The 109682-nt window shown below is 35.0% G+C and overlaps 3 protein-coding genes across 8 annotated transcripts; 2 read left to right on the forward strand and 1 right to left on the reverse strand.

Annotated features, from left to right (window-relative positions):
• Nucleotides 1–9120: 9120 nt before the first annotated feature.
• Nucleotides 9121–25819, reverse strand: LOC138701299 (multiple inositol polyphosphate phosphatase 1-like). Of its 4 annotated transcripts, none has more exons than XM_069828045.1 (10): nucleotides 25690–25819; nucleotides 24122–24295; nucleotides 23798–23932; nucleotides 23344–23519; nucleotides 23139–23264; nucleotides 21381–21531; nucleotides 21201–21301; nucleotides 16354–16463; nucleotides 15641–15853; nucleotides 9121–13989 (listed from the first exon to the last, which is right to left on the reverse strand). In XM_069828045.1, exons 1-10 carry the CDS (start codon nucleotides 25778–25780, stop codon nucleotides 13818–13820), a joined length of 1449 nt encoding a protein of 482 aa, XP_069684146.1. In that variant the 5' UTR covers nucleotides 25781–25819; the 3' UTR covers nucleotides 9121–13817. The 4 variants fall into 4 exon arrangements, with proteins under 4 accessions (XP_069684146.1, XP_069684166.1, XP_069684157.1 ...); XM_069828065.1 differs by lacking the exon at nucleotides 25690–25819 and adding an exon at nucleotides 25067–25199; XM_069828056.1 differs by lacking the exon at nucleotides 25690–25819 and adding an exon at nucleotides 24868–25059.
• On the forward strand, nucleotides 25104–62008 carry fu (STKc_STK36 domain-containing protein fused). 3 transcript variants are annotated; one of them, XM_069828029.1, is made up of 12 exons: nucleotides 25104–25245; nucleotides 28500–28613; nucleotides 32941–33086; nucleotides 36759–36938; nucleotides 37055–37199; nucleotides 37278–37374; nucleotides 37991–38090; nucleotides 38824–39751; nucleotides 43749–44142; nucleotides 46726–46910; nucleotides 47688–47758; nucleotides 60794–62008. In XM_069828029.1, the coding sequence occupies exons 1-11, from the start codon at nucleotides 25135–25137 to the stop codon at nucleotides 47718–47720; spliced, it is 2433 nt and encodes an 810-aa protein (XP_069684130.1). In that variant the 5' UTR covers nucleotides 25104–25134; the 3' UTR covers nucleotides 47721–47758; nucleotides 60794–62008. The 3 variants fall into 3 exon arrangements, with proteins under 3 accessions (XP_069684130.1, XP_069684122.1, XP_069684137.1); XM_069828021.1 differs by lacking the exon at nucleotides 47688–47758; XM_069828036.1 differs by lacking the exons at nucleotides 25104–25245; nucleotides 47688–47758 and adding an exon at nucleotides 25314–25337.
• An 18975-nt stretch (nucleotides 62009–80983) lies between these two features.
• Nucleotides 80984–99438, forward strand: LOC138701318 (seminal metalloprotease 1-like). Its single transcript, XM_069828085.1, has 6 exons — nucleotides 80984–81072; nucleotides 86476–86612; nucleotides 90708–90875; nucleotides 92950–93249; nucleotides 96700–96824; nucleotides 98999–99438. The coding sequence occupies exons 2-6, from the start codon at nucleotides 86477–86479 to the stop codon at nucleotides 99131–99133; spliced, it is 864 nt and encodes a 287-aa protein (XP_069684186.1). The 5' UTR covers nucleotides 80984–81072; nucleotide 86476; the 3' UTR covers nucleotides 99134–99438.
• The last annotated feature ends 10244 nt before the right edge of the window (nucleotides 99439–109682 follow it).

The following is a 109682-nucleotide window of genomic DNA, read 5'->3' on the forward strand; positions in this document are numbered from 1 at the left end:
CATCATATCCCACCTCCCTCAAATCCATTTTAATATTATCTTCCCATCTACGTCTCGGGCTCAATAAAGGTCTTTTTCCCTCCGGCCTCCCAACTAACACTATGTATGCATTTCTGGTTTCACCCATACGTGCTATATGCCCTGCCCATCTCAAACGTCTGGATTTAATGTTCCTAATTATGTCAGGTGAAGAATACAATGCGTGCAGTTCTGTGTTGTGTAACTTTCTCCATTCTCCTGTAACTTCATCCCTCTTAGCCCCAAATATTTTCCTAAGAATTTTATTCTCAAACACCCTTAATCTCTGTTCCTCTCTCAAAGTGAGAGTCCAAGTTTCACAACCATACAAAACAACCGGTAATATAACTGTTTTATAAATTCTAACTTTCAGATTTTTCGACAGCAGACTGGATGATAAAAGTTTCTCAACCGAATAATAACAGGCATTTCCCATATTTATTCTGTGTTTAATTTCTTCCCGGGTATCATTTATATTTGTTACTGTTGCTCCCAGATATTTGAACTTCTCCACCTCTTCAAAAGATAAATTTCCAATTTTTATATTTCCATTTCGTACAATATTCTGGTCACGAGACTTAATCATATACTTTTGTCTTTTCGGGATTTACTTCCAAACCTATCTCTTTACTTGCTTCCAGTAAAATTCCCGTGTTTTCCCTAATCGTTTGTGGATTTTCTCCTAACATATTCACGTCATCCGCATACTTTGTTCAGCATTTGTTTCATTTATTTGAATATTTTAAACTTTTCTTGTCCTTTACTTTCTTCTTTCATACTTTCTTCTCTTTTCTGTCTCTGTATTTTATTCCTTTCTAACTTTCTCTCTTTCTCTCTCTTAATTTCTATTCTACGTCATTTTTTTAAATTTTGATTAATTATTTAATTTCTCCTCTGTTTAAGTAGTCATTCATGTGATTCTCTCATCATTCCATCTTTTCTTGTTTCATTCATTTCTTTCTCTTCTTCTCCTTCTTTTTCTTCTCTTTCTTCCAGTCTTTGGTTGTTACACTCTTCCCCTGTCACGTTCCTTGAGTCATTTTCGTGTTGACTTCTTTTCTTGCTGACTTGCTTTGCTCTCTTGTTGGCTTGCTTTGCTTTACTGGAGAAATGTAAATTCGCCCGAAACTGGCAAACACATCGCGTTTCGAAGGTGAGGCACTTTAATCCAACATATAAACTCGTCCGTCAAGCGGATTTAGAGTTGTTTGTTGTTTAGTCAACTGTCCGAACACAAGTCTGAACCTCACAAGTGATACCAACAAGGTATCACTCATGAGGCAACTAAGCCAGAATATAATGGGGTAGAGTGGCCAGTTTCTTTCCCTCTCCATTGCATAAATCGTCGATTAGCTACATACTACCGGGTGTTTCAAAATGAATATCGGGGTTTTAAGGCTTTGTAGTATTTATTATATTTAACATACAATTATATAATTATTGACTTACTAAAGGCTTTACCAACAACCAAAAACGTTCTTAAGGACTTTGCTAATAGACGATAATTATACACAGTATGTAGAGGATGTAAATGATATTTTGTTATTGAAGTGTTGTATCAGTGAAGAATTATGTTGTGTCAGTGAAGTGTGTTGTGTCAGTGAAGTGTGTTATGTCAGTGAAGTGTGTTGTGTCAGTGAAACATGTTCCTGTCAGGGAAGCTTTATAGTTTATGGTGGCAGTGCAAAGTATTTGAACAGTGAAATGTTTTTGAAGTGTTAGTGAAATCAGGATAGAATCAGTGAAATGTGCCATAGTTCCAGTGCAGTGAGTGAGTTGACAGCGAAATGAGTGTAATGTGGAAAGGTACTTGTGCAGATATGAACATATCATACTCGTGGGTTTTAGTTCGAACTTAGATTTAAGATGCAAATTAGATTTATTTTAAATGTTATTTTAAGTGATCGTCCTTCATTTAATTTAGGATGCTCATTATTATTATTATTATTATTATTATTATTATTATTATTATTATTATCAGTATTATTGTTATTATTATTATTATTATTATTATTATTGGTATTATTATTAAGTGTATTTTAATTAACAAGTTTATTATTGTCATTATTGAGTGTAATTAGTTACCACTGCCACCGGGTATATACCCATTGCAGTGTGAATAAATACATACACATACACATAAGTAATACATGAAATGAAAGAGGAACGCAAATAGTTTTGTATCCGCATGCCCTGTTTCCTCTGTCTGCTGTTAGAAAGCGCGTTGAACGAGTGAGAGAGTCTTTCACGCGTAGCCCCAAGAAATCTTTTCGGAAGGCTAGTCGTCAATTAGCAATTCCAGCGACGTGTGTGTGGAGAATTTTAAGGAAACGCATATGGAAGTACGCGATTGGTTAAACGACATTGTACCCGACCGCTGGATTGGCCGAAAGAGGCCGAATGACAGAGCTTGTTTCGCATGGCCTCCAAGTTCACCAGATGTTACGCCATGCGATTTTTACCTTTTGGGGATTCATAAAGGATCGTGTGTATGTACTTCCGCTACCAGTTGACCTACCAGACTTAAGACAGAGGATTGAAGCAGTTGTTGCAACAATTACTCCAGACACACTGATCAAGGTTTGGGAAGAACTCGCTTATCGACTCGATGTGTGCCGTGTGACGAATGGTGCTCACATTGAGCACTTGTAGCAAAACTGTTTGAGTTGCTCTTTCATTTGGTGTATTATTTATAATTGTATGTTAAATGTAATAAATACTACAGAGCCTTAAAACCATGATATTCATTTTGAAACACCCGGTATTACACTAATCAGACTTCAGATGCATACAAACAATTCTTCTTCCTCTGACATATCGATGTACTGCCAGATAATAGATGCACATATCAGTCAGAATCTCAATCAGAGGTAGGATTTAGAGTAATAATAATAATAATAATAATAATAATAATAATAATAATCCGTGGCGCTACAGCCCTAGACCGACCAGCCAGCTGCTGGCCTCACGCCCACATGCCGAAGCAGAAGTGGACGATCATCCAACCAGAATGGAGGTATCGTGTGGTTAGCACGATGATCCCCCCAGCCGTTATAGCTGGCATTCGCAACCGGATTTCGCTACCTATCGTAGCTCCCCAAGTGCATCACGATGCTGGATGGGCACCGGTCCCATACACTGGCCGAAATTTCATGAGAAAATTTCTTCCCCCATGAGGACTCGCACCAGCGCGCATTCCGTAACGCGAGTCCTAGGCACGATGCCTTAGGGTACGTACACGTTGGAGCGACGATAAACGATAAAAGAAGCAGCGATCCTACATCAGAAAGAATTGAAGCATGCATTGTCATTGAGGTGTGCATATTGGAGTAACAATAAAAGCGAGGATACACGATAAAAGCGACGAAAAAGAAAAGTTCCATTTTCTTCGCTCTTGTCGTTGATATGATCTCTGATTGAGATAATATTAATCTGTATAATGACCGGTGGTTATCAATATATCCGAATATTAATCGATTTATTATTATTTCGGCTTATTAAATTAATTATTGTAGATATTGGCAAATTTTATTCGTGATACATTATGTGATCACAAGAACCAATCACAGCACAACGAATTTATACTACCTTTGGGATAAGAAACGCTTTTACTTTTGTACGTATTTAAGTTATATTACACTTGAACCTAGCAGCTGAGATTTCCTATATATCTTCTTTCATTAAGTGGATACGTAGAATATCTTCTACTGATAAATCAAAATGTTCGCTTTTCGCGTCCTCGTCGCTCCGATATGAACACTTGATTCTTTGATAATACCAAAGCGTCGCTAGGTCATTTCTTTTATCGTTTATCGTTGCTCCAACGTGTACCTACCCTTAGACCACGACGCCACGATGGGATTTAGGATATAGCATGAAAAATAAGAATAAAACTTATATAGGAAAATGGTTAGGGTATTGCTTAGGGTTTTTATACTTTGAGCCTGAGGATGTGGGCGAAGGTTTCTGCATGATTGTCATCAATACGAACAGAAGATGAACGGCTAATAAAATTTTCAGACTATTTAGTTGATAGCTATAGCTGTATCAGAAGATGCTACATTCCCTCCTTACATGTGGGATAACTCGACCCGCGTTTGTCATACAACTAATGCATGTGAATCTCTTCATTCAAATTGTAACATAAATTTTAATGCTACTCGTCCTAAATCTGCGATTTTATCAACTTTTAAAAGAATTCCAGATAGAAACTTACATCAAACTACTACGAGTAAATAGGCCTATAACCAAACACAGGAAGATTAATCAAGCTACAAGGAAGAAGCAACTGCATAATATATATGCAAAGCCCTTGAAGATTATAAAGCATGGAAATTTAGCCATGCTACATTTTATTAAAAGTACTTCTTTTCATTTTAATTTACAAAACTAAGGCTTGTAAAATTACAAGAACAAACATTTATAACCATACCAGTAAGCATATTATACAACCTGCCAGTTCTAAGCCTAGATAGAATGGGAAGGAAAATGTTCTCTTTAGCATCCGGACGAGTTTGCATTTCAATGATACGACACTAATTGCGAATGCGGACGAGTTTACATGTCATTATAATTTAATGCTTTCCTTCGGACGAGTTTACATTCCCTGGCTTTGCTATCTTGTTGGTTTTGTTGTGGTCATTTACTGGACACCAGTTATGTTATGTTTTACTTCTAACACTAACATCATTATATTGTACTACAACTTATGTTGGATGGCTTGTATAACGGTTTGCCACTGCTTTCGACTCTTGGCAATAACCTTATCATATTCATAAGAATTTCTGAAACCACTATTATAACTAATATTATGAAAATCATGTTAATTCATTTACAATCATCCAATCAGAATGTTAGGAATAATACTGTCAATACCCTGACATGGCATAAAAAACTATTAATTGGAAGATAGTTTGGCTTTCTCAAACAAAATAGATCTAAAGATAAACAAACCCAATTATGAAATAAAAACAAAAATATGTCCTCTGAAACCCAGAGCGTTATTTTGTGTCTACTCGTACTTGCTAATATAGATGATGCCTCCACTTTTCGTCTCTTAGGGCCATATTCTTCATAGATATTCTTAGAGCGGGCTTCCTGTGGATGATCAGCGAACTAACGTTTTTCGTATTCATAAACCAGTGTTAGCGATATGATATGATATGATATGATATGATATGATATGATATGATATGATATGATATGATATGATATGATATGATATATATGGTATGGTATGATATATGATATGATATATATGGTATGGTATGATATATGATATGATATATGATATGATATGATATATGATATGATATGATATGATATGATATGATATGATATGATATGATATGATATGATATGATATGATATGATATATATGATATGATATGATATATATGATACATGATATATGATATATGATACATGATATGATATGATATGATATATGATATATGACATGATATATGACATGATATATGATATATATGGTATGGTATGATATGATGTATCAATCAATAGCCGGGACTAGTTGAGCACGCTCGTAGCGTGGGCTAGCGAAATGTCTATGCATAGTACCCTTAAATTTCTTGCTGCTCTCCTGAAACAGTTTCCTAGGACGTTCCTCTGCTGAGACCAGGTGTCAATTCCGTACAAAATACTGGTGTTTCACAAGTTATAATTGCATTTAACACTTTTCCGGGGAACTTACAGTACAATTCAACCACTCACCTTTCTTTTTTTAGTTGGTTATTTAACTACGCTGCATCAACTGCAGCGTCGATGAAATTTGGTGATATCGAGATAGTATTCGGCGAGATGAGACCGAGGATCCGCCATAGATTACTTGACATTCACCTTATGGTTGGGGAAAACCTCGGTAAATACACAACCAAGTAATCAGCCCAAGCGAAAATCGAACCCACGCCAGAGCGCAGCTCCTCACTGTTCTTAGCTAAACATTCCTAAGAGTTCCATTATTTTCAGTCCATATTTTTTTAAACACTGCATAGCCCTTTCAATAGGGCCAATATGTAATCACTACAGTCCACTAAATCTAGTTTCTTCAATATGTAGTCAAGAACTTTTTTTTCTTTCATAAAAATTACTTTATTTTCGCCAGACATGCAATAGTTCCCTCTGCGTAATCTGCACCCCTCATCCTGAAAATAAAAATATGTCAAAAGTAGGGTTACCAGAGCCTAGGGGTCAGTATTTACGCGGACATATCCGCTTTTTGATAATAAAAACAGCCGTTCGCACACATTTTTTAAAATTCTCTAATTTGTCCGCATTTTCCAATATTGAAGTATTATTTATTCATATTTGTTTCGTTTGGTCTCATGTTGCTGGTGGTATTACCGTACCCTATGTGTGATTGTTAAACGTGTAAATGCTGTTCATTCAGATAGGCTATATCCTTAATTTTGTTAACTGTAAATAGTAGTGAACTTATCAAGTAGCCAAAGTTACTCAATTTCATCGATTCTGTGAAAGGACTTATTTTGGTGAAATTTAATTTAAGACATTTTACAGCGCGTCTGGCCGCGAAACCAGGTGGCCCGGGTTCGATTCCCGGTCGGGGCAAGTTACCTGGTTGAGGTTTTTTCCGGGGTTTTCCCTCAACCCAAGATGAGCAAATGCTGGGTAACTTTCGGTGCTGGACCCCGGACTCATTTCACCGGCATTATCACCTTCATCTCATTCAGACGCTAAATAATCTAAGCTGTTGGTAAAGCGTCGTAAAATAACCTACTAAAAAAACGACATTTTACATTCAAACGTGTGTTTGACTATTTGTATAGTAACAAGAAATTGTTAAAGAAAATTAGGTTTAGTGATAAATATGCAAAGCCGCAAAAGTAATATAAATGACGAAGTTGGTACAACGCGTCCGTTGGTGAGAGGAGTGTGTCAGCATTTTCGGATTTCAGAATATGGTAACCTTTCGAAAAGTGGCGAAATGATTCAGCTACCCATACCATTGTAACGTAACTTCAAGGTCGAGGCTAATAATAAACCCTAGATATTGGGCAGTAATTATTCCAATTTTCGTTAAACAACTAAAACAATGATCTCAAGGCCGTAAAAATCCATTTTATAATGTTATTCAGAAAATAAAGAAGAACTGTGGAATGTGGTTCAAACCCGTTCCATGGATAAATATATAATATTTATCCATGCCCGTTCCGCGTGACGTGCAGACAGCTGAACCATCGGAGCTAGCAATCTGAGCTAGGCCTACTGAGACGAGATCGAATCGAATTCATGAACTAGAATATTATTATTATTATTATTATTATTCCACTACCGGAACAAAATTTCTTGTTTCGGGTATGATTATTATATTCTCGTGAAAAAACTAATAAGTCAGATCCATTTTGATAGCGTAATTTCTTTATTGAAAGTCATTGCTGAAATAGTACAGTAGGCCTATATGTACAGAACATTACAATTCAATAATATAAACGAAGAAAAATTAATAAATTTTGATCAGAATTATCCGCTATTGTATGATAAAACACGAAAGAACTATTGTAATAATTATCCCCTTGATAATGCATGAAAGTGAAATAAGTAGGCTAAAATTAACGGAAACATCAGGTAAAAATTAAAATTTAAAGCAGCGCTAAAGAACGAAATTTTGCTTCACCTCTCAGAATATAGTCAAATAAGGTAAATATTCTCCATGTATCCAGTATTTCCTTTTCTTGTTTTGGATATTTATTTCTTCTCTTTCCGCCTCTTCACATAACGTTGCTAAAACCATTATGCGATCCATTTTTTTTTAATTCTTCTTGCATTTTGATACAGTATCGGACTTTATGGGTCCATTTTAATCTGTACACGCTTCTGTTCGGTTCGATTCCACTATATGTCAGCGCCCGCAAATGTTTAGTTTCGATTCACTTCAGTTCGATTCCGCTAAGTGGGAGCAGGCCTTAAATTTCCTTATGAACGAAATCGTGTGAATTGCGCTATGAAATAACTTCCAAGAGTCGGCCCATTCCTTTTTTCTGCTACGGTACTGTACACTGTAACGTAAACTCATTCCTAATTATTACTACATTAATTTTTACGTCTAAAAAGCAGGTGCGAGCCAACATGAAAATCTATTTTAAGCACTCGAACTAGTTGATTAGTATAATTATCTCTCATTTCGCCATCTTCTATAGATTGGACTCCAGTTAATCATCAGTGCGTACGACTTCAAGAGTCAATCATTTCCATTGATACTCACTTGTGTTAATAGAAATTTACCAATATTCAAACTAGACTGATTGGATTTTTTAATTGAAACTGAAGTGTTGAATATGATTCTGCATGTGAATGGTAAATATTAATTGAATTAGAGATTAGAACATAAGCCAGCCACAAACTGGACTCAGCATTCCACAAGATATTTGACTATAGATAGAAATTAATTTATAAATTTAACTTGTTTTGTTCATCTTCCTATTTTATAATCAATACGAAGCACAAAAAGTAATCTGAATTTAATCACGAGTCTAGTGTATAGTCACGAAGCTCAATATGTAGGGAATATCCATCCATAGATAGTTGCTAACCACTGGGATCGCTGCTATCACCTCATCACAGACAATGCGAAATAGTACTGGCACAGTCTATTGTTCCTAGCACTCTCAACAACTCAAGCTTCGTGACTGTATATACTAGACTGTGCTAATACAATAAATGTATAGACAGTCCTAGCATAATAATAATCCGAAGGCCGATAGCCCATGAAGGGCAAGGTCGACTGCTGACCTCACATTCACGTATCTCAGCAGAGATAAACGAGCATCCAATCAGAAAAGAGGTACCGTGTGGTTAGCATCATGATCCTCCTAGCCATTATACGTATAGTTGGTTTTTGTAACCGGATTTCGCTATATCTATTGTAGCTCCCCAAATTCATCGCGATGCTGGGTGGGCATCAGTTCCATACACTAGCCGAAATTTCATGAGAAAATTTCTTTACACTTCTAGATATATTAAGGAATAAAAGTAAAATTACTTAGCACAGGTTCAAGAATCACAATGATTCTAATGTGGCAGAAAGGTTCATGAAACAAAGATGCAAATAACTTATACATCCGAAGATTTGTAAGAAAATATTCTTTATTTAGATTACAGTGGCAAAAAAATCAAGTAAAATAGCAATACAATTTTATATTACAAAATATATATTCACTTAATATTAAAGATATTTCTGTAGGCTACAGAAAGTAATTTCACATATCACTTGATATTAAAGTCTAGATTGAAAATTCTAATGGAAGACAAAATGAAAACTGTTTACAACTCTTCTAGAACTGGTAAATAAAAATCATACCTAAACGATTATCACAAAACATTTTCGAACTACATGGAATTCTTGTTTTAATTGTATGCTACAAAATTAATCACGAGAAGTAGGCTGCCTTTGTCATGCTCACTAAATTTGTTCGTATATATCACAACATAACAAAGATATCTAAGTAATAGAAATTAGAATCTTTTAATTGTACACTTGTTCCTAAATTGTACTGAATGAAAAGTTATTTTTTATGATTCATAAATTTTAAGTTATATCAGCAACAATCTAGTAAAGGTCAAGATATCATTTTTGTAATCTAAAAATATTATTAAAATGAAGGCTCAGCTTATCCTTAATCATTTTCCTACAATTAAATTTGTGGAAATCCAAAACATACAGTGTCAAAGAAAAGCTGCGGTAGTATGCGAGATTATAAAGTTAATAAATAGTTGCACAAATATGTAACTTTCCAAGGTTATTATAAGCATACTGTTAGATGGAAAATTAGATGAAATGTCTTACAGAAAGAATCACCTCTATTTTGTAAACTTAAAAATACGTGACTTTACATTGGAATAACATGCTGTAGGTATGTTCTAAAGGGACCTTATAAAAATTTTATTTAGTATCTTGTTTTAGTGTTACTAATTTGAGAACCTACAAGCCAATTCAATTCTGTTACTAACAAGAATTTTGTACAAATGAACATCGTTCTATAACATATATTTCACGTCCAAATATTATATGTTTGCAAATGCATAAATATCTATGTACATTCTTATACTCTGATGTAAAAAAAATGTATTTTACGTATATACATATGCGACATGTAATGGAAGAAATATTTGTGTTATTACAAAATAGTGTAAGATGACCATTTTCTTATCAAAAGTTTATTTTGAAAATTAGTAACTGAAAGTCATTTTTTAACTACAACTGAATATAATTTTTATCTTAATGGCTTAACAAGAGGCTTAGAATACATGACACACAGTAAGGGAAGACTTTATCAAGTGATATGTTACTGAAGTTCATACAATCACAATGTAATATTCTACGGAAAATCTTAATCATATGTTTCTCAGTTCTAAATGTGAAACATTTTTAGCTGTGATAGGACTAGTAGTTTCTCACATTAAGGAAGATACTGAGAGATGTCCAGATGAAAGATTCAAAAACAAGAAATAAAATAAAAGTTAAATAAAACTAGAAATAAAAGTTAAATAAAACCAGACTTCCTACAATCTTCAGTTTGTCGCCCAGAATCTGATGATTTTTTATGTCGAAGGTTCACATCCATATTGTGTTGAACATCTATAATAGACTTTGACTCGGCTAGCCATAACACGCACACAACCTTGTTCTGCAGTGTCGAAACTGTTTATTGAGTTCAGTCAGAGTCACCAGCTGACACATGCGCTTGAGTGGAATGTGATGAAACAGAGGAATTGAGTTTGTAATAGCGCAAACAGGAATTATTTGTAACAAAAATTTCAGAGATATAACGTCTTTTTGGATATCTTTCATCTGATCACTCTGTTATTAAAGTTAATCATGGTAAAAGATATTAAAGAATATCACGTCAGACAATAATAGAACTTGATTTATCAATTCTCTACACTAAATATAACACACTTTCGTAAGTTACAGCATAATAATTTTGAGCTAGATCAAAATTACACTAAGAGCATGTTACTGAAATCCCTTTAATATAAATTAAAATTTTCATTTCTTTATCACACAGTATCTTACATAACCAGTAACATCATCACAAATTATCTCACATTCTTAATTAATTTATGATTCTAAAATTATTTTGTGTACAACTAACAAATGCAGGAGTAAGGGGGAGGAAGAATTTGAAATTACTTACACAAATAGACTTTCTAATAGGAATCTGATCAATTAATAGTAAAAATAATTAATTTGCTAACTTAAGAATTAATAAATTATAGTTCTTTGTTTTGATCACTATGAAGTCACTCATGACGAATGACCTCATCACTACCTTTCAGATTAAATACATTCTTCATTGTATGAAATCTTGATAATAAGAGTGTTTTGCTACACAGTGAATACATAACTCTAAGTAAATATGGCACATAAAAATTAACACATTTCACACACATAAACAAGAAAAATAACTAATTGAAGTCACAAATGGAAATGTTGCCTAGTAAGAAAATAAACACAACTGAAAGTTAATGCTGTGAAAGGAAATAAATATGAGAAACACAAAGTCATGCAGTACTTCAAAGTTAGAAATTAGAAAAAATAAATGTTTACAGGAGAAATGGGTGGTCTTGTTCTTCAAGCAAGGAAGAAAGTCTATAACATAAGCCTGATAAGCAGAAGAGCAATGTGACGAGCTCAAATTTTACTATAAGGCTGAATGTCCTTGAGCAAGTACAGCAAGCTTAGACTAGTCGAACTGATTAAACAACTGCTGCACATTGTGCTCTACAAGCCAAGAAGGACCATCTCTGCTGCAAGAAAGCAGCAGAAACTAAAAAGTTAAACTCAAAGTAAAGTATTAGTATTTGGTTTCTGCATTATTTCACAAGCAATGTTAAATGATCTACATAAAAATATTATGTGAAATCTCACTAAAGAGTTAAATATATGTATATACATATAGGCTATAATTTAAAATTACAGTTTGTGTAATTTCGTGGAGTACAGAAAAGTCTGAACAGAAAAGGTCTTGGATAGGTTACAATCTACTTTTTTGGCATTAACAATCCTAACAAACATTGATTGTTAATTTCATGATATGAATACAGTATACTAATGTGCTCAGTATATTATGAACTTCACTGTCAATGTAAACAATTAGGGTAGGTCTAAATATATAAATCATTGCACAATAATTTCAAAATAAAACTGAAGTAGCCATTAAAAAAATTCACCATAACAAGAAAAGTGATTATCACATAATTAGTAGTGTTTCGAAAACCACAAAAATGAACCCTATTTTTAACAAAATAAGTATGGAGTAGCATTTTATAAGAGATTATTGTTGTGTGCTACCCTCCATTGAAATATTCATATGAAACTATGAAGCAATTTCCAGTTTAATTACGAATGCATTAATATAATAATACAAGAATATATGTACATTCTAATTCAAGTTCCATGAAAAATTGTTCATTAGAGCATCATTTTTCAATAATAAAAGAAACTTGACTGAAAATATCTGCAGTCATATTAACAAAAAATGAAAACTTTCAGAATGTATATAAACCAATATACCAGTACCTGTGTGAGGGTACAAAAAAATGAGCGTTACAGTCAATAAAATATTCAAGAAACATTAATTAACAAGAAAATAAGACAAACAATTGGAATGACTTTGCATTATAGATTTACACAATCAGAAGACACACATTAAATTAAAGTGAGTTAAAAACTTGATAGACTGCCTCTTTGGTCAAATGGTCAGTTTGCCTGACTATGAATCAGGAGGTCTCGGGTTCAATTCCCAGCTATACCAAAGAAATGTTTTCAAGCGTATGGGAGTCTGGAATGAAGTCCACCCAACCTTGATCGAAAAAATTGGGGAATCACAAAATGTGCCGAACTCTTGTTGAAGGAAAGCAAGTATTAACATCTGTGGTGCTCAGTTTGACCCTCGCTCATGTGGCTGTAGCACCATGGACTTTAGTTTAGTTTAAAAATGTGACAGTGATGACAGAATGTAAGCTTTGAGGACATGTAAAGATACCACTCGAAGCTAATTATATCACATTAATATGAAGTGATTTCACAAAACAAACTGAAAATAAAAGGAGTCTTTAGAATGAATGTTATACATAAGTACTGAATTTATAAATTATTGTTAAATAAACGTAACTTGTTTGTTAAGCATTATCAAAATAAACAGATTAGTTGTAATTGGAGTGTTCGAGACTAAAATAAAAAGTGCTACATTACCTTAAAATTAATTTAAAAGCACTCTTTCTGATTGAGTTAAATAATTAACCTCTCTATGCTGTGTTTTGATTTTAGGATTCAGGAGATCCTGAGTAAATCTAAAAGTAACAAAACTAATTGCATGGAGATGTGCAACAATAGACAATCGAAAAAAAAAAAAAGAGAGATATTTGCACATATCTGTTGCTGGCTGAATTATTTAACTTAGAAAAAATCAATAATGCGATATCCACACTCTGCTGCCATTTATAAGGAAAATTCATTTATTGAATAAAATTTATATTAACTCGACTGCTGGTCTGTTATTAAAGTCAGTTAGTCTTTTTTTATTATTATTTGTGCTATTTTTTGTAACAGTATGAAAATAGTCAAATTTACTTCAATGGTGAATATCTGGAAAACATGTTTTTGTCGATTGGTCTCTTATTGCATAACTCCGTCCAATTATATTCTTGCTACACCAAAACGAAGTGTCAGTATTGTTTTAAAAGTAAGTGAAGAGCTCGATACACAATATAACTAAAATGAACCATACATTTGAAAATCTGCTATGTTAAAATACCCTATGTCAGGCACCCTCTACTGGGTTGCTACATATATGGTCGAAGTTACAATCTGTCACACTTTCTTTGTACTGCTCCCTTAGTACATTTAATGGACACAGATCAGACTCTGGACATCCAGGCAAAGTCACAGGTTTCTCTTGATGCAGAGTCAAAACTTTCAGCTGCTCATTACATCTAAAACATATATTAAAATTAAGAAACTATTTTGTTAACATTTTAATATTACTAGAAAATCTCAAATCAAAAGAGGAATTTAAAAAAATGTTTTGTACTTCACTTATATTATTTTAAGGCTTCAGTACTGTAAAACAAAAATACAAAAGTAAGGGCATTCTTCTTAATAACAGCAAGTTTATAGAGATATATCATCTTAGACAAAAAAAATAAAAATAAAATAAAATAAAAATAAATAAATAAATAAATAAAATGACCAACTGCCATGAGCAAAGTCCCCTTTGAAAGACTTCAGTTGATTTCGTGAGAGCTTAGGTTTACACGTTAATGATTTCTTGTGCAAGATTCCACTAAGTTTTTTTCTTTGTTTTGTTTGTTGCTTTTTCTATCTGTTTATAGATCAGGTGTCTATAATACCGGGTGTTTCAGGCATTTCTCAGAAGATACCATTTTTGTTGCTTTGTGAGTAAACAATAAAAGTTAGAAAAAAAAAGTTTCAGTAAGCTTAATAGTTGTTTCTTTTTAAAAGTAGTTTCCAATAATACCTTCAATAACCTATGTTCTCATTTGAAATTTCGAAGTTGACCACAGGTACACCTACTTCCGGTTTGTAATGGGAAATGGTACTACCACCAATCGATTCTTTACATAGGTTTTGGTCATTAAAATTTTTTTTATGAACAACCAGTATCATATAGTTTCCGAGAAAAAAGGTTAATACGGGTGGTCTGAAACACATGTATTTAACCTATCATTCCGATGTCTGAATATGGGTACCCCCTGGTGACAGGGGTTTCAGTACCTGCAAGGTATGTAGTTACACTTATTTTTTGACGGGTAGAGAAACAAGTGGTAAGCTCATTGTCTCAAACACCACATAGTATGTGACTAAGGTATTACTAAGACATGAAGGAGAGAAATTTGGTCTTTATAGTGCCAGAAAACTCCAACATGGAACACACGGCCACAGTCTAGTAAATACAGTCGCGAAGCTTGAGTTGTGATGGTACTAGGAACAATAGACTGTGCCGGTACTATTTCGCATTGCATGTAATGAGGCGATATTAGCAATCCTAGTGGTTAGCAACTATCTATGGATGCATATTTACTACGTATTGAGCTTCGTGACTAATATACTAGACTGTAACACAGCTTCAAGTCCCTCCAGGAGGACTGAATTTTTGCGTCCTGAAAAATCCATCGACCCCAGCTGGGTTTGAATCCGCAACCGTTGGGTCTAGAGGAGAATATTTTATCCCTAACCACTGAGGGGAACAAAATAATAATCTATAACAAAGATATATTCAAAGAGTAAATTAAGCGCAAAATAAACATCCTTTTCCTAGTTATGTGAGTCAAGCACTGCATAAAGGTGGACTTAGACAGGAGATTGATCTTTCCCTCCCCCTCCCCCTCCCCCAAGACTGTAGAAGAAACAGATACTATTCGTTAACATTTAGAAGTCTGAATAAATGTGGAGAGGAATTTATTTTATTGTTTTCATTTGATGACGAGGAAAACTCTAGGAATTCTTGATTAGAATATGAATAGAGATGAGAGTTTCAAGTTTTCAGTTAATTTGCACCTGAACTTTCCAGTTAAAAAAACTCTCACGTTTTGCAATATGCTATCAAATAAAATGTATACACACCTGAACAGTACAAATGCTAAATTCGTACCAAAGCTGTCAACCTGGCTAACCCTCCATTTTCTTTTATCATTCAATGTATTAAAATTATTGTGAAGTAATACTTCTTCATCTTTATATAGGCCAAGATGAGCCATAATCTTTAGTAAAGTACCAGAATGAGTGAAATATACTACTGCACGGGCTTTGTGTTCTCTATCTGGCATCTCTTCTACTCTGAAATAAAACATATTTTACTCAGTCAATGGTATATATACCGTACAGTGTAATTCTGCATATATAATATTATTACTATAATAAATTTACACATACAGCATGTTTTGATATATACATAATCAGTCACGGAATGTATGTTGTTGTCTTCAATTGGTGGCTGCTAGCCTGATCTTAATATTTTCTTATATAGATTTGACAAATGTAGTCTTTTTGAACCTGAAGCAACTCGTTACGTGTACTTGAACATTACAACCTAATGAATCTTCCTCATCACATTACAAACACTTGACAAGTACATCTGATAAATCAATCCATAAATGGAATAACATAATAAAAAGAGGTGCAAGGATGCAAGCTCTTTGAGAATGTGGCAAAAAGGACGAAGTATTATAAATGTCACTGAAAAGAACACATGAAATTGGTAAACAATTTCTTATCATACTGTGTTTAATAAAATTAATGATATTGCTACTAATAAACTAAACAGTTTTTAAACTTACTGAAAATGTTGCAGCATATCTTTAATAGGAGGGCATGCTTGTCTGTATGTAATGTTGTATCCATAACCATCAATCCAATAATATTCTAAGTCTTCAGCATATTCAAAAACCTGTGAAGTAAAACAATAATAAAACATAATATGTCTCATTTTCTTATTATGTCTCGTAAATAACAATATGGCAAGTTTGGTATAAGTTGTTGCTATGCGCTGGAATATGAGTGAATTAAGAATTAGAATTGAAGTTATGTGGTTTGGGATATGGCTTTCAGTTCAGGAAATTGGGTTACAGATCTCAGATTTTAATTTATTTTATTAGTAGGCCTTAATACGAAGACAGTTAATAACAAAACATAATCTATATTTTTTATTATATAAATTGTTTTTTTTTTGTTCCAAGAAATTTATTGTTTTTCTTTTCATAACTGGAATGCTAATTTTATCATAAATTAATTCGGTCAAGTGATATAACCTAAGAACATAAGGGAATTCTTATGAATGTTACATTTGAAGAGTCCAGTGCAAGAATGATGGATGTCATTTGGAATACATTTTGCAGGAGAAGCAATTGAAAGTTTGAAATGCTTAGCGCTCAAAGCTTAACTGTGAGTTTCCGATCATTACTGGACAATGACTATCAGTGTTAATGCCATATAACTCTCTATGTACATTCTATATGTCTTAAGCTATGCATTGACAGTCTTGGTTCATTTTCGACAAGAAAGTGACATCCATCATTCTTGCAGTGGACTCTTCATTTACAAAACTTCTTGCAGCGAGCAGAACTGTGTATTTTTACATATAAGAAAAATGAGCATAATTATAGGCTATTTCTCATCCGGATATAAAAATGAAAACCATGGCACATTAGCCCATGAAGAGCCAAGGCTCACCAGCTGGCTGCTGGCCTGACATCCACATGTCTCAGCAGAGGTAAAAGATCATCCAACCAGAACAGAGATATTGTATGATTAGCATAATGATTCCTCCAGCCATTACAGCTGGTTTCTATAACCGGATTTCGCTACCTAATGTAGCTCCCCATTCAACATGATGCTGGGTGGGCACTGGTTCTATACACTGGTCGAAATTTCATGAGAAAATTCCTTCCCTACGAGAACTCGAACCAGCATATATTCTGTATTGCGAGTCAGGCATGATGCCTTAGATCGTGGAGTTCATTTCACTAACTAGCTGCTAACTACAAGCACATGATCAGATCTTGAAGTTGTGATCTGTTGTTGCTCTACAAAAATGTACCCATCATAATAAAATAAGCTAGGTACTGACATAGAACCTAATACAGTCAACTCCGGATATAGTGAACCTCTGCAGACTTGCATATTTCGTTCACTATATGCGAAGTGTCTCTCCCCTAACCTTAAAAGACAGAAATGAATGAAATTGTGAACAAGAAAATAAAATATTTTATTTTTGTGGAATGGATTACATTGTATACTGTTACTCACAGTTGATTTACTTAAACTATGCTGTCGACCCAAGTCTGCTTGCAAAAGATCACGTTCAATGTCACTTATAATATTCGCCTTATCTTCCAAAGAAAACACTTCACGCTTCGGCATTTTTATACAGTACATTCACTATTGGAACACTAGATCAGGTAGAAATGACAAACGCTGTTATGGTGTGATTGCGTACTCAGTCTTAGAATTTCCTGGGTCACTTAATGGAAACTGGTAGAGGGTAGATGGAGTTTGAAAGCCATCGAAATCTTACCTCTGGACATAATGTCCTTCCCCTTTTAATAAAAGAAGGCAATTTCATTTTCTGTTGTTTCGATGCTATCTGTCATAATTGAAATGTTTCTGAGAACAAAAGATAACCCTTTGACGGTCGAGGATTAGAAATAACAGTAGAGTAGAGTAGAGTGCCTGAGAACAGAATGTCAACCCTTCAACAGTGGAGTGAGACAAGGTCGTCACGCGTTGCCTGGATTTACAGTGCAGCTCATTGTCTAGGAATCACTAATCCTACCTTTGTCCTTTGACTAAAGGAGTACGAAACTTAGAATGTTGCTCTCAACCAGAGCCTTCTTTAGTTACAAGCCGGGGCCATACGTCGGCAACACTGTAATTATCTGTCACCCGGAGGCTGACCGTACAGTACACGTGTTTGTGCTAATGCCGATTTTCAATGTAAATTAATGTTACAGTATAAGTGTGTGTCGATGGAATTATGTTTGCGATCGTACCAAACATTAATTGTTGATGTATTATAAACTAAATGCGTGTTGGTGATAAAAAAACAAGACAATAAATGGAAATAAAATAGTTGCAGTCTTTGGGAATTTTTACGGTTATGGATGACAAAGTAATTGACTATTCTATTAAATATTAAATATTGTATAACCACATTTTTATATTCTTATTTGTGGTTTGTGTGTATCAGAATTCTAGTAAAATTGTTGGGTCTCGCCTGCTATATCAATAAAATTACGCCTTTGGTTTTCAAAGTCATTGTAAACAGCTGTTTTGTGATCCCATAAATGTTGCAGTTATGTTGAAGATTCGGAATGCCTGCTATACGTCAGAACTATCTATAATTTGTAGATGCATAAAATCACTTTGTTGGTTTGGTCAATGTTACTTATGTCCTGCCCACTATAGAAACATAGGCCAATTTTACACATATTCATTATAACTTGTTGCTTCTTTGACAGGTTAGGTTTGGTTAGTTTAGGTTTTTGTTATAGCCTACCTTGCATATACGATTATAGCGCAACATTGGCAGTGATAAAAGTGAAATATTCGTTCAGTGGGCGTTGGATACTCTACATTCACCGCGTTTTGTTACGTATTATGTTGAAGGGATGTGTTTTCATTTTTCATAGATTGTTTTACTTGGTTTAACTGTACTTACATCCTCATACTTTTATTATAATAGGAATGTCAATAGTTTCTTCTGTTTACATTTTATTTTAGGCCTATTTGCATAATTCGCATTCTTAGCTTGTTTTCTGTAGTTATATTTATTTAAAGTTATATTTTAAAAAGTTTATAACAAATAATTTAAGATAACAGTATTGTTATGGTGACTGGCCAGGTTCAAATTAAAACTGGCTTCCTGGACATCTGAAATATTTATAGAAAAGCACGACATAATCACATGAAATTAAAATGCATATGATATCCTACACCTTTCATGTCAGAGGTGAAACAACATTAAGCGGCAAAACATTGTCAATTTACTAGCCACATAATGGTTAATTGATTGGAATAGGGTATTGCGAAAGTACGTCATTATTTTATTTATTTTTGGTACAAGTAACATTTCTTTAAGTATTTATTTATTTTCCCTTGTACCATCAATAAAAAAACAAGCATGTTTTAATTTTTTTTAAATTATAAGTGTAGTTGCTACGACACATAGGCACACAGCACTTTCTAGGCATCTGAAATATTTGTAGAAAAACACGATAGATAATCGCATAAGATAATATTGAAATATATCCTAAACCTTTCACAGATGAAACACCATTAAGTCGCAAAACATTGTCAATTTGCTAGCCACAAATTTGTTAACTGAATGGAACTTAAGAATACTGCGTAGGAACTTACATCTTTATTGCATTATTGATTTTATTATTTTCGGTGCAAGGAATAATCTTTTTTATTTATTTATTTACCTTCGTACTATCAATAAAAACATGTTTTTTTGTAATTATTTTAAGTGGCAGCCTCTGTACGTAAGCAGCCTACTTACGCCGTATTTTGAAGTATAGCTAATTGATTGCAATAAAACACTATTTTCGAACCCGTAATAATTTACATCACTATCTGAATATTGATCTTACCTTTGTGCATGAAGTAATATTGAAAAAATACGCGTTACGTATAACGAAAGCAATGAGCAAACATAATATCACTCTAAAATCTCCCGCCTCCACTCTGCGTTGCCAAACCTACCCATGCCCCGGCTTGTAACTAAAGAAGGCTCTGTCTCAACACATTCTTTCAATTTTATACAAGAAGGTCAGACTTCAAATAAGAATTTCTCAGGATACAAGGTTCACTATAACTGAAGCGAGGGTTCACTATAAATGGAAATATTAATGTACTTTTTAATGTTTGCGGGTTGGAACCAACGATTTAGGTTCACTATAGCCAAATGTTCATTATAACTGAGTTCACTATATCCAGAGTTTACTGTATAACTTAAATCTGCGCTGCAGCAATATACAGTTCATTATTTAACCTTAGTGCTTTGCTTAATTTTGTGTACACTGTAAAAACCATGTATTTGGATATTCTTTAAATGACATAGGCACATATAATTATTATTTATTACTTACTTATCCTCACTTAAATTATCTGCCTGAGTAAGAATTAGAAATATAAAATTAATGTAAGAAGAAAATGACCAATATGGTTGGTCACAGTCCAAAATTATTATAAAACTTAATGTACTTATGATATTCACCAATTCAGTCCATAAAAGTTTTCCTCAGTGGTCTAGCAGATAACCACTGGATCAAAGACTTACGGGTTCAAAGCTGGCAACAAATACTTAACACAGCTTCCTTCAAGAGGGAGGTAAAGATGAGAGATCTGTGTTTTATATTTACGGCACATTCCTAACAGAGGACTTCAGACGAAATTTCCTTACAACTTCTCGCCCATATTCAATTTAGATAGGCCTACTGAATAAGTTTTACTGTTCAAAGCATCATCAAATAAAATACTGCTAATAGTATTCACTTTGTCAATTTTAAAATGGTTTGAAGACATCGAAATTCGTTCAGAACATAATTTATACAAGTAAACTTTAAACATACGGTAGTAGAATTCTAAACTGCGAGTATTTCTCTTAAATAATTTTTTGATTTACCTTCATATTGGTTTCAGAAAATGCAGCGCACCAAGGTGATCTTGCACGATGGTCCCAAGCAGTTTCAAATGAGCACGTAATGTATATAAGAAAGGCATCACCTGAAACAGATATACTTTTCTGTACTACTGGGAAACTAACTATACATAGCTTACTTTGAAACATGAACTGAATACTCACGGATATTAATTGTCTCATTGAATCCCAACCGAGAGCTTATATCCTTCAGTGCAGAAACCATTTCCGGTCCATCTTCAAATTTTAACTTTTCCCTCATGGAAAGAGGATTTTTATCCACTTCCATACGCCATCGATGACACAATTTATAAAACTGCAAACAAAAAAAAGTAATATATTTTCTAATTTAAAACTGTCTGTAATAAATCTATGTAAATCAGACTGTGTTTTAATACTGAGAAGGATACAATAATTACTTTCCCCACATGAGCATTTCTGCATTTTCCTCAGTTTGCCCCACTTCTCGTAAGATGTGTGTCGTGATCCTTTTGTAATATCAACCCGGAATTTATTAGCTAGAGAGACTTGGGAAATCGCAAAAAAAAACAAAAGTCAGGATAGTCACCCTGAACCTCTAGAATACAAAGAAGGCATGCTAACCAAGACATCAGTATGTTCGGTATGTGTATATAATAATAATAGCAATACAACAAGTTCTGGGCACTATGAAAATTGTATATTGTTATATCGGGGTTATTGTTGTATTGAGGTTATGAAATTTTGCACATATTTTGAAAGAGGAGACAGTATAGTAAAATAATTACAAAACAGCATTACACACTATGAAATAACATTTACTCACCATTTGATTACTCTATTTGAAGTAAAAATTCATTCAATATTGATGCATATTTTTCTTTTAATCAGTAATTGTAATCTGTCTTTCGGTTTTGAGGTTTTCAGCATTAAATGCGTTTCTTATTGCTTCCAGTACAATCAAATGTTCCGGCGGTATACTAGACATTAAACCACTTCAAGGTAGCAGTGTCAACATCTTCGCTGTCGCAGTTTTTAAATTCAGGATCAATTTGGTCACTTGTGACACTGTCCTCTTATGAATGTTGTGAGTGCTGACTGCACAAACTCATACCTTTCAATTACTTTAGTCTCCCTCAATTGCCTATCTAAATCGCTAAATGCAGCTAATTTAGTCTCTAAATTTATGTTTTCATACTACATCTCTGCTATCATTAATAAGTAACACTCGAATGTGAAAGATGCCAGAAGTCAGGAAAGCAGTGGCAGGAACCAAAAAGGAAAATCCTTTTAAGGGTCATGCACCCTTCTTGCACAGAATGCCAGTTAGGTCAACAAAAGTATGAAAGGGGGTAGGGTAGACGAAATAACGGGAAGACATCTTTTAAGAGAGCAATACCAAGTGAAAAGTAAAATATTGAACATGAAAGCAAAGTACTGGTAAAATAAAAAAAGATTATAATTTTTTGTCATTCCACTGGGGTTTCATAAACATTTTACCTTTGTTGTAATGATAAAACATATTGAAAATATAGGAAATATGCCGAGACCAAACAAATTTATTGTTGCAACGTGATTTATTGTTGTAACAATTTTCATTGTACGGAGGTTCAACTGTAATAATGATGATGATGATGATAATAAATAGCATCTGGAGAAAGGAGACAAAGAAAAAACACAGTGACAGGATGAAGAACTATTGGAAAACCAGAAAGGAAGTGGAAAAGAAGAAACGAAAATAAATGCAGTAGGTTACTTCACACGGTCCCTAGATGGCTTCAAACAAGGAGAAAAAAACAATAATAATAATAATAATAATAATAATAATAATAATAATAATAATAATAACAGCAGTCATTGCCAGAATTTAACACCAGTAGAAAGTGAAATGTAAAATTATGGTACAGATATTTGCTAGCAATACTGTTTTGAAATTAAACATACCCTGAGAATTGGATCTCTGTAGATGGCTTCCGGGAACCAAACATGTCGACTGACTCTTCGACCAAAGAGGCCAATTGTAAAGTGACGTGCACTTTCAGTGGTGCGCTGAGTTGCTGTGTATCTGAACTGTAAAGGAAGATATTCAAAATCAAATTTCTGTGCTACCATAGTATTTACATTTCACATAACAAAAATAGTTTAGTACCTTATATGTTAAATTTGTATATATTTCTGACAATATTTGAGGAAAACGATTTTGAAATCTTTCTGCTAATTCCACCATCTCATCTTCTCCTTCATGAGCAAGACGTTTCTCGTCAGCTTCTTCTACATGTGGTGACCAAGCTTGGAGAGCAGCTAGTTCTTCTTTACAAAGCTTCCCTGACAAAAGAAAAATAAAAACAAATTTATCATCATCTCATCATTCTAATATTATAGTCCACACATCACATGCTGGTGTATGGACAAGTTCATTCACGCTTCCCAATGCAGACCATCCCACTCTACCCTCTATCGCTTAATTTCCTCAGGTCGGGCATTCCACACTACCGTGATATAAGCTGGCGGAACATGACTACTTGGGACTGGTCTGCATAAAAATGCTCTGTATAAGCCTATACTTTTAAAGACAAATAGCAAACTCTAGACATTAAGCCTACCTCGTTTTGACTTGTGGTTCTGTATCACAGTTTCACGTAATTGAGGCAATCTCTCCCTCATCTTTTGTATAACTTTGCCAGAAGGATATCGTGTACCATGGCGTACAATCATCCATATACGAATCGGATTACATCCTGTTACATAAAAAGTAGTATCAATTACAGTATTTCATTAACAACTATGGTACACAGAACGAAAATGTGTTATTAGGCCTATTCATTTTTTTTAAGTTAATATTATTATAGGTAAGCCTACACTCTATGGGAAGCAAAATACATAGGTATTGGCCCACCTAGATAGCTTATAATGAAAGTAAAACTTACCTGGATAGTGTATAACTGAATCATTTTTATTTGTTAGATACCGATAAGGAGTTTTTGTTGCAAGATATAGATGTGTGTTCTGAGTTCTGCTGAAGCATTTTTCAGATAATAAACTTGGCAATGTAACAACAATGATGAACAGCAATATAAAATGAAATTTATGTTCCATTTCAGCTGTAAAAAAAATATTAAGTTATACAAAGAAAGGAACCTTTAAATAATGTCACTGCACTAGCTATATATGAAAATAATTGAGCTTATTGAATAATATAAAAAAATCTTATGTTAACATAAGTTTGACACTGCCGTTTCCAGAGTCAAACTGCTTGTTGTGTCAAATGCCAATAATTCACATAAAATTTAAAAGCCACATAAAGTAAAGAACTTTACAGGATTTCAAGTCTTCAACTTACATCTATCCACTAACTTTTCTGTAGGGAAGCAATTTGAAGTTGATGGATAAAGTTAGGACCTTAAACCCTCTCCACACTGGAGATCATTTTAATAATTACTGTACTGTTTAGTTAGACCTACAGATACTATTCTTCGAATGATTTCATATATATCCGCTTTTACGCTTTAGCTAGGCTATTTGTTTAGATGCAAATAGGTGCGAGTTAAAATATACCGGTATTATTTATACAGTAAATATCTATTACCTACTATTCTGTGTACTTTTATGTAATTATGTAAATTAAATTACTTAAAAAGGGTTATATCTTATGAAAATATAGGACTAGGCCTACCTGTAAATCAGAGAAGAATAGGTTATGTTTTACAATCTATGAGACCAAGTCATAAAAAAATCTATTGTAATTCGCATTCATTGCCTATCAAGTCATAAACGTGACTATTGTACGTATTGTACCATACTTTCGATTACCAATACTATACTCTGAAAACTATAAACACAAGAAAACAAAGAATGAAATAAGGCTACCATACCACATGACCATGTAACTAGCGGTCTCTTCGAAATCTCATACGACGACTTGCAGTGAAATAAATCAACAATGGAAAAATACGAGGTTTTAGGTTTAGTTGGTGAAGGTTCTTTTGGTCGTGTGTACAAAGCCAAAAGCCGTAAAACAGATGAAATAGTGGCTTTCAAGATTATACAGAAGGTATAGTATGTCGAAAGAATGCAGTTATTTCAACATGTAGGCGTACTGTTTGTATTATGTCAACATAACCTATATAGTAATTTGTAGAAGAGGTAATCATGTCTTAAACATCGGCCCATCTTTCCGCAATAGAGGTCCAGGGCACATACATTAGACCTACCAAATAGGATACCTATACATGCATTTTAATTAAATTTTCAACTTTTTCTTAAGATTGACATTTATTGTCACCCTCTTTACACTCTAGAGTAAGTGCCCTGGACCTCTATTGCGCGAAGATAGCCGATGGTTTAGTACATAATTACCGAATAGGCCTGTTTTTAAATTTCTGCCTAAACGTATGGTAGTCTATGTAAATGCTTAAAGAAAACAGGTTACCCGTATCGGTATCACTTTTATTGGGAAATCAGCGTATTAGACTTTGTAAATTTATATTTAACTTACCTGTTACACATAGGCGGAGAGAGAACCGTTTCTTTGTGGGGCAAAGCAAAACCATAGAATCCCGATATAACGAGATTATGAGGGACATCATTTATCTCCTCCCCCGTTATAGCTTGACCTTGGTACAGTATATCGGAATGTGATCATTTAATAAAGGTAGGCCTATTGTAAAATAAAGTAAAACTGTAACAAAATATACAGACAATTTTACTTTTTTTCCCCTCTTGAACAGAGGAGGTACCTGAAGGCTTACACTGCAGTCTGAGGCTTATTGTGCTTACCACTCCTATTCTATGAATGGTTGGGTAGCCGAACGGCCGTGCTCTTGTACAAGTACAGCATGCCGCACCGTGAACTTAACCTGGGCTATTGTATGGATGATGATATGTGAATTAATAATGGCGAAATGAGCCCGTAGTCCAAACTGAAAATTAGCCAGCAATTCTGCTTCAATTGGTTGAGGAAAAACTTCGGAAAATCCCCAACCAGGATTTGAACTTGAGCCCACATTTTACATTTACTCTATCTGTTTATTTAAAAAAGCAAGATGTCATATCAAATGTAAATTCTAATTATTTTACTTACTCTCGTCTTTAAGTTTACACATTATACCAGGATCACTTTTCTTTTTTCTGCATTGTTGTGCAATATGTTACTCATATTTCTCCAAATGGCTGCTTGAACACCTGCAGAGTTCTAACACATCAGCACAAAAAAAAAAACATTACAGTGCTTCCATTCCTTAAATGAGGTGTAGAAATTCTTAAACATTCAGAAATTTAAAATAAATATTATAGTCCAGACACATGGTCTGGAGACATTAATTCGTCAATTTAAGCATAGAAATTTAATCATAAACAAAAGCAAGAAAAGTCTTTTGAATTCAATAGTTTATAAAGTTAATAGAAAAAAAAGAGTTCGGCTTATGCAGTTACAACATAAATGTTATTTCTTTCTTTAATTAATTTACTTGGGCAATTACAATACCTAATAGTTTTATGTATTGAATCAATATATAGATAACATTAAGAATTGTGTGTTTGTCTACTGAGAACTTTCAGTACCTAGCGCATCAGTCAAATTGTGGGTGATGTTTTAAGAAATCAAAAGTTTCAGTAGAGTCAAGATTCATTTAGACTTACTGGCTCCAGTTGAATAGCAGAGACAAATAAGTGACTACTAAGAGTTACGCTCCCGTTGTTTAGAAGTGAGCCAGCTACTTGCTTGTAGCTCAGTGTGGAAGGGATACAGTTGGGAAAGAATTCCCTTCAGCTTGTTAAGAGAGCAAGACAAGTAGTAAACAATCCGATTTACTCAACAATATAAATTCAATTAAAAACGTCTGTTTCCTTCTTATTATCAGTAGTAGTAGTAATAATAATAATAATAATAATAATAATAATAATGAATATAAAAATAAAGTGTAATTCTTCACAACGTTACAGTATCAATGTTAATGTTATTAACCACTAATCACTAAAAACGGGTTTTTCCGCCCCTGGCGTCTATGACAACCTGTAAGCATTGAAGCATACTGTCCACTAACCGTTGGAGTGCCTCTTAGAGGATGAGATCCCACTACAACAATATTGCCCTCTACTGCACCAAGGTGTTATGTTGGACATTCCTTCCGTGCATATCCCACACATTCTCAATAGGATTTATATCGGGATTATGAGTTGCCCAGTCTAGGTTCGTATCTCAACTTCCTGTAGGTAATGCAACACAAAGAGCAGAATGCTGACAGGCATTATCACACATGATATAAAGTTGTGGCCAATGAAGGGTGCAAAGGACATCACTTCGATGCACCTTTGTGGATTGAGGGTCCCGTGATCGTCAAACACGAGCTCAGTGCGGGCCACATTGCTGATGCCAGCCCACACCATTACTGACCTGTCCCCAAACAGAGACCTCGAAGAAAAACCAACGGGCGAGTACCTCTCTCCAGGCCTTCTCCACACCCTTTTTCGTCCATCAGCAGACCTCAGGTTAAAGTGGCTCTCATCAGTGAAGAGGACAGAGACCCACTGCTCTGGAGTGTTGCCTCTCAAAACGAAAGCACGTTTCCCTGTGCCGTGGCTCGAGTTGGGGTCCATATGCAGGTCTTCTGGACAGAAGATTAGCTTCTGCAAACCTCCCCGTCCATTGATTTCTTGTCTGTACTACTTTGGTTTGGCGATCACGCAGAACTTGCAGGGTGAGAAATCTGTCATCCCTGGCACTTGCACTTCTCCTACAGCTGATCCCCATCTCCTATCATATGTTCCAAGTTCCCTATAGCGTTGCATTGCATGGTGAATGCTACTAAGCAATGCTCTGATGACCCGAGCCACATAACGAAGGCTGCGTCCATCCTCCACCAAAGCAACTGCCCTTGCGACATCTTCACAGCTAAGAAGCATGTTTTACTCACAATACATGAATAACTGACTAAAATTTTAGTGAATGGTTCAAAATGTTTCCAGATATCCATAAATCAGCAATAAGGGTGCCACAAGTTTGTAAACCTTAAAAGCTTTTATTGCGCTACCCTCAGTAAAATCATAAAGATAAGTACTTCGGAAATTAGGGTGCAATAAACTGCCCTAAAGGTGGTCATATCCACAATTTCTTTTTACAAACAGTTCAGAAGGATGTTCTAATGTGTTAAACATCTTAAAAATGAGAAGAGAATTCTTTGGTTCCTAATTATATAGAAAAAATTTATTTATTTTAAGTGTATTGCTTTTTTTGGAGGTCAGTGTAGTTTTAATCAGAGTTCTGCATTGTAACTTTCACTGTTACGAATTTATTGTATCTGATTACAGCGAGGACGGTCAGAAAAGGAATTAAGGAGTCTCAGACAAGAATTTGAAATTCAGCAACATTTGCATCATCCGAATATTATACAGATGATAGATTCGTTTGAAACAGAAAATGAGGTATGTACTGTGCATTTAAGAACTTACTATTACAATTTATTTGGACGATCATGCCTTTTTTCTCTATTTACCATTGTTGTTTACATTCTTGTATGTTGAATACCACACATTCTCTGGCTGCTATGCAAACTAAAGAAATCACAGTGCTGTTATAACTACTTACCACACTAAAACATTTTTATATCTTCTTTTAGACTTTTCTGGTATTAACTTAGCACAATCGATCCTCTATGCTTCTTCACTCTCTTCATCTAGTAAATCCTCAACCAATTCTTTTGCCATAATCATTAATTGATTACAAAACTTAAACTCATATATTAATCAGCGTAATACAAATTTCATTACCAGAAACAACAATGACTCTTTACACTGAAACAAAATAACCTACGTACTGCCTTGGCAACAATGTTCAAACTGTCTTATAGGAGACATTTTTACTTATCAAAAAAATTTATGCAGTATTAAAAATTAAAAACGAATTTATTTAAATGACGATCGTCCATAAAATAGTTTGCAATACACATGCGTTACAGAATCTCGAAAACTGAAAAAACTCGGCTTCACCTCGTTTTTTTTCAAACTGTTTCCTAGATTCTGTTATAATGTACTTACCACACTTGTGTCACAATATACTATAAAATTAGTGGAATTTGTGTAGATGTGTATTTACATCATCATTCAGGAAATTTTTTTTTCATTTTTTAATCTTCTTACTGGTTATATCTATGGTGTTTGGTCTGAATATGATAACTCCAAAAAAGCTGTTTTGAAATACAAGTATTTTTATTTTCACTTTTCCTTTAAAAATGAGAATTCTAATTTACATACAAATGTGAATGAAAATAACATAGATTAGAACACTGTTTAATTGTATGCACATGCTCATGCTTTTCTATTGCTTCTAAGTAGCCTACAGGTAACTGTAGATAGAATAGCAGGAAGTGGCCATTTTGGAGTTAACATGTTCTAACCCAGGTCTGCAGAACCCTTAAGTAGGAGAAATATGACATCAGACTCACTCCACTTCTATTGGGGATGATCGACTTCTGCGTAGAGTTGTTTACATTCTCTGCCCAAGCAAAGGTCCATCAGTGGCGGCATGTAATTTTCAAAAAGGATTGTAATAAATTCGTTTTATTTATAATGCATTATCTCGTTTCAAGGTTTACAATTATGCTAGATTTCCTGTCGGTAGTTTGAGATTTCTTTGCACCTAACCTGCTTTAGATTTTTGAAAACTTTCCTTCTATCATCACCTACGGAAACATAAATTTATAGCATTTAAGTAATGAACCTTGAAAGTCACTATTAATTTCAATTCAAAATTAATACGAGTGACATCCTTAATTTAACAGTATATAAATAAATAATCAATATACAGTTCGTAATAATGAACTTACTCGAAAGTTTGTGCATTCCATAATAATCCTTAATATGGACTTTGTTGAAATGTGGTTAAATATTGAAATTACGAGTAGAAATAAATTGGATGGGACACAGTAAACAAGCAAGTCTTTCGTCTTCAGGAACAAAATAATCATATTCCAATTTCTTTTGGAAGTAGTATTTCTTCACTGGTTTAAATTTTGCCATGTTCCAGTTCTCTTTAAACTGCAGTACGCAAATTGTGTATTTATTTATTTTTAATTTTTTTTTATTTATTTATATATTTATTTATTTATTTGGCTGGAGTGCGTTACAATGTTGAATGACAGCATTGACATCCGGTCATATAGCTATCACTCACTTATCAACGTACAATTTATTTATCGTCCTATTACTAGCAAAACCAGTTAAGACCAGTAATGCAAGTTTTGTAAAAACTGGAATTAAAACTTTATTAATGCACGAAAAATCATAATAAATTCTTCAAATAAAGTAATTGGTTTGTTGCCTGCATGCAACATTTCGGATTTATTTCATTTTAGTAGAATACGGACTGTACTTAACTTATTTTACACAAAAAGTAGACTTAATCGGTTTTACTGGTAGGTAGACCTTCTTACATTATATGCACACATATATTTTAAAATTTATTTTACATGTCTTTTAACTTATTTATTTCCCTCCATTTTTCACTTACTTTCTAAAGGTATGTTCCTAAGAATTTTATTATCTGTTCATTTGTAATTCTTGATACCGTATTGTATACCTGCCGCCACGAGAATGAATGTTGATGCAACTGAGTGTAACTAGAACGCCATGACTGTACTGGTAGAAAGTGGGTGAGATAAGAAGGGGTACTAAGGCAGTCGTTCTGAGGAGCTGCAGTTCTGCAGGTCTGTTCTAACCAAACACCACAAATTCGGGAAGAAACAAAGTAATGTTCCAAAAGGTATAAGTTTTTAACTAGGCTAGTAATGGACCTGCATATTATCAGATGATAAGGATTATATAAAATCCAAATCATGCAGGGTAGGCATGATTCATCTCTTGTTTAGCCCAGTCTTTTACCAGTTGTCAAGCAGTCTTTTGTTATTGTTTGTGAGAAGCAAAGTCAACATGTATGCATCATGGAGGACATACCAAAGAGAATTCCATATTAAATATCTCAATTGCAGAATACCACCTCTCATTTACAAATTACTGTTTACATGATATGAAAATCTCATTTTGATGTAAGTTAAGTGCATACAGAATAATAATGCTGCTGTTCCCACGAGTAGACAGTGGTGGATTTTGACAGATATGTTGTGTTATATTGGTTCCTTTACGGAATTACAAGAAAAGTAAATTTAACAGTGGCAATTTCATGCAGAATATCTAAGAATATTTCGAATTGTTTAATGAATTGTTTATTGAGTTCAAAATTTTTTAAGACTTCAATTTCTTTTATGTCACGATGACTAATACATCATGTTAACAAAAGTGGTTGTAGGAAGAAATTCGAATGTACTTTCTAAATTAATATACAAAGCGATCCAAAAGTCGCGCACATCTTAATAATACATTCACATATATTTATAAAGGTGAATTTATTACGTTTGCTTACATCAGTTTTCACATGAGTTACATCATTTTTCACAACATATGCTGAAAATGGCAGCCCTGTTCAGTAACGGATGTACGAACTCTTTTTACCATGTTTGCGGCCACTTTTTTGAGCATGCATACACTGATGTTGTTAATCTCCGTTGTTATGTTCCTCCTTAGTTCCTCCAGAGTGTGAGACCTGTTTTTGTATACCCTTACTTTAAGATAACCCCACAGGAAGAAATCTGGGTACATCAAATCGGGGGAACGTGGGGGCCATAACCATTGAGAAATGATACGCTCACCAAAAAACTCGCGCAAAAACTGCATGGTTTCATTTGATGTGTGGCATGTGGCACTGTCCTGCTGGAACCAACAATCACGTTCATCATTGTCAAGAATCACTGATACACATTCCTTAAAACGTGCGATTAATCTCGTTATGGTCGAATTGTTAGGCACTGTCACATCCGGATAATTACTACGAAATTCGTCTACAACACTTGCATAAGAACGATTGGAAAAATAATGTTCAACAATGAAGACTTGTTGCTCTTGGGAAAACGACATGTTTGCCGAGCAATAAGCAAAGGACCACTGCAAGCGTCAGTGTATACATACAAATCACAATGACGTCTAGGATTGATACTATTTAATGGTAGCCGATAGCACTTTCCAACTGCACTACTCAATATATACACTATAATTTTAATGTGCGCGACTTTTGGATCACTCTGTAGTTACATTTATTGCGCACATCAAGATATTGCCCTACATAGCTTCAGAGCATCTCTGAGAGCGTATATTTGCATTGCATAGATATTTAATGTTGTTTAATATATCTCAGTAAATGCATCTGTATCTTAGCTCGAATGGTTTTCTAATTGCGTGTGTGGACAAAATGTGGTGGCTCCTGAAAATAAAGGGGTTGGCTCCGGAAATTTGTTAAGTTGTCCCTAGTAAAAAATGTTCTTTTATTGCATATAAGCTGCCTTTAAATAAATATTTTGTTATTATTGTTATTGAATCCAAGTGCTATTTTGTACATGAGTACTATTCCTGTTGTTCACCGACTTGTACACATATGTACATGAATAAACAGATGTAAACACGCAGTACCGGAGCATGGGGTGAGTCTAGCAGCATGAACTGTTGACTTGCAGCTTGTTGTCCATCCTAAGCAAAGCTTTATAGTATGATCTATGTACACCTAACTTGTATTCAAGGTAACCAAATGCAGGACTCTAATGATTACAAACTACTGACATTTGATTCGGAAAATAATGTCTGAAATTGTGGCAAGTAATTTACTCGGACATGTAAATTTAAATCTTATTTTTATTTGTTATTTTAGATTGTTGTTGTAACTGAATATGCTGAAAAGGAGCTGTATGAAATTTTGGGAAAAGAAGGATATTTGCCAGAAGAGAGAGTACGCAAAATTGCTTGTGACTTAGTATCTGCACTTTACTATTTGCATTCACATAGAGTTCTTCACAGGTATGCAATTTTATTATTGTTCACTGTTATTTTATCCAGTATTATATTTGTACTCATTGCTTCCCATTCTTGCTACTAGGTCAGAAGTTCACAGATTAAAATCTAAACAAGAACAATTTATTTCAAGAACTATAAAAAAAGATAGCATGGCTTCTTCAAATTTAAAGTTATAGTCAGTGCTGTCATGGCAATTGTTTTCTCCCTTGAAATATATTTTACTCTCCTCTCTCTGTATCTCCGACTGTTATTTAATGATTTTTTTTAATATTAAAGAAGTAGTAAAGAATTGTACAACAAGCTTGATTTAAAGAATACATTATGTAGCCCCACAGTAGATGCACACTTGTCTCGATGAATCTTGAAGTGTGTACTTGCAGCACTTCTTGTTTTTCAATCATCATTTTATATAATTCTGGATTCCAGTGCTGCATAGGTGGACAATTTTTGTTTATGAACATCAAACAAAATACATTAGGAACAGCAAGAGATGGTCCAAGATCTGTACAGCCTTCCACCTACAAAACTTAGGCACTCATATGCCGTATGGCTCTGTACAGACGAAATGTTCTTTTTCCCATACAATTAATTAAAAAAAAACTGTAGGTCTGTTCCCATACGATATATGGTTATATTCCTATTTCAAAGATATTGTGACAGCCACATCGAGACTCGATCATGCGTTCTGCAAGAGGACAGGTCGCACGGGAGTCGACACTGGCTCCACGGAGCACTGGGGGTAGCTCGCGGCGTGGAGAGGATAGGAGAGACGGCTACATGCTGGGCTGCGGCAGAGAGGAGAGGAAGTAATGCGCCTGCGACTAAGGGAAGAAATGCAGAGAAATCGAGAGGCGCCATCTTCTCGGCATCTGTAGATTGATCGCGAAATCGTACTCTCTGGAAACTATGGTTTGGTTATAAAGAGGAGACGCAAGTGAGCTGAGCAGTTAGTCAGTCGTTGCTAGCTTTTGGACAGCCAGCAGTGTGTAGCAGTGAAGCCAGCTTCGAGACGGAGTTCGACTTAAGTGTGTGTCTGCAACTGTGCGAGGGTCCCGGCGGAAGCAACGCAGTTGGAGGACCTGAGTTCGAAGTTCAGTGGACTGTTTCTGAAGGTCTTGGGATCGAGATACTGTGAACTTGAGTGACCGAGCTAGAAGAACTAGCCAAGGCAAACGAACTGAGAACCGATAGTTTTGTGTTGTAAATAGTGCTTTGTGAACATTAGTTGAGATTAGGAGTACATTGTTATTCTCAATATGAATTGTCATTGTCGTCTGTGGAGTGCAATAACGAAGACTGTGTTGCTGTGTGGAGTGGAAATCCCATTGTTGACGGGAGTATTTAAACTAAATTATAGAAAGTGATTATTGTTGAAACAATAAAATTACATTATTGTTTTGTATTAAAGTGACAATATAATGGTACGTAAAACAATCTCTCAGACTGAGTGGACTTCAAACAGAATTTACTGGCTATGTTATAATTCAAATCTGTTGGTCATAATTCTCACTATCATACTGTTATATCATTTCATTGAATAATCTCTGCAGTCGAACGTAATTTATTATTCTTTTTACAAATGACTGACGCTTGATTGATCACCTTGATCCAAGGATCCTGCTTCAGAACTAACATGCTGAAACTCCAGAACAGCGTTGCAGAACTGGGGAAGAGAGGGGTGGAAACATGAGGAAAGAGTTCATTACCCCATCCACAAGACCGGAGCCTTCAATGACATTCCTGTGACGTTAGGTATACAGACTGTTCTCTCTTCTCCTCTCTGCCTACCGTACAATGACGCGAGAGTTGAAAGGAAGGGATGAGTTACGTGTTCCGAGTTATGATGCGTGCTTCAATTGTAGCAGAGTTCTGAATCCCTGTTCTAGAATCTTCCGCTATCTTAGATTTTGCTCCATGGTGCGCACCGTGTGAAAATGGATTTATGTCACACCAAGAATGATAACTGTGATAATTAATGGAGGCAAAGATGGCAGAAAAAATAGGAGTATCCAGCAAAGACCTATCTCAAAAAGTCTTTGTTAACCAAAAATTCACTTGTGTTCATCAGCATTTTCATCCTGGTCTCTGGCTTGGAGAGTCGACACTCTAGCCATTAAATTAATCTTCATTCCATACAAGGTGACTCCGCTGTAAACAAATACACATGTCTGAATCCCATCTTATTGGCTGCAGGACGGAGAACCTATTTATGGCGCCTAGAACACTAAGCTAATTAGTACCCAGTCTGAAAACAGAACCTGTTATACATTTTCGAAGACTTAATAGGAAACGTGTTGTTTTTGTAAACACGAAAGGAAATACCATATATGTAAACAGTTGAAAACTAATTACTGAGCCTTTGAAGAAATAATTTAATTTGTAGGCAGGCTAAGGAGGGACTACTGTTGGAAATGAGGCATCATAAGATGACATGCAGCTGCATCCTCACTCACATTATAACTGAAACACAAGAAATGGAAATACAGAAACCAGTCAACATTTAATTTCATTTATTATATTCCATAGATCTATATTAGCAATGAAGTTTTAAGATGTGGAACAAGTCAAAATTTTACAAGATTACAATTTTAATTACAATTATAATTTTTACAAATTTTTTACAATTTTACAATTTTTTACAATATTTTGACGAGATGTAGTGAGATGAGGTGAGGCCTGAGGATTCGCCAAAAGATTACCTGGAACTTGCCTTATGGTTGGGGAAAACTTCGGAAAAAACTCAACCAGGTAATCAGACCAAAGGGAGTGAAATGAAGTGAGGCCGAGGACTCGCCATAGACCATCAGACTTCAGTCCCACGGCTGGGGAAAACCTCGGAAGAAACCAATCAATGAGACCAAACAGGGTATCCAACCCAAGCCCGAGTGCAGCTCCAGATCAGCAGGCCAACGAGTCTGCCGACTGAACTACATCGATGGCTCTACTAAAATATACAGTACATAACCAATCAGATTATTAAATTTACAAATGCAAATGATTATTCATCCGTTGAGCTATAAAATATAAGACATAGCAAGTAAGTTAATTAAATTTAAGGCATAAACAATTCACTCAGTTGTGATATACAGAAATTGATAATACATATCATGCAAATTATTTTAAATTACATACATAAACAATTCAGCAATAGACTTATACAGATTACTATTCAATTCAAATTCATCAGTCAAACTATACCAGCATTATACATTTGAGATGCGGAAGGATTTTGCCATATGTTTGTTGATATTGGAGTTACCTTATATGGAATGAAGATTATTGGTATGCCATGCTATAAGATGAAAATATTGTTAAGTAAATTGTTAATCATAATCATCATCTATTATTAGAACTGTTACCAAGATGTTGTTAGCACTTAAGTTGTGTTTAGATATTTATTTCAGAGTAGTATCACAGTCTAGTATATACAGTCACGAAGCTTGAGTTTATGAGGGTACTAGGAACAGTAGACTGTGCAGGTACTATTTCGCATTGTCTGTAATGAGGCGATAATAGCGATCCTAGTGGTTAGCAACTATCTATGGATGCATATTTACTACGTATTGAGCTTCGTGACTGTATATACTAGACTGTGGTAGGTATTATTCTAAAATAATAAAAATAATAAAATACAGTATTTTGTTATTCTGATATATATATTTTTTTAATTCATAGGGATTTAAAACCGCAGAACATTTTAATGGAAGCTGATGATGTCGCGAAGCTGTGTGATTTTGGATTTGCTCGTAGTATGAGTACAGGTACACATGTTTTAACGTCCATTAAAGGCACACCTCTTTACATGGCTCCAGAACTTATAGAAGAGAAACCTTATGATCATAATGCTGATTTGTGGTAAGTATAAGTTGTGTGTTTTATGATTTATTTTCTCATATCTTTTGCTGTGATCATCATCTTGGCAATTATGAAACAATTTTAATTATCAATTTGATATAAACGCAAAATTTCAGGTCTTTGGGATGCATTGTTTATGAATTACTAGTGGGTACTCCACCATTTTGCACTACATCTATTCTGCACTTGGTTCGACTTATTCGTCATGAAGCAGTAAAATGGCCAGATTTTATATCGTCTACTTGCCAGAGTTTCATTCAGGTAAATAATTTATTGTTAGATTCTTTTTCTTTGTCAGCACTGTGTTCATTTCGTTGATATTGCATTGTTTTTGCGCAGGGATTATTACAAAAGGATCCAAATCTGAGATTGACATGGCCACAATTACTGGAACATCCGTTTGTAGAAAATGGAGTTCTGATTCTTAAAGAAGAAGGTAATGTTAAATGTTCTATTGATATCCTCACGTCATAATAATATGACCTCTTTATTTTTACTTGCCATCCTTATTTCGTTCCTCATTTTTCATTACAGAAAATTAACTACAAATTAACTAGTAATTGGAATAACTATTGAATATATACTTACATATTTTAAGATTGTTTATGTAAATATTCAATGGTTATTCGAATCACTCTAAAATTAATGTACTACATGATATTGTTTGAATATGTGACTGAAGATGCCAAATAGGCGAAAACATTAGCAGTAAATCTTTTAACTTCAATTAATTATTTATATTTATAAATATTTGTTCTTGTTTTTAAAATATTGATAAGTCATTTAGACTGAACAAATAAAACAAATATTCATATTGTAGAATAATTAGGCCTATTATTTACAGTTGTTCTTAGCAGACTGTACATGTGTAGTTGCTTGCTCTGTTCAAACAACACTAATTATATCGCGTAAGAGTCAGGTCAAAACCAGTTAATCCTGCCTGCTCACTTCCCCTTCCGTGCAACTCTGGTCAGAAGATAATTGGATGACCCAGTATTTTATTATAATGAGCTATTGTAATGTTCTAATTATTGAACGTGTATATTCTTCAGGAGCAGATACCCCTCTTACTAATCCTCTGACAGCTTCTCTAGCAATGGCTAAGGAAATTCAAAAACAAGATTTGGCTAATAGAACAGCAGGACAATGCAAGTAAGAATAAATACATTTTATTTTGCTGTTACATTGTGTTGTAAATATAGTTTACTATTATTTCCTTATTAAAAGAAACTTTTATTATTATTATTATTATTATTATTATTATTATTATTATTATTATTATTATTATTATTATCATTATTATCATTATTCATTGTTACTATTATTACTACTACTACTACTACTAATTATTATTATTATTATTATTATTATTATTATTATTATTATAAATCAACATAAATAAATTTAGTATAGGCCTAACATAATGTAGTTCCGCACTGGGCGTCATGGTCTAAGGCATCCTGCCTAGGACTCATGTTACGGAATGCATGCTGGTTCGAGTTCTCATGGGAGAAGAAATTTTCTCATGAAATTTCGGCTGTGAATGGGGACTGGTGTCCACCCAGTATCGTGATGCACTTGGGGAGCTACGATACACAGTGAAAATCCGGTTTCGAAAACCAGCTATAAAAGTTGGGGGAGATCATTATGCTAACCACACGATACCTCCATTCTGGTTGGATGATCGTCCACCTCTGCTTCAGCATGTGGATGTGAGGCCAGCAGCCAGCTGGCCCTTCATGTGCTGTAGCGCCATGGATTTACTTTTACTTTTACTAACGTGTGCTGACCCAATTTTCATTACTTTGAATCATGCAATACCTGGTTACAGATTTTATCCTTATAGTTTTAATAATGCATGTTATTTTTTATTGTTTAATTTCAGAATGCTAACCTGTGCAGTGCAAAAAATGGAGGATCATGAAAAGAAATTGAAACTGTTAGACCTTAATGATGGAAGTACTTCAAGTATTAAATGTGGTGGAACTCACAACAATTCCTTAATTGTGTGTGATTGTAATTTATCTCTATGTAAGTCTTCGATAGTGAAGAGCTGTAACGTGAACAGTTCTGCAACAGTAGGGCTACATAAAGTTAGTAATGTATGTAATGAAAGTAACGAAAGAAAAGACAAATCGAGTATAAATGTTGATGCTGCACAAAAATTAACACAGAACATATCAAGGCTTTCCCTTGTTAGTTGCAAAAATGAAAATGTGGATTCTGCATCTCCAACTGTGGAGAGAGAGAGTCCGTCTTTACAAAATATACAGAAAGAGAAACCTCGTTCAACAATTGAAAGTACTTTTGCAGACCATGTTAATGAGCCAAATAAATTCGGATTGATAAATATAAGTCATGATAAAAATGCGTGTGCAAATGAAAGTTCTTCGTATAATAATTTAAAAGAATTAAACATGGACTCAGGCAAAATTAATCCGAACAGTATTAGTATAAATTCAAGTCAGATTTTAATAGACAAAATTAAATCAAAATGGATGTTGAACAAAGAGAAAAATGGCTTCAATTTGTGTCAGAGTCGTGGAGCATTCACTTTGCATAGCTGGGATTCAGCTGTAAACACACATCCTATTGAAAATGATGAATGGTTAGCATTCCTGCAACGTACCATGGAAGAAGTGATGGATGGTGATGTTGATGCAATACAACAATGCAGTTTTGTCGGTGTGGTAGTATCACCACTCCGTAATCCTTGTGCCAGTTGTCGGGTCATGGAGTATGTGGCATGTCTGCTTTCATTGCCTTTTGTGGTGAATGGCGTACTTGAAGAAGAGGTGTCCAAAATCAAACAGGTATTATGAATTTATTAACTCTTTCCAGTTAGATTGCTGTGTTACAATGGACAACTGAAGTCTTTTTGCTAGGGTTACCAGATGAAAAAATTAAAAGCAGGATTTTCCACATACAAGCAGGACATAATAGACTAACCTGATACTTGACATGACTTGACGTATGGTGTGTGTGTGTGTGTGTGTGTGCGTGCGCGCGCGCGCGTGTGCGTGTGCGTGTGCTCGTGCGCGCGTGTTTTTTTCAGCGGGAAAAGGCACATAAGTCAAAAAGGTCGATTTTTCTGTTGTACCGAATCGCATAAGTCAAGTATTTTTTCTAATTTTTCAAATAATAAAATTTCTTGTATGTTAAATTGAAAATGGTCTTACTTTAACCAACATACATGAATTTCATTATGATACTTATATTCAATTAAGAGTAAATTTTAAAAAAATTTCTCCTGAAAAATTCATTTTTTTTTACTTATATGTCTTTTTCCGCTGACATATATATAGGCCTATATATATATAATATATATATATATATATATATATATATATATATATATATATATAAAATAAGGTAATTTGTTGGCCTTTGTACAATAAAATTGATACAAAACTATTATCATAAATTGAATTAGTTAACTAAATGATACGGATTGTAAATAAGCTTTTACCTTGTTTAATTTTGGATTGTTAATACTTTTCTACTTTTATTCAATAGAGGTCAAATGACTTTATTGTCAAATGCCTGGCATTAGAAAACAACAACAACTTTTATTCAGTAAATGCTTGTGAACTTCCATACACCATAATTGTCTTGAATTAAATTTTACAAACATAATTCCTCTAATGGACCCTAAAGACGGTTTCTCTCTTTGACCCACTTAGAATTGACAAGAAGGAAAAGTAGACAGTTTCCAATTTTCTCCAATGCCTGGCTGGATATAGGACACACACATAAAAAGCAGGAAATGTCCGGCAAAATTCGGATGTCTGGTAACCCTACTTTTTGCACACCAGCTCACAACTTTTGTAAAGAACAGTGTGATGGTTTTTATGTATATTTTGCATTGTGTGCCTCGAGGCATCACATATTATATTTCTTTCAAATTGCAACAATGTAGTTGAGATGAGAGTAAATGCTGGATATAGCTATGTACTAACAATGTCAAACCACATGAATTGAATGCTTTACAACTGAAAATGTTTGTGGTGATATGGTGGTTGTGTAGATGTCTGCACTGTAATTCGTTTGTAAAGGGGAGGGAAGGCAAATTGCGAAATTATGTTGGTAAGGTGAATTTGAAGGATGCATCTTGTTCAGAAAGATATGTTAAATTCATCATCATTGATTCAATTTCTTAATCTTAGTGGACAGCTGGTTAACTCGTACTGCTGCTGCAAAATTTAAATTACTACGAGTAATTCATTTAATTACTTACATTTTGAAATGCTGTACATTGAAGTAAAAAAGATTTCTATGAAAATATACAAATCTATAAAGATTATGGGAATAATAAATTTAATTTTCACACCCTCTCTAGTGCTAAAGCACACTAGCTCAAAATTTATTAAACTTTATCAAGACTATTACTAGTACCTGTGTATTGTCGCTGTTATTTCTAAACCTTGTAACTCCAGGAAATAACATTTTCCAGTAAGAACAAAAATATTAATGGAGCATAAGCAGGTGCTTTCACAAAATATGCCTACCAAAAGTTCGCATTGACTATTTACCAGATTTTGTATTATTAGAATAAAGCACCAAAAATTCGCATATATCCAAACATTAACTAAGTTATACTACTGTAGGCTTTGTATTAACAGGTATGCTATCACTCCAGTGTATGTCGTTTTGTATTTTACCATTTACGGAAAATATATTTCTCAGTCTTGTTAAGTGTTGATAAACCACTGATGATCGATATTTTGTAATTGGCAAGCCCAAAACTTCAATTTCAGTAGTCATTGAATTTATGATTACATGTGCAGCCAATTTTGGAGTTTATTGAGGACTACAGATTGAATTATACCTCTGATTGAAATCCTGGCTGATATGTACAACTATATTATCAAGCAGTACATCTTACTAGGCAATATGTGTCAGAGGAAGAACAATTTTATTGTTTGTATACATCAAGTCAGCGATGTATGCAATGGAGGGGAAAATAAACTGGTCACCTTGCCCCATTATCTCCTGGCTTAGTTGCCTCATGACTGATACCTTATTTGTGGAGGGGGAGGAGGAAGGAGAAGAGAGATTTTTAAGATCTTGGTATAGGCCTAGATCATATATGTAACAGATAGGTCATTGCTATGTTAAAATCGTTTGCACTTTGAAGAGAACAACCGCCAGGATTGCCAACCGTCTGCCATAAACGAACATGAGATGGCAGTACAGTCGCTAATGCAATTCAAATGGGAATTATGACGTGACTCCTTACGTAACAACTAGATGGCAGCGTAGTAAACCTGACAAAAGTTGTTAACGTCAAAACTTATAAGGCCGACCAATCTGGGGTGTATATGATCTAATGATCTAGGGTATAGGTTATTCATCATCATCATCATCATTATTATTATTATTATTATTATTATTATTATTATTATTATTATTATTATTATTGATGTTGTTGTTGTTGTTGTAACACTCATTATTCTGGAGTTCTTGCATTTGTTTCCTTGCATTGCAGTAATACTGGTAACGAACTATATTGTCATCCTAAAAGCATTATGGTATCCCTAGTTGATCCACTGCAATTTTGTAGTGTTCTCCCCTTCCCTCCCCCACATTTCGGATCAACTTTTACTTCCGATGTTCTCAGTCCATTTTTCTTTTCATCTTTCAATTTATGATCTTCATACTTTCTCTTTTCTATCTATAAAGATCTACCATGCTTCCTTTTGGCTTCGGAATTTCACTTTGTAACTTATAACAGTATAGAAATCATGAATTCGTATTGCTTTCAACTGCAAAACTTTGCAGAATGTCATAAATAATTCAGTCCCTTGTGCAGTCAAGGATATTGTAGAATTCATCATCCTAATTACCCCAGCAGCGTGTTGAACAACAGATTTCTGTTGTACTATTGGGTGAGCCAAGACAAACAGAACTCAAACCAATTAATGAACATAAGACTGGGAGGCTATTTTATTTTATATTTGTATACAACTCAATACTAATAACGCACATTGACCTTGATCTTGAACAGTGGGTAAGGCACGGGGAGAGGGGTAATGCCAAAGCTTGCTTGTGAAGGAAACACCTGCAACAATCTAATTATTGCGTGCTTCTATATCGAATATCGGGTTCGGTTTATCTTGGCCCTCTCTGTTTATAAATAATATAAAATAAAGTAAATTTTCTATGCCGATAATAAAAATTGCAGGATATATTGTTAGGGTACACGTGAAATCAAGGTTCAATTTAGTACAAAATATGTCTGTAATTAAACCTTCAACAACGGTGCAACATTTGATCCACATACATTAACATTATTGTCAACAAAATTGGTTTCGTTACGTATACAAAAGCTATCTCAACATTCCCTTTACTATTTCTCTTTAAGTTTCTCACAGTAAGAATTGTAACAAGTGCATAGGAGTGACATTATTTTAATTAGTAGTCAACAGATTTAATTTTTTTTTGGCTGCGGGGCCCCCAGGGCGACAGCCCCACTTGCCTCACCCAAGAGCCGACCCTGCTTCTGAGTAACCTAATTGGTGTCTTAAATTTACTTTTCTCATACTTAATTTATTTTGAACTTTCATTATCCTTCCTGCAGGTTTTACATTGTAGACCTATATTGTTAGCATCTTATCAAGAATTGCATTTATACTTATTTAATTAAACATGTAGCCTGTTTGATTATATATGAAACTGCGTTTCCATCCTTTCTTACCATACTCAATATTACTGATATTTAAAAAAAAAAAAAAAAAAAAACGAACTTTACATATGTGATGGGCGTAGCTAATATTTGAAACTACACACTTTTTTTCTCTGTACAAACAGATATACCTGGATGTGAAGATAGTTCCTAACCTAGTTTATGCATCAAAACTACTAGCACGAAGAAAAGGTTATGATAGTGACGATCCAAATCCACTCTCTGCTGGGGATCTGCTTCGTCCTGTGTCAGATCTGAGTGCAGATGAACTTCAAGCTCTAGAATGTATCTATCTTTTGTTATGTCACTTAACGTATGCTGCTGAAGAGTTTTTGATTCAATTCTGTGATGCAGTAGCTATCCTAAATGCAACTACTCTTCTACAACAATTTCTGCTATTGGGACGCAGGAAAGTTAGAATTGTTACAGATCTTGTGGCCATTTTGTGCCACGTCCTAAGAGTGTTGCCTGAAAATGCCAGCCTTGTTGAGCAGATAGTCTTCGGAACAAGAGTAGAAGGTAAGAATTTTTGTTTTTGTCTGGAATATTAAACTAAAGATAAGCGTTCACTACATCATATCGCACTCCTCGTACGAATCGCACGCAACGGATATTTTAAGTGCAGTGCGTTCACTGTAACGGCTCCATCTCATTGCCTCATCGGATTCCCCTATCAGCTGTTTGAAACATGACATCGTACGATATTGACATTGCTGAAAACAGAGGAGTTGAGGTTAGGTCTATTAATTATAACTGTTAGAGAATAAGAATTTGTAATTGCTTCATGCGTCTTAATTGAAGAGGAAGAAACGAAAGAAATATTGGTTACATAATATATATGTAAGAAATGACTTGATTACTGTAATGGGAACACTTCAAATTATATAATTCTTCGCAATTTTTTACAAGCAAAATAAGTTTTCCGTCTGCCATTTTGGCGCGACACTGAACGTGGCACAACATAATAGTAACAGTTGAGCAATTAAAATTGACTTATTAAAGGAGGCCATGATCGTACGCATCGGAAAAGTTGCTCATCCGAGAAACGTGAACGGATTTGCCGAGAGGTGATGCGTGCGATATGATGTAGTGAATGCGGTTACATAAGAATTACAGCAAAGATTGTCTTTTTCCGATCCGTGTGATTCGTCCGATGAGTGCGATACGATGTAGTGAACGCTTACCTTAATAGTACCATTATAACCACAATTTATAGTTGAACAATCCAAAAATACTGGTACATGAAATAAAACAATATGAACAATTAGGCCTACAATCACAAATAGGCTACTATAGAACTTTATCAACTCCTATAATTTTAGAAAACTTTTTACCGTACTTTTTGTTGAAATAGTCTCCATTCTTTCTGTACCAAATTATTGCTGATACAGTCCTAACCAAGAGTTGTGGATTCTTTAGCTTCAAAAAAATCTTAAGTTCCCATTTTCTTGAATGAGAAAGTGAAGCTGTTGGCTCCATGTATTAGGCTCATAGCATGTAAAAAATTCCTTTTTCATGAATAAAGGCAAAATCCTACATATAAGCTTGAGCTGTGCACGTCGGCTCAATCGCTTGAGCAGCCCTTGAGCACCTAGCGCGCTACCTATATTATCGGCATATTCCTGAATGTTCTATCCTCAGCAGTAAGGATTTGTGGATAGAAAAGAGAGGGAGAAATAAGAGGTTTTCTGGTTAGCCAAGTAGTATCTCATCGTTACTCAGAAACTTCCCTTCGCCTGGTCAGGTAGACAAGTTAGACTTGGAGATGTAGACATCAGGCTTTGAAATTGTGCTGCAGAGATTAGTATTGAATTTGTATTCAAGTTTCGAAAACACGGAAGTATATGTTGGCTATGATGTGTTATTTTGGAAGGTTCCAGGTTATAGTGAGTTATTCTGAAAGGTTCCAGGTTATAGTAACGTGTGTTGGGTATTCAGAGATTCGCCTGTTTTGGTAAATTGTTAGCTTGGTATTTTCTAAATTGTTTGAGACATTTCTTCCTCTCGGTAGTCTCGGTATGTTTGTAATAGTTTAATAGTGTACAGAAGTGTGTTTATAATTTATTAGTAGCCGACTTAAGATTGAATATGGCTTTGAGCCTGCAGCAATGTAATAGAGTATATTGTACTAATTATCGGCCATTAACTCTCATTTTGATTATTTCATTTAGTTAACATTGTTATATAGTTTTCATTATTTACTCTTTGCTCTTTCATGTCCGTTAATATCATTGTATATATTTGTATTCTTTTACATATTTAATTAATTATATGGTATGTTGTACTATTTAATATCAGGCATTGCTTATTTGTACTTATTTGCATGCTTCCATTGAGCAACTTGATCAAATCCACATCACCTTTACCACCTGACCTAGTAGCCGTATCATATAATGTGATGTTTAAGTCTACCATTACTCTGTTCTCAGCTATTGGTAAGAGATGTAATTATGATTATGGAGGCTTCTGGTAGAATACGTCAATTCAAAATTGCATTGGTTTCTAAGCTTCAATGTGTAACAATAACTGCCAACGCAAATAATGAGGAGCACAAATAGACGGAGTATCAAAATAACTCTCCTGTAAAATGCAATATTTGTGACATACTGCCCTTTACCTCTGGTATATAGATATGTATTTTTCTGTATATGTTTGGAATATTCAATTGAATAAATTCATAGAGTGACTGTTTCTTAATTAAACATGCCTAAATAAAGCAATCAATTCTTGGTATTGGAGCATAGCAGCACTGATTATGATTCTGGGAGCGACACATGATGTTTCCGATTATAAATTTGCCTAGTGGTATAGCTAATGACCTAAATTAAAACCAGTGGGGTATGTCATTGAAAAAGGTTGAGAACCACTGCTTTACACAATAGGTATTAGTTTTCCGAAATTGGTTACCTTAAAGTTTAGTTTTCACTACATTTGACTATTTTTCAGTTTGATGAAAAGAAGACCTGAGATCAGCTATGTATAGGCCTACATGATAATAATGAATGATTAAAAGAGATATTTAAACAAAAAAATCATAAATTGGTTATAAATAAATTGCATTACAAGTTAAAAATCGACGATTTTTTTCACATGATTGTTCAGGATCTTCAACCATTGACCTGCTCCGTATGTTAACGCATCATAATCCTGTTCTTCGAGCTCGAAGCTCTACACTTCTCCAACTTCTTGGTCGGTATAGCTGTAGAGCCTTACAATTGAACTGGAGTAATGGACTGAAAGAAGAATTGGAAAATCTGATGCATGATTCTAACAAGATGGTGAAAAAGGTTAGTTTTTTTTTTTTTTTATTTTTAACATAAATCTTTGTTACTTAATTTCCCATATACTTAAATATACAGAACATTTTCAGTCGAATGGCTAGCATACTGGCTTTCCACTTACGAGATTTCATTGAGATCAGCGAACTTTTTACGGAAAAATGGAATAAGGTTATTCGATAAGTTTTCCGAGGATTTTCTGAAGTTTCTTGCTGTTGTTTTAGCTATGTAGTATTATTTGCTGTTAACATCGCTGCATCGTGAAATAAATGGTTTTGTGCAAATGACACTTTTTCATTATACAGTTTACCAATTTGTACAGTAACTCAAATAATTTACTGTTTTATATAAATGTTTGTAATAAATTATTAGTGAGCTCATTCTTTCAGGTCCATTTAGCATCGTAAATTGCCAAGTCATTAGATACATCCCACCTTTCTTTGTTATCTCCATATTCACACAGTGCAAAACATTTAAACAAGTTATCTCTCATTTGTTGCCAAACTGGGCGACTAGTTATATGTTATGAATGAATTCAGTCTCTTAACAAGTAATATTTTTATGTCTTTGTACTGAATGCGTCCTGCATTATAAACACTCTGTTCAGTGAGTGAATGACATAGGTATTCGTGGAAAGAAGTTGAAAGAAACTTTTTTGCATTTGTCTTTTTGTCTGATCTGGTATGCGTGTAGGATGTTAATATAAATTTTTCTTTGCCATTCATAGACATAGGAATACTTAGAAGTGGAAAAATGTTTTGCTACATTTAATAATTTTTGTTTCAGCTTAGAAAATATATATTCATTTCAAATAATTGATTACATAAAAAAATGGGGTAGCCTACCGTACAACATTTGTAAGTATATTTTGCAATGAACAGTTCTTTATTCTACCAATTACACTAACATCATTATCATCCAAACATTAGATTACGTGGTCTGATACAGTCTCATGCCATCTCTTAGCCGGGTGTTCAATAGGTCTTCTTCCCCTAGGATGATACTGCAAGATCTCCTTAGGGATTCTTCACCTAGGCATTCTGTTTACATGATCTTTCCAGTTGTTCCTTAACCTTGCAATGTACTCTGATACCAGTTCTGTCCTTAACTCTTGTAGGATATCTTTATTCTTTTTATAATCCCATTTTGTGTAGCCAGCAGTGCGACTCATAAATTGCATTTCTGCTGCTGTAATTCTAGAGATGCCACATTTTCTGATAGTCCATGTTTCGTTACCATAATCCAAAGCTAGGTCAGGCTAGAGTTTTGTAAATGTTGATTCTTGTATGTTTCTGGATTAGAAATAGTCTCATGACTTTTTACAAATTTATTAATTTTGTTTGGAATGTCTGTCTCATTTGTGTAACTGAAGGAGTACTAACTTATTCATTTATATATTAATTAGGTACACATCTTTTAACAGTTTTAAATGACGTTGAATATTGTAAATTATTACACAATTGTTTCAAAATTAATTTAAATATAATGTTATATATTATAGCGATGTACAGAAGTACATATGATATTTCCATGCAGGAATTCTGTGTTATCATATGATGAAGAATCGGTGGAGCGGAGAAAAATTCTCACACATCTGTGATACAGTGCATGAGGGTTGGCCACTAAAAGGGAAAACTAGAGGTGGAGCTTAAACTGAGAGGATTCAATCCTGCATTGGAATTGGAATCCTGTGTGGCTTAGTGGATAGAGCGTCAGCATGTAGAGCTGAAAATCCTGGTTCAAATCCCAGTGCCAGAAATAATTTTTCTTCGCTCCACCAATTCTTCATCATTATGATAATGCAGAATTCCTGCACAGAAATATCATATGTACGTCGGTACGTTGCTATAATATGATATGCGTATATAATCACTTAGTGATTTAAGACGGCGCTCATTCCATCAGATCCCGGCCACTTAGTCACTCGTAATGAGTGCACCTCTGCACATTAGTATGTTGGACATTGTGCCACTGTCACACATCTGTGACACAGTGCATGGCCACTAAAAGGGAAAACTAAGAGGTGGAGCTTAAACTGAGAGGATTCAGTCCGGCATCAGGATTGGAATCCGGTGTGGCTTAGTGGATAGAGCGTCAGCATGTAGAGCTGAAAACCCGGATTCGAATCCCGATGCACCGCACCGCCCATCCTTCACCATAACGTTATATATATCGAATAAATTATTTTAAAAAGTATACATGTGAATAAAAACAAATCGAAAAAATACTATTAATATTTGGCATCTTCCAATGTTGTAATGAGTGCTTGACAGTAATTAATTTAATATTATAAGACATAAATAACCTAAAGGCATACTTACCTATATAAATAAAAAACAAAGCAAAGAAATGCTATTAATATCTAATTGGATCTCCCCATGCTGCAGTAATGCCTTAGCACTGTGTTAGCCTTGAAGAGATTACACTCTGAACCTGTTGCGTGCTGATTTCTTCATATCTTTCTGATGGTTTTTCGAGCCCAAAAATGCTTTTGGGTTTCTGCTGCGATACGATATTCGCAATTATTTTCTAAAAATTCTGTATTCCATTAAGATCCAGACTGTGATCTAGTCATTTCAATACTCGTATGTTTTTAGATTTCAGAAATTTCTACAGTTGTGAAAATATGAAAATTTATGCAGTATTTCTCAGAAATTAATCTAAATAATCAATTGAAAATAAATATTATAACATAGTGCAGAGTTATATCTATAATAGACTTCCATAGTGGGAGTAAATGATTTTGTACTTATTTTACTGTAGATCAACTATTGACCAGATATTTTGTATTCGACAGATAATGGAGAAAAAATGGGAGTATAAGGATACAGTACATTAGTTATTCATAGATTTCAAAAAGGCATATGACTCGGTTAAGAGAGAAGTTTTATATGATATTCTTATTGAATTTGGTATTCCCAAGAAACTAATTCGATTAATTAAAATGTGTCTCAGAGAAACGTACAGCAGAGTTCGTATAGGTCAGTTTCTGTCAGATGCATTTCCAATTCACTGTGGGCTAAAACAAGCAGATGCACTATCACCTTTACTTTTTAACTTTGCTCTAGACCAGACGTGGGCATCTGTAGTACATGTCGAACGGAGTCGAACGGAATGACGTGATCTCCCTCCCTCCACACCCCTAGCTGTTTACGCGGGGAACCTGTCCGACCGGTTGAGGTACAGCGGTGGATTTCACTAAAAAAAAGTCGCTCTCTGAGGAAGCTCCTGAAGTAAAAAAGTCGAAAAAATATTATTATTTCCACAAAGAATGGGAAAATGAATTCTTTTGTTGTGAAGAAGGGGAAAGCGTTAGGTGCTTATTATGCTACAAAATTTTACTAGCACGTTCAGCGACATTATGAAAAGACTCGTTTTAATAGAATATATTTTTTAATTTTATTTTTTATAATAATAGGAATAATAATGCTGGTGGTGGTGGCGGTGGCGGTGGCGGTGGCGGCAGCGGCGGCGAGAAGTAGTAACGTAATAATATCGTCGGTTTACAAACAAAACACATTAAGTAAAAATATTACGCCTGAGAAAAAGGTGCTTTTATTCCGACAAACCTGAATCCTCAAAATATTATTAATTTGAGTAAGTTATTTCATTTTAATTGTATTTTATTTTCCAATTCTAAATTTATACATATGCAGTATGTAAAATACATATTCCTTTTTCTCAGAAGTAATATTTCTGACTTAATGTATTTTGCTTGTAAAGCGACGTTATAATCATAATGCATTTCCTTTTCGGGGTGAAACGATAAATTAATTGACAGACGAGAGATGGGTCATTGATTTGGCTTTCCTGTGCGACATAATCTGCACTCTTACCGATTTCAACATTCCTCTTCAAGCAGAAGATAAAAATATCGTACACATGTACGATGAATTAAAGCTGTTTGTGTCACAACTGCGTCTATTTCTGATGCAGTTAATTCAGAGAGAATTTTATCATTTTCCTTCTTTAAAATCGCTTAATTTATCACCCGCTGTTAACATTAGCCACTTCTATCAAATACTGGAAAATGTAATAAATGAATTCACAGACAAAAGATTCAGTGATTTTAATAAGTTAGAGAATGAATTTCTATTATTTTTAATGCATTCTCCGTTAATGATCAATGTGTAAGATTAGACCTTCAGTTAGAAGTTCTTAGACTGAAAAATGACACGTTTACCAAGTGCAAGTGCACAAATATGGCTCGTTTAGATATATATAAACAACTTTGCAAAGTAAAATCTTCACATCTTCGGAGTTTTGTTATGAAAATTGCTTCTATGTTTGGCTCAACCTTTATTTGTGAACAGTTTTTTCTCAGTTGGCCATTGTAAAATCCAAATCAAGATAACGCATTTTAGACGAAAATTTATTCCATCAGCTCACAATTGCAATGTCTGACATAACTCCAAATTTTGAAACATTTGCTGATTTACGTGATGAAGAAGAATAAATGAAACCTTTCTTTTAAGGGCATGAGTCAATTGACGTAAATTGACAAAAACAACAAAGAACTTCAGTAAGAAATTTAAAAAATAGCATAATTGTTGTTTTTCTGTTTCTTAGTAATGTGCTTGATATTTTGTTAAGAATCTATTTTTTTCTTAGTTCCTTAATTTTATTTTCAAATGATGCAAATCAGTGACTGATGCCCTTTCAAAATAAATAGGTTCAGATTATGGCATTACATTTTAACTGTTGCAGAATTGTACTTTTTATGTCATTTTATAAGGTTTTTACAGTAATTGTTTAAATATTAGAAATACAGTTATGTTTCAGCTTTTTGTAAAATAGTTTGTATTTGTTTTGGAAAATTTGTTTTCTTTCATTGTCATTATTCATAAAAATAACATTTGCAGAAAACTGTATCTTCTTGTCCTGTGTAATTACTTAACGTTCCGTGTTTCAATACTTCACGTGATCCACCGCTGAGTATTACGTTAACAGGTGATGCGTGTTGCAGCAATCAGAGTAGTATGGCGCATCTCTTTAAATGCCCACGTCTGCTCTAGACTGTGCCATTAGGAAAGTCCAGGATAACAGAGAGGGTTTGGAATTGAACGGGTTCCATCAGCTGCTTGTCTATATGCAGATAATGTGAATATGTTAGGAGAAAATCCACAAACAATTAAGGAAAACACGGGAATTTTATTGGAAGCAAGTAAAGAGATAGGTTTGGAAGTAAATCCTGAAAAGACAAAGTATATGATTATGTCTCGTGACGAGAATATTGTACAAAATGGAAATATAAAAATTGGAAATTTATCTTTCGAAGAGGTGGAGAAGTTCAAATATCTTGGAGCAACAGTAACAAATATAAATGATGTTCGGGAGGAAATTAAACACAGAATAAATATGGGAAATGCTTGTTGTTATTTGGTTGAGAAGCTTTTATCATCCAGTCTGCTGTCAAAAAATCTGAAAGTTAGAATTTATGAAACAGTTATATTACTGGTTGTTCTGTATGGTTGTGAAACTTGGACTCTCACTTTGAGAGAGGAACATAGGTTAAGGGTGTTTGAAAATAAGGTTCTTAGGAAAATATTTGGGGCTAAGAGGGATGGAGTTACAGGAGAATGGAGAAAGTTACGCAACACAGAACTGCACACATTGTATTCTTCAGCTGACATAATTAGGAACATAAAATCCAGACGTTTGAAATGGGCAGGGCATGTAGCACGTATGGGCGAATCCAGAAATGCATATAGAGTGTTAATTGGGAGGTCGGAGTGAGAAAGATCTCTAGGGAGGCCGAGACGTAGATGGGAAGATAATATTAAAATGGATTTAAGGGAGGTGGGATATGATGATAGAGAATGGATTAATCTTGCTCAGGATAGGGACCGATGGCGGGCTTATGTGAGGGCAGCCATGGACCTCCGGGTTCCTTAAAAGCCAATAAGTATGTAAGTAAGTAAGTAAGTTAGTTTACTGTAGACATCTGCATGAATTATTCCTTCCACAAGACTTAACTATCTCACAATGTGACTATTGATGTACTCCACAGCATTTGACTGTGAGAATGCTTCACGGCCAGGCCCAAACAGGATAGATGATTCTTCTCACTCTTTGTCGCTTTCCCATCAGTTACATGGAGGTTGAATTCCGACTTATCAGGGAAGATGATGATATCCCACGTCATCTGCCCATATAGCGTGTATCATTGTTTCTTAATATTTTCTATCAACAAAGGTTTCTGACTTCGACTTCCATGTAATTTTGAATCTATGAATCTGTTTCTAGTGTATGACTTGTAAAATCGACTTTACAGGTTTTCAGCCATTCATATCTCAAGTCAGCAGAATTTGTAGGGGTTAGCTTAACACAGCGAGTATTTCCAGCTTTTTATGACAGAGTGGCAGAAGCCAATTGTGCAGGCAGTTTTTCTTGTGCATGACTCCTGAGCTGATAAAACAACAGAACACTGTCCTTTCTTGGTGTCAGTTCAGCTCCTTTGCACATTTTGCTAAATTTGCGCAAAGAGAAGCTTTAGGTCACACATCAATTTTAAGCAGTTATGTTCTCCTATTATGCTTAAAACCAAGTCAAAATAAAAAAAAATTGCTGGAATAGAAATCTGAATTCATTATTTATGATTTCAATAGATTCAGTTTTAATTTAAGCCAAGGTTTAAGTCATTTTTTAAATTCTTACTTAATATTAATTCTCAGTATAATATAAAAATCCATGAACTGTGTTAATAATTTTATCCATAACTGGTACCTAAACTGGTTTTTATTTCACCGTCCTTAGTAACCTAAACAATGACTTTATTCACAGCAGTGAATTCACACAATTCAAATGTGCTGACAAGATGCCAGAAACCCAACTTTGAGTGCACACAATTCTGTGTGACTTAAATTGTGGCTTTCTGTTAACGTACGTACAGTAACGAATATATTATACAAATCTGGCTTTCAGGTAGAAGCTCCCTGTGAAGCAGGCTTGAATAATTTCAAGGTTTCTGGCGTCTTGTCAGCCCATTTGAGTTGTGTGGATATAAAGGGAAGAATTGTGACGGTGTCGTCTGTAGTTCCTGGGGTAGCTCAGTCGGTAGAGCATTTGTGCACTAAGCGAAAGGTCCCAGGATCGATACTCAGCCTCGGAACAATTTTTCCCTTGAAATTATTCAAATTATTCAGTTCAAAATTCGTTTAGGAAGTTGTAATTTTGGATTTTTTCTTGGCTTCTTGTCCTAGATGCATAAGTTATTTTTTATAGTACAGTCTAACCATGTGCATTCTTTCACCTACTTGAAAAATTTTCATTTTTTGAGACATACATTTTTCTTTCTTATCAATGATCTCAAGTTAATTTTAGTTAGATGATTCCAGATATGAAATTTTTGTTTATGTATTACTAGATGTTAAAATTACAACTGAAGCTTTTAAAATATAATTGATCTAATAGTAGAATAAATAGAACAATGAAGAAGAAATTCAATTAAATTTGTTACAATATACAGTAAAAATGCAGCACTTCGCTTGTTTCATTCACTATGGACTGAAACAACCCAGAACTCACCACGAGGAGGTGGCTGCATGTTGAGTTCCGCCCTGCCCATCCCAACCTCCCTACCATGTGGGCAAGTCCGCCGTATTATTATGATTAAATGTAATATTCTTCGATATGAATCTATATCATACATGTTTATCGTATTATTCCATTTGGCATCTTTTTATGTCAGTTTTTGGAAATTTTATAAAAAAGTCAAATCATTACAGCACAACATACAATCACTGCATTCTGTTACAAGAGCCAGACGTTAATTATTATGACATTTGCTTGCTTTGTTAGTTGCTTTCTCTTCATTTCTGTGTCTTTTTTTTTTTTTCTTCCTTTTCTCTCAATGTTTTTATGTGTCCTGATTTATTTCTTATTTCTTTTTTAATATCATTCCTCATTTTCAGAAATAATTTCAACATTGAAACTAGCTTACATTTAAATAATCCCTTTACAAAATATTCAGTATTGGTTTTTACTACTGTACTTAAGAATATATTGCCACATTGACAAATACTTTCCTTCCTTTCTTTTTCTCTTTTGTCCTTTGTTTTTCTTTCTCTGTCTTGTCTCTCTTCCTCTGTCTCTATTTCTTTCTCTTTGTTTCATATTTCTCTCTTTTATTTCTGTTCATTTCTTAATTTATTTTAGCATTAAATCACAGAGCAGTAACATAAATCCTAAGAATATTATCAGTAAGTACACAAAATTAAGTTAAATTTAATCACAAATATGTCAACATATGAAGTAACTCCAGCTGCTGAAGGACTGTAGAATAAGATTAAGAAAATTTGACCCAGTAAATTGAGTAATTTACACAGTAGAGAAATTGAATTCTATTTCCAAGTTAGTGGTAAATAACTGGAAGAAAAGAAAAGTCATATGAAATTCATCTAAAGATTTAAATTTTAGTGCTATTCTATAGACAAGATTCCATGTTTCTAAAATTAAATAAATGATTAAGTGTGGTTCTTCATTGTATAAAAAATTAGCTTCTTCGTAAATACCTCTTGTTTTTTACTTTTCACAGACATATTTCACACATAATGGCACATATTAATGGATATGTAGCTAAAAGCAAAGTACGTTACCAAGTAACAGAAAACAATAGTGTATTTAACTGCTTTCACTGTTGTGGGTTTTCATATTGTTATGCCTTTGCTACTACATGTTTAAGTCAATAGTTTTCGCCAGGCCTTCTGTTTTGCAGAAGGTAATGATTGTGCTTTGCTATTATTTATCCTATAATTTGCAAATAATACTAATAATAATAATAATAATAAAAATAATAATAATAATGCATAAGATATCATTTACAACCATAACCAATAACGAAGTTGTGCAAATTAAATTTAATGTGAGTAACATTTGGAGTTTCTAAGGAATACTATAGGGCTTTGTTGAATAGATGTTTCATATGTCATCTGAAATTGATACTAAGCAGTGAAAAGATTGTTTTTTTTTCTTAAATCACTTATTAGCAATAATTAATTTCATTAGTCAAGAACTATACCGAACTATGCATTTTATTTGCTTTGCTGCTCTATTAACTGAACTTTTTTATTAGGAAAAATGTATATCCGTTAAACATTTTTTAATATAGAAGAGAGAGAAAAATAAAACACAAATATTCATTCGTTCATTGATTCATTCATTCATTAATTGATTGATTCATTTATTGATTAATTGATTGATTGATTGATTTATTCATTCATTCTTAAACTATAGAACCTGATCAGGGTTGCCAGATTCTCTCATCAGGAATCCAAGACAAGTTATGTTACTGCATTCCTACCTTAATGTGACTACACATTTGAATTAATTAAATTTGCAATACTATGTATTTTATTCGTTTTATGTGTTTCAACTAATTATGTTGGGCCTAAACTTTTAATTTTGTTACATTTTTGCTAGATTATGAAATTTCCTTTGAATTATTGATAAAAATCTTGAAAAATGTCATATTACAGCCTGATGTATACATAATGCATGATATACAATGTTTAAATCCTATCAATAATGAATCAATTTCCAAAGGCAGTAAAGAATAAAGATACTATACATTATAATATCTAATACATACTAGGCCTATATTATTATCGTTTTTATTTCAATACAACCCGATAAGAGTGCCAGACAGCATTGACGATGACTTTGAACATACGAGGGGGGACCCAAAAATAACAGGAATGGTTTTTTTTTTTTTTTTACTCTATATTCACAGTACTGTAGTCCCCTTCAAAGTATTGTCCATGTGCATTAATGCACTTATCGCAACGCTTTTGCCACTGCTGAAAACAGTGCTGAAACTCTTGAGGCAGGATACCGTTCAATGCCATTAACCTGTTTTCTTTGATGTCATCCACACCACTGAATCACTTTCCTTTCAGACATTTCTTCATCCATGGAAACAAAAAAAAGTCCGACGGAGCCAGATCAAGTGAGTAGGGTGGATGAGGCACAAGCACCATGTTGTTATTTGTCAAAAACTGTCGGACCATCAGAGCTGTGTGGGCTGGAGCATTGTCGTGGTGAAGCAACCAGTTCCCATTTCTCCACATTTTGGGCCGTTTTCGTTGCATACTCTCTCGTTGGTTCACTGTTTGTCATGGCGGAACTAACTCTTTGTGGACAATGCCATTCACATCATCAAAAAAAAACAAATCAACATTGTTTTCACATTGAATCACATTTGATGTGCTTTCTTGGGTCGTGGTGAATTTGGTGTTTTCCACTGGCTCGATGCTTGCTTTGATTCTGGATCGTACCCATAACACCAAGACTCGTCCCAAGTCACAATTCTTTTAAGAAAATTTGGATCGTTCTGTGCTTCACTCTTAAAGTCGCGGCAAACTCTCACGTGGTTTTCTCTTTGGTCATCTGTGAGCAAGCGAGGAACAAATTTTGCAGACACCCGTCTCATCTTCGGTTAAAATTCGCTGGACCTTGCTCCATGACAGGTTCGTTTGATTTTGGCAATGTTTTCGTCATTTCTTCCTGTCGAAGGACGCCCGGGGCATGGCATGTCTTCAGTTGACATGTTGCCAGATTTGAAATGGGAAAACCACTCGTAGACCTGTGATTTCCCCAAAACATCATCATTAAAGACTTCCCAAAGCATTCCAACGGTCTCGGCTGCAATTTTCCCTAACAGAAAACAAAATTTCACACACACTCTTTGTTCCTTGTAGTCGGCCATCTCACTAATCGCCAAACGATTGACACAGGAACGCAAACAACATAGCACCACAAACAAACTACTTAACTCAGACTGACGCCAGCTCACTAATGGTCGTGGGAGACCCCAAACTAACACCACCTAACAGCACAACTTGTAACTACAAAGCATGTGCGCGCAACAGTTCGGTTCCGGTTACTTTTGGGTCCACCCTCGTAGATTAGATAGGGTCTTGAAAATATGAATGAGGAATTTTAAAAATAATTTTGTAGGAAAGAGCAAAAAATTGTATTTTTCCTATTCTTTTGACATTCCGGAACAAATGTAACTCAATCCAGGACACAGGACACACCATTAAAATCCAGAACAATCCTGGAAAATCCAGAATGTGTGGCAACCCTGAACCTGATTCTTTGGCATGTGTGTATTGTTGGATAATAGTTGCGTGACTGATTGTAAGGTAGTATAACCTACTTGTCTCGGGAAGTGAGGAGTATCAGACATTAAAGATTAAGAATCGTATTTTAGAATTCCTTCCTGATTACAAAGCCAACACACATTAGTAATGGGTTGTGTATATTCATTGTAATGTAATTGTATTGTGTAGTGTATTGAAAATTCATAGATACGCCCTACAACCGAAAATATTTTGTTCTGTTTTCATTTGGTATTAATTTTATTTAAAATGTTATCCAGAATACCTTTTTTTTATGAAGATAATAACACCTCCTTAAGTGTAACTGAAAACAATAATTCTCAAACACTCAGAATATATAAATGAAGGCATAGATTGTTTATGGAACAACATAAATTTATTGAATTGAATCTGTCACTTGATGTTTTGAACGTTAGTATATGGAGAAGAAAGATTTTTTTAACTGACAGGTGCTGTACCCCTCCCCCTGTAACTTTTCCAAACTCAACCAAAGAAGCATGATAAATCAAATCGGAACAGGCAATTAGTTCTTGATTCACTGTTGTGTTCAGGCTGAAGTCAGTGGTCACTGCTCTAAAAAATTAGATCACTCTATCTTTCTCCCATATTTTTCTATCGTAATTACTCTCTTCCCTTTATTTTTTTCTTTCCCTTTTCTGCTATCTTCAGCGTCTTCTCTATTTCTTTCTAATTGTCTTTATTTCTCAGTTTTTACATTATCACGAGTTTCAAAGTGATTCCCAAATTCTTTGAGCAATACCTATATTAAGAGTGTAGAATTTCTAGATACTGGATACTGTTGATGCCTTTCACAACACTTTCCTACAGTACTAGGAAAAATGGCAGACTAGGTACGTCAGTGTAGAAAATTTCAGTGGATTCTTTTCCAGAGTATATCTGTCGACCTAACACTGAAACTAGCATTGTTATTATTGCTATTAAATTAGCAAAAGTAATAGCATCAGTTCATCACTAGTTCAGTTAGAAAATCAAAACATATTATTATTATTATCATTATTATTATTATTATTATTATTATTATTATTATTATTATTATTATTATTATTATTATTTACTGTACTATACATTAGTGAGATCGAAAGTCGAATATGCATCTGTAGTTTGGAACTCTATTACAAGTACTGATTCGGCAAAACTGGAAAATATTCAAAGGAAATTTATTTCATTATGTTCGTACAGATTTCTGCCTCATAACTCCGGGTATAACTATGATAAAAAATACGAGCACTTTAAATGTCGAAGCTTGTATGCTAGACGTCATGATCTCGATTATTTATTCTTATGTAAGGTCCTCAAAGGTGACATTAATTGTCAATCTTTCTTAAACAGTATCAGCCTTCGTATTCCTATGAAGGACATGAGACATCACAAACTCTTCTGTATTAGAAATTCTAAATCATCCTCGCCAGATGTATTAAAAATGCTAACTTACATGTAGGCGATTTCGATCCATTCAATGTATAGAATTATTAGAATATGGCAATGTCTTCGATAATATTATTTGCATAATCCTTATACACGAATTGGTAATACTTTTGTATGAATCAACACCTTTCCATAATTTTTTTTTTAGTATTAATTCTTGTAAATTAATCACTGTAGTCTATGTTCTTCACTTTGTTGTTATCTTAATTATTTAATCTGTACCATAGTTGTTCATTTTATTGTATTAATTGTATCACTGTGCTGGACTTTTATTGGCCAATGGCTGTTGTCCAGCACACATATATCAATAAATTATTATTATTATTATTATTATTATTATTATTATTATTATTATTATTATTATTATCATCATCATCATTATCATTATTATCATCATTATTATTATTATTATTATTATTATTATTATGATTATTATTATTATTATTGGTGGTGGTGGTGGGGGCAGTGGCTCCAGGGCTGGAAAAAGAAGTTTCTGAATAGCTGATTTATGAGTAAAGAATTTCAAATTGGAAATAGAACAAATTAAGTGTTTTGTTGTACAGTACTAAAAGCTATAGAAACAATTACGTTTACCTCACCAGACACATCTGTCACTCTGGGATGTAATGGAGAATGTGTGGATAGATGTAAAATCGTCTCCTGACTATTTCAGAATTGAAGTCAATTTTGTTGATACAAGTGAATTTCCCATAAAGTTTTAAGAACTGTTATTGAAGAACAGAACTTTTTCAACAGAATTGGTGCTTCTCAGATATTTTGTCTCGTTTTCTGATGGATTGAACAAAAAGGTTTGTTAATGGATGGGAACTACGGATAAGTTATGCCGAGCTCTACATATTTATTAGTTCTTTTCACTAATCTCCTTACTTTATTTACAAATTTGAGATAATGGAAAGACATTGTGTTCATTTTGGATAATGAATTCTTGAAGGGAGACAGATTGCACTGGTGTTTTAGGCATGTGTCACTTGGTATACCGTTATAATATTCAAAACAATATAACATCATAGGTTTTATGATCTTGTTTTCAGGACAAAGAGGGAAATGATCTGTGGGAACTGCCTGTTTTTACTTCAGAGAACTGTAGTCATATCCTGTTGATCACAAAGTATAATAATCACCCTACTTGCTAGAAAAATCTTATTTTTGTATGTTACAATTTGTTATCCTACTTCACCTCCATTTTGTTCCAATTATGTGATTTAATGTAAAATGATATTACGCAATTGTAAGTCTTGTTCACATACACAAAAAATTGTACTATGTTGATAGAAAATATAACTTTCTTTCTTCTTTTTGATTTAGGCTGCAAAAGGAGCAGTTAAGGAACTAAAGGAGCTACCCTTCTACTCACAGAAGAAAATTGATGTGTACTGAAATAGCATTTCTGAATTATAATTGGAATAAACGTGAAGTAATTTTAAAATGCCATTAATTTTTTTCCATAATGGATGATTACGACTCGAAGGCTTTTAATGCCTATTATAAGTATTTTATATATTTGAGTAAGCTGTTAATATAAAATCTTAGTAATACAGGTTTATTCAAAAAGAAGGAGCAGATTTCAAATATTTATTTCATCCAAATTACAAAAGATAGAAACACAATTCCAACATTCCTAGACAGACGAAAGTTTAAATTTTTTAACAGTCCGGGTAGAAGTTCCAATCACAGCCGCATTGGCGCTGTTGATTGCAGTGTTAAGGCCAATGTCAGGCATAGGGGGGATAAAAACACGGTCTTTTATGTAACCCCACAGATAAAAATCACAAAGAGTGAGTTCTGGAGACCTGGGAGGCCACCGGCGATGAAGTTGATCTCCTCCTCCTCTTCCAATCCAACATCCTGGAATGTGTCATTGTTGTGGTCGTCAGGATACAATGCTTGCAATAACTGCAGTTTGTACGGCTTCATGTGCAGACGGTGTTTCAAAACTCGCCATACCATTGGTTGAGGAGTGTTCAGTTCTCTGCTTGCTCGTGTTGTGGGTTTTTTTGGGCTCCTTTCGTAAACTGTACGAATATGCTCGACATTTTCATTCAATGTGCGTGGACATCCCGTGCTTTTCTGTTTGCAGATGCAACCATCTTCTACGAATTTTCGATGCCACTGCTAAATCTGCTTATGACGAGGCCGTTGTTTATTAAATTGACGGCGAAAAGCACGTTGAATTTCAATAATGGACTCTAGTTTTGCTAATTGCACACAAAATGCTTTTTCCTATTGTGTCACCATTTTACTACAGACAATCAACAGCGCCAATGCGGCCGCGTATGACAAGCAACAGCGCCAATGCGGCCGTGATTGGAACTTCTACTAGGACTTCAAAATTTAAACTTTCGTCTGTCCAGAAACGTTGGAATTGTGTTTCTATCTTTTGTAGTTTGAAAGAAATAAATATTTGAAATCTGCTCCTTCTTTTTGAATAGTCCTGTATATTTTGTAATGTACATGTATACTGTATTAATATTCGTATTTTTGTATGTTAACAATGGAATAAAATTGTCTGTTACATTTGAACTGCATTTGCTATTTTTAAAACTCGTAAATGTTCTAGGTTAGTTTCACATAATGTTCATATCTTTAAATAGTGGTACGAAATCTAGTAATTATGCAGTCGTGTATAGAAAATTTGAGAAGTCTGGCTTAGATTTTTTTAAATTTTAGTTGGTTATTTAACTACGCTGTATCAACTACTAGGTTATTTAGCATGATGAGATTGGTGATAGCAAGATGTTATTTGGCGAGATGAGGCCGAGGATTCGCCATAGATTACCTTGTATTCACATTACGGTTGGAGAAAACCTCGGAAAAAACCCAACCAGGTAATCAGCCCATGCAGGGATCGAACCTGCGCCTGAACGCAACTTCAGACCAGCAGGCAAGCGCTTTAACCAACTAAGCCACGTGCCGGTGGCTCCTGGCTTAGTTTCCCACCATTGTGATGAAATGTAGAAGACAGCATATTCATTTCATTGTAGTAGCTGATTAATATGTTTACCAGATGTCCCAGTTTCCTGGGGACTGTCCCCGAATATTTCCGGATTTTCATTGTTTATTATTATAATTTTATGAAAATGCTGTTGAATATATCGGTGTCTGCTGAATTCATTCACAAGATAAGATAACTGTGGAATATATATTGTTGAGACCTGCTCTAGAAAGAGAAAAGATTTGACGGGACTGTCCTTTATTTTCATTCAAATGTAGAAGGACTTGACCTGATGAATATGATTTAGTTGACGAAATTTCTTGCTTGAAAAAATATGTGATTTCAGACAAAATAGCAAATTGGAATGAAGAAAATGTCACACTGCTCAAAATCAAGTGAAATTTTTTTAATTTTTCTCTCAAAAAATGATTCGCCATGCATAACTTCAGAAATTGATTAATCTATGCCTGTGTTTTCCTGGAAGTAATGATTTCATTGGAGAGAGTTTTTTTCTTCCCCTCAGTGAACATGATGTGGACATTGCAAAAATCCAGAATGAGTTTAGAAACTGTTGGAGCCATGCGTGCTATTTTAACCTACTTCAGCATGACTTGTTAGAAGCAAAATTGGGATCCAAAGAGGACCTACTTAAAAAATATTCACATTTCTGAAAAATTCCAGTAGTTTAAGTAGCAGTTAAGCAGAATGGATATAATGAATATTTTTAATGCGTAAATTGAATTAGTATTTTAATTCTTTAAAGTGTAAAAACAATATTATTGAATAGCAAACTAAGAGAAATGTCAAAAGTAATATTTTTATATGTCGATACCATCCCCGAAAATTGTGAAAAAATCTGGTAACCTTAGATTAACAAATTCTGACCTTTTTCTTGAAAAGTGCGTATGTTTAAGGAATATGAATGTATTACAGATGAAGTTTAGACAAACGCACATGCAAATGGATTACACATACAGGCCTATTGTGCTATGAATTTTGATACAGGCGAGAAATAAGCAAGTAAATTATGCATGCAGCTTCCTTATTCAGCTGTAGGAATCCTTTCGTGTCGTAACTCCACGAGACTAGCAAATCAGGTTTAGGTTTCTTCCAGAAGAATGCATTCTGAACACTTCAATAGCCCTGAAAAGTGCATTGTTCTTAGCCAAGAAGTCTTAGTTTTCAAAATTTACAGAATGATGCTCTTTTGCTGTGTGTTTAATGAAATTGATGTGACAAAAGGTTTTGCAACTATAATTTAAAATCTTTCAGTTTTCTGGAGTTAAGAAAGATATTAGGTCTCTGCATTTAACTATTTGCAAAGATCGTACGAGTAGTATACTATTCTTCCGCTCTTTTTATCTCCGGATGAAGAGAGATATTTCGAAATGTATTTTATTCTATATTCTATATGTGATTAAAAATGGAAAAAGTACAATGCAAACTCTCTTAAATAAGCCACCTGCTCTTTCTTCCCATATTTAAAATTGTCTTATGTACAGTTTTTTTGTCTAATGTTGGCTGTCCATCATTCACCCATATGAAGCCAGTTATATAGACCAATTTACTAACAGAGTCATTGCCCAGGGTGCGCCTTATGAGGCTGGTCTGTACTACACCTGCAATGAGATGATGATGGAAATTTGTTGGGATGCCACAGGGGATGTCCTGAAGAAAAGCCCTGTGTTACCTTGACTACGGGCTTGCTAGCACAAGTCATAAATCGGAGGTATGCCACAGATCGAACCCAGATCTACAGGATTATGAGTCCAGTGGTGTAGGCACTGAACCACCGTGTAAAATATTTTTAATGAATGTGAATTTGTTAACTATGATCTTATTGTAAACTTTATTAAATATGCCTAATCGCGTTTTCATTTAATATTATTTTAGGTTCGTGTTGGCATGATATTCTGTGTATATTCCATGATAGTGGGCTCAGAGATCATCTTTTACACGTAAGTAATTTTAAAAGTGTAAACCCTACTTAATATTCATTTCTGTAAATCTCTAGTGTGATAAAGTTTATTTTCACATTTAATAGGAATTTTTTCATTTTAATAATTACCATAAGTACCTAGTAATTTAACTCTAGTTACTCAGTTGTTATCATGTTTATGTTCGAAGGAATATTTAACTGTTTTTCTTCTATTTTTAATATGCAGCTGATAACTTGACGTAGTAGACGTTTTACTTCCATTAAATTGCTGCTATCATTTTATTGTGTCTCCTCTTTATTTTTGATCTTCGTTTTCACTATTAGAATAAAATTAAAAGCAGCTCTTAATTGAAATGTATATGGATACAGTAACACTTACAAGGAATCTCTTGAGTGTGTGTGGTCGCAAGTGCAAACTCTAGTAAGGCTCATTTGAAAGTGTTGTGTTAACAATTATGACAGGAAAAATATTAGCTGCTAATGACCCAACATATGCATCAGAAGGGTGACAGAAAATGAGTGTCCAGGACGTGCAGAGATCAACCCTTTATGGGATGTATGTATTACACTACACATAATGGACATCATCGATATTCAAGAAATGTTCAAAACAAACCATTAACTTGCACCAAGAACACAGAATGAAAGTCCCGCACCATGGCGTTGTGATCTAAGCATCCTGCCTAGGACCCACGTTACGGAATGCGCGCTGGTTCGAGTCCTCATGGGGAAGAGATTTTCTCATGAAATTTTGGACAGTGTATGGGACTGGTGCCCACCCAGCATTGTGATGCACTTGGGGAGCTATGATAGGTAGCGAAATCAGGTTTCACAAACCAGCTATAACGGCTGAGGGGATCATCATGCTAACCACACGATACCTCCATTCTGGTTGGATGATCGTCCACCTCTGCTTCGGCATGTTGACGTGAGGCCAGCAGCCGGCTGGTCGGTCTTGGCCCTTCATGGGCTTTAGTGCCATGGATTTACTTTGCTTTTTACACCGAATTAAAAATGACGCCCGAAAATTTGTAGAAAAGAGAAACAAACTTATCTCATCATTCAGTAACGAATTTGTTTTCAACTCCGACCAGTTGGGATTTGAAGAGGAAATCATATGAAAGGAACCCTGAAAATTAGAGGTACCAAGAGAGTTGTATCAAGATCAACGAACATAAATGCCCTAAGGCATTTGTATACAATTATGCCGACTGTTAATCTGGATGGTAAATTGACTGGGAAGTTATTTATTGTGCTGCGAGAAGTTGGAGGTGCTCTGCCTCCTACGATTTTTTCTCGTGTCAGTGTTCTTACAAGGGCATTACGGCAATATTTACGTCACAGCAAGCAAGCAAGAGTGGGAAAATGGGCTTAGCAGATCTACAGCTATGGTATGAGCATGCTTTTGGCCAATAGCTGGTGAAAATAACTTGCTTTTGCTTGATTCCTGGTCTGCAGGGGCGAATGCTAGTCACGAAAGTTAGGCTTGCTCTTTTATTCATAGGGAAAGATGGGAGGATATAATAATTCATAATGAATCAAAATAATCAGACCCACATAAATAATTCATTTTATAATTATGAAATCATTATGAGTCATGGATCATATTCGCTTATCAGATGCAGAAGTTCGATATAATATAACAAACATGGCCAACAAAACAGTTTATTTAGTTTTTTTCGACCCTGCCAACCAATGCATATTGTTGTATTGAGCTGCACTGAACGAGCGCACATATTCTCTATAATGTCTGTCTTCTCTTGAATAGTCCTTTGGGAAAATGGATTTAATAATGGCGTTTCAATAACACACAATTCCGAACTCATTGCAATACTTCAAATTAATGTTTAAGAATTAATAATACATGCAGCAGCTAACACATGCATTCCGCTCATACAATTATATTGCACTCGCAAATCACAGCACATTCCCGCTGTCAATACTGCTCTGGGTAACGTTAAATAGTCGTTGGTGTAGCTCTCGGACCAGAGCTTCAAACAACATATATGCATGTGCGCTTAGGATGGACCAAGGAGGAAGGCACTTGTGCGCGCATCATATTCTCGCTATTTCTACGCCTTCCCTGTAGCTCCAAGAAACGAGCAAGCGTTGCGATACTTGCGGTGTGCAACCTGCGGATGGTATTACGCCTATACAGTATTCCAAAAATCAAAAGAAATTTTGATGTACGTAACGCCATTTTGAGAAATACACATTCTACGAAAATATTGGGCTTGCGCAGCAAGCATACCATGCCCTGAGAAATCGCCCCTGTTGGTCTGCATATAAAAATCGTACTTCTTTAGAGCAAACTATGCCTCCTGAAAATTGTGTGACATTGCAATTCATACCACCTGGAACCATTGGACAAATTCAGCCTCTGGATGTTTGTTTTTTCCGTGCCTATAAAACATATTATCGCACCATCTGCAGTTACGCCTTAAAGTATAACCAGTTTCACGATAAACTCCACGACACACTGTTTCGCATTCAGTTGCATGCCATCACATTCCATCAGTTTTCGCCATCACGTTATACCAATATGATTCTATATGCATTTTTAAGAGTGGATTCCTAGCTGAACGTCCTGAATGGTTATAACTCCCAAAAAGTTTGCCTTCGATCTTGATGGTGCAAACCTTTGTGATCAGTATGGCGCGTCATTTTTCGTTTTGTGTTCATGGTGCAAGTTAATGATTTGTTTTGAACATTTCTTGAATGTCGACGATGTCCATTAAAGGAGCAGTCCGCGATAAAATTCCATATTTCGATTATATTATAGGATGTTTACCAAAGTAATCCTTGGATTAAAGGCGTTTGTCGCATCGCTCTACGCCTTTTAGTTTGCGAAATATTAAAGGTCTTACTGCAAGCTCTGACGTCATAGCCACTGATCGCTTCATAAGACTGCGTTGTAGTTCCGTTTGACATGCAGCATAGAACGAGTAAATATATATTCATACGTTACAGTCAGTTATTATTAACACACTTAGGACCTATCACATGCATATACTGTAATAATAATAATAATAATAATAATAATAATAATATTAATAATAATAACTTACCCATTTTGAATTTCATACTCATAGTGATTAGAACAACTTGGATCTGGTAAGGGTTCAAACTGAAAACGTTTAATATGTCGATCCATTATAACCTACGTCAACGCCTTCACTGAGTGAGTGAATGTATTTGAGGCGTGAAATATTCGTTATGAATGGACTGCAAATACGTGTTTATCTCACGTCAATAATAAATTAGTAGATGGTTTATATTATTCTATTGCGTCATAGTTGTTGAGTCACACGGTTTAGGCACGAAGCTATGTTTGGGGGAACCTCTAAAACATGTGGATCATCGAATTGCGGCAGTTGATAACCAGAACTACTTCCAAGACATTTTTCTGTATAGTATCTTCTCTCCACGCATTTTTCTTCCAGCTGTATGTTTCGTCTTCCACCCATCGTTTAGTGGCTTTAGAGTACTGGAGTCTGGAGCCAGTTACATCTCTTTTCACGTTGTAATTATGGTCCATTATCGCAATCATAGTTCTTGTTACCATTCCACCATATGGAAAGTGTTTTCTCTTAGGAGTGTAAAGCAATCTCTCGTTATGGTGTGATTCAAATTTGCTGGTGTGACAAAATTGATTAATCTGATTTAGGTCTTTTAAAAGGGCAGGGTTACATACAACTTTTTTCAAAGCATTGTAATCGCTGGATCCAGGTTCGATCCATTCCTTCTCACTATTGTATGGGTGAGTGTGCACATTTTTTATTATGTCTCTGTTTCTCCCCATTCGTGTATATTACAAACAAGATTTAATACAGAAATGAATCTGTCTTCTAAGTCGTCATAATCACCTTCACATGTAGCACAAGACCACATAAGTGTGATTTATGATGCTCTCTTTCCACATTTGTGCGGCGGCTTTAAGCTTTTTGCCATGTGCCAAATGTCAAATTGATAGCCCATCCATTCATATTTGGTCCTTATCAATTTCCTAATTCCTCTATGGCGGTCCGATAGAAAGAGGGTAATATTCATTTTTTCTTTTAGGCGATGTAGAACTTTTTGGCATGCTGCGTCGCCTACAATTAGATCTTTTTGCAGAACTACGAAGTCTATAATCTTATCTGAATCGAGGTCCATTACACTGTAAGTCACATATTTTGCACTGTAACTAGGTGAGTCAAATTGGCCATCACAGCGATTCGCACGTTTTTATCTTTTACGGAATTGATAAGTTATTCATGAATATGAAAATAAGTACGTCTGACTGTTGGTTCTACGAATTTTGAAATTATTTTATAAAATGTTGTCTTGCCGATGAAACATAGTTGTAAAGCTTTTGAAAACTTTTCAAACAATTTGTATCTTATATCGCATAAGTATAACGCAGAACTCACTGCTATGCTTCACCTCTGTTCGGACTTCCACTCCCAATTATGGGCATTCTGGCACACTGCATTAACTTTCAGCAATGTTCCTATTGTTTCTATCAAATATTTGTAAAAGAGGAATGACAAATAATACAGAAGAAAAATAAAATTTGTAACGCTGACCAGAATACAAAAAAAAAAAAAAAAAAAAAAAAAAACACTTTTTGACTCCCTATTTACTTTCTGTTTCATGTGCAGCGTCCTCGGAATCTGATAAATTAGAATTTGAAGTTTCTTCTTTATTTGAAAATATGTCTCTAAGTCAGTTTCTGCTCCCCCACATCTGATTCACCACACACATTTCTTAGCGTCCCGCAGCCTATCTCACACTGCACAGCTTTGTTTATATTAGGTTCCTGTGAATTTTCAGGCTCATCGAGAACTACACACACGTCAATATTGTCAGCTATAGGTGCATCACTGCAACTTGCTATTGCTTCTTCGACGACCTTCTTTCATTTATAAGCAGAGGAGCGCGTAGATCAGAACTTGGGGAGATTCTCCTTTCAAAAATAGGAAAGAGACAGCAGTTTTCTTAATTTTCATAGGAGTTCTATTCTCTTTGATTAAACATCTTTTTAGTAAAGACGATTCTTCAAAATCAGTTTCACGGAAATGACTGGAACACACAACAGTAGTTTTCGATAGTGTAAAACCTTTTCTGTTAATTTTCTTCACCTATGTTTTAAATCTTTGCAGTAACTTTTCTCTGTTCGGAAATACATGAAATGATACCCCTTCTTCATGTTGTTTTTGTTGTTCCCTCTGAAAAATCACAACACCAGGGCATTTTAAACTGTATTACGATACAATTTCTTCTGTTTAGTCTACTGTAGTTCAAAATCGTTCATATAAAAAAATTCGTCTACACAAAACCACAACATTGGTATGTGCTGGTTTTATGATTAAATGAAAAGCAAAACATGACTTCACACAATCACAATCCGAAATTCTGTTCACGTTTACTACGGCGAGAGAAGATTATTTATTTTAATACACAGCGCTGTGCAGCACTCGCCGATGTTCTCGGTCTACTACGCAATCACACCAGTTCAGTGGCTGTGACGTCATAAGTATTTGTGCGGGGTCAGTAACTCAAGAACCATGCCTCGCATTGACATGCGGCAAATTACATTCTACTTAGATTGAAAAACGTGTTTGATTGAAGCCAACTTAATTTTATCGCGGACTGCTCCTTTAAGTGAAGTGTAATATTTACATCCCATAGATGGTTGATCTCTGCACCTCCTGGACACTCATTTTCTGTCACCCTCCAGATACACATGGTGGGTCATTAGCAGCTAATATTTTTCCTGTCATAATTGTTAACACAACACTTTCAAATGAGCCTTACTAGAGACTGCACTTGCGATCTCGCACTCAAGGGGTTCCTTGTTAGTATCAACTTTGCTTTAGCGTGAGTCCTAGAAATGGTCGTTAACAATGCTATTATCATAACCAGATAGAGGATTTTTGGTCCTACACCAGTGGCGGTTCCTCAGGGGAGGGAAGGGAGGACCGTCCTCCTCACATTTTTCTTCTTTTGAAACTGAATACCAAATGAAATATATGGCTTGAAATTCGAGGAAGATTCGATAATTTTTAAGTTCACAGCTATGAGAAAACCTCGGTTGATGGAGTTTTAAACGACGCGCAATCAAGTGCTGCTAGAAAACTGTGAGAAAGATGCGAGATTGTTTGTGTGGAGGAAAGTCAATTCATTCCTCCTTTACTGCAGTTCACTTACATAGACAACAGCGCACTAGCGGCCAGAGAAAGAAGCGAAGTTTTAAAGCAAGTAAATGAACGGATAGGGAGGAGATCCTCCTCTGAATCAGCGCATGGGCGGGAAATAGAAACCAACTGGTCGTACAGCAAGCTCGCTACCGCTGCCATTTAACGATGCTGCATTCAACCGGACTATAACACATCTAGGAGGAAGCACAATAAAAACAGTTTTAACGCAAAGCTATGAAATACATCATATAAACTTTTTTAAATTATGAATCAAAATATATTATTCATTGCACTTTATATAAGCTACTATTCATGGTTTTAAACTTTCGAGGATATCTGAAAGTTGAAGTTGGATTTATATAAAACAAAGAGGAAGTATTTCTACGTTAATATCGCAGAGCTTTTTGATCCCTGAAATTCACTTCCATTCATTGTCTACTAGACAGGACAACAGCCAAGTTATCAGTTTTGTACAAATATATTTGAAAGTGAAAGTACTCCAAACTACATTATTTTTAACATAAAAAAATTAATCGGCCACCGGCAGCTTTGAACAATCATGTAGTATGACTTTACAAGAACTGACATTCTTCAAAAGCATGTGATACTGAACTTGTAAAATGTACATGTGACAACACAGACCACGTGGGTGAGTACAGTGTTCTCGCTTTCCTAACAGATTATTTCCCATTGCCTCTTCCTGTTGCGTGTTAGTTGCTGGTCTCTTCGAACACGTGTGATGCTGTAGTGTGCGCAAAAATGCTGTGAGGTTGTGAATTTCTTTGTAATTGTTAATGAATGGAAGTGAAAACACATATTTTGGACAATTTAGGAAATTCAGTTTACAAGAACAGATCATTGCTATACAAAAGGGAAGGCCAACCCTAACACTACCTGGTCTTACATGTATGCATTAGTAGGTTAATTTGTAGCATTTTTCTCTCAAGAAGGTGTCATTTTGCGCTGTTAACTTCTTTCCTCCTCTTAAGAAATATGCAGGAGCCGCCACTGTCCTACACAGCAACAAGACGAACACCCTGCAACTGACGAACAATCATTTCATGTCTAAAAGTTGTCGTCTGTTTATCTTCAGTCAAAGGTGATCTGTCGTATTGGCTCCATAGTAAGTGACGGATTAGAAAACGCCAAAAGTAAATAAATAGCATACACTACAATGATTTCTTGAAGAGTTTAGAAGTCAGCATTTTTCTACAAATGCCGAAACAATATTATGTAAAGTATGTCCAGCAGAGATTAAAGGGGATAGACGATGCTATATACCGGTAGTATTTCATACAAATACTAAAAAACATATTGAAACTACGCAGTTAATGGAATTTCAGAACAAGAGGAAATACTGCTTCACCAGAAACTCAAAGTGACTTTTGTCATGATGTATACCATACATTGGTGAAAACTAATATTCTATTCAAAAAGCTGCAACAAATTGATATTAGGAAAACTGTCCGATAAAAAAATTTTGATTTCTATAGAAGAGACTAAAGATACTGCTAACAGTCTGCTGTGAATGTTATTACAGGGCCACTGCAACAAGATGGTTTTCTTTCTTTTGATATGTTTATGCAGCTTTACATTGATTCGGAACAGGAACCTATTATCATGCAGTTGGAGATATGGATGGGATTTTTAAAGCTAGTGTATGTCGCTTTTTTCTTGGATACTGAGTACCATTTTGATTATGTTTCTTTCACATCCTTCTTTAGCAACGACTGAAATAACAATTAACAATGCCGCCAATATTTTTTTCTCCCTGAACATGTGCATCACAATCAAATTTCGGTAGGCTATACTTTATTCTGGGTCATACTGTAGATGATCTGGATCTTTCGACCTGTACACTCAAAGGCATATTACAAGCACCACACAATTTGAATACATACATCAATTAATTATTGTTGAAAGCACATCACGACTATTTTGTATTATTTCATTGTTTATGCAAATAAATTCTGTATAGGCACCACTTAAACTCAAAGCAATATTGTTTTGCAGATACCTTACTCCATGTCTTTATTTTATCATGGAGTGTACGAGCATTAAGTTACGAACAATCACAAACACACTCAGTCCACACATCATCACCACTGAACAATACACATCCAAAGTAAAATAAAGCATTCTTTTGTTCGCACTCGCATAACCACTATACTTTTTTCATATATTATAGAGTTATCAAATTGCGTTTAAAATGCAGCCCTGTTTTTGTATTGTGGTTGATTCTGCTTTATAGCTATCGTACGACCAATGATTTTTTTTTTAATTTTACTCCTGTAAACTCAGAGAAGTAAAAACAACTTTTTGGTTCAGAAATGTTAATTTTAATTACAAACACTAACACAACTTCTACAGACGTATCTTTGCCTCTACCAACATGGCCACACTCACAACAAATGTGTTTTTGTAAACATATACCATAATTTGTAGCATTACTGGCAGATAAATGCGATTTTGCTTAAGGAATAGAAATTTTGATATGGAGACGTCTTAAACTTAATTACATTACTCACGGCTCAGCTTTATAGCTATAAATACAGGGTGGGAGGGATTACTTGCAAATACAGTATTTTGATATTTGTTTAAGAAAAATGTAAGTGAAATAACGCCCTATTTACTTTTTCCCTTGCCTTTATAATTTTTTCATAAATGTGTAAACGTATTTTACGGTATGATGTTTCATGAATAGTAGTACCACAGTCTAGTATACAGGGTGAAAGGTAACCTTTTACAATCCTTCTGGGATATGATGTCTCGAATTATGACAAACAATAAAGTCTAATAATATTTTGTTCCCAGAAGAACGGTTTTCGAAAAAAATGGTCTTTTGTAAATTGAAATTATGATGTTTTCATGAAACTGCTCAAAATTGAATTTTTATCCACGTAGAATGATAGAGTAAGCTATGTATGGCCATGTTACAGTAGTATTTGCATGGAAAATAACACAGATCTCGAATAAATCGCGTTAATAGTCGTATACACATTGCATGGGAACAGGGTTGTGACACGCTGGCAACACTGTTTCTTACGTACGCAAACCATGTGGCCGAGCTAGGTGTATGGAGCGGACGATACTCTTACATTCACTTCGTCATTAGTAGCAGGCTACGTGCAGTTCGAAGCAGTTGAAAGACAAAGAGATGCCACAGTTTTCTAATCATATCTGGACATGTCATTAATTTATCGCGAAAATGGTCACAATGCTGCTGCTGCTCGCTTATACCGTAACAGATAAGTGGATCAGGAGTGTGAAAGTTGTAGACACGCAACTGGTGAACACTTTGAACAATACCTTTAAAAGACATTGTAGAGAATGGTGTACAAAAATTAACAGTGTACCTCACAATGTATAGGCCTATAATTTTCATTTAGTTTCAAAGGTGTTTATTTCTTCCAAACATTGTATTGTAATTGAGTTGTAGTGACATTAACTGTGTGATCCTCAATGTAAAATAATACTATTTAAAGGATTAATTTTGTTTTATGCATAATTTTTCATTCTACTGTATTATTGATGAAATTGCCATAAAAAGTAACGGAAACTACGTGTTTGTTCGTACTAAATTTAGTGCTGAAACGATACAATAACGAATAACATAGTTCGATAACGATACAATAGATACCCGGTAACGAATAACATAGTTCATATAATTATTAATTATCATGTTACGATTAACATAAATTTTGATTTGACTGCATTCTCAACAGATGTTTTTGTTTACAAAACGGTATGTGTATACATCCTCTCAAAACCTCTGCCAAGTAGATGATTGAAGCGGCATTCAGTATGCTGGGATGCAGTGACCTCGCGAAGTAAATACTGCTACTGTTTACAACGTTGCAACATTGGAACATTCGTTTTCTCGAAATATTACAAAAACTATTGGTCGTATGAAAAAATGTCACAGTCTATTATATACAGTCACGAAGCTTGAGTTTTGAGGGTGCTAGAAACAATAGACTGTGACGGTTTTTTTCAATTGCCTGTAATGAGGCGATATTAGCGATCCTAGTGGTGAGCAACTATCTAATGTTTGCATATTTACTACGTATTGAGCTTCGCGACTGTATATACTAGACTGTGAAAATATTATTTGACAAAACGTTTCCAAATGACATGATCTGTTATGAGTGTGAAGTATTGTAAAAGGTTACCTTCCATCCTGTACGTATACAGTCACGAAGCTTGAGTTGTGAGGGTACTAGGAACAATAGCTGTGCAGGTACTATTTCGCATTGTCTGTGATGAGGCGATAGTAGCGATCCTAGTGATTAGCAACTATCTATGGATGCATATTTACTACGTATTGAACTTCGTGACTGTATATAGTAGACTGTGATTATACACGAACATAAACAGTTCAGGGTGAAATTCAAACGTATTACAGTACAAAATAAATCATGAATGTAATTCCATGTGCTAATGTAAAAAGGTGATTGTGTTTGGATACACGGTAAATTATGTGATAACCAGGCTTCGGCCTAGGCACACAGAGTAACCAGTATGAGGTTTAGAGTACATGAAGTCTAAATGACGTCATGACCCCTGTGCAGTCACCCGACTGCAACAGCACAGATGGGTCCGTAATGTGCATTACCGTTGTGTGTATTGCTGCTTGGCTGCGGTACGTGTAACAGGCTTCGGCGTAGGAACACCTGATTGAAGGTTACAACTCACGTATATACTTTAATGGTAGACATTTATTGTCTACTCTAGGAATGTACCGGTACTGTATATACTGCATCTGTACAGAGTGAAATATATTTTGAGCCGTACTGTGACGGACTGTTTAATGTTGAGACACGAAGTAATGGCGCGCTTCATCTCCACTCCACTCGACCAACACTACACTATAGTCGGTGTGTTCTGAACTTCATGCGTTTCTGTGCCCAGAACCGAAGCCTGGTGATAACCTTTCACGCCTCAATGACCTTCATGGTAAGCCTGGACAGTAGACAACCCCTACAAGCGTAGACCTCCTTGTAACTAGTGAGGCGTTCGTAAAAAAAAAAAAACAAAACAAAACAAATCGCCTGGAAGTATTAACTAATCTAAAAACATGTTGTTTTACATGTCTAAAAAAAATAACTTCTAAGATTGAGAAATTTGTTACATAATATGGTTCAGTATACTATCCCCGATTACCTCTAAAACATTTGCACGTATACCCCTTCCATCCTGTATGAATAAACTTAAAAATATATTACCAATGTATTTAATGGCTCACATTCAACGTTCTTTCTTAACGCCAGCTGCACATACTTGATATTTCTATTGTCGATTTCCGTTCCATGTAGTAAAACCTGATTGTGTGAAGTCGAGAAACAATGGCTACCGGTATCTAATTGAATTTCCGTGACTTGTAAGACCATGGATTTAATTTCTAGCTCTTATCACAAAATTAGAGTTTTGGGTTTCAATTTCGATAACAGTGGCATGTGCGAAAAGCAGCAAGACGAAACTGTGTAGCCTAGTGCGGAGCCGTAATTGAAGAATGTGATTCCAAAACTCACTCAGTCCATTTGCATTACAGGCGTTATGTTCGGTTCAAGTTCGTCGACGAGTATGACGAAGTTCGATATTCGTCGATGTTCGCTCTGCAGGAGGGAACCTGTCGTGTTTGTTCCACCTTGTTGTAAAAATATTCGCTGTCCTCCACTCTCATCCCTTCATGTTTTAACCACTTAAGGATTCTAGCACATCTTGCGATTAGTTTTTCATACGAAATAAGACGATGTTTGTAATATCTTGGTTGCCTCTCTCTTGTTCGAACATTGCAGGATACTAATGTCTATTATTTATACATTTATACCGGTATATGATTACGTTTGAGACCTGTATCATCATATTTTAAGGGGTTAGGTACAGCTTACAGCAGTAAAATTTTGGAAATATTCAACTTTTTTTTTTTCTCCATTACTGTTTCTTGTACAATAATGAAAATTAGTATGTATAAAACACTGTCCTTGTGCTATATGAAAAAAAAATATTTTTACAATTAAAAAAAAAATACTTTTTTTTTCCCCCCGCCCAAATTCAGTTCACTGTGCAGTGATGAAGCGTTCCCCAAATAACTCAAAAACTGTCCAACATTCTGTGATGAAATTTTTTGTGTGTATGAATATTTATGCATATCATATCTACAATATGATGCAAGATCACTTTTCTACCTTTGATAAACTGTCTGATAAAAATAAATTCATTTAAAAAAATGGTCATCAAATATCAGTATTTTCTTCTAACACCAAAGAAAAATATATTATTTATTAAGGAATGTAGTTGAAAGAGCATGATATTGTAAACATGAGTTTCAGCAATAAAATAAAAGCGAGAGAACATAAAAAAGTTAACAAGTTTATGAGTTATGAGGGAAACGCTTCATCACTGCACAGTGAACTGCCAACATTTTGAATTTTGAAAAAAAGAAAAAAAATATATATATATAACTTTTTTAATCGTAAAAATATTTTTTTCATATAGCAGAAGGCCAGTATTTTACACATACCAATTTTCATTATTGTACAAGATATAGTGATGGAGGGAAAAAATGTTGAATATTTCCAAAAATTTTACTGCTGTAAGCTGTACCTAACTTCTTAAGCTCGTTTTCTTCTAAAACAATCCAACACCTTGTCTAAAATTTTATGTTATTGTACATGTAACTTGAAAACTGGCCCAGTCCGTAGACCAGTGGATAAAAAAAAAAAACTAGTAGCCTACAATCCTTTCGTAAAAATGGACTTGATGTGTATTTATTAATGCTTTCTTTTGGTAATTCTTGTTTAAACAGAAATGACATCTTTATAGAGTAAACTTATTTCTATACGAGAATTGTTAATCATAGCAAAATCTTCCAGGATTTATTTAATTCTTTGTGTCTTAGCGTTTATATTATCTTTCCTTACATAAATTTATATGAAAATAACCTCCAATTCTTTGCAGTATATTGGATCACTCTTTCATTTGATTAAGAATGTATCTAGCTTTCTAAAGAACGGAGAACATAGATAACCAAGACTTTCCGCTATTTAGTAATACGTTTGTAACAAGTAGCTCTGTCGCCTATCTTTATTCTTTCTTTCTCCTTCTGTTTGTTTCATACTTAATTTAGTTATTTTTTAAATGTATCCTTCTATTCTTCTTCCTTTTGTATCTTCATCTTGTTCTTCTCTTCTTTCACCTCAGCTTCTTATTGTTTGTCGATCCAGCTCTTCTTGTCTTATTTATTGCACTTCTTAATTTAATTTAATTTTTTCCGTGTTTTATTGCTTTTGTTCTTCTTTATAATTTCTTCTTTCATTTGTTTCTTCTTCTTTTTTTTGTAATTTCTTCCACCTCAACTTCTTATCCTTTGCCCTTCAATTTCTTCTTCTTTTATTTATTACACTTCTTAATTCACACTCTTATTTCTTTTCTGTGCTCTCCTCTTTTCATCATTTTTATTATTTCCTCCACTGTTTTTCTTTTGTTTCTTATTATTCTTTTTAATTGGTTATTTTACGAAGCTTTATCAACTGCTATGATTATTTAGCATCTGAGTGAGATGGTGATAATGCCGGCGAAATGAGTCCGAAGTCCAGCGTCGAAAGCCACCCAGCATTTGCTCTTAATGGGTTGAGGGAAAACTTCGGAAAAAATCTCAACTAGGTACTGTCCAAATTTCACGAGAGGATTCCTGCGAAGGAGGTATGGTCCTTGCGGGGTAAGAGGAGAGAGTGAGCCAGTAACTCAGCGTTCTTGAAGGAGTAGGTGGATGGGAGTGGTGTCATAGGCCGGCTGGGACAAACAAGGCTCAGTCAATGGCCTCCCGGTTTCGTGTTATAAGAGTGGGGGGAAAACTGGCATACCTTGCTCGGATCTTCTCGTGAAATGTGGACTGTAACTTGTCACAACTAGAATTTCAACCCGGGCCCGCTCTTTCACGGTCAAGCATGCTAATCGTTACTCCATAGCGGTGGACTTCTTGTTCTTTTTTTTCTTATTTACTGTGCTTCTTATTATTCTCTCTCGCTTTGTTCAGCCATTATCTATATACAAATAGGCCTATATGCAAATATACAAGAATTTGGAGTTAGCCTTTACTACACCTACTACTATTGTTATTATTATTATTATTATTATTATTATTATTATTATTATTATTATTACTATTATAGACCATATACTAGTGAAAATTGAAGTTAGTTAGTTAGTTAGTTAGTTAGTTAGTTAGTTAGTTAGTTAGTTAGTTAGTTAGTTAGTTAGTTAGTTAGTTAGTTAGTTAGTTAGTTAGTTAGTTAGTTTGTTTGTTTGTTTGTTTGTTTGTTTGTTACTCAGTCTGTCAGTTAATTAGTTATTCGAATTGATGAAACAATATATAAAACATATTACCTACCTTTCGGAATAAATTTCTGGAACTCTTTAAGCCATACGAATATTAACTTGCTTCGTGATCAGCACGTTTTTGCAGCTCCTGTAAGCAAGCTATTGTTCTCTTAATCTCTCTTAATCTTGCCTTCCGTTTATAGCCAAAAGTGATTTGAATAAACTGACCCAGTGAGAAACATTAACATACTAGGTGTGATACTCGGTGAAACCTCTTGTACTAAATTCTTTTCTCCATGATCATTGGAATTAGGATATACTTCATTGTTCAAAAGAGTAACTTTTGTTCTAAATATGTATTAATATGCTATTAAGTATAATCTCGAATATTATATAGTGGTACGTAACTGATACTTGTTGAATGCCATTTAGTCGCAACACATGCAGACCAACAGGGTTACGGATGTGTGAAGCAAGGTAACGTAAATCTAAATATAAGAACTGAATTGTTTAGGACCTATTTTGTTCTATTATCCTGAACTGTTAATAATTAGATATTTTATTTCAGAAAACACTTTCTTACATTTCAGGTAACAACTTATAAACGAGCCTTAAAAATAAGCATTAATGCATTTACTACTTATATGTTTGTACCTTAGACTATGTTACTGCTTTTCTTGAACTTATAATTGTTTCTTTTACTAAGTACTCCATCTCAGTATTTAAGTAAAATTTATTTTCGAATAAAATTAAAAGAGTCCGCCCCTTGGCTTTGTGGATAGCGTGTGTGCTTCATATTCGAGCCGTATACCAAAATGTATTCAATAAAATATACGTATTATATCACAAAAGTAAGCTAAATTAAGATAATGGGTTCATACCCCATTTACAGGGGAAGTCCAGCCAGAGCAGTGGTTCGATTTCCGGTATGGGCAATGGAATAGATTTATCTTCCGTTCACGGGCTGGATATTTGCCCCTTGTCATATGCTGTCCTGTGTAGTCTCAGCGGTGATCCTGTGTCGTTCTGACCATACGACCGCAAAACCCCGCATTGTATACTTGTCACTTATTGGCCCACTATATACCCTCTTCAACATCGCATTGGATTATAAGTCTGTAAGAAAGAAAGAGGTAAAACATGACAAAAAAGGAAGAATAAAATTAAGCTTGTTAATTGATTGAAATCCCTCTGATTGAGGTTCTGGCTGATATGTAGCCTACATCTATTATCAAGCAGTACATCTCACTTGACGATATGTGTCAGAGGAATAACAATATTGTTTGTATATATCTGAAGACTGACTAGTGTAATATGTAGCTAGTCAGCGGGAAAGAAACTGGTCACCCTACTCCATTATCTCCTAGCCTAGTTGCCTCATAAGTAGTGCCTTTTTGGTATCACTTGTGAGATTCAGACCTGTCTTCGGATAGTTGACTAAACAACAACAATTGTACATCTTGATTACTCAACTTTTAACACTATATAAGTATTATATGTTTCTCTCGTGTTAAATTCTGTCATACCTGGTTAACATGTTTCGGGCTTGTATGGGCCTTCTTCAGAACTGGTTTTTGCTGGTCTTGGCGCCTTTTGTTTTGTTTTGTGTTATTACACAAACACAACCCCACAGGAAACAAAAAAAAGCGCCAAGACCAGCAATAACCAGTTCTGAAGATGGCCCATACAAGGCCAAAACACGTTAACCAGGTACGATAGAATTTAACACGAGAAAGACATATAATACACATTCCGAAACAACAATTGATTGAATGATTATTTTACTCGTAGTGAGCTATATTAACTAACCTTCACAGTATGTGTAACGCATTTCGTTTTGTGTTAAGCAGTATCAAATTTAATCATAGCAGTTTTACGTACTGTGATAAAGTTGAAAATGTTAAATTGAAATGAACTCATTATTACCTATCTACTGATTAATGAAACTGACATTATTACAAAAATATAGTACCAGAGAACCTACAATATATAATGTGGGAGTTTAAAGAAGTCGTCAAAATATTTCAATAGGTCGTTATGTATGCAAGTGATTACTTGGTAGTAAAAAGTCAGGGACGTTTATAAATTCTAACACAGTCCTGACAGTTTGTAATGATTATAGATGAGAGAAAGTATGCTTATAAAATATCATGTTTATTCTCGAACGTTACAAGAAACTGCAGTATATGTTAGTTGTCTTCGTTTAGAAGTGAGTCTTTGCATGAGAGTTCTGGTTGAAATTTGTAATTTATTGTATTCAAGCTTACTGGTCTTCATTTTAGTTCCATTTATGCATAATATATTTTGATAAGCGATGTTTGTGCTTGCGTGTAAGTGTAGAAGACTGACGATAGTATTTGTTTCGTGATAAAGTGCTACCAATAAAACTGACTTTCACTTAACATAAAAATACTAGGTTTTGTTAGCTCTCGAAAAATAAACTTGGATAGCTTTGAAAATAAGTCGTTTCATGCGATTCATAATATATTGAAATTCTTAAATGTATTTGCTACTTGTGTCAGTGTCTAAACATGTATACACAGTATGGATACCTACTCAGAAAGACCCTAAACCAGGTGGTGATACCATAATGATATTCTCCTCCTGTCCCTGTGGTGGTTAAGTAGTTTATAATTTCGACCTACACGCAGGCGGTTTAGGTTCGAGTCCCAGTCATGCCTGAGATTTTCAATTGAAAAATTCACAGTGACACTTGTGGCGAACAAGGTGCAGTAGGGTATTTTTTCTGGATTCTCCCGTTTCTTCAAGTTACGTATCAACATAATTCCAGCGATATCTGAACCATGCCATTTCATAGCATTCTCCGATGGCCGGTTGGCTGGATACCCAGCGAATGTTAATGTAGTCTACCGATGCTAGATACCGGAGTATTTTATACAGCATTGTTAAATGATCTGTTTAAATACTAAATACAAGTTGGGCAGTTTTTACCTCTCTTCTAGCCTGCAGTGGATATATATTCTTACTTTTTTGTTATCTCTACTAAAATAATAGTAGTACTGGCATTGGTAGTGTTAGTAAAGGTAGTGCTAGTGCTAATAGAGGTGGTGCTAGTGCTAATGGAGATAGTGCTTGTGCTTCTATAGGTGGACTAGTGTTTCTAGAGATAGTGCTAGTGATATTTCTAATGGTGATAGTGCTAGTGCTTGTGGTTGGCCTAATAGAGGTAGTGCTAGTGCTAATGGAGATAGTGCTTGAGCTTCTTGAGGTGGTACTAGTGTTTCTAGAGGCAGTGCTAGTAATATTTCTAATGGAGGTAGTGCTAGTGATAGTAAAGGTAATGCTAGTGGTAATAGAGGTAATGCTAGTGCTAATGGAGATAGTGCTTGTGCTAATGGAGGTAGTGCTACTGTTTTTAGAGGCAGTGCTAATGTTAGTGGAGGTAGTGTTAGTTTTAATAGAGATAGTGCTAGTGCTTGTAAAGGTAATGCTAGTGCTAATGAAGATAGTGCTTGTGCTAATGGGGGTAGTGCTAGTGTTTCTAGAGACAGTGCTAATGTTAGTGGAGGTAGTGCTAGTGCTTGTAAAGGTGCTGCTAGTGGTAATAGAGGTAGGGTAAAGTTGCCTATTTCCGTGATACCCTTAATTCCGTGATACTGTTTTAAAATTTAATGTTAGCCAAAGCTTTGCCATTCGGCCATAGCGCCAGACATCTTTCTCGAAAGAGTGCATCTTTCGCCTACTTTTGAGACATCGGTAAACTTCCTAGCAAGATATCCAATCCTGTGACATTCAATGAAAAAAAACGTATCACGGAATTAGGCAACTTTACCCTACTACTAGTGCTAATGCAGATAGTGCTTGTACTAATTGATGTAGTGTTAGTGCTTCTAGAGATGATGCTAGTCTTTCTAGAGGTAGTGCTAGTGCTCTTGGAGATAGTGCTAGTTCTAATGGAGGTAGTGCTAGTGGTAATAGAGGTAGTTCTAGTGCTAATGGAGATAGTGCTTGTGCTTCTTGAGGTGGTACTAGTGTTTCTAGAGGCAGTGCTAGTGATATTTCTAATGGAGGTAGTGCTAGTGATAGTAAAGGTAATGCTAGTGGTAATAGAGGTAGTGCTAGAGCTAATGGAGATAGTGATTTGCTTCTTGAGGTGGTACTAGTGTTTTTAAAGGCAGTGCTAGTGATATACAGTATCTAATGGAGATAGTGCTAGTGATAGTGGTAATAGAGGTAGTCCTAGTGCTACTGGAGAGAGGCAGTGCTAGTGTTAGTGGAGGTAGTGCTAGTTCTAATGGAGGTAGTGCTAGTGCTGATTGAGATAGTGCTTGTGCTAATGGAGGTAGTGCTAGTGTTTCTAGAGGCAGTGCTAATATTAGTGGAGATAGTGCTAGTTCTAATGAAGGTAGTGCTAGTGCTTGTAAAGGTGGTACTGTTGATATAAGTAGCCGACGAATTTGCCTGGAGCCCTCTATAACATTAATATACGACACGGGATCCCAGCTTCACTTCCCTCCCGTAGGGAACCATTCTAATGTGTTCATCGCTGTTTGAAATTCATAACCTTCAATCGAGTTCTGAACGCGAAAACTTCGGATCCAGCAATCAGTATGATAACAGTAAAACCTTCGAGGTCTGTGTATGTTGTTTCTAAATAATCTCTTCTAAGAAAATTAATTAATTTCAGGAAGCGCGGGATGACTGTTATTTAAAGCGTTACGATTAATCCAAAGCTTACTTTTATTAAGGCAACAAGGCAATGTAAATTTGTTTTTCAGTCGTCCCAGAGCATTTGTTCCCGAATTTTTGACGTACAACTACGTCTTTCCCCTCACTAGATATAGGAGGGGCTAACTGAGAATAAATTGACCGTTGCATTAAAATGCAACCCTCTTGTTCTCCTTGTATCCCCTACGTTCTCCTTCCATCCTCTTTGTTCTCCTTATATTTCTCTTGTCTTCCTTTCATCCTCTTTGTTCTCCTTTTTTGTCTCTTGTTCTGCTTGTTGTCCCTGTAGTCCGCGTTTTCTTTTTTACTTCACTTGTTATCATTGTATCTCCTTGTTCAGCTTCCATTCTCCGTGAACTTCTCGTATGAATCTTGTTCTCCTTGTATGCTCCATTTTTCTTTTTGTCTTCTCTTTGTTTGCCTTGTATCCCTCTGGTTCTCCTTCCATTCTCCTTGTTGTCCTTGTATGTCTTTTGTTTTCGTATTTTCCTTATTCTCTTTCCATCTTTCTCGTTCTCCTTGTATTCCCCTTGTTCTCCTTGCAATCCTCTTATTTTCCTTCCATTCTCCTTGCTTTTCTTGTATACCACTTGTTCTCCTACTGTCCTTGTATTCCCCTTGTTCTTCTTCCATTCTCCTTGTACTCCATGTTTTCACTTCGTTTTTATTGTACTCCCCATGTTATGCTTATATTTCCCTTGGTTTTCTTATATTCCCCTGGTTAGCGATACATTCCGCGCGTTGCTTTTCGACAATTCCTTTTACTTAAAGATATGCAGAATAGTAAACTTATGCACCTGTCGATTTTTTTTTTAACTCTAGCATCCACTTCCAAGAACCGAATGCTAACTACCCCCTCCACCCAGAGTTAAATGTAATAAGAATGATGAATTTCAGCGATAAGAACCTTAAATTAATGTTACATTGTACTTTAACATTAGTTATTTCAAACTAACTATAGAACACAAATAGAAATTAAGAATAAATTGATACAATTGTATTAAAATAAAGTACAACGACAAATATAATTAATTTATACTGTTAGAAGTTTCAAATTTGTTCACACTTCTGATCAATGGCTGCCTACTCACATATACCCTAGCGCAAATGCTATGTTATCAGAGGGACGATAATCCTCTTTTGAAAAACATGACCACAAAATAACTGCAATTTTGTCGTAGTTTAACGTAAGAATAAGAATAAAACACAAATAAAAAATATATTTAATGTTTACAAACATAAGTTATTAGACGTACTCTCAAAATTAAAGAACATAAACTCTTTTTATGTAATCTGTTGTCTATTACTATTAACATAAAATTAATCCTCTAATATCCGTAGAAACAAGAACGTCCCCATGTTCCTCCGCACAATTTACCGCCCACCTGAAAACCAAGAATACCTTCTGAAGAGGGCTGTACCGCCCAGATTGTGAAACAATGTCCTAGAAGTTAGAGTGCTTACCATGTTCGACATTAGATCCGGGTTCGCAGGTTCAGACTTGGTTGAAGCTGATGTTTCTGATTAATTTTGAAGGGTTTTCCCTCAATCCAATATGAGCAAATGCTGGGTAACTTTCGGTGTTGGACCCCGGACTCATTTCACCGGCATTATCACCTTCATCTCATTCAGACGCTAAATAACCTTAGATGTTGATAAAGCGTCGTAAAATAACCTACTAAATTAAATTAAATTAATTTTGAAGAGCGATTAAATCTTTAGCACGTCTTTCATTACAAAGAATTCAGAACTTATAGTCCCGCCCCTCTTATTTCCGGCAGCCAATCACGTTGCAGGTCGGCTACATTTAAACGTGTGCGTCTTGTCATTCGCTGCTGATGACGTTATGCACTTCCTAAGGCTGGATAAATACTTAATATAATGGCCCGCCATTTTGGTTCTTTCGTTGGCGTTCGCAGGAAGCAAACGAGGACGTTATTTGCCGCTGAAGCTCATGATAATATTTAACGGTGCGGCAAATAGATTCCTCGTCTGGTAGCTCGGCAAAGAAAGAACAAAAATGGCGAACGATACTACCTACCGGTACCTAGACTTTATAGAACCTTCACTTCCTAAGGCATAAGCCAGGACTGGGTAGCAAGAGCGGATTCTACTCTCTCACGGGAGCCATATGATTTCTCTTCATCCCCTTTCTTCCCCGCCGAGCACCGCGCAGCGTTGATTCAGTGATGGATGAATATTAAGCGTTCCCGTTTAGAGTCTGGTTCCGCTCCCGATACCCAGCCTTGACGTAAGCAAAGAGGAGTCACGCCGGAAATAACAGCGACGCGACTATAAGAGCGTTGCGTCACATAGATTTAGGGACATAAGTTATTTGCTTATAAATAAGGGGATTCTGGGGAAAATTTACAGATTTTTCTGTATCTGTGAACAAGTTCGGCAACTGAGTCTTTAATTAAAATGATACAGCATCCTTATATTAGTTGTCCTTTTCTTAATTTTTTTATTCATGTTCTGTGTTTCCTTATTCTTTTCTTCTTCTGCATTCATTTCTTCGTCTCTTTCACCTCTTTTGCTTCCTTCTCTCTTACTCCGACTATTTTGCTCCTTTTTTCTTTTCTCATTTCTTTGGTCGGCGGGAAAAGGCACATAAGTCAAAAAAATTAATTTTTCAGGAAAGACTTTCTTTTTAATTTACTCTTAACTGAATATAAGTATAATAATAAAATTTATGTATGTTGGTTAAAGTAAGACCCCTTTCAATGTAAAATACAATAAATTTTATTATTTCAAAAATTAGAAAAAATACTAGACTTATGTGAACAGAAAACAGAAAAATCGACTTTTTTTACTTATGTGCCTTTTCCCGCCGACCAAAGATTTGTCCTCTTTAAAATACCTTCCACGGGTATTAATTATTGGGATTTCAAACTTAAAAAATCTTTATTTTTAATTTTCTTAGCATGAAATTAACATCCATTGCAATGGTCTGCCTGCTGATCAGTGAAGTAGAACTCAAACTTCGTATGCAAGTGCCTCCCAAACCAAGGCATCACGCCCTTAAACGGCCTTATTCACCAATTCTTAAGAAGCAAGTAGGTAAGTTTTTATATTAATGCATTATTAGATAATTAATTAGATTTATGATCATTAATTAAATATTTAAAAGTATGTATCGAAAGATAGCTACAAGCAATTTCACTTATTAGTTTAATTATAATCTTGATTGGTGTGCCATTGGTTGAATGACGTTTGGGTTCAACAAGAGTATATCTCTTATATTTTTTTACAGTACGAAGTTGTAAAATAAATGGCGGTCATGAACAGCCAACCTTTTCTACTGATTTTGTGTGATAGGCCTATACAGAGTGCAAGGGGTATAAAAGTGCCGTCCTTTTTACAATCGTCGGGGACGATCTACAGGATCAAAAAATGTCCATACAACATAGGGTCAAAACTTGATAGTTTCTCAGAAAAAAATATTTCTTCTCTTATTTTATTCGCGTTATACTGCTTATATCGTTAGTAAAATTACGAAAACAATTACATCAGTAGGTCGTCGTCGTCTTCCTAACAAGTATTAGGCCGAGTGGCCTGTTACGGTCTCAAACTAGAATTTTCAATCCATCTCTTCTTCGGATGACCCAGAGATCTATTGCCATGCGGATGGTAATGAAACAGTGCTTTTGGAATTCTGCATCGATCCATTCGTTCGAGATGACCCTTCCACTGAAGTTGATGTTTGCTGATGAATTGCATAATGGGTTCTATTCGAAGTTCTTGCATTATGTCCTAATTTTTTTCTTATGATCCCAGCGAGTATATCCAGCTGTTGCTCTCATGAACCTCATCTCACTTGCTGTTATTCTACTGACATCTTTATTCTTCACAGTCCACGCTTCACTACCATAGCTTAATACTGGCTGTGCTAAGATTTTATACAAGCCTATTCTTGTGTTTCTTTGTACTAGTAAAGGTTTCATGATTTTATTAATGATACCCATTGTTTTATTATATTTACAAATTTTTCAGCAATATCTACTTCCTCATAAGGTGATAGTATCAGTAGGTATATCTAGCAAAGAATTAATTAAATACATATTTGTGTGTGATATTTCGTTTTCGTCAAATTAAATAAAATTGCAGCTTAAATTTGTTAATATTCTGGCGTGAGAGACGTGGCAACGTGTTCAACAGGCAGTACTCTGCACAGTCGTACGTACATGTCAGCTGAGTTCAAGCTCCCTGTCCATAGGTGTACTGCGGAGCGGATGACAGTTCAGTACAAGGTATTCGATAAACAACTTACAATGTCATTCACAGTTTAGGAATATCATATGCGATTCTCAAGCTGTACTTAATTCAATAAGGCAAAAATATAATCTGAATCCTCTATCTGTCGTAATCAAGTCCCTAATTATCGGATATTCCAAGTACATCTGTCTAACAATGTCGAGTATGCTTACATTGTGTATCCTGCTGCACATATTAGAAAGGTGATAAAGAGGGACATAAAAGAATGTTGGCATGAACAATAGCTCAGTAACGAAAATGGATCCCTAGCCAAGAAACTGTACTTCCCGACTGTTTGGCCGACTCGACAAGAATCAATTATCACTAACTCTTTTAATGTCCCTTTGTATTGTTGGATGTTGTCATTAACAATTACCGTTTTGTTGTTCTAATTCTAATGACTCTCCTTGGGCTCTTTCGAACAGTACTATGTGCACAACATTATTTGAAACAAATATTTAAAATTATATCAAATACTTTGTTACGTCTTTCACTAAAAATTTATATTAAGACGACCTCCCTTCAGCTCAAACTCATAATTTACACAAATACAAGGCTAGTCCAATTTCACATACTTAAATGTGATGTTTTGTTATGCATATTATAATATTTGTTGCTTTCCTTCGAAAGAACGTTGCAGATGACTAAATCTCTTTCAGGTCACCTGCCATTCTGCAGTAAAAAAAAGTTACGTAAGAAAAAATTCCGTAAATTGAAATGAACTATAAATGAAAGTTATGTGATTTTAATCAATTTGACTTAATGCGCTCGTAAGCTATAGTGATACACGGTGGTCACTTATACCTTTCTTGCACTATATCGAGTGTCACTCTTGCACGTATAATCTGCTCTTTCATACACTATAGTTTTGCCTTGTTCGCACTGACAAGTGCCTTTTTTTTTTTTTTTACTTTTCGTAAGCGTCATGATGCGCGTTCAACAAAAACAGATAAATCTACTCTTTTAATGTTCGTTAGTGTATTATGTTACCGGTCAGCGATGTATGCAATGGAGGGGGAAAGGAACTGGCCACACTACTCCATTATCTCCTGGATTGGTTACCTCAGTAAGTCTATGGTTCAGACCTGTTTTCAGACAGCTGACTAAACAACAAGGTTCGTTATTAGCAGTGAGGAAACCGTTCACTGAACCTTTCCCATGGCATACGCCGCTGTTTTGCTTTCAAACAGTTTATGTGGGTTAGGAAAATCCATGCATTCACATTTTAAAAATCGCGCTATCATCGCCATTTTGTATTTATACTGCCATATTGCTCTCCAACTACGTTACACTCACATCCAAGCCATGCCTTGCTTAGTATCAATATTTGTGCTAAAATGATACATATTAAAAGTACATATTACCGTACATCACTATAGCTGTTCCACTTTGTCATGCCTTTCCTCTTTCTAAAGCAACTCATCAGGAAAGCTACATGACTGTGATAATACAGCCAGTTCTTTTTCCTTCCAGTTCATTTTAATCCAAGACAGAACTTATTCAATATTATTTCTCAGTATTACCACAGTCTAGTACAGGGACATCACTTTGTTTTTACTAACATTTTTAACATTAACCTGGCTATACTCGGAAACACTGTTACCCCCTTCCATTACAGCAGTTTGGAGTTGCTAGTGCAATATGTAAACAAATCATTTTACTAGCTATAGGAGGAGAAAAAAGTACTGTATCCATTTATGTTACAGGGAAATATAGTATTACGATTTTCAGTTTGGTCATTACTTTACAGTATTTTATCAAAAAACAGTAGAATAGTAACAATTTTTTTCACAAACTCAAGTCTTCAGCCGGTTATATACATTATGTAATGCCTACTTAATTCAGGATATTACTAACCTAATTTATTCCTGAGAATTTTGTGAGCACTTCCGTAAGAAACCCCAATTTCTACAGATAACGTCTTGACCGACTTATTACGACCTCGCTGCATCCTTCCTCTAGCATCTTCTACAGCATCTACTGTCACCTTTGTTGGCCATTTTACACTTATCTTCCTTTCTGTACACTATGTTGCTCTAAATTTATCTGCCAGATTAATGAATTTCTATGAAAATATTCCATAATGATATAATCAGGAAATTGTGAAAAAAAAAACAAAAACAAAAACAAAAAAAAAAAACTGTTGTTCACATTCGGTTACATTGGAATTCCAGTTTCCATCATCATCCTTCATACCTACAAACAGTAAAACAAAACTCTTGCTTAATAATGCTGTTAAGTACCGTACCATATTATAGAGTACTGTACTTTCGGTAACTCTAATCTTCACTTGTACTCAGTCCACACAGATAAATTCAGTTATGCTACACACCATACTTGTGTGAAAATAAACTTCAATAATATAAGCTTTTTCTTCTATAGAAAATGCAACATATTTCTGAAACACACTGTACTCTGTACTGTTTATTTCACTGCTAGCAACAGCGGCCGTAAGTTTGTGTGACTGAAGTTAGCAAGGACATTAGTGAAAGGGGTGGGAGTCAAGTACATTCAGAAACGCAGGTACAATAAAAATTGAAGTAAAAATAAAATGATGTCCCTGTATATAGACCTATAGTCACGAAGCTTGAGTTGTTGAGGGTACTAAGAACAATAGACTGTGTTGGTACTATTTCGCATTGTCTGTAATGGGACGATAGTAGCGATCCTAGTGGTTAGCAACTATCTATGGATGCATATTTCCTACATATTGAGCTTCGTGATTGTATATACTAGACTGTGGTATTACTTTAATCATTGTGGCAGAATAAACCACAGCTTTTAAGTTTTTTCATGCATCTTAATCTTCACTTACTAATCTCAGCTCGTCCTAGTGAAACAATGAACTTAGTAACCTAAAAACATGCGCCATGCACTAACATTAATGGATTTTCTCTGCAGAAAGAAGAGTTGCTGAGTGGTCACCCCAAAATAAAGTTAATTTGTGGGAAATAAGCGGACAACATGAAGGTGACATGCTTTTCCATAACTTCGGAAGGAATGGAGTGATAAAGAAAAGTGAAAGATGGCCGAAAGGCATAATTCCTTACTATATAACTGACGACTTTTGTAAGTAACGGAGTTGTACAAAAAGTACAATTACACTGAACAACAAACTTTTACTTTTTGTCTTGCTCCGAAATAAAAATAGGTGAATATTACTAATATGTGTGCCCTAAATCTGAATTTAAAATCCAAATTGCCCAATCACGTACTATTTTCCGGGGAAAATGAATTGAATTTTTTATGACAAAACTTATTTGTTTTTTAATTTTTCGCTGCTACTGATAAAATTACAACATACTAGGGATTCAAAGTTCCTCATAATACTTGAAAAATGTGTACTGGATACAAAAATGATGTTACATAGTTTAAAACACAACAACAGTAAAAATATTTCATACATATAATGAGAAAAATCTCGGAATTTGAACTTACATTTAAAATAATTATCTGGATGACTTCTGTTTATAGCTAGACCCGGACTGTATTTTACAAGGAACCAACAATAGTCTGCAAGCATGCTGGATGATGATCTTCCTTTATATCGCCTTTCCATTTCAGATATTTCTTGATGAAATCTTTCCCCATGCTTGTCGTTTACCGCTCCAAAGTTAGGAGGAAAGAAATCCAAATGAGAATGTAAAAAGTGTATTTTGAGAGACATATTACATTTCATTTTGTCATATGCACTTAACATGCTTTTCACAACAATTTCTATGTAGTTCTCTGCCCTAGAATTTCCAAAGAAATTTGAGCAAACGGCTTTGAAAGCGCGCCATGCCATTCTTTCTGTGACGGAAAGTTTTTCTTCAAACAAAAGGTCAGCCATAATTTTGTGAAAATGCCCTCTTTTAATTTTCTTTCACTCAAACTGGTAAACGTTTCCTTTAAATACTGAAAATCACACCCTTGTTTGTTCATTGTGTAGACCTCACTTTGAACTGTTATGCAATTTACTTAATAGAAGGGACCAATATCTGTTTATTTATTAGAAATACAAAATAACATGCCAAGAACCATAATAAACTGTAAATAAGTCATAAACTCTTAAAATACATTAGCTTTTGTTTTGGTTTATACCCCCAACCCGCGCCAGATGTTTCCTGGGGGAGCGCTTATCGAAAAGTGAAATCATAGTATATCTTAAAAACCTTACGTGATACGAAGAAAAGAGATGCATTTTCGTATTCAGCGCACATCAGACCATAAGTCGGAGCAAAATTCTTGTTGTTCAGTGTTATTTAGTCCTGACAGTCGCCGGCGACCTGCGCCTGGGTCAGGCGAGTCCATTTAGTTACGTCAAGGGTGTTTGGGTTATTCACTCGCTTGCCTTCTGAGCGCTCGGATGTCATGCGTGCGGTAGAGCGGTATGTTTCCAGTACAATTAAGCTTACTGCATTCATTTACCGACCGCTCGCCCTTTTCTCTACTCCGGAACTCTCCCCACTACTCCTATTACTTCCCCTCTTTCGCGTCGCCGATCTGTCAGGACTAAATAATCGGTCTGTAACATTCTTAAATTTCTGTATACATACATCACACCAACACCAAAATAATACGAACTATAAATCTGAAGGACTCTTATCTGAAGATATCTCACGTTCACCATACATCATTAGAATTGTCTCTTTGAAAGCTCTTTTTTCATCATCATCATCATCATCATCATCATCATAAGCATATCACCATCATCTCTATTATCACCATCGTCATCACCAAAACTATTACCACAATCATCCCTCTGTCCCCTTCTATTTCACCATCACCACCACTACTACCACCATAGCAGCAGATACGAACAAATGTAACTTTTCGTTCTGCAAAGGAATTTTACAATGTGACATTCGTTCGGATCAAATTTCTGCACATTTAAAGGATAAAACTAAAATTCTTTCAATAAATAATTTGTTATAACACACTGCTCTCTTAAATTGACTGAGCATATTGGGAATTAAGTCAATGACTTTCCAAAAACACTCTATAAAGTGTTTCATATAAAACAGTGCGATCTCGAAAAGGAAGCAAAAGCGAGCAAATTGTATTAAACACTTTTGTTTCAAATGTTTCAAAGAATGACCCCCTGCAATGAATGACATTACTTACCGTTCACTCTGTATAATTAAGTGATGTGTATGTTTAGCGGAAGAAGAAAAACACATTATCCTAGATGCCATGGATACCTTTAATAGAAAAACATGTGTAAAGTTTCGGCCTTACAAAAAGGGAGATAAAGACTTCATCACTATTGTGTCACAAGATGCTGGCTGCTATTCGTTTGTTGGGCACTTGGATCGTGGTCAAGTTGTAAACTTCCAGAAGCAGTGTTTGCGTCATGGAACAATAATGCACGAACTGCTCCATGTGCTGGGATTCTTCCATCAACACAGCGCCTCCGAAAGAGACGATTTCATTACAATCAATTGGAATAATATTAAAAAAGGTAAGTCAGTCAAGTAGACTATTACAATTAACACAACTTAAAAATGGTAGTCAGTAGTTAGCTTTTGCATTCAAATTCGACAGTGTACTTAAAAATATAAAACGGCTACTTCATACTACATATTTTTCCTCCCATAAACCGAAACACTTTATCGTTTTACTCACAATTGATATGATCAGAGCCCGGATGTTAGGCAAAATGCTTTTTTTAAAACTGAGTATATGTATGAAAGACCTATTACAAATAAACACATTTCCACACATTTGGGGAACGATAGGCCCAATTTTTATTTTGCCTTTTTACCTATTTTATCTCCCGTTGCCTATTTTAAGGTTAAATGTCTTTTTTAGCCTTTTTACGTCGTTATTGTACATTGTCTATATTTTCAATGCATTTAAAATAAACCGCACATAAATTATATTAAAAAAAACAGTTGTACAAATTAAAAATATATACATCTTGATTACACAACTTTTAACACTGTATCACTTCGGAATATGTATGATAAGAACTTTCTTGTGTTAAATTTTAACGTACCTTGTTAACATACCAGAAACTCAACACACTAGAACAATATGAAATATACAGACACACGAAAACACACCCCAACGATATTCTCAACACACAACTCAATTTCAAAACACATACACTCTTTGACCCTACACTATGAACGTACCCTCACAGGAAACAAGAGGCGCCAAGACCAACAACGACCAGTTCTGAAGATGACCCAAAATAGGTCGAAACATGTTAACAAGGTACGTTAAAATTTAACACATAAAAATATATATTCACCTCACACAAATATTTGCTGAGAATCTTATTCTCCAGCAATACATTATGTTTCCAAGAAGTCGTAAACTTTTCTTCCCTACCGATTACACCATTTATGTCACTTAGCAAAGGTGTTTGAACAGTATAGCCCTCAGTGCTCAGATCACTTCGGGGTTTACTAGCGAAAGAAAGGGGATATGGGAAGTATTAAAAGCAAGTCTCCAGGTCCCGTTACTGTTGTCGCTTGCACGCACAAGTCACGCGTACTTTGAAGTCTCCAATCCCTTCCCACACCCCTCTTTGTTAGATAATACACAGTCGGTTTTTTTCTGATCTCTGAAAGAAAGTAGAGACAGTCCTTCTGCAATAAATTGTTTTAAGTTTGCTCCAGTGACTTCAGTAGAAGTAGAAAGATATTTTTCCATCTCTCTGACAGGCGGCTCACTATGACAGTTGACAACTTAAAAAAGCATCTTGTTGTGATATGTAACCAAGGAAAGTGAGTACCCTATGGGATAGTTTATTAAGTATTTATCTATTTTTTGTCTGTTTCCATGAATAATAAATGCCTATTTTTTACTATTTTTAGTGCCTACATGCCTGCCTATTTTAACCAAAATAAATGTCTAAACATCCGGGCTCTAGATATGATATATATTTCATCACAGCATTTCTTACATGTAATGGTGGGCCTTACATTTTCACGTATACGGTGCCACCATTAATAATCATTACAAATAACATGTCTTTGCAGTATAATTTGATAAAACTATCCTAATTCCACTAGCTAACTCCCATCTTGTTGCTCAGTCAATCGTCTATTTAGGCCTAATACTTATCCTATCTTATTTTTGCTATTAATTATTTATTCACTAGTTCACATATCTTACTGTTTATACCAGTTCACTTCTACAGTCGATTCGTTATTCAGTTCACTATTCGCTATAACAACTTACATGCACCATCAATTCCTACTATTCACACCTCCGTTAACTCTGATGCCTTGATATTTATCTTTCCATTTACTCTTTTCTTGATCTTTTACCAGTTCACTAAATTGATCACTTATTAACTCGAAAATTACTGTTCACTAATGTTCTTCATACCTTAGTAAAACAGATTGATATCATCACTCACTGATCTCTACCTCTTTTACTGACCACTCCTTCCCCTCCCACCTTCACTTTCTTCATTCGCTTGTCTTCCTCGTACTATCAAATCTCGTCTTCCCCACCATATTTTTCACCAATTTTCCTTATACCCCACGGCTCACTAACGATTGATTTAATTCCTCGAATTGTTTTTTTACCATCATACCTCTAAAATCTTTAAAATACCCAACAATATCACCAACAAACATTGCATTAGAGTCTTTTAAATTGCTTATTTCACTCCCACCCTTGATACTATCTCTTCCTCCCCCAATTCCACGTCCCGACTCATAGATTAATTTTTTCCTGTCACTAGTTTCCTTCCCTTTTCCCTTGCTTCTTGTGCCACTCATCCTTACATTTAAGCGCTTTCTTCACTCACAATTAAACAAAGTAGTCGCCAGATAATCTATGGTTAAGCTGTTTACATAACATTACAGCAGAAGTATTTGTTTTGATATAATTATAGGCCTTAATATAACATTTAAGCCCAATTGGTTTCAAAATGTAAATGCATTGCATATGTACAGCAGTGGCAAAAAAACCGGACCGAACCTTATAGCTGATTTCAGAGTCTTGTTCACTCCAGAGGCACGATAGACTGGTAACTAAGACTTTCGTGGTTCGAATCCTGCCTGAGAAGGAAACTTTTTTTTCGTTCCTTATTCAAATTTATTCCCAATCCTTTTCGATTGCAGCGATATTATACTACTTAATTAACTTATTATTCCCAGAACATGAATTTTACCAGCAATCGAAAAGTATTGGGAATAAATTTGAATAAGGAACAAAAAAAGTTTTCTTCCCAGGCAGGATTCGAACCACGAAAGTCTTAGTTACCAGTCTATCGTGCTCTGGAGTGAACAAGGCTCTGAAATCAGCTACAAGGGTCGGTCCGGTTTTTTTGCCACTACTGTACGATCGGCGCAGTTGATATCTCGAAAGTGTTCCCTCCCCACAATCACACGGGGAGGTAAAAAATATGTGACCTTGCGTGAGTGTTTACATTCTCCAACAATCTACTGCACCGAGTGTACGCATAGTGAAACATGTATTAATGTGTACTCTTAAGTTTCTTTGTGAATGACTTCAAATACGTTCAAATGAAACGTAAAACTAAATAATAGGGCCTACTAAGAAAATATATGATTTTTTCGTCTCTTTCTTTCGTCTTCTTTCCTTTTTATAGTCTTCGCAATATTAGTCTATTATTTTCTATCTTCTTCTTTAATTTCCTTTTTCCATCTTCCTCTACCTCATATTCGTTCTTATTCTATTCTTATTCTCCTTTCTCGCTTACTTCTCTTCTTGTCTATTTTTGTCATTTTCTTTCATTATCTTTTCCGTCTCCTCATTTACTCTTATTCTTTTCCACCATTGCCTTATTCTTCTACTCTTTTTTGATTCACAGTTAAACATCAAAAGTAACATAATAAAATTGGACATCACATAAATAAAGCAAAATGCTCCTGAAATATGTTTAATAGTACATTAGCTCTACATGTGAAATATTTTTCTTTCACAGGCAATGAGAATCAATTTGGAAAAAATAACACTACCAATTTCGGTGAGCCCTATGATTATGAAAGTGTAATGCATTACAGTACACTTGCTTTCTCTAAGAATAAGGAGCCCACAATAATAACACTTGTAAGTAGAAGACTGTCTGGAATTGTAATTTCATCATGCGATATTATTGTCATAATATTACATAATTCGTATGCAATATACTGACGTTATTGTGCTGGTTGCTATTAAAAGCTTGGATAAAAATAACTCAGAATATATAACGAATTAATCAGGATTTGTAACATCACTCCATCATGTTCTGTGAAGTAACAATTCGAATTCAGATCTGTAGAATATGAAGCATAATAGTCTCTATGCTCTCCATAGGCGTATGCTATTTAGTTACGGGATATTTTTATTTATAATAATAATAATAATAATGTCTTAAAACCCACTGCTATACTGTATAAAACACATGAGAATATCCCGTAAATAATGTTATTATTAATTGAATCAATAGTTGCATAAACAACATGAATCCAATTTTTATCGAAATTGAGTTGTATTATGCAGCATTCGTATGTAGTAGATACACGTCTTTATGTATAAATAACATGAGTCCGTGTATTTCAAATGGGTAAGCTTGCACATTCATTTTCATGTTCTTTGCATAAACAACACCTTTTCTGGACTCATTTTGTTTATGCAATAGACGGAAGATGACAGTAGCTACATAATATGTTTAGAGCGCTGGCATCAATTTACACTTACCTTTGTTGCATATTATCAGCTGTTACTATTACTATACAGCAGTAGCGGCGCTAGGATTTGCGAGGTTCTAGGCAAATCTGTATTTAAGGTCCTCTACCAATATAATACTTACTTACTTACTTACTTACTTACTTACTTACTTACTTACTTACTTACTTACTTACTTGTCTTCAACTTTATTCATTATATCATGAGATATTACTTCAGAAAACTCGTCACTTTTCATAAAAATCTTGGAGTCCGGAAAGAAGGGCGTCCGGACAGAGTCCAGTCCAGACACCTAAACAAAATGTAACCTGCCTGGTTAAATTCGGACGTCTGCTCACCTTAGTCATATCAATTTTTGCTTTTAAAATGCTATCTTCCAATAAGAACACGAATCCACAAAATTAAAAAAAAAAATGCAGAAAAACAACAGTAAAAGGTATTATCCTTAATTTTATGCTTAAAGCAGCCCAATTTGAAATGTTAATATTGCACCATTTTAAGACACCCATGCATTCACGGTTTAGGTGAAAAATTGTTTTATGTTTCTTCTGTAAAATTTACTTTTTTGTGACTAATGTTGTTTATGCAACCGAAGTCTTATGTCGCCAATGTAATTTCCGTTCTACAAAAGCCTTTCATTTTTTTTTCTTTTGATGTAGTTCGAATATGAACGTTAAACATGTGAAAAGCAGAGTTTGTCTATGTTCATATGAACACTATTTTAAAGACTTGCATGACGGTAGGCAAGGATAATATGAAGGAATGTCTCAGTCAGCTGATTGCTTCTTAATGTAGAGTGTAGGTTCGAAATTTTCCATGTCCTGCGTTATTTATCATGTAAAAATTGAACGTAGAGAAGTTTTTGTGTAAGTTTCCTCTTCATTTGAATCCGAGTAGTTGCTCCATGATTGTTATATCACAATGTAACATGCTATACAGAGTGGAAGTGAAATAATATTGCAGGTTTTCAGAGTGAATTTCTCATGTTGTATGTAACAAAAAAGTATAATACCATATTGGTGGAAAGTTCATAGTTTTCTCAGAAAAAAAATTCCAAGTGCTTAACACTCTTCGGTAACTGTTGCGTGTAGAACCGTGATTTTTATTCATATCGATAGAAAATCTAATAAAGAATCATTTATCCCTGTGTCATATTTCAATATCGTGGACAGTTTTTCTGTAAATTGTATTTAAAAACCACTAAGTTCAAGCCACTGAACGATGCAACCAGATTGCAAAGCTGTAGCCAGAGACGGAGGTACGGAGACAGACCTGAGTTCGTTGACCTCTTACTTCTATATTACGAGAAGAAAGAAGACTGTGTTAGCCATATATTGCCAGACTGCTGAAACTTCAAACTTAATTTTCTAATTAACCGTGCATATAATCAGAAAACATAATATAGATTTTCTATTCATTTAAGTGTACCCTATAGTCCCTTTCAATCTGCAGGATTGTTTCACTTTCACTCTTTATAATAATTTTTACTATTTCTGCAAACATATCGATAATATTGTACATTTTCAACTGATGTATAATTTTCTTGTCCTATTCAGAGAGATGGTGTGGAAATTGGTCAGAGACGAGGAGCCAGTGTAATTGATTTGAATAAAGTGCGGAAAATGTACAGATGCAAAAAGTTAAAGAATAATAGATTATGGAGAAAGAAAATCCATAAACGGCGAGGCTGATATAAAAAACAATTAATTTTGTTATAACAGTGACGAATTACATTCTTCTTGTAAATAAATAAACAAAATATTTTATTATTGTATTCGGAATACATGGTTTTTATTTGCATAAGTCATTAATATGTAGTTGAAAATTATGTAGCCTACAATATCTGATTCTGTAAAAAAACATAAAATATTGTTTATACTATCTAAGTGAGCAGTCATATTTTATGGGTATAAATATCAACATAGCTATTTATATACAGAATCTGTACGTGTTTGTAGATTAAATTTGTACTATGATATAAAAATCTCATTATAGTGTAAGGAACATAATTATTATTTAGCCTACTTATTTAAGAATTAATCGTATAATAAATTATTATAAAAACATTTCAATCTCTTTTTATTAAAGGAATTTCTTAAGAGGATATGTATGTACGAAAAAGCATGGAAAAATCGTTATAAATATCCTAATATTTAAACTGCAGATATACAAAATGTTGCAGCCATAATATGATATAGTTTTACAGCGTTATAATTTAGGAATATTTCAAGGGTTGAGGCATAACTTGCAGGTGTATAGATTTTTTTTCGTTTACTATTATATAATATATGAAAAATGCTTTAAAATTAGAATATGTAAGTATGAGTACACAATCTGAAAAACAAATTATGTGTGAAGTTTCACTTTTATTAACTGATAATTCGTAATAAGTTAATATCTAATAGTATATTATGCAACGAGCCTATAATGGTAGTAATTAAGACGCGAATATGTTTATGAAACGAGCATAAGTGAGTTTAATTATATTCATACGAGCGTCTTAATTACCATTATAGCCAAGATGCGTACTACTATTTTTGTTCAACCATAATTAAATATCCAAGTTTTCAGTTTTTACAGATATATTACCTTGTTACTTTACTAATAATGAAAGGGTGACCATGAGTGCATTTTCAGCGTGTTCTCGACTATTGCAAAGATGGCAGGCACGGACCCTGAGTGTCTTTCCAGCGTGTTCCCGACTAATGCAACAGATGGGAGGCACGGGCACTTTCGCGTCTATGCAGTATTATTTTATTATTTGTTTGTTTGTTTTTTTTTTTTTTTGCAGGCTTTGGTTTGGACATTTTAACGTCAAAGCAACACACATTAAATCAGAGGAAATGATCTCAATTTATTATAATTTTATTGTATTATCGCGCTGCCATTTTGGATCGTTGCTGTCAAGGCTTGCGGGTTGTTGCGCGTACGATATCAATCAAAATTGCATATGCTTAGTTAGAAATCGATGGTTGGAATAACATAAAGTGTAGCAATGCTTTAATGTATGTCATTAAGGTACAGTTACGTCACATGTAATTAGCGTATTATAGTATGTCGAATAAAAAATATATTATTGTAAGAATTCTTCCCATGTATTGTGGGTCCCTATCACCACGGCATGGCGCGTCCTCAGGTTGCGGATCGAGGAGACGGCCTCCAGATATGGAGAGAGTAGATGTGAATATATTGAATAAGCAGTCGCGAACAGTCGATGAGGGGTGGTCCTCCAGCTTGGGGGTTGGGCGAAGGGCTAACAACCCATCACCGTAAAAAACAGCTTTTTACGAAACCTTCAAATAAGCCTCTGAATGGGAGTGATTCTCTTTCACGGCCACAGCAAAGGAATATGATGATAGAGACTGGCTTAATCTTGCTCAGGATAGGGACCAATGGCGGGCTTATGTGAGGGCGGAAATGAACCTCGGGTTCCTTAAAAGCCAGTAAGTAAGTGAGCAAGTAATAGTTCTTCAGGGTTTAGTTATGTCGAAAAAGTTTTCAATTAATTATCAAAAATCATCCAAATTAAACTTAATAATTTCTATAAAATTATTTTAAATTCTTACATCCATATCGTAATAATACCGGTAGTTCAATTTTAATGTATAGGTTATTTCAAAAGTCAGTTAAAACATTAAACCGCTATAAATATTATAATATTTGAGATAGGGATAAAACAAAAACGTCACAGTGTTTGGCAAACAACGGGGTTTAAAAACATTGGGAAGATGTCCGCCGTTCTCTTGTTCAACGTATAGCATTCTGTTTGCGACATCATGCACAGCATTTTGTAGATAATGTCTTGGAACATTGGCAATTTCTTATGAGATGGCATCTTTCAGTTGCAGTAGGATTATTGGATGTGTCGGAAAACTCGTTCTTTAAGGTAACCCCACAACCAAAAGTCGGCCGGATTGAAATCTGGAGATCGCGGAGGCCACATTGTTGGAAAAAAAATATGTGTGTGTGTTTTAGTTGTGTACATTGTATACTACAAATAAATACTTAACAGGAACATATTTTCATTAGTATATAATAATGAGTAAAGAAAATCTATAAACCTCGAAGATACCGGTATGTCTTATATCTTAAAATACTCGTATTCCTATAATTCCGTAAAAATTACAACAAATTATGTCTGCAACTGTTTGCACAGTACAATTGCAGTTTAAATATTAACAAATACATTATTTATGTCATGCACGTGGATGTAAAAGACCCATCAACTATTCGTAATGAACTAAAACAGCGTTTCTTAAACTTTTTAAAAGCAGAAATCACGTTAAGGAATGCTTGAAATTTTGCGAACCGCCACAAAGAATGTAACTCTTATAGGCTTAGTTGTAATACAGTTTTAAAAATCGTTCCTTCACATACATTTTCAGTTATTTATTTTAGTTGCAAATATACGATACAAAAATAAACATTTTGAAACAATTAACCGTGCAAGCCTATCTGTACTAATGAAAAATGCTTACCATGTTCCATAACACTTCAAGGAAACATTTTTTTAGTATTTGAGTATATAAGGTGTTAATGAATACGTAACGTAAATGTAAGGAGTTGTTAAAAGAGGTGAACTGAACACTTTTCAATTAAGAATCTTGTGGTCGAAAATAAAAAATGGCAGAATTACAACCCTGTGAAATTTCATTTCCCGCTTGCGTGTTAGATAACCGAGCCATCATCCACCTCAATGAACTGACAATATCTTCAGTAGGAATATGATGTCCCCTTCTAATAACACATCGCTTCGCTTGCGTCCCATTCTGAAGTAAACGTAACCGTGGAATCTTCGAGAGAATAAGACACACGTGGATCGTCGGAGCACACTTTGTAATGGAGTTGGTGTTCGCCATTTCGAACATTTGTTATGAAATTAAAAGGCAATCAAGTTTCGTATGCCTAAATTTCTTCATAATTTTTTTCCCCCACACCAAGTTTTTCGTTTATTCTGTTTACCAGAGTCCAGAATCATATTTTATTTTACTAAGTTCGATTTATGAAAGATGAAATATGTATTTGGCTGCTTTAATGAGATGGAGAATTGAAATATATAAGGTATTCGTAAAGGTAATGAATAGTGTTTATTGCTCAAACATTATGGTTTTGACCTTCATGGCAATGGCTCGTGTTTTGCATGATTACGCAATACGAGTGCAAACTTATGTTGGTTGAAATGCCAGGTGCCCGTAAGTGAAGTAAGTGTGCAGTGTGTATGACTATGGTAGTAACTGCTGTAATTACGGTTAATAAATACCATACCATGCATGTAATGATTGCAATTTTGCAATTAGAATAACTTAAAACTGAGTAGCTGGGTTCAGGTGGATTGATTGCTCAATCTATTGCCTAATTAATTAATACATGAATAAACGAGTAAATTACTCAATAATCGAACAAACAAACAAAAGAAGGATTGTGTATGTATGTATGTATGTATGTATGTATACTCCTGCGGTTGCTGAGTGATCAGACCTCTGATCTGTCACGCAGGCGGCCCGGGTTCGAGTCCCGGTCAGGATTTTTCATTGCAAAATCCATAGTAACACTTGTGGCGGACAAGGTCGCAGTTGGGGTTTTCTCGGGATTCTACTGTTTTTCCCCATATTAGGCATTTATATCATTCCGTCACCATTTCTCCATTTCGTCATCATTCCATAGCATTCCCCGATCGCCAGCTGGCGACGCACGGAGGGGGCTGGCCTAGAAACGAGGGGGGGTTGCCTGCTCGACACCTGGTACGCAGCGAACCTTAGTGTAGTCAGCCGGTGCGGTTTTGGGAATGCGTCTAGCTTGAGGGGTAGCGCAATAGACCTTAACAGGTCGCAGTGCTGGTCCATAGTGCCCCCTCCCGTAAATTCAATTCAATGTATGTATGTATGTATGTATGTATGTATGTATGTATGTATGTATGTATATTTGTCATCAAAATCATGTACAATTTTTGTATCATTTGTTAATGGCGATTCTGTTACATTTCTGTTTTCCAGGAAATCACCCTTATCTACATTTTACTCTTCATAACTATTACTATATATTATATACTACAGGGACATCATTTTATTTTTACTTCAATTTTTATTGTACCTGAGTTTTTGAATGTACTTCACTCCCACCCCTTCTACTAATGAAGTTCCAACTCCACACAGAACCAAGACCGCAGGTAGTAAGCAGTACTGAGTTACTGAGTATAGTGCGTTCCAGAAATATGTTCGCGTTTTCCAGTGACGAAAGAGCTTTCAATATTGAATCATATTTTCGCACAGGTACTGTCCGTTTGCCTACGTCGCATCCCGATTTCCCCCACCTGCTTCTGCTCGTCCCTCTGTAAAAGCTGGGCTGTTTTAGCTCTTTTCTGAAAACATTAATTTCTGTTAGGAATTGGACGTTTACGTAATAGACCTATTATACAGCTGTTTAATTTATCTTAAATAAAAGGGCCTCGTTACGTAATTAACTGTCACGTGATTTCCTCCCTTTCTGCAATCCTGCGGCATAACCACTTGGACGGACAGTAGATAGCATGTCTGAGTAATTTTATATTTTCGGGTCGGGCAGAAGTGAAGATTAAATTTACAGTACGTAGAGTAGGTACAGAATTATTTCAACATGAGTTACTAGTACGAAGGACGAAACTGGCAATTGGAATTAGATGTAATAGTCTGTAGTGCGATAATATGCACAAAAGAACTGAAGCCTGTATCGAAATGAACGGCCACCATTTTCAAAATTGTGTTTAAATATTCATATTATGATTATTTTTCAATTTAACTTCTTTCTCTATATTGTACGCTAATGTGCTGTAGACAGTATAATATACATTGCATAATGAATACGTTCGCATGGATAACTCACTTCGTGAGTAAAAACACTTATTCTTAATACAGTACTGTACTTTGATTAAAGAAAAACCTAATGAAAATTATCAAACTCAAAATCGCGATATTTCCTAGTTTACGTAAATGGATGAACTACTTTTCTTCCTTCCTATACCTAGTAGAGTAATTTGTGTTTTACGCCAGTATCATCGAACTCCAGTCGTGGAGGGGGGAGCAAGCGGTGTTTCCGGTTCTCTAAAGGTATAGAGAGGTTAATATTAAAAATGTTAGTAAAAATAAAATGATGTCCCTGTACATGTAATCATTATAGTTGTTTATTAACAAAAACTCTTTCCACCTGGTTAATATTTCTTATATACATATGTTTACATTTTCGTTTTCCCTTCCAATTTTTTCTTTACTACAGTAGAGCATCGATTATCCGAAACAATTGGGGACGGGGGGGGGGGTGTTCGGATAACTGATTTTTCGGATAACCGCTCATTTACTAAAACAAATTGTGCCGCTGATATAGGAGCAGTATGAAACAAAGAAACACTGATATTAAACACAAAACTGTACACACAGTATATATTTTGTATCACACGTCTTATAAATAACACGGAGAACTGACTAGCCTAGTTTGACAAGTTCAAAATGGTCATTGAAGTAGCCTACAGTTTAGGAAAAGAAGTCCAATGTTTTTTTTCTTTAGAGCTGAGACTCTTTTTGCCGCTAAATTTCGCAAACAATTCTAGCGAAACTTTTACATGGCGCGGCGCGCAAATTTGAATTTTCCGACTGGAACGCTTTTGGTTAACCGATGTTTCGGTTGATCGGTATTCGGATAATCAATGTTCTACTGTATATACAAAAAATTTTCCGAGTTCCCTCAATTTTCTTTCGTTTACTGTTCTATACAATTTCCTATATGCTATTTCTGCATTTAGTTTTAGTAATGCTCCCTGAATAAATTTTTTTCTTGTTCTTTCATTTTCTGGCGAAGATAGCAGAATATGTGTTTTTTCTATTACACAAAGGACATATGTCTTTTCCTACGTCTCTTCTATTTTTAGCTTCCAAATTCCCAATCTCCACCACGCTAGTCCTATCTTTTCTGAAAGAAGAATTAAATTAATGATATAAATTTAATTTGTACAGTAATATAAAATAAATCTTTATACAGAATGTAAAGAGTGTATGTTTAAGTATTTCGATATCTGCTTAATAAAAATGCGTATGAAGCAACACCCTGTTTACTTTTTTCCTTGCTCTAATAGTTATTTTTTTTATAAATGTGTCACTTATTTTACGGTCTTATATTTTATGAATTATTGTATTATGAAACGCCTGCCGTTTAGACTACACGCACGTCTTTCCATCATACGTATTCCAGCATAAACATTCTGTCTCATTGTCGGCCAGTTAACCTTGCAGGAAGCTCGTTACCCATTAAAGATGAGTGTGATTTTCTTATTCTTCTTCTATTTGCTCCTTCTTGGTTTTATTAAGTGTGAAAAGTAAGGAAAAACATTAGCCTAGATTGTAAAGTAAGAAATTAACTATGCTTACTTACTTACTTACTTACTTACTTACTTACTTACTTACTTACTTACTTACTTACTTACTTACTTACTTACTTACTTACTAGTTTTTAAGGAACCCGGAGGTTCGTTGCCGCCCTCACATAAGCCCGCCATTGGTCCCTATCCTGAGCAAGATTAATCCAGTCTCTATCATCATATCCCACCTCCCTCAAATCCATTTTAATATTATCTTCCCATCTACGTCTTGGCCTCCCCAAAGGTCTTATTCCCTCCGGCCTCCCAATTACACTCTATATGCATTTCTGGATTCGCCCATACGTGCTACATGCCCTGCCCATATCAAACGTCTGGATTTAATGTTCCTAATTATGTCAGGTGAAGAATACAATGCGTGCAGTTGTGTGTTGTGTAACTTTCTCCATTCTCCTGTAACTTCATCCCTCTTAGCCCCAAATATTTTCCTAAGCACCTTATACTCAAACACCCTTAACCTATGTTCCTCTCTCAAAGTGAGAGTCCAAGTTTCACAACCATAATGAACAACCGGTAATATAACTGTTTTATAAATTCTAACTTTCAGATTTTTTGACAACAGACTGGATGATAAAAGCTTCTCAACCGAATAATAACAGGCATTTCCCATATATTCTGTGTTTAATTTCCTCCCGAGTATCATTTATATTTGTTACTATTGCTCCCAGATATTTGGATTTCTCCACCTCTTCAAAAGATAAATTTCCAATTTTTATATTTCCATTTCGTACAATATTCTCGTCACGAGACATAATCATATACTTGGTCTTTTCGGGATTTACTTCCAAACTAACTATGTTTACAAATACTAATTATAAGGAACATTTTTAGCCCGAAAAAAATTATTTCTGTATCATTTGTAGAAACATGTAGTCATTTCCTTCGTCTTCTGGTTCAGGTAATGCTGTTGAAGACCTGGCAGGAGTATCACCTGGCCTGGTTCTGAAAAATAAGTGATGCACAGGTGGGATAAATGACAATAAATCCTCCATGTCCTTCTTTGCTCTTGTTACTGTATTGCGTTGGTTATAAAGTAGGCTCTGTTAGATGTTACATAAGTTTGTTACAGAACGGTCGGATGACTTCTTTTTCAAGTAAATATTGGAAATTTCTTTAAACATTATGGTGAAAGGAGAATCTCCTTCATAATGTAACCATCTGATATTCAGCCAGTTGATATCATAATCATAAATTGTTTCCTTTCTATTCGTCACTGAATCCTCCAAGTTTTTAGTGAAATATAAGTCTGAGTTTCTCATTTCAATGACCTCGAATTTCGGGAACATTTTCTTTGATTATTGAACTATGTCCATCCAATCTGTAGGTGTGAAAATGTATGATATTTTTCTACTCGCCTGTCGATTAGGCCAAAGTCGCTATCATTACGTACAGTACGATTATTTACTCCTGACAGTCGCCGGGGATGTGCGCCTGGGTCAGGCGAGTCCATTTAGTTACGCCAAGGGGTGTTTGGGTTAGTCACTCGTTTGCCTTCGGAGCGATCGGATGTCATGCGTGCGGTAGAGCGGTATGTTTCTAGTACAATTAAGCTGCACTACATTCCTTTACCGACCGATCACCCCTATTCTCTACTCCGGAGCTCGCCCCACTACTCCTATTACTTCCTCTCTTTCGCGTCGCCGAGCTGTCAGGACTAAATAATCGGTCTGTAAGTAAGAATGTCTCGATACTAAAAATTTGTGATCAATGGCTGAGACTTTCATATTGGGATCAGTGGCGGCTACTGCATATTTCTTAAGAGGAGGAAAGAAGTTAACAACACAAAAGACACCTTCTTGAATGAAACATGCTATAAATTAGCCTATATGCATAGGCCTACATGTAAGACCAGGTAGTTTCTTGTAAGCTGAGTTTCCTAAGTTGTCCAAAATATAATATGTTTTCACTTCCATTCACTGTTGGATAATTGCACAAATTAACAATTACAAGGAAATTCACTACATCGCAGAATTTTTCGCGCACACTACAGCATCAGACGTGTTGGAAGAGACTAGCTACTAACACGGAACTGGAACCGTTTTAAGGAAGTGGAAATGGGAAATAATCTGTCAGGAAAGCGAGAACACTGCACCCACCCACGTGGTCAGTGTTGTCAAATGCACATTTAACAAGTTCAGTATCACATGCTTTTGAAGAATGTCAGTTCTTGTAAAGTCATACTACCATTATGGTCAAAATATAGCTTGAACATTTAAGGTTTAAGTGAGCTGCCGGTGGCGGATTAATTTTTAAGGTTAAAAATAATGTAGTTTGGAGTACCTTAAATTTCAAATATATTTGTACAAAACTGACAACTTGGTTATCGCTCTATCTAGTAGACAATGAATGGAAGTGAATTTTATTTCAGGGATCAAAAAGATCTGCGATACCAACGTAGAACTACTTCCACTTTGTTTTATATAAATCCGACTTTAACTTTCAAATATCCTCGAAAGTTTCAAATCAGTAGTCTATATAAAGTGCAATGAATAATATTTGATTTATAATTTTTTTTAAAGTTTATATGGTGTTTTTTTCATAGCCCTGCGTTAGAATTGTTTTTATTGTGGCTCCTATGTGTTATAGTCTTTATACAGACACTGTATGTGTGTTAACTGCAGTAGAAGAGTAGAGGATTGGCTTTCCTCCTCACAAACAATCTCGCATTCTTCTCACAGTTTTCGCGCAACACATGAGCACGCGTCGTTTAAAACTCGATCAACCGAGGTGTTCTTATAGCTGTGAACTTAAAAATTATCGAAACTTCCTCGAATTTCAAGGCACATATTTTACTTGGTATTTACTTTCAAAGAAGAAAAATGTGAGGAGGACGTTCCTCCCTTCCCTCCCCCCGAGGAACCGCCACTGCTTAGGATGACTTCATGAGGGACAGGAACATTAATGTTCCTGTTTTCCCTGTGCAGGGATATGAATATAAAATTATTTTACTGTGTGTAGAGGCATGCGTTTTGAGATGATACACTGCACAAGATACCATTTCTTGAGACTCCATTACTCCCTCAGTCTCTTCCCACATGTACATGAAGGATTTTCCCAAGTTGACGGAAAATATTCAAAAATTATAGGTAAAATACGAAAATATATTGGCATACTTAAGCTAGAAAAGGAAGTAGGCTGATATTAAGATAAATCATCATCAATATCTTCTGAAGATTCACTCATTTTAATTTTGTTTTATTAATGCTCAGATATGAAACAAATACCATGTAGGTAGTTAAAATTGTAACTATGGACATGTTTCCTTAGTGCTCTGAACAAAATACTATTCCTTCAATGCTCAACAATACTGCCAACATCTGCATCATTGCAAAGATTGTGAGGACATGATTTTTGTATGCTCTGAAGTAGCCTCAACTAAGGTAAAGCTCGCGCAAGGAACGACTACCGAAAAGCATTGGTGTCGTTACTGTCTGTTTCGACGTGTGTACGTAGGCACGCCGAGGGAACGAGAGGTACGGGCCGATGGAAGTAGCCTACTGCCTCTTCGAAGAAAATGAACAGATGAGGACATCGCCAGTGGAAATGAAAGCGTAGCAAGAGAAAAATTCGAAGCGAATTAAACGCGCAACATTATGTTTACGAATAAAATAATGATACTCTGCGAGGGGAACGCTCCATCACTACATAATAAAATAAACGCACTTGGAACAAGACACGTATTCACATGCAGTGGGACTGAAACTAAAACCGTAATGTGACTATCACAATGCAAGACTGATTCTATCGATGTCGTTTCTCTTCCGACTGTACCCTTGAATTTCATTCAAGTTAACTCGTGACCTTTCCTGTCGCCCGCTCTTCCTTATCGAATTGTTTCG

This window comes from Periplaneta americana, chromosome 1, assembly GCF_040183065.1.
Source record: "Periplaneta americana isolate PAMFEO1 chromosome 1, P.americana_PAMFEO1_priV1, whole genome shotgun sequence".
NCBI classification, from domain to species: Eukaryota; Metazoa; Arthropoda; class Insecta; order Blattodea; family Blattidae; genus Periplaneta; species Periplaneta americana.

What these genes read in the sequence shown, in the direction of transcription:
- fu (XM_069828021.1), top strand. Translation starts at nt 25,135, where the DNA reads ATGGAAAAATACGAGGTTTTAGGTTTAGTTGGTGAAGGTTCTTTTGGT. An exon ending in CTTTCAAGATTATACAGAAG is followed by an intron (nt 25,246 to 28,499) that starts GTATAGTATGTC and finishes ATCTGATTACAG; the next exon opens with CGAGGACGGTCAGAAAAGGA. An exon ending in CGTTTGAAACAGAAAATGAG is followed by an intron (nt 28,614 to 32,940) that starts GTATGTACTGTG and finishes TTGTTATTTTAG; the next exon opens with ATTGTTGTTGTAACTGAATA.
- LOC138701299 (XM_069828045.1), bottom strand. Translation starts at nt 25,780, where the DNA reads ATGATGTCCCTCATAATCTCGTTATATCGGGATTCTATGGTTTTGCTT. An exon ending in ACAGAGATCCAATTCTCAGG is followed by an intron (nt 21,532 to 23,138) that starts GTATGTTTAATT and finishes TTTTGTTTGCAG; the next exon opens with TTTTATAAATTGTGTCATCG. An exon ending in CAATGAGACAATTAATATCC is followed by an intron (nt 21,302 to 21,380) that starts GTGAGTATTCAG and finishes TATCTGTTTCAG; the next exon opens with GTGATGCCTTTCTTATATAC.
- LOC138701318 (XM_069828085.1), top strand. Translation starts at nt 86,477, where the DNA reads ATGAAATTAACATCCATTGCAATGGTCTGCCTGCTGATCAGTGAAGTA. An exon ending in AATTCTTAAGAAGCAAGTAG is followed by an intron (nt 86,613 to 90,707) that starts GTAAGTTTTTAT and finishes TTTTCTCTGCAG; the next exon opens with AAAGAAGAGTTGCTGAGTGG. An exon ending in TTGGAATAATATTAAAAAAG is followed by an intron (nt 93,250 to 96,699) that starts GTAAGTCAGTCA and finishes TTTCTTTCACAG; the next exon opens with GCAATGAGAATCAATTTGGA.